Source organism: Thamnophis elegans, chromosome 15 (genome assembly GCF_009769535.1).
Source record: "Thamnophis elegans isolate rThaEle1 chromosome 15, rThaEle1.pri, whole genome shotgun sequence".
Lineage (NCBI taxonomy): Eukaryota > Metazoa > Chordata > Lepidosauria > Squamata > Colubridae > Thamnophis > Thamnophis elegans.
Genome location: NC_045555.1, coordinates 8945148 through 9088578, shown reverse-complemented (window position 1 = coordinate 9088578; position 143431 = coordinate 8945148). Strand labels below are relative to the sequence as shown.

At 46.7% G+C, this 143431-nt stretch overlaps 1 protein-coding gene across 2 annotated transcripts; it reads right to left on the bottom strand.

Annotated features, from left to right (window-relative positions):
• Positions 1–33838: 33838 nt before the first annotated feature.
• On the bottom strand, positions 33839–131041 carry ARHGEF10L (Rho guanine nucleotide exchange factor 10 like). Of its 2 annotated transcripts, XM_032231606.1 has the most exons (28): positions 130535–131041; positions 121481–121576; positions 116664–116915; positions 112915–112942; positions 100348–100430; positions 99506–99589; positions 95976–96148; positions 91842–91944; positions 88117–88221; positions 83655–83758; positions 82814–82891; positions 81840–82019; positions 81601–81717; positions 79331–79423; positions 76960–77133; positions 75426–75571; positions 70810–70994; positions 68362–68477; positions 66057–66184; positions 62952–63052; positions 59564–59685; positions 58345–58431; positions 55679–55899; positions 53801–53955; positions 46149–46294; positions 42370–42544; positions 36205–36327; positions 33839–34927 (listed from the first exon to the last, which is right to left on the bottom strand). In XM_032231606.1, the coding sequence occupies exons 2-28, from the start codon at positions 121515–121517 to the stop codon at positions 34395–34397; spliced, it is 3849 nt and encodes a 1282-aa protein (XP_032087497.1). In that variant the 5' UTR covers positions 121518–121576; positions 130535–131041; the 3' UTR covers positions 33839–34394. The 2 variants fall into 2 exon arrangements, with proteins under 2 accessions (XP_032087497.1, XP_032087496.1); XM_032231605.1 differs by lacking the exon at positions 88117–88221 and having other exon boundaries at positions 130535–131039.
• Between the last annotated feature and the right edge of the window lie 12390 nt (positions 131042–143431).

The following is a 143431-nucleotide window of genomic DNA, read 5'->3' as shown; positions in this document are numbered from 1 at the left end:
TAGATAGAAAGATAATAGATAGATAGATAGATAGATAGATAGATAGATAGATAGATAGATAGATAGAGGTAGGTAGGTAGGTAGGTAGGTAGATTAGATAGATAGATAGATAGATAGATAGATAGATAGATAGATAGATAAAGAGATGATATATAGAGGATATAGATATAGATAAATAATAAGTAGGTAGGTAGGTAGGTAGGTAGGTAGGTAGGAAGGTAGGTAGATAGATAAATAGATAGACAGACAGACAGACAGACAGGAAGATGATAGATAGATAGATAGATAGATAGATAGATAGATAGATAGATAGATAGATAAAGAGATGATATATAGGGTATATAGATATAGATATATAATAGGTAGGTAGGTGGGTGGGTAGGTAGGTAGGTAGGTAGATAAGATAGATAGATAAGATAGATAGATAGATGATAGATAGATAGATAGATAGATAGATAGATAGATAGATAGATAGATAGATAAAGATATATAGAGGATATAGATAGATAGTAGGTGGGTGGGTAGGTAGGTAGGTAGGTAGGTAGGTAGGTAGGTAGGTAGGTAGGTAGATAGATAGATAGATAGATAGATAGATAGATAGATAGATAGATAGATAGATAGATAAAGAGATGATATATAGAGGATATAGATATAGATAGATAATAGGTAGGTAGGTAGGTAGGTAGATGATAGATAGATAGATAGATAGATAGATAGATAGATAGATAGATAGATAGATAGATAGATAGATAGATAGATAGATAGATAAATAAATAAAGTGGGGTCCCATAAGTCAAGTCCAGCGGGCGGGAGTTTCCCCCCCTCACCTCTTTTTAATTGAGAACTGACAGGCCTCAGAGTGGGGGGAGGGGTCCCAAAGCAAAAGGGCCTCCCTCTCCCACCCATGCCCAAAGAGAAGCCTTCGCACCTGGGCAGCAGCAGGAGAAGGAGGAGAGGAGGCAGACCGGAGAGCCAGCAGGGTCCCATGCTCTCCGCAACCAAAGAGGCCGGGGCCGTTCATCGTCCCCCACTCCCAGCCTCGGCCTCCCCTCACTTGGCACCTCAGGGCCGGGCGGAGAGAGGGCGCGCAGGCGTCATTGCCGGCCACCTGTGCGCGTCGGACGGCCGCTGGGTAGCCAGGAGAACCGGGCGAGGGGAAGGGCGGGAAATGAAGGGCAGAGGGAGAGAAGGACTCGAAAGTCCTGGGGAGACCCCTGCCCTCCCGCCGCCGCTCGCGTCTCGTCTCGTCCCGTCCCGTCCCGTCCCCCTCCAGCCGGCTTCTGCTGAGGCTCTGCGGGCTCCTCCTCCGCCAAAGCGCGGCGGGGAACCCAACTTTACGCGCGCGCCCTGGCGAGGAGGGAGCTTCGGAGGGCTGAGGGGGTCCCGTTGCCAGACCCACCTTCCCCGCAGGGAGGCGAGGGGTGGGGAGGGGGCACGGGCGGGTTTGAGGTGGGGGCGCCGACCCCGCTCTCGTGTCCCGTGGGCTGGACTAGAAGACCTCCAAGGTCCCTTCCAACTCCTTCATTTGTGTGCTTTTGGGAGCGCGCGCTCGCGCCCAACTCTGGAGCCGGGAAAAGTGGATCTTCCGCCTCCCGAGAGCCAGACCTTCGGCTGCTTCTCTTCCGCCCCATATCTGTTTCTTTAGTGGAAGGCGGAGAGTTGATGGGGGGTTGGGGGGTGTCGGTGGCCGGTCTGTTTTCCTCTTGAAAGGAGGAGGAGGAAGAAAAAGAAAAAGGAGGAAGGAGAAGAGGGAGGAGGAGGAGGAGGAGGAGGAGGAGGAGGAGGAGGAGGAGGAAGAAGAAGGGGAGGAGGAAGGAGGAGGAGGAGTGGGAGGAAGAAGAAAGAGGAAGAAGGGGAGGAGGAGGAAGAAGAAGAAGAAAGGGGGAGGAGAAAAGGAGGAGGAGGAAGAAGAAGAAAAGAGGAAGAGGAAGGAGAGGAGGAGGAAGAAGAAGAAAGAAGGAGGAGGAGGAGGAAGGGGAGGAGGAGAAAGAAAAAGAAAAGGAAGAAGAAAGGGGAAGAAGAGGAGGAAGAAGAAGAAGGGGAGGAGGAGGAAGAAGGAAGGAGAAGAGGAAGAAGAGGAGGAGGAGGAAGAAGGGGAGGAGGAGGAAGGAAGAAGAAGAAGGGAGGAGGAGGGAGGAGAAGAGGAAGGAGAAGAGGAAGGGGGAGGAGAAGGAAGGAGAAGAGGAAGAAGAGGAGGAGGAAGAAGAAGGGGAGGAGGAGGAAGGAAGGAGAAGAGGAAGAAGAGGAGGAGGAGGAAGGAAGAAGGAGGGAGGAGGAAGGAGACGAGGAAGAAGGGAGGAGAAGGAAGGAGAAGAGGAAGAAGAGGAGGAGGAAGAAGAAGGGGAGGAGGAGGAAGGAGAAGGGGAAGGAGGTGGAAGGAGAAGAGGAAGAAGTGAGGAGGAGGAAGAAGTAAGGAGGAAGGAGGAGGAGGAAGAAGAAAGAAAGAGGAGGAAGAAGAAGAAACAATGCAGGGAGGGGAATTAAAAAGAATAAAGAATAATATTAAGCCCAACCCAACCCAAGGCCTCCTCCAGCAAGAGGGAAGGGAAGGAGCTTCCCTCCCCCAGCTAATGAGCACATCTGTAACCATGTTTAAAAGTCACTTTGGGAGGAGACCCGCAGGCAGTTGGGCCCCCTGGGACAACAACAACACCCCCCTCCCCTAATTTCTGTATGGATTTTTTTTACGAGGAGCCATAACTCTTGCAAACTCCTCAACAGATGAAAAATTTGTATAATTCCTCTCATCAGTGGCAGTTTGACAAGCCAGGGAAAGGAAGAAGCTGTGGCTGGCCCCAGATGGGGAGAGTGGGGGGAAGACTAGGGGAGAGGATGCCCCCCCCAAAATGCCTTGATAAATGTGGGGGGGTTTCCTTGGGGGGGGTCTCCCCCCTGCCGAGACCCCTCCCCAGCCCTAACTGGGAGCAGCAGATTCATGCCAAGGGAAGGGTATATGTAGCTTCTCTGTGGAACTCCCTGCCACAAGATGCAGCGAGATTTGCAATTTTGGTTTTAGAAAATAGGGATTCTAGTCCTTATAGTGGTCTCAAGTCAAGAATTACCTGTATTTTGCCCCCTTTTACGAACCTTCGTGCCACAGTTGTTAAGTGAATCACTGCAGCTGATAAATTAGTCGTCCGGTTGTTAAGCGAACCTCCCTTTCCACATTGACTTTGCTCTTCAGGAGGTCGCAAATTGGAATCACAGGACCACCCAGAAGGCTGCAAATGTCATAAGTATGAATCAGTAGCCAAGCGTCCGAATTCTGATCCACGGGGGATGCTGCAAAGGGTGAAAAATGGTCACTTTTTTAGTGCCATCGTAACTTGGAACCGTCACTAAATGAACCGCTGTGAGCCGAGGACTCCCTGTACTGCAAGAAGCAGGAAAGGGCGCCGTTTTTAGCCGGAATCTCTCAAAAGAGCCCCCTCCGATGTGGCACATGGTCTCTGGGGTACCAGTGCAGAGAAGGAAGCTCAGGAAGGAGAGAAGATTCAGCCGGATCAAAGCTGCTACTGTCCTCCAGGTTTCCTCCGATGCAAAGTTGGACGGATGACTCTGGAAAGTTAGCCAAGGAGCTTCCAACCCCTGGAAGAGACATCCATCATTTTAATTAAGGCCTAATGGAACAGGGGGGGGAGTCAACAACCACCCCCCCAGGAGAGAGAAGGGGGTCGATCTTGGAATTGCCAGGGAGGAGAGAAGGAAGGTGTGGGGTGAGCTTGCCAGACAGATACAAATCGATCGAGTCCTGGCTATTTCGGAAGCTGTAGCATCGTCCCGGAGGCTGCCTCAATTTGGCTGGCTAAATGTCTATGGCAGTGTTTCTCAACCTTGGCTACTTGAAGATGTCTGGACTTCAATTCCCAGAATTTGCTGGCTGGGGAATTCTGGGAGTTGAAGTCCAGACATCTTCAAGTTGCCAAGGTTGAGAAACACTGGTCTATGGAGATGCTGAAGTCGTCCAGCTCATGGCTCTGCCAAAGGGGCTTGGTTTTTTGGCGGGGACAAGGGAGTTTGCTTCAGGCTCTTGGGACAGAACAGTGGGGCAGGGGAGACCCTCCTGATCAGGACATCCAGCACTCATTGGACCCTCCCTCCCCTTGCCTCTCGCCATGATACCCGGGCTCCCCTCTTCTTTGCAATTTGATTGCAATCAACATCATTGTTTTAACGAGACTCCATCTGAAAATTAATAGCCTTATCTTGCTTTGGTCTGGAAAGGCGAAAAATGCTTCCCAAGTTTGTTGGGGTGAATAGGAAAAAGGTCTCAGATCAGTTCTCTTCGCCCACTTCACTTTCCAGGTTGGGCATTATTACAATATAATACAATACAATAGCAGAGTTGGAAGGGACCTTGGAGGTCTTCTAGTCCAACCCCCTGCCTAGGCAGGAAACCCTATACCGTTTCAGACAAAATGGCTATCCAACATCTTCTTAAAGACTTCCAGTGTTGGGACATTCACAACTCCTGGAGGCAACTTCTGATCCATTGATTAATTGTTCTAAATGTCAGGAAATTTCTCCTCAGTTCTAACTTGCTTCTCTCCTTGATTAGTTTCCACCCATTGCTTCTTGTTCTACCCCCAGGTGCCTTGGAGAATAGCTTGACTCCCTCTTCTATGGGGCAACCCCTGAGATATTGGAACAATGCTATCATGTCACTCTTAGTCCTTCTTTTCATTCAACTAGACATATCCAGTTCCTGCAACTGTTCCTCATATGTTTTAGCCTCCAGTCCCTTAATTCTTGCTCTTCTCTGCACTCTTTCTAGAGTCTCCACATCTTTTCTACATCGGGGCGACCAAAATTGCAAAGGACAGGTGCATAAACAGAGCCACGAAGTCTCGGGGGTACAGGCGGAAGGGAGAATCTGCCCGTTATGGACATTCAGTCATGACGGTCGTAAAATGGGCCGGTCACCTCACCAACCTGATTTTAAGCTTCTGGCGGTGCTCATTAAGCGAACGCTTTCATTATGGCATGGTTTCCCCCCTCCTCCCCCCCAGAAAATAAAATGAACAGAGTTTACGTCCTAAAACCGTGGTGCTGAACCGGTGGCACCCGTGCCCAGAGGTGGCACGCAGAGCCCTTTCTGTGGGCACAGGTGCCGTCGCCAGCCGCTCTTCTGGTTTCTGGAACAGGTCTTCACGGGTGCCGGAAAAACGGACTGAAAAATGGCCTTTTTGGGAGGGGCGTTTTCAGGGCATTTTTGACCCCAAAAATGCCCTCCCAAAATGGCCAAAAAGCAGGCATGCACAAGCCGGCCAGCTGGTCTTCAGTTTTCTGGCATACACATGCACAAGGGTTTCTGTCTGGGCATTATCTGTGAAAAGGTTTGCCATGGTCACAATAGAATGGGACAAACAATAGCAATAGCAGTTAGACTTATATACCGCTCCATAGGGCTTTCAGCCCTCTCTAAGCGGTTTACAGAGTCAGCATATTGCCCCCAACAATCCGGGTCCTCATTTCACCCACCTCGGAAGGATGGAAGGCTGAGTCAACCTTGAGCCGGTGAGATTAGAACCGCTGAACTGCAGATAACAGTCAGCTGAAGTGGCCTGCAGTACTGCACCCTAACCACTGCGCCACCTCGGCTCTAGCCACTCATGCAGCTGTGGTGGAGATCGCTGATCACGTGGTCACAAGAGATGTGTGTGTCCCCACCAACCACCACCAACCATTACAATGATAGATCCAGGTCGTTAAATCTCCTTTTTCACGTAAGTCATAAGTCGAGGACTACCTGTATTGAAGGAATAAATATGACCACGGACGTGCTTGACGGTGGGAGAAGGGCCCTGAATGCCTCTGAAAGTAGGACGTTTGTCAATTGGAGACGAGGAAGAGAATGTAAGGACTTCCGTACCCATCATCCTTTGCCATGGAGAGCATGGTGGCCAGAAGGGCTTATAGGGCTTCCATTATAGGTTAGGTAAAGGTAAAGGTTCCCCTCGCACATGTGTGCTAATAATTCCCGACTCTAGGGGGGCGGTGCTCATCTCCGTTTCAAAGCCGAAGAGCCAGCGCTGTCCGAAGACGTCTCCGTGGTCATGTGGCCGGCGTGACTCAACTCCCGAAGGGGCACAGAACACTGTTCCCTTCCCACCAAAGGTGATCCCTATTTTTTTCTCCTTGCATTTTTTACGTGCTTTCGAACTGTTAGGTTGGCAGAAGCTGGGACAAGTCACGGGAGCTCCCTCTGTGTGCTAGGGATACGAACCGCCCAACTGCCGACCTTTCTGATCGACAAACTCAGCGTCTTAGCCACTGAGCCACTGTGTCCATTTATAGGTTTAATCTTCGATTAAACAGTTTGCAAATCCCGCAAAGACAAAAACAGCAGGAGGCTGCTGTCTGTGGCAACCTAGGTAGAGCCTCCATGGCCCGTGGCAGCACACCTCTGCAGCAGGAAGAGAGCAGAAGACACCCCCCCTGCCACATTCCCGAGCTACGTCCAGTCAGGGCGTATTTTATAAGTGGCTCAAGTCCAGAGCGAAATGAAGATGGACTTTCCCTGCAAATCTTGTTTATTCTCCAGGCAGAAGAAGGCGGGTGCCGTTTCTCGCACGGGGATCAATCATGACACTGGCACTCCCTATCAATCTCTCCCCGTATTAAGGGTTTTCCAGAGGATTGATCGGGAAACATTGTTCCTAATTAAAGTTTCCCCCTTGGGCACCACAAAGCACTCGCTCGCCCGCCTTGTCCAAAGCGGGCGTCCGTCTGCTCCAACGCCACGTTAAACCGTCAGGCTTCGGAGGGGCAAGCGGAATGCCCCCATTGCAGCATCAGATGCCAGCCTGCCAAGCTTGGGGAAGGGAAGCCACGAGGCACAGCCACAGGAGGACAAACCCTGCCAGGAGCTTTGCGAAAGAAGTTTTCTGACCTCGGCTTCCCAGGATCGTGAAGCCGACTCCTCGTCCCGATAAAACCCCTTTTATTTAAGTTAAAGGGAATTCCTCTCCAGCAAAGTCTTTCATGAGATTTCACAACTACAGACCTTGATCAGGCTTGGAGAGCTGCCAGGCCCGATATCTTCTAAACTCCATGCTGTAGCAGCAATTACTTGGCAAGAAGTCAGGAAGAGATCTTCCCCCGAATGGATTGAACTCATTCTCTCCTGCAAACTCCACTCCCCTTTCGCTCCTCTTTTATTTCCTCTGGGAGGGGCCATTCACCGTCCACCTGTGTCCTTACTCCCGGGTCGGCCCTTGTTCCTTAACTGTTCCCTTCTTCTGGCAACTCTGTGCATGCACACACTGGGAACAGGCTCCAGCTGTTCTTCTGCCCCACTGATCTCCGACTCCGGAGGCAGCTGATAAATGTCGAATGGCCCTGGCCCACTCTCTGCCTCCGATGCAGAGCCCTCGTCAGAGGCTTCTCCAGACTCCAGGACTGGCCCAGGTTCCTCCCCAACCTCCCCACTGTCCGAATCTGCACACCAGCTCCGCTGGCCACTGGCAGGCCACAACAAGCTCGCAACCCTGCGTGGGTGTTGCAAACTTCCGATGCCCGAAATGAAGCCATGATAGATCCATCCTGCCAAGCTTTCAAGTCACTCTTTGTGTAAAGAGGGCCGGCTGTTCCATTGCGATCAACAAATAAATAATAAATAGCTTTATTTTCTTCTCTGCCGGAGAGCAGGACGCTGAATTACAACAGCCAGTCCTGCCAATCATATCCAGGGATGAAAAATATATAGCTGGAAAAAGAGACTAGCCAAAGAATCTTGGGACAAAATAGCTTGTAGTTGTGTGCCTTTATTTATTTATTTTGTTGTTAAATTTATATCCGTCTCTGGGTGAAGAAAGGGGGAGATTTAGGGTGAAATTTATTTGAAGGGAGCTTTTATATATATTTATATATATATATATATATCAAGGGTATCAAAAACGTGGTTTGATAGCCAGCCTGCTGCCTTCAAGGAGCTGCTTCTTGCTTCTGATGATGGGGCCGCGTTGCAGGCTGCCTCTCGAAAATTTAATAACCCGCCCTCTTAAAAGGAAGCAGCAACTTAACCTCGTTGCCAAGGGATCCTCGTGGCCAAAATCGCTCGGCTCCTTTCTCAGAAATGCAGCTTTTCGGTATATATATTTGGATCTGAGAAAAGCAAAAATGCCTTGAGGCGGCTGATTAAGTTAATTTCCAGTGGCATTTTACCTCTTGGTGTGGTGCGAATAGTAGTAGTTTTTCTCCTTCTTTTCTTCTTCTTCTTCTTCTTCTTCTTCTTCTTCTTCTTCCTCCTTCTTCTTCTTCTCCTCCTCCTCCTCCTCCTTTATTCTTCCTTTTTCTTCTCTTCCTCCTTCCTTCTTTTCCTCCTCCTTCCTCTTCCTTTCATCATCCTCTTCTTTTCTCATCTCCATCTCTTCTTCTCCTCCTCCTTCCTCCTCTTCTCCTTCCTCTTCCTTCTTCCTTTCCTCCTCCTCCTCCTCTTCTTTTCTCATCTCCATTCCTCCTCCTCCTTCCTTCCTTTCTCCTCCTCCTTCCTCTTCCACCTCCCTCTTCCGTCTTCTCCTCTTCTCACTTCCATCTCTTCTCCTCCTCCTTCCTCTTCCTTTTTCCTTTCCTCCTCCTCTTCTTCTTTTCTCATCTCCATCTCTCCTCCTCCTCCTTCCTTTCTTCTCCTCCCTCTTCCTCCTCTTCCATCTTCCCCCTCCTTTTCTTTTCTTTTCTCAACTTCATCTCTTCTTCTCATCCTCCTTCAAACTTCTTCTCTTTCCCCTTCAACTCCTCCTCCTCTTTCTCCAATTCCTCCTCCTCCTCCTCCTCCTCCTTTCTCTGCACTTTTGCTCCTCCTCCTCCTCCAACATCATCTCCATCTCTTTCCTCCTCCTCCTCCTCCTTCCTCCTCCTTTCCTTAAGTGATTCCCTTCTGGCCAAAGGTTGGCTGTTATAGCAAAGGCATCACCAGTGATACAAAAACGAGAGCTGTCCCCAGCACACCTCTGCACCACAAGGATCCTTGCCTACAATTATTACAATTGTAAAAAAAATGGCTACAATGGCTACCAACCTGCCTTCCATTAAGGACCTGTATACCGCAAGAGTCAAAAAGAGGGCCGGGAAAATATCTACACATCCTGGGCATAAATTGTTTCAACTCCTACCCTCAAAACGAAGCTATAGGGCACTGCACACCAGAACAACTAGGGCACAAGGACAACTTTTTCCGGAATGCCATCACTCTGCTAAACAACTAATTCCCACAACACTGTGAAACTATTTACTAAGATTGCATTACTATTATTCCGTTCCTTTTGTCTGGCAACTCTGTGTATGCGCACACTGGGAACAGACTCCAGCTGTTCTTCTGCCTCACTGACTAATTTTTCTCCTGCAAACTCCACTCCCCTTTCGCTCCTCTTTTATTTCCTCTGGGAGGGGCCATTCATCATTCACCTGTGGCATTGCTCCCAAGTCGACCCTTATAGCAATAGCAATAGCAGTAGACTTATATACCGCTTCATAGGCCTTTCAGGCCTCTCTAAGCGGTTTACAGAGAGTCAGCATATTGCCCCCAACAATCTGGGTCCTCATTTTACCCACCTCGGAAGGATGGAAGGCTGAGTCAACCCTGAGCCGGTGAGATTTGAACCGCTGACCTGCTGATCTAGCAGTAGCCTGCAGTGCTGCATTTAACCACTGCGCCACCTTGGCTCTTATCTTTTAGCTGTTCTCTTTGTCTGGCACACACTGCATATGTGCACACTGGGAACAGGCTCCAGCTGTTCTTCTGCCTCACTGATGTCTGACTCTCAACACAGCTGATAACTGTCAGACGGCCCTGGCCCCCTCTCTGCCTCCGACACAGAGCCCTCATCAGAGCCTTCCCCAGACTCCAGGACCGGCCCATGTTCCTCCCCAACCCTCCTCACTGCCTGAATCTGCTGCCAGCTCTGCTGCCTGGTCCTTTTTCTAAGCCGTCTCTCCAGGAAGGCCAACTTCATCTGGGGCCTCTAACATACCAGCCAATTGCATCCACTTTTAAGGACAACTTTAATGGGGGGGTGGAGGAGAGAGGCAGAAGTCTCTTCATGGCTTTTTCTGCAGAGTGGAGTCACCTTGGTGCCCCCCTGAGAGCGGAGGAGGAAGGGGGGGCTTTCATCTCCCCGCCAACACTTCCACTGCAATCAAGGACGCCTGGAGGAGGGAGGGGCGGGAAAGAGGGGGCCTCTTTCTTGTTCAAAAATCCGATGCAAAATATAAAGGAAAGCGAGTTTCTCTCGTCGGGGATGAAAGGCCTGGCATCGCTCGCAACGTCTGTGCCCTGAGGGTGCCAGCGAGAGAGAAGGAACAGCGATCTGACGGGCACGGGAAGAGGGCAAGCAAAGGAACAGCAGAGAAAACTCAGTGCCCGAAGCTTTCCGGCTGCTGGTAGGGGAGACACAAAGAGAAAGCACCAGGCTGACATTCAAGCAGAGAAAATAACCGCTTATTCTCCAAAAACTGGAGCTTAAAAATAAAAACCGTGGGCACAGGAACTCTCAGAAGGCAAAACATCTGCCGGGCTGGGGTCACCTTCCTTTTAGGACTTCTTGGCCCGATTTAAGGTGACAGGTAATCCTTGACATACGACCTCAAGTGAGCTGAAAATTTCTGTAATTGAGTGAGACTGTCAGGCCTGCAGCCATATTCCTTTCGGATCTTTGGCCTGCCACACTTTCGATTCTTCTTCTATGCATTTTTTAATTGTGGGAAAATGGGAGGAGGGATTGTACGGAGTGAGATGCCATGTAGCCATAACAAAATTCTTTCTAGAAAACCAAGGTCATCCTTTGTCTCTGCACCTCTGCACCTAACCGGAACTGGATGGGTGGAACTGCCAGCATGGCAGTGGAAGATTGGACCATATGATGGACTTGTGGGTGTAGGGGGCAGGATCTTGAACTTTCAACTGGGTGGGAAAAACCGGGAAGCTTTCAGATTCAGGTTTTCCCAGATGTGCCAACATGACTCTCTTAATAAATTGGAACTTTGAGCAATACTTTGCCTTGGCCTCTGATTTACTTCTGGATGCTATTTGGAACCTTGAGAGAGATTTTTGTCAAGGGAACTTTGTTCCATTTTTATTACCTTTCTCACCACCGTTGTTAAGTGAATCGCCACGGCGGTTAAGTTAGGAACACGGTTGTTAAGTGAATGTGGCTTCCCCGTTTGACTTTGAATCGTCAGAAGGTCGCAAGAGGGAATAACGTGTCCTGCAACTGTCATAAGTATGAGTCAATTGCCAAGGGTCTGAATTTTAATCACGGGATGGTGCAACGGTCGTAAGTGTGAAAAAATGGTTGAAATGGTTTTTCAGTGCCGTTGTAACTTCGGTCACTAAATGAACTGTTTTAACATCAAGGATTGCCTATATCAGTGGTGGTCCACGAGAAAATTTTAGTGGTCTACAGAAAAATTATTTGTGTTTTTTACATTACACTAAATCAGGGGTCCTCAAACTATGCCCCCCTGGGACGGATACGTGCAATGAACGCTTGTGTTGCTACAGAGAGTCTCCCCCTTTGGGGTCTTCTTGTGGGGGTCAGAAATCCCGACTTGGGGTCTGCTTTAGCTGGTGCAGGGCATTGGGCGAAGGCTGGAGGGAAGTGCCGCTGGTGGCAAAGAGCCAGAGGGCCCCGATTTAGCTGCTTGGCAACTGACTCATAATTATGACGGTCGCAGTGTCCCCAGGGTTGTGTGATTTCCCCTTTTGCGACCTCCTGAAAGCACTGGGGAAGCCAGGATCACTTAACACCCGAGTTCCTAACGTTAACAATTGCAGCGAGCCACAGCTGTCTCGCTTAGCGACAAAAATTTTGGGCATTTGGTTGTACGTTGAGGACTCATGGCAACGCGTTGCATCTTTCCTGGCCAGGGGGAGGAGCGAAGTCACGAAGGAGAGGCAATCTGCACCCCATTAAGTGGAATTCTGGGCCCACCACGTAAACCACAATTCCTGGCTGCAAATCCTTCCCGTTTAACCAGGGCGACAGTTGATCCTTGCAAGGGAAGGATTTAATTGGCAATAACCCCTTTTTTTTGTTACGCGGCGGCTGGCCGAGTTCCTGGTTCTCTTAATCTCCAGAGATGACCCTTCAGCCGCCTCTTTAAAACCTTCCAATAACAAGGGATAAAGGATGTGATTAGGACTGCAGGGTGGGCCCCATCTAAGACCATTGTCGATTTCAAAAGAAAAACAGGGGGGGGAAAGAATCTTGAAGCCATTTGCAGGCGCCCTAATATATATTTTGAAAGAAATTGGTTTTTCTTTTCTTTCTTTCCTTTCTTTTTCTTCCTTCCTTCCTTTCTTTCTTTTTCTTTCTTTCTTCTTTTCTTTTTCTTTTATTTTTTCCTTCCTTCCTTTCCTTTCTTTTCCTTCCTTCTTTTCTTTTTTTTCCTTTCTTTTTATTCCTTCTTTCCTTTTTCTTTTTTTCCTTTTCTCTCTTTTTCTTTTTCTTTCTTTCCTCCCTCCCTCCCCTCTTCCTTCCTTTCCTTTCTTTCTTTTTCTTTCTTTCCTTCCTCCCTCACCTACTTCCTTCCTCCTTCTTTCCTTTCTTTTTTCTTTCTTTCCTTTCTTTTTCTTCCTTCCTTCCTTTTTCTCATTCCTTTATTTTCTCTTTCCTTTATTTTTCTTTCTTTCTTTCCTTCCTCCCTCCCCTCCTTTCCTTTCTTTCTTCTTTTTCTTTCTTTCCCTCCTCCCTCCCCTACTTCCTTCCTTTCCTTTCTTTCCTTTATTTTTTCTTTCTTTCTTTCCTTTCTTTTTCTTTCTTTCTTTCCTTTCTTTTTTCTTTTCCTTTCTTTCTTTCTTTTTTTCCTTTCTTTCTTTCTTTATTTCTTTCTTTATTTCTTTCCTTCTTCCTCCCTCCCTCCTTCTTTCCTTCCTTCCTTCCTTTCTCCTTTTCGTTTGGATGGCAGGCATATCAAGAGGTTCAGAGCAGAGACGCAAAATTTACCGCATGGATACGCTCTTTTGCTTCAAACCCGAAAGGTGTGAAGATCGAACACAAAGGAACCACTAAGCATGTGCCAAGTGCATTTTCCCCCCAACACTTAACAACTCCATCCAACCCCAGCCTGTCAGGAATCCGTCTTTCACATCTAATTTAGCTCCATCTTGGTTTTCATTTTCATGAAAAAAAAGTTCCCATCTGTTTGGCTTTTCTTTAAAAAAAATGAAATCTGTATAAAAAGTGTCATGAAAATTTCTCTCCATCTATCATTGCTGTTTCTTCTCATATTCTCATTTTGAAAAGCATTTTTCGAGTCCCCGAGATAAAGACACCTCCTTAGCAACTCAATCCAGGGAACATGAATTGTGAAAGTTGGCATTGAAAAATGAGATAAATTTACCTCTTGTCCATTTTTTACGGGGGGGTAAATTCACATTTGGAACCCTATTTTCGACAGTCGACACCCAGTACCTGAATACCCTATTTTTTTCTTGTTTCTTGTAGTAAATTTTATTTAAATCAACATTGGAAGATGGGTAACTCTTAATCTCGGCCGCCAATCTTAAATATAAAAAGAAAGCGACAAAAGGAAATCAATGATTAGAAGTAGGAAAGAGTATTTCGGAGTTCAATGAATACTCCGTGTACCTAGCTAGTTCAGCCAATGAAAACTCTGTGCATGCTTTGAAGCAGCGGTCACCAACTGGTGGTCCACGGACCACTGGTGGTCTGAGAAAAATTTTGGGGGGTCTGCAGAAAAATTATTTGCATTTTTTATATAGCACTAAATCAGGGGTCCTCAAACTACGGCCCCTGGGACAGATACGTGCAATGAAGGCTTGTGTTGCTGCAGAGAGTCTCCCCCTTCGGGGTCTTTTTGTGCAGGTCGGAGGGGGGCAGAAATTCTGACTTGGGGTCTGCTTCAGCCTCCTGGTGGGGGGCTTTGGGCGAAGGCTGGAGGGAAGAGCCGCTGGTGGAGAAGAGTCAGAGGGCCTCGTTCCAATGGGACTGCATCATGGCCTGGAACTGGCTGACCATCTCAGCCCGCTGAGCCTCCAGGCGCCGGTCCCTGGCCTTGCACTCCCTCTGCTTGGAAAGCCTATGCTCCTAGTCCTCAGTGAGGTGCTTCTGCTGAGCCTACTTCTTGGCCAGATCCAATTTGAACTGAGTTGTTTTGCCAACTCTTTCTCATGGGGGCTGCCTAGCTCCAAGTGCTTCAACAACCCGCTAAAACAGGGGCCAGCAACCCGCGGCTCAGGAGCTGCATGTGGCTCTTTCCTCCCACTGCTGCAGCTCCCTGTCACTGGTTGGCTCCACAATGGATAGGACTTTCAGTTAAGACAGGTAGAGGAAAAAGGACGCCGCCCTAGGAGGAGAACTCTATGGTGGGGCAACTGGATTTCTGGTCAGCAGAGGAAAAAGGATGCCATGCTAGGAGGAGACTCTATGGTGGGGCAACCGGACTTCTGGTCAGCAGAGGAAAAAGGACGCCGCGCTAGGAGGAGACTCTATGGTGGGGCAACCGGATTTCTGGTCAGCAGAGGAAAAAGGACGCCACGCTAGGAGGAAACTCATGGTGGGGCAACCGGACTTCTGGTCAGCAGAGGAAAAAGGATGCCACGCTAGGAGGAGACTCTATGGTGGGGCAACCGGACTTCTGGTCAGCAGAGGAAAAAGGACGCCGTGCTAGGAGGAGACTCTATGGTGGGGCAACCGGACTTCTGATCAGCAGAGGAAAAAGGACGCCGTGCTAGGAGGAGACTCTATGGTGGGGGTCAGCTCCAGAATTGTAAGGGGGGCTTCCTGTTAGGACCTTTGTGGCTCTTTGAATGTTTAAGGTTGCCGATCCCTGCGCTAAAAGGATGCCAATGACCAACTGTCTGCAAGGAGTATAAATCCTTCCCTTCCCCACCATCCTGTCAGAGTTGATGAAGCTTCTTGGATGAGAAGCGAAATGTCTTCAAAAGAAAAAAAACAAGAAAGTCCAGTTGCTTTCTGGGAGCGGAAAAATCTCCTTTGAGACAATACTTTCTGTTGTGCACTAAAATTCAGAGGAATGGGCTGCTGGTTAGGGTCCATGCCTTCCACAGCCCACCCACCCCGTCTGCAGAATGCACACATCTCTTTCTAAGCCCATTTAAATGTCTTTCTCTCTCAAAAGCAGCGCAGGGCATCCGATGCCCCCAGGAAGCCTGCCAACCTGTTTTTATCTCTTCTTGGAAAGCCGGCTCGCGCACAGGTGTGAAGAATGCATTGGATACGAGCACTAAATAGATGTGCTTTTGTTGTGAACCAAGGGTAAGGTTGCATATCATAAATAAAATGGAAGCAAAACAAACCTTCGGCTAAACAAAGAGACAACAGCTGATAAAACATACGTGAGTTAAAACAAATAATTGGGTGTCGACAGACACAAAAACACAAAATGAAACCCAAGCAAATTTTGTGCTGAAATCTCCGGCAGGGAGTTTAAGTAATTAATCAGCGGATTTCAACTCTGGAAGCTTTTACGAAGTATGGACTTCGATGGAAAAGATTACTAAGGTGGACTGCCCCTCTTGATGTAGGTTCTACTCGTTTATTCTTCACTGCTATTATGTATCATTAAGGTAGACTGCCCCTAAAGATAGAGGTTCTGCCATTTATTCTTCATTGCAAGATCCAGTCTTCATTGCAAGGTATTGTTAAGGTAGACTGCGCCTAAAGACTGAGGTTCTATAGTTTATTTTTCCTTACAATTATGTATCATTAAGGTAGACTGGGCCTAAAGACAGAGGTTCTAAAGTTTATTCATCATTGCAATTATGTAGCATTAAGGTAGACTGGGCCTAAACACAGAGGTTCTATAGTTTATTCTTCCTTGCAATTATGTACCATTAAGGTAGACTGCGCCTAAAGACAGAGGTTCTAAAGTTTATTCTTCATTGCAAGGGTCATTCTTCACTGCCACATATTGTTAAGGTAGACTGCCCCTGAAGACAGAGGTTTCACAGTTTATTCTTCATTGCAAGGGTCATTCTTCATTGCAACGTACAGGCGTTATTAAGGTAAGGTCCCCTCACACATATGTGCTAGTCATTCCTGACTCTAGGGGGGCGGTGCTCATTTTTGTTTCAAAGCCGAAGAGCCAGCACTGTCCGAAGACATCTCCGTGGTCATGTGGCTGGCATGACTCAACTCCGAAGGCGCAGGGAACGCTTTTAGTTTCCCACCAAAGCTGGACCCTATTTTTCTACTAGCATTTTTTATGTGCTTTTGAACTGCTAGGTTGGCAGAAGCTGGGACAAGCAACAGGAGCTCCCTCCGTTATGCGGCACTAGGGATTCGAACTGCCAAACTGCTGACCTTTCTGATCGACAAGCTCAGCGTCTGAGCCACTGAGCTACCTCATCAGGTAGACCGCCACTAACGAGAGAGGTTTCTATACCCGTGTAGAAAGTCTAGCAGCTGTTGGCAAGGCTGGTGCGTTGAACATTCCCCTCTAAACCCATCACGTGGCATGGCACAGTATGTATGTGTGAACCCATCAACCTGGATTTTTTGAGCTTTGGCCCTCAAAGCAAGTTTCCCTGCAGAAAGAGGCAATTTGGCAGCTTCCCCTGGCAGCCAGCTAAATCAGAGTCGGCTTTTCATCTCTTGGCAAGGTGGACCAGACGCTCACCTTCAAAGAACGGAAGCTGCTGAGATGTGAAGTCCCCCGGACATCAAAAGAGTTCTGAAATAGCTACCTGGAGGAGGGCCAGCCAGCCGAGCAGCATCCTGGGAGCACCTGATCCCATGCTTCCCTCCCTCCTCTTCCTCTCTTCCAATCTCCCAAGTGTCAGACCTCGGTGGGGGGAGGGGGGGACGTACTCTCCTGACTCCCTCTGACGGACAGGTCTGGTTTTGTTGTCGTGCGCCGAAAGCACGTGCGGGAGGGCGCATGCGCACGCTGTCCCACACCCATAATGCAATGTGTGCGTGACAACTCCCCACGCCCCTGAGTATGCGTGCACGACCCCCGTGCTCCCCCCACCCACCCGCCATGCAGAATTTTGGGCCTAGCAGGCCTCCCTGAAGCTTCCTGGAACAAAAAACAGGGCACAGGGGGGGGTGCTGCACCCCCCTGTGCTCCTCCCACCCCCCACATGTGCCCTTCGAACACACGCATGCGTATCTCCAGCAGGCGCCCCAGCCCCCCCGTGCATGCGCAGCAGAGACCCAAAATCAGCTGGCTGGCGGGAGGTGCATGCGCAGGAGCTGAGCTGGGGCAACATCTTGTGTGCCCACAGAGAGGGCCCGGCATGCCACCTGTGCCATAGATTCGCCATCACAGGGCTAGGCAATCCTTTAGCCAAACAGGGGGCGGGGGAAGAGTCCCCTATAGTTGGTCCTCGTTTAGCGACAGGCTTGTACAGTGGCTATGCATAGTTATGGCCATGTTGAAAAAGTAACTTCACACGATCCACCCTCGCATTGAGGACCTTCTCAGAGGTGTAAAGCCAAGGAAAGATCGAAGGGAGAGCTTAAGCCACCTCGCGTTTTCACTTAACGACGCATCTCGAGATCCAATTCTAGTTGCTAAACGAGGACCATCTGTTAAGGCGGTTTCTAGAATATCCCCTTGCTGTCATTGGCAGCAGCTGCACCCCTTTTTTACCCTTCCTGGGATGTGGGTTATGGCAACGAAATGCACAGGTACAGTATAGGTGGTACCTTGCTCAATAGTAGTAACTGTAAGAGGGATCTTCCCCTTGCCAGCTTTATAATGCATGGACTCTCTCCCTCTCTCTCTCTCTCCCTCTCTCTAACACACACACACACAAACACACACACCGAGAGAGACACAACTGAAATGCTCTTCTGAAGAAGTGAGGGTTGGGGAAATGGAGTGGTTTGCGTTTGGCGAAGGATGAGCAAAGAAAAGGCCCATGCATAATTCATCCTTCGACCTTCAGCCAGGCACCGGAAAGAAATAACAACGGTTGTATTTTTAATCTATGCCCTCCGTCACACCATCTCTCCTGGGCTTTCCCCAACGCCTGGTCCTAGGCCAAAGCAAGCAAGGGAAAGTTTTTTTTTTTAAACACTCCAGGAAAGCCAGAAAATAATTGCGGTTTATGTCCGGCGAAGAGGAGGAGGAGGAGGAGGAGGAGGAAGCAGCTTGTCCCTACCGGAAGATACGAGAGAGAGAGAAGTCCTTCTGCCTTCTCTTGTGTGGCACCAGATGGACAGATGGACGCTTCAGGGCACAGAACAGAGGATAAGGCATTTTGGCGTTTCTCAGCTGGACGGAATCAAGACGGAGAAGTTGCATCAAGCAAAAACGTTCTCTTTTTTAAAAACCAAAAATGCAGAGGAGCCCTTTTGAGGATTGTTTAGGCCCCATGCTCGTATGATTATTTCCTGGGGAAGATTCAGGGGTGTGTTTCCCTCCCCCCCCAAAAAAAAATCCCCAAAGAGGTTGATTTAAATCAAGATTGCCCACATCCTGTGGTCCTGGGCTTTTCCCCTACGCAACTGAAAGATAATCAACGACAGATAATCCCCAGAATTACACCCAGGCATTTAATCTCTTTTATAAACATGTTTTATAAACAAAGACGCTGAGCTTGTCGATCAGAAAGGTCGGCAGTTCAGTGGTTCGAATCCCGAGCGCTGCATAAAGGAGGGAGCTCCCGTGACTTGTCCCAGCTTCTGCCAACCTAGCAGTTCGAAAGCACGTAAAAAAATACAAGTAGAAAAATAGGGACCGCCTTTGGTGGGAAGGTCACAGCATCCCGTGCAACTTCGGTGTTGAGTCATGCCGGCCACATGACCACGGAGACGTCTTCGGATAGCGCTGGCTCTTTGGCTTTGAAACGGAGATGAGCACCGCCCCCTAGAGTCGGGAACGACTAGCACATATGTGCAAGGGGAACCTTGACCTTTATAAACGTATTTCCTGCCTTCCACAGAGTTTAAATCTAGTAAATTCCTCCCTCGGTGCAGCTGCCTGGGACAGGGAGAGCAAGGAAATATTCCAGAAACCGCCTAAAAGCAACCAGAATTGGGACTCGCCACTCTGGCCGTTAAGTGGAAGTGTGAGGTTGCTTAAGCCCTTCCTTGGTTATACAGACCTGAGGAGGACCTCAATGCGAGGATAGGTCAAGTTACTTTTTCAACACAGCCATAATCCTGAATAGCCACTGTACAAGTCTTGTCGCTAAACGATATCATGCCCCCGTCGGAGTCTGAATCTGCGGGGGATGATGAGCTGGAACAAGAGCCGACAGAGAACGAGAGGGCGGCTCTGTTGGCCTTGCAGGAAACTGGGGAAGGGCAGAGTCAGTCCGGGAAGGGTTTTTCAGGATTTAGAAAGGAGGAGAACAGGCAGAGATCAGGCAAAGAGCAAGGACCACCTGCTCCTGATCCTAGAGCACGGAGAGAAGAGAGAAGGCGAGAACAACGCACAGACCGAGCTGGCTACAAAGGAGGAGAGTGCCCTGCTCCCCCTTCACAAGGCACCCCTGGGGACTGAGTTGTAAGGAGGTGCCGGTGGGAGGGGCATATGTCGGGAACAAGCCTTGAATCTGTGGAGCCTCGTGTGCACTTCCCGACGCCCTGGTTACTGTTTGGCTAATCCTGGCTTACTGCACTCCTGGCAGCCAAAGGCTGCTGAAGGTGGGCGTGAGAGCTTTGTTCCAGGACTTGTAGGAAACATGGGGAAGTCTGGGGGCAAAGTTGGAGCAATAAAGAGGAGTTAGACCTGTTCTCTGGCTAAGTTGCTTTCGTGCCACTCCCAGGGGGCATCACAAAACGAGGACTTCCTGCGAATGATCGGGGCAGTTGAAAAGCAGATCGACGTTGGCCTCAATTGCACCCCTCCAAACTTACATTTGGAGTTTATAGGCTCAGCAATGGTAGTTTGAGTAGAGTGTGCAATGAGCTGCCTCACTCTGTCACGCTGCTGCGTCCATCTCTCTTTTCCTGCCTCCTGAAGGCTCTGCTTTCTTAAGGCTTCTCGCAAACTCGGGGTCCCTTTGCAAACAATACAATACAATAGCAGAGTTGGAAGGGGCCATAGAGGTCTTCTAGTCCAACCCCCTGCCTAGGCAGGAAACCCTCCACCCCTTCAGACAAATGGCTATCCAACATCTTCTTAAAGACTTCCAGTGATGGAGCATTTACAAACTCTGGAAGCCAATTGTTCCCCTGATTAATTGTTCTCACTGTCAGGAAATTCCTCCTCCGTTCTAAGTTGCTTCTCTCCTTGATTAGTTTCGGAGCAAAACACAGGGTTACTACTTCACTTAAATCATTCCAGCATTGTAACACACATAGGCACACATGTCTCCATTCTATACTACAGGGGTCCCCAAACTTTCGGGCCTCAGGGACCACTAAATTCATAATTTTAAATCCTGCAGACCACTAAGAGGATCTGCCTAATGACTGGGTGGGCGGGCGTGGCTAGGTGGCCATGTGACTGGGTGGGCGTGGCCAACTTGATGTCACTCATGGCGAGGGGTGCCTCGCTGGCCTCTATTCACCCCTCCCAGCCACTCCTCGCCTGCCTGCCCGGGCTCCTTAGGGCCACAACAGGAAGCAGTTGTTGGAGCTAAGCAGCCACCAGGAGAAAGAGTTGGCAAAACAGCTCCGTTCAAATTGGATCTGACTGAGAAGCAGCAGAAGCACCTCACTGAGGACTAGGAGCATAGGCTTTCCAAGCAGAGGGAAGACCTGCAGGAGTGCAAGGCCAGGTTACCGGCGCCTGGAGGCTCAGCAGGCTGAGATGGTCAGCCAGTTCCAGGCCATGATGAACTCCCACTGGAACGAGGTCCTCCGGCTCTTTGCTACCAGCGGTGCTTCCTTCTAGCCTTTGCCCAAAGCCCCACACCAGGAGGCCAAAGCAGACCCCAAGTCGGAATTTCTGCCCCCCTCCGACCTGCACAAAAAGACCCCGAAGGGGGAGACTCTCTGCAGCAACACAAGCCTTCATTGCACGTATCCGTCCCAGGGGCCGTAGTTTGAGGACCCCTGATTTAGTGCAATATAAAAAATCCAAATAATTTTTCTGCAGACCCTCCAAATTTTCTCATGGACCACCAGTTGGTGACCGCTGGTTTGCATAGAGGAATTTTTGTGGGATGCCAAGCAAATTGAGCACGGCCTACTTATCAACTGACGGTTCGATAAGCAAAGGAAATTTTGCTCCCAATCTGCGGTCGCAAAAGGAGGACTAGCTGTCCGGACCCGTTAGAACAAAGGGGCAACGGAGTTCGCCCGTGCTCATTTCCGAGTAAAGATTTGCTGCCAGCCCTCGGATGGATAGGAAAAGCTGAGTGTAGAGAATTTAATATTGGATTCTCTCTGTGACAGAAGACAGTGAACCAAATCTCGGCGACAAAGAATGTGCCACTTAGCCGAGATGACGGATGGCGGAGACCCTGATTTGACACCAATTTATCTCCCCTTATTAGCCTTTAGTCCACTGAAGCCCCCCCCCCCCCCGCTCTTCCTATGAAGTTCCGTCCGAGTCCCCGGAGCCTCGGGTGCGTGGCCTCCCAGCTGGCCCCCTCCACAACGCCCTCTGCAAACCTCCATCAGGGACTCTGACCTCAATTTGAGGACAGAGAGATTCGTTGGCCCGAATCTGCCCCTTTTCAACTCCATTCCTCCCGCGCTCCTGCCACTCGGACTAATTTGCCTCCGGACTCGGTCGACGGAGCACAGCGGGCCGAGGGTGCGGGAGAACCCTCCCAGGGGTCGGGGGTTCATCCCTCTGCATTTTTCCCCTTCCTTGCCGTTCTCTTTTTCTTACACAGTCTTCCTTGACTTGCAAATGCCTGGAGCTCGGAAATTATAAGGCCTTGGTAAGGCCACACTTGGAATACGGCATTCAGTTTTGGTCACCACGATGCAAGAAAGAGGTGGAGACTCTAGAAAGAGTGCAGAGAAGAGCAACAAAGAGGATTAGGGGACTGGAGGCTGAAACATATGAAGAACAGTTGCAGGAACTGGGTTTGTCCAGTATTGGAAGAGATATTGGAAGGGGAGTCTTCCAATATCTCAGGGGCTGCCACAAAGAAGAGGGAGTCAAGCTATTCTCCAAAGCACCTGAGGGTAGAACAAGAAGCAATGGGTGGAAACTATTCAAGGAGAGAAGCAACTCAGAACTAAGGAGAAATTTCCTGACAGTGAGAACAATTAATCAGTGGAACAACTTTCCTCCAGAAGTTGTGAATGCCCCAACACTGGAACTCTTTAAGAAGATGTTGGACAGCCATTTGTCTGAAACGGTATAGGGCTTCCTGCCTAGGCAGGGGGTTGGACTAGAAGACCTTCAAGGTCCCTTCCAACTCTATCATTCTATTCTATTCTATTCTATTCTATTCTATTCTATTCTATTCTATTCTGTTCTGTTCTGTTCTGTTCTACCCTACTCTATTCTAACTTCCACTGTATGTCATGACAGTTGTAAGCCAAGGGACACCACGTGGCCAACTCAATTTTATGACATTTATTTTTATAGTGGTGGTTAAGCGTTGATCATGTTTGTTCAGTGAACTCATTGTCCACAAGTCTTTTTTTTTTTACCAGACACACAAAAAAGGGGGCGCAAATCAGTGTCACATTGTATAGAATAGAATAGAATAGGGAATAGGAATAGACTAGAAAACAGAAAAGAATAAAATAGAAAAGAAAAGAATGGAACTGAATAGAAAAGTATCGAAAGGGAATAGAAGAGAAGAGAAAATTAAGAATTAGGAATAGAATAGAACAGAAGAATGGAATGGAATGGAATGGAATAGAACAGAACAGAATAAGGAATAGTAATAGACTAGAAAATAGAAAAGAATAGAAATAAGGAATAGAAGAGAAGAGAGAATTAAGAATTAGGAATAGAATAGAATAGAAGAATGGAATGGAATAGAATAGAGAATATGGAATGGAATGGAAGAGGAGAATAAAGAGTGGAATGGAGTGGAATGGAATGGAATAGAATAGGGAATAGAATAGAAAGGGAATAGAATAAGATATGATAGGAATAGAGCTGGATGGGACTTTGGAGTCCAGCTCCCTGTTCAAGCAAGAGAACCTATACCATTGCAGGTAAGTGAGGTTATATGTAGGTTGGTTACTGACACCCAAAATACATTCACATGACTGAGGGGCAGGATTGGCACTCAAAACTCCGAATCTAGGTCATAAGTAGCTTTTTTTCAGGGGGGGGGATCTGTTATACCTTTTGTCACTAAATGTCTGTTCATTTTGGGGAGGGCTTATTTTTGTGGTTGGGCTTATTTTAGCGCATGTGCTTGAAAGCCCAATTGGGCTTATTATCCAGAGAGGTCTTATTTTCGGGGGAACAGACTTGATTTCTTTCCCCCAGTGATGGAACCTAGCTGAGTTTCCCAACGCAAGAGTTCCTTGAGGAAACCCCTGGCCAGATGCTTTTCTTGCATTGCCCTTCATTTCTCCCTTCTGCATCCTGGTTTGTTGGAAAAGAGGCTGGCTGCCTTTCATCCATCATCCCCTCGGCAGCTCAGGCTCTGTTTTTCCCGAGCCGAACAATACCGCAGACACAAAAATCATTGCATTGCTGGTGACGGATGGCGTGAATGATTAATTTCCCGTGCCAAGGGCCAGAGAAAGCACAGATCTGGACATCACCCAGCTGGACACTGGGGGGGTGCTCCCTCTTTCCATGCACCCCTGCTGAACCCCCAATCCCCAGGCCGAAGGGTCGACCCCGAAGCCCCTGATCGCCGCGAGAACAGCCAGGATGGGTGGATGGATGATTTGGACAGGGAATGATGGTGCCACGAGGTTTTGGCACGGCCCACCTTATTAAACCGAAAGCATAAAAGGTGACAAGCCATCATCTTCATTAGCCAGCTGGAAAGATGTTGATTTGACCCTGAGACCATCACGATTGCGGGCGCTTGAAAGCAATGTTTGGAGGCAGGACGAGATCTAAACCTAGGTAGAGATTTCTGCTTGAAGAAAAAAATAAATAAATCACAAGATTGATTTCGAGCAAAAAGAAGGGATTTAGAGAGGGATTTTTTTTTTTAAAAAAAAACATGCTTCAAAAATTAAACACTTGACCTACCGCTGTCCCAAAATAACTACAGCTAGTCCTCAACTTATGACCAGAATTGAGCCCAAAATTTCTGTTGCTAAGTGAGATGATTGTTAAGTGAATTTTGCTCCATTTTGCAACCTTTCTCGTGACTGTTGCTAAACAAATCATTGCCGTTGTTAAGGGAGTGACACAGTTGTTAAGTGAAGCGGACATCCCCATTGACTTTCTAACAGATTCTAACAAGAGTCGGAAGGGACCTTAAAGGTCATCTAGTCCAAACGCCCCCCCCACCCAAGCAGGAAAGACCCTACATCTGCCTCTACCTAGGATTGAACTCACAACCTCCCGATTGTGAGGCGAGAGCTCCATCTCTAGGCCACATCAGGCCACTTGGCTTGTCAGAAGGTCTCAAAAAAGGGATTACGTGACCCTGGGCCACTGCGGCCGTCGTAAAAATGAGCCCATAACCAAGCTTTTGAATTTTGATCACCTGACCATGAGGGAATGCTGCAACGGTTGTTAAGTGTGAAAAATGGTCGTAAGTCACTGTTGGGGGCTACCTGTACCTAGTTAAGAAAACTACATTGACCCTTGCTTTCCCAGAGATCGTAAAATGAAGTTTTAAAAAGGAAAAGGAATCAGAATGGGATTTATCTTGGGCACAAGGCTTCAATCCCTTAAGGGCCAAATTGCTCCCTGGCTAATAAATAAAGGCCAGGGTCAAAGTTATCTTTTACCCAAGGCTTAGTTAAAGGTAAAGGTTCCCCTCATTTTTATGTGCTAGTCGTTCCTGACTCTAGGGGATGGTGTTCATCTCCATTTCAAAGCCGAAGAGCCAGCGCTGTCCGAAGACGTCTCCGTGGTCATGTGGCCAGCATGACGCAACGCCAAAGGCGCAGGGAACGCTGTTGTCTTCCCACCAATGGTGGTTCCTATTTTTCTACTTGCATTTTTACCTGCTTTCAAACTGCTAAATCGGCAGAAGCTGGGACAAGTCACGGGAGCTCATTCCATTATGCAGCGCTAGGGATTCAAACCACCCAATTGCTGACTATTTTGATTGACAAGCTCAGCGTCTTAGCCACCGAGCCACCGCGTCCCTTAAGGTTTAGTTACTTTTTCAGTCCCCCCTCCTTCGCTCGTTAACAGACGACAGGCAGACAAACTTAAAAGGAACTAACTTTATCAGTCCTCAGCTCAAACTAGCTGCGAGCCCAAAATAAACCTAAATAAAGTCTCTGCCTGAAGTTAACAGAATGCAAAACAATATAGCAATAGCAGTAGACTTATATACCGCTTCATAGGCCTTTCAGGCCTCTCTAAGCGGTTTACAGAGAGTCAGCATATTGCCCCCAACAATCTGGGTCCTCATTTTACCCACCTCGGAAGGATGGAAGGCTGAGTCAACCCTGAGCCGGTGAGATTTGAACCGCTGACCTGCTGATCTAGCAGTAGCCTGCAGTGCTGCATTTAACCACTGCGCCACCTTGGCAAAATCTCTCTTACGGCAAAACCAGGTGTACAAAAAGAAAGCAAAGCACTTCTCCAAGTGTCTCTTCGAATCAGGGTTACAGAAAGCCAATCACTTCTCCAAGTGTCTCTCAGAAATAAACCACGACCGAGGATCAATGAACGTGGAATGAACGTTGACTCCTGCAACCAGGGCATGGCACCATCCGTCCTTTTATCACCAGAAGACGCCACTAACGAGCCCCAGCTGCATTGTTAATCTTGCATCCCGAAAAGACTCACAGGAGACTTCTGCTGAGTCACAACAGTTACTAATCCCTTTTTCTCGGTATTAATCGCGATGAATGAGATTGTGCCAATCTAGGTTGCGACTGTTTGCCGATGGGGTAATAGCCGGTTCATGCCAAGATGATGTCAATCATTTGAGTTGTTTTTAACGCTTCGTTTCCTTGTCGATCAAAAAGATTGGTAGTGCGGTGGTTCAAATCCCTAGGGCCGTGTAATGGAGTGAGCTTCCGTGACTTGTCCCAGCTTCTGCCAACCTAGCAGTTTGAAAGCATGTAAAAATGCAAGTAGAAAATTGGGAAACACCTTTGGTGGGAAGGGAACAGCGTTCCGTGTGCCTTCGGCATTGAGTCATGCCGGCCACATGACCACGGAGACGTCTTTAGACAGTGCTGGCTCTTCGGCTTTGAAACGGAGATGAGCACCGCCCCCTAGAGTCGGGAACGAGTAGCACGCATGTTCAATGAGAACCTTTATCTTTATCTTTCTCGTTGGGAGCGGGGTAGGATAGGGCAGCATCGAAAGATCCTGAATAAAATAGAAATAAATCAATAGTTCTTAAGGCTTGGCCTTTTTCATCATCTCCCTTGCCAGGGAGAGAAAGGGGCATCCGGTTGAAGACAGCCTCCATGCCAAAGCTTACGGTTATCAGACTAGAAGGCTGGGTTCACACGACTTACTAAAACATTAACCCCCCACCCCACAAAAATGGACATTAAATGTGGGTTATTGAAGTGTGCAGTCTATTTTGCTGACTTCGGAGATAAGAGGGGAGGCGAAGATGGGCACAGAGGCAATTAACCTGTGTTTGTTTTCTCTTCTATGGAGTGTTTTTGTTGTTGTTTTTTTGTTCCAGAAAAAGACAAACTTATTATGGCTTCTTATGAAGAAACACAACTCCGGGTCCTCCATCGCTAGAGAGAGATGGTGCTGCTCCCATCCTCTGCCCCCCCCCCCAACTAGCCCGAGGTGTCAGCTTCTGCTTTGCTGCTGCTTCGGCTGCCATTGAAACAGGGAGGGGGGGGCATGGTATTTGGGAAGGGAATCGTTATGTGCTGGAGGAAGATTCTAGATGCTGACTTGACCATCTCATTGCGCATGTGGAGGAAGGGAGTTTCCCGCCACGGTTAGCTGTCCAGCATTCCATCCTGGTGATGTCTTTTGAAGTTATCTCCCACCTGAAGTTGGGTGAATTATAATTGGACTATGGACTGGGGTGCCAAGGGGAGGGGATTGAATTATACGTGATATTGAATTGAGTTGAGTTTATTAGTCTTGTATGCCGCCCACTCCCAGAGGAATCCGGGTGGCTTACAATAAAAAGGGGGAAGGGGATAAATAAGACAAACAACAATTTAAAATACAACAACATTCATAGTTACCGTGGGGCTGGATATTTCAACAGCCCCCCCGGCCTGCCGGAGCAGCCAGGACTTAGTGGTATTTTTTGCTGTCGTGCCTAATTAACCAGATTCAGCTTAGCTTCGCTACTTTTCATTTGTAATTAGTAAAAGTACACTTAACTTCAAACAAATGGAGTTGAGTGGTTTCTTTCCTGATTATTAAATGAAGTCGCACCTGACAATAAGCTGAATCTCACCTCGCACCCAACCCGGAGCGAACAACTACCGAGAGGGGTGCCCTCATAGAAAGAAAAGGTCTTTGCATGAAAGCGACCAGGAGGAAGACATGGGGGCAACGGCAGCACCATCTCTAATCAGAGGTGACCCGTTCTCTTTCCTCGCCTGAAGGAAGCCGCTCGAGAAGGCAAGAAAACTTCGGAAGGATAGGAAAGTTGAATGTTAGGTCAGAGGAAAGAATGAACAGGCAAAAGAAACCCCAAACCCCAACCCAATTTCTGAGCAAATCTAGACTAAGAAGCAGAGACATCACCCTGCCAATAAAAGGGTGTCTAGTCAAGGCGATGGTTTCCCCAGTTGCAATGGATGGCTGTGAAAGTTGGACCATAAGGAAGGCTAAGGGCCAAAGAATGGAGGCCTTTGAACTCTGGTGCTGGAGAAGAAGACTCCTGCACTGAGTCCCTTGGATTGCAAGGCCATCCAACCGGTCAGTCCTAGAGGAGATCAACCCTGACTGCTCTCTAGAAGGTCAGATCCTGAAGAGGAAACTCAAGTCCTTTGGCCACCTAATGAGAAGGAAGAAGGACTCCATGGAGAAGAGCCTCATGTTGGGAACGATGGAAGGCAAACGAAGAAGGGGAAGGCAGAGAAGGAGGTGGATGGATGGAGTCACCGAAGCAGCAGGCGTGAGCTTCAATGGACTCCAGAGGATGGTAGAGGACAGGAAGGCCTGGAGGAACGTTGTCCATGGGGTCGGACACAACTTTGCAACTAATAACAAAAATTTCTGAGCGCCGTTTGGCAACTCAAAACAATTTCCGGAAAACAGTGGTTTCTGTAGGTTTTAAGAAATGTTCGCTGGAGGGCTGCAACATATACAGAGGCAACTGCTTTCGGCCGCAACCAATGTTTCATTTCCATCGTATTTTGAAATGCATCCACTGGTGGGGTTTTGTTTCAAAGAAAAGGTGGCAAGAACCTAGGTTTAGTGAATGGGTTTAGACAGCCTAAGAGACTAGTCTCTCCCCGCCCCCCCCCCCCAGTCAATTTCTTGTAAATGCTTCTCATCAACAGCACATCCTATTCTCAGGATGTTTATTATTATTATGTTAAATATGTGGTTAATTTTTGGTAAGATTCACAGCCCTTGGGGCTGGTTGGTAGCTCAACAGCTCGAGTCCTAACCAAGGACCTAGGAACTGTTAAGGTAACGTCGGAGGATATAAGCTGTTCCAAGTAGGGTGGTTTTTTGTAGAGTCAGAATATTCAAGTCTGATAAATTTAAATTTTCCAAATAGCAAGGTAGCCCTTTAGGTATTGCTCCAAGGGCTCCAATTACAATCGGGACAACACACAATTTCTTTTTCCACGGTCGCTCAACTTCAATTTGCAAGTCCCGGTATTTTGTGATTTTTTCTTGCTGTTTATCTTCAATTCGTGCATCTCCAGGTATTGCAATGTCAATGAACCATACTTTTTTCTTTTGAACTATTTGTTATGTCAGGTGTGTTGTGGGCTAAGTGCCTGTCAGTCTGGATTCTGAAGTCCCACAAGATGAAGATGATGATGATGATGATGATGATGATTGCGTGATTAATCTTTGGTGAGATTCATAGCCTTTGGGGCTGGTTGGTAGCTCAACAGCTCGAGTCCTAACCAAGGACCTAGGAACTCTTAAGGTAACGTCGGAGGATATAAGCTGCTCCAAGTAGGGTGGTTTTTTGTAGAATCAGAAGTGTGATAAATTTAAAATTTCCAAATAGCGAGGTAGCCCTTTAGGTATTGCTCCAATTACAATCGAGACAACACACAATTATATTGTTGTTGTTGTTGTTGTTATTATTATTATCATCATCTTTATTCATTAAGCATGAAACTCAGCCAACTGAACATTCAAAAATGCATCACAAATACTGGTACTGATGGTTGGATAGGGATTGCTGCCAGTGTCCTAGGTATCAACCAAGGACCATCTTAAAATATAAGATGTTCGGAGCAGCGCAGTTTTTTGCAGTTCCGCTGGTGTTATTGCAGGAAGCTTCAATTTGTTGATGGATCTTATAAAATTCTTGGACATGGTACCAAGTGCCCCAATGACAATGCACATCACTGTTACATGCTTCATCTTTTTTTTTTAAATTTTATTTAACTATTTATTATCATCATCATTATTATTGGTCTTAGCATTGCCTGGTGGTCACGCCACTGACGCTGCCACGTTGATGCTGCCTCTCTGATGGCGATTGAGCCTGTAGCTGCACGTGGCTCTTCTACTTGGGTGCAACTGCCTACTCTGATGTAACTCTTTTGCTCCGATGCGGCTAAAAAGGAAAGAGGCTATGAGGGTGTGGGTCATGATGATTGGTGATGGTGGGTGGGTGTCATCTGGGTGGAGTTGTGGGTGGAGCCGGGTGGGGTAATGGTATATATATATATATGGGTGATGGTGGTAACTTGGTTAGAACTGGATTTGATTACCTTTGTATCATTGTCATTCAGTGCTGGTTATCACGTTGTTTCTTAGGTAGAGATAAAAGTTTTCTACCAAACAAACTGAATCTCTATTTGTATGCAACGTGAACGCCGGAACGTAACACCCACACCACCACAAACAAGGCAACAAGTCCAGACATAACATCACACCACCACACCCTTTGGGCTTGGCCGCAAATGAGTCCTTTTGTCAGAAACCTGAGGACTAGCATCTTGGCGGGTGTTCCAGGTTCAATTCTCAGCACCTAAGAGCCGGTGCTTCCCGAAACCCAGGAGAGCTAAGCTCGCAGGCAGGCAAGGAACGGAATGTTTCAACAGCTACTTTTTAAACATCTCAGAAGCGACCATCGGCAAAATAACACAACTGAAAAGCTGCAGGCACACACAGGTTGTGCGGTTGGTTTCTGAAGACGATGGAACTGCTGCCTCCCTGCACTTCGTTGCTTTCATTTTTCCTCATTGCTTGGTGGGGGCGGGGGGCGGGAAGGGGGGGGCGAGAAAGGAGACAGGCTGCAAAGTTATTGATCCTCAAGGGTTAAAAATGGAACCTCCACAAGCAGAGGCAGTTGATCTGCCAAGTTCTAGGGTCCTGATGGCAAATAAAAGGGATTGGGCGGCATATAAATATATTTAATAATAAATAAAATAAATATATTTAATAAATAAACAAACCTATGGCGCCCTCTTTTCCTTCTCTTTCTCCGTGAGAACAATGAATCAGTGGAACAACTGGCCTCCAGAAGCTGTGAATGTTCCAACACGGAAAGTTTTTAAGAAGAGATTGGACAGCCATTTGACTGAAGTGGTGGGAGGGTTTCCTGCCTGAGCAGGGGGTTGGACTAGAAGACCTCCAAGGTCCCTTCCAACTCGGTTATTCTATTCCATTCTATTCTTCCTCTCTTTCTTTCTTTCTTTCTTTCTTTTTCTTTCTTTCATCTCTTTCTTCCTTTCTATCTTTCTGTATTCCTTTCCTTCTCTATCTTTCTCCTTCTCTATATCTTTTATCTCTATCTCCAGCTCCCTTTCTCTATCTCTTTCTGTATTCCTTTCCTTCTCTATCTTTCTCCTTCTCTATATCTTTTATCTCTCTCTATCTCCAGCTCCCTTTCTCTATTTCTTTCTGTATTCCTTTCATTCTCTCTCTTTCAGGCCTGGAAAATGGCCCCAAAAAGCCCCCCCCCCAAAAAACAGGTATGCGTACATTGGCCAGCCTCGGGTTTCCGGTGCGTGCAAAGACTAGCTTCCCGCTATGCATGAGCATGCCGGAAACCCGAAGACCAGCTGACCCTAACCTTAACCCTAACCCTAACCCAGCACGTGCATTGGAGTGTGGGCACTTGGTGCCGAAAAGATTCCCCATCCCTGTTCTAGAGTAAGAAAAGCCAACCGGGCTCTCTTTAAAGCCTGTTGAAAGCAGGGAGAAGCAGCCAGACGAAATACCTTTTTCGTTTTTCATGCGCACACCGGGGCTCCCGCCGCCAACTCCGTAAAGGCAGCGCGGCAACCAAGGAGCTGAACGGCGTGATGCCTGCTTGCGTAATTGTATTGACACTTTAATGAATCTCCACGCATTGTATGCAAACCGTTATTGTCTCCTGCAAGATTTGATAATGGCCTGTGACTGATGTAAAATGCTCAGGGTTGAGAGACGGGGGGGGGAGGCACGCAGCCCCTTCCTCATTCACCCTCCCTCCTCTCTCTCCCCGTCAAGCCGAAGCAACCAGCCAAGAAATGGGTTGAGTGTGTTTGTGTGTGTGTAGGGGGGGGGGGCAGTGGAGAGACAGCTTAATCTGGAGCAGACTTTTTAAGGGAAAAAAAAAGAGATGCTACATGCATTTAATGTCTAATTAGGGGAGGGGGGAAGGAAAAAAATAAGCTGTGGAAATCATGTACATCTGGTAATAGTCCTTCTACCGAAGGCAGCGGCAACGGAGATGACCCTATTTCAAGGTTGAGTTGCTAAGAATATAATTGAAAGCCGAAAATGAAATGAAATTGGGAGTCTATCAAAGCATCGGATCCGGGCTGAATGGAGCTGGGGAATAGTACTGCGCGCGATTCTATCCCGGCGCTCTCCCCATTACGGGCTCCCAATTCGGTTGGAATATAATGCGCCAGCCGTTCCGATTTTCCTTCTCAAAGTTCTGCAGTTTAGTGGTAATTGGTGTGTGTGGGGACTTCCTGCAAGCTCAGGGTGGCCCAACTCAACCTTCCCCGGGGTGCACGTTCCTTCATCGCAATGCCGTTCGATGGCCCGCTGGGCTGCGTCCCTGCTTGGGGATCTGGACTTTATTGATATAGTGTTCTAACCGAGGCTTCCCAAGAGCCTGAAGCAAACTCTTTGTCCCGACAAAAAAACCCTTTTATTAACTGACTGGTGAGTTCTGCTGAATCACATCCAGCAAAGTCTTTCGAGGGAGGATTTACAGTCACAGACCTCATCTGGCTTGGAGAGCTGCCAAGCAGATATCTGCAGATCTTGGCAAGGAGTCTCGGAACTAATGCAGCAAACTAATTGTCTCCCTTCCCTCCTCTTTTATTTCTTCTGGGAGGGGCCATTCATCGTCCACCTGTGGCCTTACTCCCAAGTTGACCCCTGTTCCTTAGCTGTTCCCTTCGTCTGGCAACTCTGTGCATGCACACACTGGGAACAGGCTCCAGCTGTTCTTCTGCCTCACTGATGTCTGACTCTGAAGGCAACTGATGACTGGCATATGGCTCTGCCTCCGACACAGAGCTCTCATCAGAGCCTTCCCCAGACTTCAGGACTGGCCCAGGTTCCTCCCCAATCTCCTCACTGTCCGAATCTGCTGCCAGCTATGTTGGCGGGGAGCAACCGACAGGAGTCTCCATTACCTATTGATCGCTGCCATCCTCATGGTCCTGTCTGTGCATCTCACATAATATTTATGCACCTGCTTCTCCGCTTTGGGTGTATTCTCCCTAAAAGCCACTCCCCTCCTTTTCCTGGGGAGATCCTGCCTTGGGAAGCTTTGCAGAAAAAACGTGAAAATAATAAAATAGAAGCAGAGATGTCATCAGATCTCAAAGAGCCCACAAACCCAGCAGAAGCGATCTCTGTGTTCTCCCACATCTGGAGTGGTTGGCAGCAGGGTGCCCGCTAAGGGGCAGCAGCTGCATATTTTTTTAGTGTTGGCTTGAGAATTTTCCTGGCATCTCATAAGACGGGCCTGGTGAAGAGGAGCTAAAGAGCCTCTTGAGGCTGGTGAAGGAGGAGAGCGCAAAAGCTGGCTTGAAACTCAACATTAAGAAAACTGAAGATCATGGCATCCGGCCCCTTCAACTCCTGGCAAATAGATGGGGAAGAAATGGAGGGAGTGACCGATTTTATTTTCCTGGGCTCCAAGATCACCGCAGATGGGGGCTGCAGCCAAGAAATTAAAAGAGGCTTGCTCCTGGGGAGGAAATCTATGGCAAATCTAGACAGCATCCTAAAAAGCAGAGACATCGCCCTGCCAATAAAAGGGCATCTAGTCAAAGTGATGGTTTTCCCAGTTGCAAAGGATGGCTGTGAAGGTTGGACCATAAGGAAGGCTGAGCACCAAATAATTCAGGCACTTGAACTGTGGTGCTGGAGAAGAAGACTCCTGTGAGTCCCTTGGACTGCAAGGCCATCCAACCGGTCAGTCCTAGAGGAGATCAACCTTGACTGCTCTTTAAAAGGCCAGATCCTGAAGAGGAAACTCAAATGCTTTGTCCACCTAATGAGAAGGAAGAAGGACTCCCTGGAGAAGAGCCCAATGCTGGGAACGATGGAGGGCAAAAGAAGAAGAGGACGACAGAGAAGGAGGTGGCTGGATGGAGTCACCGAAGCAGCTGGTGTGAGCTTCAATGGAATCCAGAGTCCAGAGGATGGTAGAGGACAGGAAGGCCTGGAGGAGCATTGTCCATGGGGTTGCGATGGGTCGGACACAACTTCGCAACTAACAACAACGACAAATAAGACAGCCAACTTCAAGCCAAAGCCCAGTGGGAATAACCAAGACCAGAGCTTATTGTTGAGCTGGACTAGGAAGGTTTTCCTACCATTTTATTTCTGCCCCCAATATATACAGATTTCATTTGTACAATTTAATAATATACAGCACTTTTATATTAAGTGTGTGTGTGTCTGTCTCTATATATATTTGTAGGTAGGATATTCACACAGGGGGTAAACCAAACCCGTATGTCCCTGCCTGGGAAGGGAAAACACCCGGGGAGGATGGGTGGGGGGATTCATCTGCCCCCTCCAAAACCTGCAGGGAGTGTGCAGTTTTCCTATAAAACCTGGAAAAGTTCACAGAAAGAAAATTGGAAGTCTTTGCTGGGGTCAAGATCGGAGGTGCGAAAAAGAAGGGGTGTCAGCTTCAGAGTCGACAGCTGTCAAACAGCTCTGGGCGAGGATGAAATTTGGAGACTACGAAATCGGTAAAAAGCTGGTGGGCTCAGCAGGACCGTCAAACAAGATGGGGTACCCCGACAGCCATAATGTCCCCCCCCTTCCCGGCGGTCCCCGTTGTCCACCATTCCATGCCGAAAACAGAAGACGGGAAAAGCGAAAACGACACCGCGCTATAAAATCAACGGGATTTGCCACAGGAGTAATGTGCTGTCGCTTTCGCTGCTCGACGGGGGCCGGCCGTTGGCGCTGAAGTTGCGGTAACCCCTTCCTCCCGAAATCACGGCCAGGGAAGAGATCTCCTTCCGGTGAGACTCCTTCGCGCACGTCCGGCTTCGCACCCAGATGTCCGGATCGTCCGCCATTTCGTAGATGGAGCCGTCTTCCTCGGTGTGTTCTAAAGAATTCCCGCCGGCTGGCGAAGGCGTGTCCCTCACGGAGAGCAACTGTCCGGGTAGGTGAGTCGTGGATCGGAGCCGGTACTGCAGAAGGATGCCCTTTTTACGGATTTCCCGGGTGGAGGAACTGTCCGCGGAGGACACATCGGAGGTGCGAGCTCCCAGGCTGGGGTGTGCGTCCTCCGCCAATGGCCCTCCGTCTCCATCTTCTTTGTCGCTCTTCAAGACCTCGGGAGCCAGAGTGCTGAAGGCCACCGCCAGGAAGTCCACAGGGCCGCAGTGGCCATTGAGCGAGACCATCCCCTTCCCTGGGCAATGAAGAGAAGGCTTTTGATTAAATGGAAAGGTTGCTAAAGATGAGCCACACTCCGAAGCAGAGCTGGATCCACAGCCGTGCAAGCCGAAGCTGAAGAGATTTGGGAAGGAAAGTCATTTCTCCAAAACGCAGAGAAATTCGGTTGTATCTCTGAGCAGAAGCGCCGAGGAGTTATGCAGAAGAGCAGGAGAAGAGGAGAAGGAAAAAGAGGAAGACAAAGAGAGAGGAAAAGAAAGAGAATGAAAGGAATATAGAAAGAGATAAAGAGAGAGATAGAAAGAGATAAAGTTATAGAGAAGGAGAAAGAGAAGGAAAGGAAGAGAGAGAGAGAGAGAGATAAAGGAGAAAGAGATATAGAGAAAAAAAGAAGAATAGAATGGAATAGAATAAAAGAGTTGGAAGGGACCTTGGAGGTCTTCTAGTCCAACCCCTTGCTTATAGGCAGGAAACCCTATAACATTTCAGACAAATGGCTATCCAACATCTTCTTAAAACGTCCATTGTTGGAGCATTCACAATTTCTGGAGACAAGCTGTTCCACTAATTAATTGTTATAACTGAGAAAGAGAAGGAAAGGAATAGAGAAAAATGAATAGAAAGAGATAAAGATATAGAGAAGGAGAAAGAGATATAGAAAGAGAAGAAAAGGAAGAGAAAGAGAGAGACAGATAAAGATATAGAGAAAGAAAAAGATTAGATAGATAGATAGATAGATAGATAGATAGATAGATAGATAGATAGAGAGAGAGAGAGAAGGAAGGAGACAGAGAAGGAAAGGAATAAAGATAGAGAGATAGAAAGAGATAAAGATATAGAGAAGGAGAAAGATAAAGAGAAGGAAAGGAATAAAGAAAGAGAGAGAAAGATATATATAGAGAGAAGGAAGGAGACAGAGAAGGAAAGGGATGGAGAAAGATAGAGAAAAATATAGAGAGAGGGAAAAGGAAAGAGATAGAGGGACAGAGATGTAGATATAGAGAAAGAGAGAGGGAGAGAGCTAAAGAGGAAGCGAAAGGAAGGAAGGAAGACGGGGAGAGAAACAATTGCAAAGCAAAAGAGAAATTCCACCATCAGAATCCAGGACGCTCCAAATCGATTCTTCCGCGAGATCAAATCTGCAAGAATCTCTCGCCGCAAAAGAGAGCAAGTAAACTCGGGTGAGTCTTGCAAGCCAAGCCAGGAAAGATTTAAAGAAACTGGATTACGGCAAGAGGCTTCAGCGTCCTTAGGACTCCCTCCCTGTGATCAAGGTGGCCTCTTCTGCCTTACCTGTGATTTTGGGGATCCCCTCCAGCCTGGGCACGGGCAACAGGACCAGAATGCCTTGGTCGGTGCCAATCCAGAGCAGGCCCTGGCATATGAGGAGGCTGGTGACTCGGACGTTCTTCTGCCCTGCAGAATGAAAAAAGGAACCAGCCGTTAAACGGAAGAGGGAAGCTTCTGCTTCGTCTGGGGCGGGGGTCAGCAACATTAAACACTCAGAGCCACCAAGATCCTAACTGGAAGCCCCCCCATTCAATTCTGGAACCGACCGGAAGTCCGGTTCCTCCACCATAGAGTCTTCTCCTAGCGCGGCTTCCTTTTTCCTCTACCTGTCCTAACTGAAAGCCCTATCAACTGTAAAGCCGACCGGTGACAGGGAGCTGCAGCAGAGGGATGAAAGTGCCACATGCAGCTCCAGAGCCGCAGGTTGCCAATACCTAGTCTGCGGGGGTTCTCCACCATCTAAAAACCATCATCCTGAGCGGTGGGAATGGACTCCCTACCCTGGGAGCCACAGCTTCTCCTCCTGGCTTGCAAAAGGGAGAGAAACCACTTCCTTCCCCTTCTTCCTCCTCCTCTCTCTTGAAAGAAATCGTCCTGAGTTTGCAGAGTGTATAGGGAGTTCCTCAACTTACGACCGTAATTGGAAGTTCCGTTGCTAAGCATGAATTAAGAGAGTCACACCCAATGTTATGGTTTTTGCTACGGTCATTAAGCAAATTGCCCGAGTGGTGTGGTGGCCTAGAGGTGGGGCTCTCGCCTCACAACCAGGAGGTTGAGAGTTTGATCCTAGGTAGAGGCAGGTATTTCTCTCTCTGGGCACCATGGGAATATAGCTGCTGAACAAAACTCCGCATTGGCAACAGGAAGGCATCTGGCCAGTAAAAAAGACGGCTCAATTCAGTTGGCCAAATTCCACCACAAAAGAGATTATGGGGGTCATTAAAAGAAGACGATTAAGCAAATCACCCTGGTTGTTAAATGAATCTGCTTGTTGGAATCTGACTAGGTCACAACTGGCGATCACGTGACGCTCATCGTAAGTACAGGGAATCTTCGGCTTACAACTGTTCGCTTAGCGACAACAGCACCGGATTCATGACTGTTTTTCACACTTACGATGGTTGCAGCATCCCCGGGGTCACGTGATTCAAAATCTGGATGCTGACCCATATTTATGATGGGGACCCCCCCCTCCAATCCCAGGGGGTCATTCGATTCCTCTTTTGTGACCTTCCGTCAACGTGGAAATTCAATTTCGCTTAACCACCATATTCCTAACTGAACAACGGCAGCAGTTCGTTTAACGACGGTGCCCAGAAAGATCGTACCATGGGGCAAAACTCACTCAACAACTATCTTGCTTAGCAACAGAAATTTTGGGCTCAATTTTGGTCGTACGTCGAGGACCAATGCAAAGGAAAAATTGAAGATTCTCCGGGGGGGGAGGGGGGCCCTCCAGGTGAAAGTATGACAAACAACTCTGTGAATTAACACATTTTTCAGCCATAAGGTGCCACCACCCAGCTCAAGTTTTCCATGTAATAAAACCAAGGGGAAAATGGAAATGGCCCTCCCCACGCCCCCTCCCCATATCAGCAGATAGCTACCTCTCCACGGCCCAAACCCACCCAGGCCCCAAATCCAGCATGCATCCAGAGAAGAGGCTACCTTATCTAATTTTAATTTATTCTCACAAACCTGGCTTCCCAGACAAAACCTGGCTTCCCAAAGTCGCTCACATTTTTTAAAACCCAGACAGGCGTTCGTCGATATTGGCCACAAATCCAGTTATCAGAACAAGAAAGATAGTGAGAGAGTGGGTAGGGGAGAGAGATGAGATAGAGGGAGGGAGGGAGGGAGAGATAGGGGGGGGGGAGAGAGAGATGAGATAGATGGATAGATAGATAGATAGATAGATAGATAGATAGATAGATAGATAGAGAGAGAAAGAGAGACATAGAGAGATAGATAGATAGATAGATAGATAGATAGATAGATAGATAGATAGATAGAGATAGATAGAAAGATATAGATGTAGATAGAGAGATGAGAGATAGATAGAAATATAGAAATAAATATAGAAATAGAGATAGAGATTGATAGCGATAGAAAGAGATCAAGATAGATAGATATAGAAATAGATCGAGATAGATAGATAAAGATAGAGATGAGATAGATAGAAATAGAGATAGATAGATAGAAAGAAATATAGAAATAGATAGACAGATAGAAAGATAGATAGATTGATATAGAGATAGAAAGAGATATAGATAGATAGAGATAGAGAGATGAGATAGATAGAAATAGATAGATAAATATAGAAAGAGATAGAAAGAGATAGAAATAGAGATAGAGATGATAGATAGATCTAGAGATAGATGGATATAGAGACAGACAGACAGACAGATATAGATATAGAGATAGATAGATAGATAGATCTAGAGATAGATAAATAGATATAGATAGATAGATAAAGATATAGAGATAGATAGATATAGAGATAGATAGATCGATCTAGATAGATAGATGGAGATAGAGATAGATAGAGACAGAGAGACAGAGACAGAGAGAGATACGTAGTTATGTAGGTATGGGTGGGTTCCCCCCCCCCCAATCCATCTAATTAGAAAGGATGACCAACTGGGTTTGTGTGAACCGTCTGGCAAAGCCGAGGAAAAAACCAGGGGGCCCAGCCGCAGGAAAATGATATTTCAGATCAATCCACCCTCTGCAGAGCCCAGAAGACGCCGGTTGCAAATGCATTGTGACCTTTCCTTGTTTATTTATAGCCCCAACTCTAGCAGAGGCTTAGAAATTTTATAATGAAAAAGCTAATACAGAAAATACATCCAGCCCCGGGAAGCCTCTTTGGGGGGAAAAAAGGCACCAGCAAAAAGGCTGAATCATTCAGCCTCATCATTCTTGCAGGTTGAAGTCCCTGAGCATGAACAGAGTTCTCTCTGGACTCCTTTCCAACTGGAGGGCCCCCTGCTTTAATCCAGGAACACACACCCCCATCTTGGGAAAAAAAAGAGCCTGGGTTTTTTTCCATGTTCCCCTCCGCCTTTTATGATGTATTTTAATTGCAAATAGGGGTTGAAAAAAACCCCCAGAATTTGGAGGCAGGGAAGGAAGTAAAATCGGTAATAAAGGTAAAGGTTCCCCTCGCACCTATGTGCTAGCCGTTCTCAACTCTAGGGGGCATTGCTCATCTCCGTTTCAAAGCCAAAGAGCCAGCGCTGTCCGAAGACGTCTCCGTGGTCATGTGGCTGGCATAACTCAACTCCCGAAGGGGCACAAAACGCTGTTCCCTTCCCACCAAAGGTGGTCCCTGTTTTTCTACTTGCATTTTTTAACGTGCTTTCGAACTGTTAGGTTGGCAGAAGCTGGGACAAGTCACGGGAGCTCCCTCCATTATGCGGCTCTGAGCTTGTCAATCAGAAAGGTCGGCAGTTCGAATCCCTAGTGCCGCAGGATTTGCAGGATTTATCTCTGGTCTCATCCCAAAGCTGGAATACGGTCTCCCCCCCCCCCCGTGTTGCTAAATTAGGGCGAAGGCTCTATTGGCCTACCTTCAAGGGTTGTTCGGAGGATAAAAGGGAGGACCAGCTATTTTGAATCTTTGGGGAATAAAAACCTCTGAATTTAGCAGCAGAATTTTGACCCCCCCCCTTTTCACCCCCAAAAATCAAAGAGGAAGGGAGGAGTATAGGGCATAGGGACTCCTCCTTGAGCAGGGGGTTGGTCTAGAAGACCTCCAAGGTCCCTTCCAGCTCTGTTATTCTGTAATTCTGAGTCCTGGAGACAAATAAATATTTTACCCGCAGACTTAAAGCTCCAATGTCAGACCAAGTAACCTATCATCCAATATACAAATTTAAAAAGGCTGCTTCTGTTATGCAGAAGCCTTTATTAATAGCCTGTCTAGTTAAAAAAGATGAGGGGAGCTTAAGTTCAAAAATACATTAATACAAAAAATACTTACACCGCGGAAGCCGAGCGGCCGCGATAAATTTTTAAAATACGGCTCTTGTGCGACATTTTTTTTAAAGAAGAGAAGGGGGGGGAAAGCAACCACGAAACACTTTATACAAGTAATGCATTTAAGCACTAATTATACAATTACTTCTTGCTAAGGAGTGGGAAAGAGAGAAGGGAAGGCTGGGAGGGAGGGGGACAGGGAAAGATTAATGGAGAATTTACAGTGGCTTTAATCGGCCATTTTCCCCCCCTCCGCGAAGCCGAAAATTCTCCCTCCTTCTTGCCACCCTGGGCCACGTGCCCAGACCTGCATTTGCCACCCAGGGGGGCGGACCTGATGTATTTTCTGGGTGCCCATTTCAAGCCCTTATTAAAAGAGAAGGAGTTGGTGAAACCAGTACATAGATTCCAGAAAATAGAACTCAAAACTCAGAAGGCGTTCGTTAGCGTCTTTTCCAACTAATAAATTTTATGAACAGGAAGAAATTTTGGGGATGTGGTGGCCCGCCAGTGGAGCTGGTAGCAGATTTGGACAGTGAGGAAGCTGGGGAGGAACATAGGCCAGTCCTGGAGTCTGGAGAAGGCTCTGATGAGGACTCTGTGTCGGAGGCAGAGAGGGGGCCTGGGCTGTATGCCAGTTATCAGCTGCCTTCAGAGTCAGACATCAGTGAGGCTGAAGAACAGCTGGAGCTTGTTCCCAGTGTGCGCATGCGCAGAATTGCCAGGCGAAAGGAACAGCTAAAGAACAGGGGTTGACTTGGGAGTAAGGCGTGGACGATGAATGGCCCCTCCCAGAGGAAATAAAAGAGGAGCGAAAGGGAAGTGGAGTTTGCAGGAGACCATTAGTTCGCTTCATTGGTTCCTGACTCTCCGAGACTCCTGGCCAAGTTCTGCAGATATCGGCCTGGCAGCTCTCCAAGCCAGATAAGGTCTGTGACTGTAAATCCTACCCCGAAAGACTTTGCTAGATGTGAATGAGCAGAATTCACAGTCAATTAATATAAGGGGTTTTTGTTGGGACAAGGAGTTTGCTTCAGGCTCTTGAGAAGCCTCGGTCAGAACAGGGGAGCTTCCTCACACACCCAAACAGTGGCTAGACTGATGTAGGATTAAAATTGGAGAGATCTGGGGTGAGGGATGGGGGTAGGTGGGCGATAGATACCTGGGCATCTATCTGTACAGGTAAGACAGCATTTCATCATCTGTCACGTTGTAAAAAATACCTGCTGTGTTTGTTGAGAGAGCCTGAGACCTTTTTAAGGTGTGTAAATGCAGCAATCTAGAATAATTTTCCACAAATGGTGGAGTCAGCAGGTCTGCCAGAGGTCATCTAGTCCAACCCTCTGCTGTTCGCAGGGAAACCAACTCGAATATCCGTACAAGATAGAGAACCCAGATTATCTCTAGCTAGAATATTCTATTCTTGGACAGACTTGTTCATGAGAGAATTCCAGGGCTACCTGACTGTACAGGTAATCCTCGGCTTATGGCCAACTGTTTAGCGACCGTTTGAAGTTACTACAAATCCCCAAAACCTACTTATGATTGGTTCCTAAGTCCTGACCTCTACCATGATTTCCTGGTAATCACATAACTGCATTTGATTGAGATTTACAATGTTTTTTCTAGGAGGTGGCTTAAAGATCATGTTGTTTTGCTTAACTGCTGCAAATCTTCTATCAATATAAAAACATGTGTGTGTGTGTGTGTACCAGCATAACTCTGGAACGCCTGGAGCAATTTCAACCAAACTTGGTACACAGATGACTTACTCTCTGGAAACAAATATTGTGGGGGTAAGACACTCCTAACACCCCTTCGAGGTGTGTGTTTGTTAAGATACAGCCTGTTGTGCCTTAAAACTGCTTCTACCGTACTAACGTAAAATCGCTTCTACTGTGCAGGGCAGTGGAGCTGCCATGGTAATGGCTTCACAGTACTTCACAAGGTGCCTTCCTCTGGTAAGGAGGAAAATCTAACGTTAGAAATTGCGTTTGGTCTGCACATTCCCCCCCTATAAATAAATACCCGGGCCATGCTGGGTTATCGGCTAGTAATTCATAAAATTGGGTCCAGTCAAGTGATGACCTGCTTTACGACCGGGCTCAATTGCAGTCGCAACTCAAGGATGACCTGAATTGGTTTTTCCTGCCGTTGACCTTTATGGTTTCCAGTATTTACGCCTACCTGGGAGGACCGCCGTAGTTCGGGTAGCCACGTTGATGTCCTGCAGAAGCTCCAGCGTCTCCGTGTGGAAGAGACGTATGGAAGACCCCGAGGAGAAGGCCATCCACACCCCACTGCCGGCCTTGATCATATGGGTCACGTTGCTCTCCTCTTCCGGGTGGACCTCGAATATTTGCTGTGGACGAAGAAAAGGGAGAATCGGACATCGGCGGGCAACAAAGCGAACGGGTTGTGTAGCTTTTGTGTGTGAGTGATGCTTCCTCACATCCCACGAGGAAACGTGTTCCCTTTTAGATGGGACAGAAGGTGGGAGAAGCCCCCTTTTTAATGCCTCTGTTATAAACTCGGAATATTACCCGGAAAATGCTGACACAAGCCTTCCCGCGGTGGCATTTATGTACCTCAACATGTCTCTCTGTAAAAGCAGAGCTCCTATCAATCCCGCTGGGCGGCTGGGGAGACGTAAAACCTTGCATTAGTGTTGACAAGGCAGTGAATGCCACCTGACAACAAAGTGCCAAGCGGAAGGAGGAGACGGCCTCGCCTCGCCCAGGCAAGAGACAGAGGTGGCAACGGAGAAAGAAAGGAAACTGAGGCATGGCTTCAAAATGAAAAAGAAACCAGATTTCATCTTCCCTAAGGATAGCTGTGCCTTCACTCTGTTTATACACGCGTGTGTATCCGTGTATCCAGAGGTGGTATTCAGCTGGTTTTGATCGGTTCTGGAGAACCGGTAGCGGAAAGTTTGAGTAGTTCGCAGAACCGGCAAATACCACCTCTGGCTGGCCCTGCCCCCAATCTATTATTTGCCACCTGAATCCCAGCTGATCGGGAGGGAATGGAGATGTTGCAGTATCCTTTCCCCAGGAGTGGGGAGGAATGGGGATTTTGCAGTATCCTTCCCCCAAGAGTGGGGAGGAATGGGGATTTTGCACTATCCTTCCCCTGGAGTGGGGAGGGAATGGGGATTTTGCAGTATCCTTCCCCTGGAGTGGGGAGGGAATGGAGATTTTGCAGTATCCTTCCCCTGGAGTGGGGAGGGAATGGGGATTTTGCAGTATCCTTCCCCCAAGAGTGGGGAGGGAATGGGGATTTTGCAGTATCCTTCCCCTGGAGTGGGGAGGGAATTGGCATTTTGCAGTATCCTTCCCCTGGAGTTGGGAGGGAATTGGCATTTTGCAGTATCCTTCCCCCAGGAGTGGGGAGGGAATGGGGATTTTGCAGTATCCTTCCCCCAAGAGTGGGGAGGAATGGGGATTTTGCAGTATCCTTCCCCCAAGAGTGGGGAGGAATGGGGATTTTGCACTATCCTTCCCCTGGAGTGGGGAGGGAATGGGGATTTTGCAGTATCCTTCCCCTGGAGTGGGGAGGGAATGGGGATTTTGCAGTATCCTTCCCCTGGAGTGGGGAGGGAATGGGGATTTTGCAGTATCCTTCCCCCAAGAGTGGGGAGGGAATGGGGATTTTGCACTATCCTTCCCCTGGAGTGGGGAGGGAATGGGGATTTTGCAGTATCCTTCCCCTGGAGTGGGGAGGGAATGGGGATTTTGCAGTATCCTTCCCCTGGAGTGGGGAGGGAATGGGGATTTTGCAGTATCCTTCCCCTGGAGTGGGGAGGGAATTGGCATTTTGCAGTATCCTTCCCCTGGAGTTGGGAGGGAATTGGCATTTTGCAGTATCCTTCCCCTGGAGTTGGGAGGGAATTGGCATTTTGCAGTATCCTTCCCCTGGAGTGGGGAGGGAATGGGGATTTTGCAGTATCCTTCCCCTGGAGTGGGGAGGGAATGGGGATTTTGCAGTATCCTTCCCCCAAGAGTGTGGAGGGAATGGGGATTTTGCACTATCCTTCCCCTGGAGTGGGGAGGGAATGGGGATTTTGCACTATCCTTCCCCTGGAGTGGGGAGGGAATGGGGATTTTGCAGTATCCTTCCCCTGGAGTGGGGAGGGAATGGGGATTTTGCAGTATCCTTCCCCTGGAGTGGGGAGGGAATTGGCATTTTGCAGTATCCTTCCCCTGGAGTTGGGAGGGAATTGGCATTTTGCAGTATCCTTCCCCTGGAGTTGGGAGGGAATTGGCATTTTGCAGTATCCTTCCCCTGGAGTGGGGAGGGAATGGAGATTTTACAGAATCCTTCCCCTGGAGTGGGGGGGGGGAATGGGGATTTTGCAGTATCCTCCCCCTGGAGTGGGGAGGGAATGGGGATTTTGAAGTATCTTTCCCCCGCCACACCCACCAAGCCATGCCCACCAAGCCATGCCCACAGAACCAGTCATAAAATTTTTTGAATCCCACCACTGCGTGTATCCATGTGTGTCAATTTGGCTACTGCCTCTACAGAGGAACTGGGATGGCCAGTCATCCCTCTCTGTGCCAACTTGCAGTATTGGTTCAATCGGAAGTCACAACTGGCACAAGGAGAGCATCCCCAAACCGGGCATGAGTTTGTCTCATGAAGAAGAGAATGGAAAACTTTTGTAGAGTGGCAGATATTTGCACGGGTAGGGTGAAAATGATGCTGTTAAGTCCTGGCATCCAGCATTGTCCGAAAAAGTAAGGGGAAAGGAGCAGGAGAAAGAGAAAGAGCAAGGGGGGCATCTCTGCCATTCTGAGTGGGCACCTGCATCCATGCAGGGACAGTGCCACACAGTGGCCGGCCCAGAGGAGTCACAGCACTAGACAGGGAAAATTTTGGAACAGCGAATAACGAAGTTGGAAGAGACCTTGGAGGTCTTCTAGTATGACCCCCTGCACAAGCAGGAGACACCATTCCAGACAAGTGGCTGTCCCAGTCCCTTCTTAAAAACCTCCAGTATTGGAGTGCACACACAATTTCTGAAGGCAACTTCTGTGCCACTAGTTAACTGATATGGGATTATAGAATTAGAGAATAATGGAGTTGGAAGGGACCTTGGAGGTCTTCTATTCCAACCCCCTGCACTGTTCTGACCAAGGCTTCCCAAGAGCATGAAGCAAATTCCTTGTCCCGAATTAAAAAAAAAAACCCTTTTATGAATTCATTGTCAATTCTGCTCATTCACATCCAGCAAAGACTTTCGAGGGAGGATTTTCAGTCACAGACCTTATCTGGCTTGGAGAGCTGCCAAGCAGATATCTGCAAAACTTGGCAAGGAGTCTTAGAGAGTCATGAACCAATTAAGCGAAGTAATGGTCTCCTGCAAACTCCACTCCCCTTTCGCTCCTCTTTTATTTCCTCTGGGAGGGGCCATTCATCGTCCACCAGTGGCCTTATTCCCAAGTCGACCCCTGTTCTTTAGCTGTTCCCTTCGCCTGGCAACTCTGTGCATGTTCACACTGGGAACAGGCTCCAGTTGTTCTTCCGCCTCACTGATGTCTGACTCCGAAGGCAGCTGATAACTGGCATACAGCTCTGGCCCCCTCTCTGCCTCCGACACAGAGCCCTCATCAGAGCCTTCCCCAGACTCCAGGACTGGCCCATCTTCCTCCCCAACCTCCTCACTGTCTGAATCTGCCACCAGCTGCACTGGCGGACCGCAACAAGAGTTGGAAAGGACCTTTGAGATCTTCTAGTCCACCCACCTGCTCAATCAGGAGATCTTATACCATTCCAGACAAATTGCAGTCCAATCATTCTCTAATACCTCCAGTGATGGAGCACCCACAACTTCTGGAGCCAAGCCGTTCCACTGCTTAATTGTTCTCACTGTCTAGAAATTCCTCATTGCAGTGAGAGAATAATCAGAGGAACGGCTTTTGATTTCCAAACTCAATTGAGACACACTTAAGAGACAGATGTACCTGAGCCTTCAGGCTGACGGCATCGAAGACGGTGACCTGATTGCCACAGCTGGCCCATACGGCATCATCCAAGGTGAGCAGCGTCCGCACGGGGGCCAGCCCAACCGCCAGGATGGTGGGCTCAACGTCGGCGTCCCACAGGCCTCCTGCAGCAGGGAAAAGAAAAATGGATAAGACCAAAATAGAAGAATGGGAATTGGAAGGCCACCCTTTCAACGCCCCACAACGTGCAGCGCTTTTGTGACCTCAACCTCACTTTCAGAAGCTAATTTTTGCAGGAACCCCTAAAGTTTGTCTGAAGCCTGCTGAGAAGTGAAGAAGTTTAGTGAAGAGAAGGACCAGGGGAGACAGGAGAGCAGCCTTCCAATATTTGAGGGGCTGCCACAGAGAGGAAGGGTGTCAAGCTATTTCCCAAAGCACCTGAAGGCCAGACAAGAAATAATGGATGGAAACTGAACAAGGAGAGATTCAACCTGGAAATAAGGAGGGATTTTCTGATGGGGAGAAATCAACCGATGGAACCGAAGTTGTGGGAGCTTCATCCCTGGAGGCTTTCAAGAAGACACTGGACAGCCATCTGTCAGAAATGGTGTAGGGTCTCCTGCTTGGGCGGGGGGTTGGACTAGATGACCTAAAAGGTTCCTTCCAACTCCTGTTCTGTTCTATTCTACTCTATATTCTATGCTACTCTCCATTCTATTCTCTTCTATTCTCTTCTACTGTACTCTATATTCTATTCTACTTTCTATTCTATTCTATTTTCTATTCTATTCTAATCTACTGTACTCTATATTCTATGCTACTCTCAATTCTATTATATTCTATTCTACTTTCTATTCTATTCTATTCTATTCTATTGTACTCTATATTGTATTCTACATTCTATTCTATTCTATTCTGATCTATTCTACTGTACTCTACTCTATATTCTATGCTACTTTCTATTCTATTCTATTCTACTGTACTCTATATTCTATTCTATCCTATTCTGATCTATTCTATTCTATTCTACTGTACTCTACTCTATATTCTAGGCTACTCCCCTATTCTATTCTATTCTATTCTACTCTACTCTACTCCATATTCTATGGTATTCTATTGTATTCTATGCAAGACTAGAGGTTAAAACGTATGATGAATGGTTGCAGGAACTGGGCATGACTAGTGAAGAGAAGGACCAGGGGAGACATGAGAGCAGTCTTCCAATATCTGAGGGGCTACCACAGAGAGGAAGTGGGTCAAGCTATTTCCCAAAACACGTGAAGGCTAGACAAGGAATAATAATGGATGGAAACTGAACAAGGAGAGATTCAACCTGGAAATAAGGAGGAATTTCCTGACAGTGAGAACAATCAATGGATGGAACAGAAGTTGCCTTCGGAAGTTGTGGGAGCTCCATCTCTGGAGGCTTTCAAGAAGAGACTGGTGTGCCATCCGTCAGAAATGGTGTAGGGTCTCCTGCTTGGGAGTTGGACTAGATGACCTACAAGGTCCCTTCCAACTCTGTTAATCCATTAGAGGTTCCATTAGAGAAAACGACCCCTGTAGGAAATCTTCCCACCTGGTTCCAGAACTCAGAAATGGAAAACAGAAAACGATCTGTGAAGCCACAGAGTTAAGGCCATGCAACAGTTTGGAAAAGCATAAGTCTAAATCTCTAATTATTATTTTTATGTTCCTCCTCCAGCCTTGAAATTCTGTTTTCCCACTTTTGCACCAAAACCTCCTCCGCCTTGGAAGGATTTTTTACTTCTCTGGTCCGCCAGCCCAACCTTGTTTAAAATTCCTCCCGTTTCATTCTCCTGGAGGCATGGGCTAAGTGCAGTGAATCTTTGCAAGCAGGACCGTTCTTAATTGATCCGAAGAGCAAAAAAAAAAAAAAATCTCTTGGACCACTAAATTAAATTTCTCCGTTAGCTTTCTCCGCCACCATTCCTATAAACCCTTCTTTTCTCTCTCTCTCTCTCTCTCTCTCTCTTCAGGGCCTTTTATCGATTTAACATGTAGAAGAAATTGCACGCAAAAAATAAAAACCTTTACCGAAACATGGGGAAAAAGAGGTTCCTGGATGTCTCTCAATTTATGGGGTTTAAAATGAAATATGACATGCCCTGTCTGTAAATTTCCCAAGCGTCCACGCCACAGAGTCTTCCCAGAGGGGTTTTTCATAACGGTATTTCAGTGGCATTTCTCGGAACACGTCAAAACACGGCGTTATCATGTCACATCACTTTGTAACTCTCTCTTCTGGCCCAGGCTTCCTTAACAAGCAAGAAGTGGAGTTTTGGTCCTGGCAAAACCTCTTTTATTTACACGACTGTGGATTCCTTTCATTCACAGTTAGCAAGGTTTTAGCAAACAGTCTTTCCGAGGAATGTTTATCCACACGAACCTTATCTCGCTTGGAGAACTGCCAGATATCTAGTTTCCAAACGCAGGGCAAGCCAACCCTTGGCACAGAGTCTCTTATAGTCACAAACAGAATTTCCACTCTTGACATGAATGAATGGTTTCCTGCAAAATCCCCCTCCCCATTCGCTCCTCTTTTGTTTCCTATGGAAGGGGCCAATCACCTTCCACCTGTGGCTTTACTCTTAAGTCGACCCTGCTTTCTTAATTGTTCTTGTCTTCTGGCAGCTCTGCGCATGCGCACACTGGGAACAGGCTCCAGCTGTTCCACTGCCTCACAGCTGTCTAGCTCCCTCTCTGCCTCCAACGCAGAGCCCTCGTCTGAGCTTTCCTCAGCCCCCAGGAGTGGCCCATGTTCCTCCCCAACCTCCTCATTGTCCGACTCTGCTGCCAGTTCTGCTGGCTGCCGGCGGTCCAAAACACTCCCAGACAACTGTTTTGACATCACTCCTGGATATAATCAGCTCACCCTTTCCGCTGCCCAAACACACAGACACTCACACAATTCGGCAGCCCAAAGGACACCAGTGTTTGGGGTGTGATCTTGTGGGTAAAATGCAGCACAAAGTAGACTTTTTTTTATCCTTCCCCAGAAGGGCTAAAATCTAGAATATAACTTAAGGCAGTGTTGGTGAATCTTTTCAGCACCATGAACCAAAACTGGAGCGCTGGAAAATGGAAGAGCAATTCCCCGGCACGTATGTGCACACTGGGAAGCTGAGCTTCCAGTTTCCAGCATGCACATGTGCGCCGGTCATCTAGTGCGCCTGTTACTGGCGTGCATCTGCGTGTGAAGAACAGCTGGCTGGAGCGCACGCGCATGCTGGAAACTGGAAGCTCAGCTTCCCGGTGTGCGCATGAATGCATTGCAATTTTTTACTACCGGTTCTGTGGGCATGGCATGGCTTGGTGGGCAGGGCAGGGGAAGGATACTGTAAAAGCTCCATTCCCTCCTCACTCCAGAGGGAGGATACTGCAAAATCCCCATTCCCTCCCCACTCCAGGGGAAGGATACTGCAAAATCTTCATTCCCTCCCCACTCGAGAGGGAGGATACTGCAAAATCTCAATTCCCTCCCCACTTCAGGGGAAGGATACTGCAAAACCCTCATTTCCCTCCCCACTCCAGAGGGAGGATACTGCAAAATCTCAATTCCCTACCCACTCCAGGGGAAGGATACTGCAAAATCCACATTCCCTCCTGATCAGCTGGTACTCGGGAGGCAGAGAATAGATGGAGGCGGAGCCAGTCAGAAGTAGCATTTACCGGTTCTCCGAACTACTCAAAATTTCTGCTACCGGTTCTCCAGAAGTGGTCTGATCCTGCTGAATACCACAGTTCTGACCTTCACCTTCAAATACCTCTGTCTCAATTGGCAGTAAATAAATAAGCTGGTGCAACAGGTTTCTTTCAACAGCAATGTTTTTGCCACCCGGGCCCTGGGAAGATCTAAGCGGCAGATGAAACTGCCTGCGAGATACGTCCCCCTTTCTCTCCTCTACCCTAGCACACGCTTTAATTAAAAAAAACATAAACGGCTTATCAAAAGCTAATTAATAAGAAGCAACGTGTTGGCAAGTGGCGCTGGGAAGCCCAAGCAGCGTAAACAGGCGTTTATAACCCTGGAACGGAGGGCAGCCGAAGCCACAGATGGTGGGAGTTTAATGGGACGTGGAGAGGAATCGCTCTGGAAGAAAAGGAATCGGGGAACGCACAAAAAAGTAGAGAGAGGAGGATGAAGCCATGCCCGATGAGGAGTGGAGACCGCGCTCGGTCCAAAGGAAAACCACGTTTTGGGGGGCCAGGAGGAAGGATCCGGTATGAAACAGCAGAAATAAGAGATGGATCTCTGCGTTTTTTTTTCTATCCAGTTCTCTGCCACTTTGCAGCAATGTTGGAGAAAAACACTGGATGGGAATTGTAGGATTTCGGATTGGATGCTTACAACGAAGGTCTTCTCCAGCTGGTTATGGAGAAGTCAGAAGAACAAGGTGGCTGAAGAATGACCAGTATTTGGGGGTGATGCGAGCACTAAGATACCCCAAAGTGGCCTTAAAAGTGAAACGTTGATTTGATACTTGGATTTGAATGACAGCGAGGAGGAGGAGGAGGAAGAAGAGGAGGATTGGTGAGGGGGCCTTGGGGCTCTTTGAACTTGGTGGTTTTCTTACAGAATTTCATTGTTTAACTAGGTAACATCAGTGGTAGAAGGGAAGGGGATTTTGTAGCGAGGAGAAGGAGGAGGAGGAGAAAGAGGAGGAGAAGAAGATGAAGAGGAGGAGGAAGAGATGGAGGAGGAGAAGAAGATGAAGAGAAGAGGAGGAGATGAAGAAGAGGAAGAGAAGAGGAGGAGAAGAGAAGGAGAAGAAGAGGAGGAAGAGGAGGAGAGGAGGAGGAGGAGAACAAGAGGAGGAAGAGGAGATGAAGAAAAGGAGAAGAGAAGGAGGAGGAGGAGAGGAGGGAGAGGAGGAGAGGAGGGAGAGGAGGCGAAGAAGAAGAGGAGGAGAAGAAGGAGGAAGAGGAGGAGGTGGAGAAGAGGAGGAAGAGAAGAGGAGATGAAGAAAAAGAGAAGAGAAGGAGGAGGAGGGAGAGAAGGCGAAGAAGACGAGGAGGAGGAAGAGGAGGAGGAGGAGAGGAGGAAGAGGAGGAGGAGAAGAGGAGGGAGATGAAGAAAAGCAGGAGAAGAGAAGGAGGAGAGGAGGAAGAGGAGGCAAAGAAGAAGAGGAGGAAGAAGAGGAGGAAGAGGAGGAGAGGAGAAGAGGAGGAAGAAGAGGAGGAGGAGGAGGAAGAGGAATAGGAGGAGAGGAGAAGAGGAGGAAGAGGAGAAGAGGAGGAAGAGGAGCAGCAGCAGGAAGAGATGAGGAGGAGCAGGAGAGGGGGAAGAGGGACAACGATTGTGGGTCTTTGGTGCTCTCTAAGCTTGGTGGTTTTCTTACAGACATTTCATTACCCAACTAGATAACATCATCCATGTTGAAGGATGTGGGGCTTGCAGAGGAGAGGAAGAGGGGAAAGAAACTCTGGACATTTTGGATCCGTGAATCAACCTGCTCAGATGACCCCATGTTCCAAGGGGCGCAGAAAGGAAGGATTGAAAAGAAAGCAGATAAAAAAACAACAATAAGTATTGTGCCTGAATGACGGGGCTGCCTCCAAAGACGCTGGACACGCACACAAGGGTGCTGCTGGCGCGGAGACCTACCAACTCCGGACTGTCGGGGGGGATCGGAGTCAGCCGAACGCAAAGGTGAGTCTTGTTTTGACTATTTTTTTTTTAATCCACCCGAAGCTGACAAAAGCAGGAGGATTAAAACCCAGCTGACAGATTTCGGCAGGAGTAAAACAGCCACCTTCCCCAGGGCTGGGGAGAACTGACAGCCGATCAATAGGAAATTACGCAGCTTTCAAATTCGTTTTCTTTTTTTTTTTTTTTTTTGGGTCTCCCGACTCACATGCCAGACGCCGCTTGTTGAAAGCCAATTAACGTTAAGTATTTTGGGTGTCTGTGGGGACATGACGCGGGCAAACGCTCCGCCTTCCGGGGCAGGAAATTAAAATAGATTTTAAATTAATTAATAGCACCTGGAAACAAAGTGGGAGAAAAACCTTCCCCCGGAGAGAACCACGGAGGAGTGGGGAGGGGTGTGGGGGGGGGAGGACAGACACAAAAACTGGTTCTTCAAGGTGTCAAACTCAGAGGAAGGTAAAGGTTCCCCTTTTGCACATCTGTGCTAGTCATTCCTGACTCTAGGGGGCGGTGCTCATCTCGGTTTCAAAGCCGAAGAGCCAGCGCTGTCCAAAGACGTCCCTATTTTTCCACTTGCATTTTTTTTACTTGCTTTCAAACTGCTGGGTTGGCAGAAGCTGGGACAAGTCACGGGAGCTCCCTCCGTTACGCGGCACTAGGGATTCGAACCGTCGAACTGCCGACCTTTCTGATCGACAAGCTCAGTGTCTTAGTCATTGAGCTACTGCGTTCCCTACAACTCAGAGTAACAGACACACAAATAAATTTCCTATCCGCAGTCCTCGACTGAGTGCCACAAAGAACCAAGCTCCAAAATTGCCGTCACTAAGTGAGGCATTTGTTAAGGGAGTTTTGCCCCTTTTTAAGACCTCTCTCGCCCCAGTTATCAAGTGTATCACTGCAGATGTTGAGTTAGTAATGCAGTTCTTAAATGAATTTGGCTTCCCCCCGCTGATTTTTCTCATCAGAAAGGGGGATCGCGTGGGACACTGAGGCCATCATAACTTTGAGTCACTGTTCTGAATTTTGATCCCGTGACCACGGGGTTGCTGCAATGGTCATTAAGTGCGAAAATGGTCCCAAGTCACTTTTTTCTGTGCCCTTGTAACTTCCGTCAATAAATGAACTGTTGCAATTCAAGGAGTAGTTGTACTATGTTTTTTTTGGGGGGGGGGGACACAGAAAGGCTGAGCACCAAAGAATGGAAGCATTTGAACTCTGGTGCTGGAGAAGAAGACTCCTGCATTGAGTCCCTTGGACTGCAAGGCCATCCAACCGGTCAGTCCTAGAGGAGATCAACCCTGACTGCTCTTTAGAAGGCCAGATCCTGAAGAGGAAACTCTAAGACTTTGGCCACCTGATGAGAAGGAAGAAGGACTCCCTGGAGAAGAGACTCATGCTGGGAAAGATGGAGGGCAAGAGAAGAAAGGGACGGCAGAGAAGGAGGTGGCTGGATGGAGTCACCGAAGTAGCCGGTGTGAGCTTCAATGGACTCCAGAGGATGGTAGAGGACAGGAAGGCCTGGAGGAACGTTCTCCATGGGGTCGCGATGGATCGGACACAACTTCGCAACTAACAACAACACTCCTAAAAGAAATTTAGTGGAGTGGATTGTATTTCCTCCTCACTTCTCAACTGCTTCTAGGACAAACTTGTCGAGGTGTGGCTCAATGGAAAGTCCTCCACTTACGAACGGCTGCATAGCGACTAATTTCTAATTGGTGACGGATTATAATTCCATTTATTTTCACATCTCTAGGTTCCCAGGGAGAAAACCACTGCCAATCCATGTAGATAATTCTTTGGTTGAAGGGACTATTCAAGAGAACTTAAAAATTCCACCAAATCTGTTTGTTTTTAAGCCATGGATGACACTTACGAACATCTGGAGTCCAAATTTTGGGATGCACGTGATTCTCGCGAGGGTTGGGGAAAAGGCTCTGTGCTGAAAATGCACCTTGAGATGGAAAAAATTCCAGTACAAAAAGATTCTCACCGTTAATTCTGGCGTACACCGCCACTGTCCCGTTCTGGAGGCCGGCAAAGAGGTAATCGGTGTTGTGCTTCAGGCAGAGGACGGGGTGGGCTCCAGGGGTCCGGCTGGTCAGCAAACACTGGGCCCCTGTGTCCAGGCTGCTATAGGCCAGGATGCTGCAGTGGGAACAAACCGGCACTTACCTTTAAAAAGCCATCATGAGCCCATAGGACCATTTGCTAGCGTTGAAAGGTCACCCCCCAGTGGCCGACAGTAGAGTAGCTTCATCCCTTTTTCTTGAATTAAGACCATTTGGGACCACTCCCCTCTGAATATGAGCAGAGTGCTTCTCCCTCCCCATTCCGAGGAAGTGCAATGGGGTTGGGTGGAGGGAGAGGACGGTTCAAAATACGGGGATAGAAAAATCAAAGATCACCAGGACGAGTCAAACTGCTGGGGATCTAACACTGCACCAATACAAGGTAAAGGTTCCCCTCGCACATACGCGCTATTCATTCCCGACTCTAGGGGGCGGTGCTCATCTCCGTTTCAAAGGCAAAGAGCCAGCGCTGCCCAAAGACGTCTCCGTGGTCATGTGGATGGCATGACTAAATGCTGAAGGCGCACGGAACGCTGTTATCTTCCCACCAAAGGTGGTCCCTATTTTTCTACTTGCATTTTTCACATGCTTTCAAACTGCTGGGTTGGCAGAAGCTAGGACAAGTCACAGGAGCTCACTCCATTATGCAGCGCTAGGGATTCAAACCGCTGAACCGCCAACCTTTCTGATCGACAAGCTCAGCATCTTAGCCACTGAGCCACTGCGACCCTTTTACCGCTGCACCATAGAGAGTATTTTAACTTTAACTGCACCTGCGTCTGGTTTGCCAATTGCCCAGTGCCAGATAGCACAGCGCTCTGTAGGGTCAACTTCATTGCCCAGAGGATCATGGATTGCCCCTCTCCCCTCTTTGGAAGAGCTTGATAGCCTTAAAAAAGTTCAAAACGTTCCTAAAGATCCATCTCATCCTGGGCACCCTTTTTTTTTTTTTTGAACTATTACCACTTGGCAGCCTGTACAGGACAATAAAAACAAGGACCAATAGGCTGAAAAACAACTTTTATCCCAGGGGAGGAACTATATTGAATTCTACCGTATAGTGCAATATGAATGCAGTATCAAGGGTTTTCAATTCAGTTGCATAGAATGTGGATGTGTGCGTTTATGTTTTATTTTTATGGTTATAATGTACACCGAAGGTGGCATTTAATTTCGTTGTATGAGGTGCAATGACAATAAAGTAAATTAAGGTAAGCATGGGTGTCCAGCAGTGGTGGATTTCTAAAATTTTTCGAACCTACTCTGTGGGTGTGGCCTCCTTTGTGGGAGTGGCTTGCCGGCCATGTGTTTTCTCTCTCTCTCTCTCTCTCTTTCTTTCCTTTTGTGTCTCTGTCCCTTTTTCCTTTCATCTCTCTCTCACTTTTTCTTTCTCTTTCTTTCTTTCTTTCTTTCTTTCTTTCTTTCTTTCTCTTTCTCTCTCTGTGTGAGTCTGTGTGTGTGTGTGTGTGTGTGTGTGTGTGTATGTGTGTGTCAGTGATGGGTTTCAAAAATCCATTCAAAAATGGAACCTCTTCTGTAGTTGTGGCCTGCTTTCCGGGTCCACTGGTGGAACCTCTTCTAACCGGTTAGGTAGATTTGACGAACCGGTTCTACTGAACTGGTGCGAACGGGCAGGAACCTATCTCTGGTGCCCAGGCTCTGCAGGTGGCATTCGACTGACCAGCCCAAAAGGAAGACTAAACAGACAATATCACAATGGAGTGTCCTGCACAGACAGGAGGGGTTTCCCAACTCTCCAAGCCCCTCCTCCCCCCAATCATTTCCCGATGATTTCTCACCTGCCATCCTGCAGGCCGAGGCAGAGGGCAGGCTGAGCTGGAAATGACTGGTCAGCCCCGGTTGGAGACTCCTCGGCTCGCTCCTCTTCGGCCCTTTCGGGGATGTACTCCAAGCAGAGAACCTGTGAGGCCACCGGGAAGGATCTGACCGTACGAGGCACTGACCGGTTCAGGGAAAATATCTCCACTTGACCCCCGGCGCCCTCCTGACCTCCTCCGACCTAGAGGAGCCAGAAAGAGTGGACGCTTGTTTTTTTTTTAATTCTTTAATAGTATTTATTGAATTTTCCAACATTTAAAAGACAAAACACAAGGCACAAATTTCTAACACTTATAACAGCTATTCCATATCGGTATCAATACCTTTCGTAACAATCCTATTAACAAAACTTCTATCTCCATTTCACTATCCTAAATTATATCCTTATTTCGGTTATAATAGCATCAAGTCAATATCATCCTATACCTTTTACATTCTATGTATTATACTTTAACGTTTAATGCCCTGAGTTTTATTCTTACTTTCAAGCCAGGAATACCATCTATTCCAGCTTTGATAGTACTCGGTTTCTTCCCTCTCCTTCATTTCTATAGACCCATGATGGCGAACCTGTGGCACGCGGGGCATTTCTTAGGGCACGCGAGGCGTTGCCCTGTCAGCTCCAGCACGCATGCGCGCACTGGCCAGTGACTTTGGCCTTCTTTTAAGGCTGTTTTTCACCCTCTAGAGCAGTGTTTCTCAACCTTGGCAACTTGAAGATGTCTGGACTTCAACTCCCAGAATTCCCCAGCCAGCATTCGCCCAGCCAGCACCCTCTAGAGCAGTGTTTCTCAACCTTGGCAACTTGAAGATGTCTGGACTTCAACTCCCAGAATTCCCCAGCCAGCATTCGCCCAGCCAGCACCCTCTAGAGCAGTGTTTCTCAACCTTGGCAACTTGAAGATGTCTGGACTTCAACTCCCAGAATTCCCCAGCCAGCGAATGCTGGCTGGGGAATTCTGGGAGTTGAAGTCCAGACATCTTCAAGTTGCCAAGGTTGAGAAACACTGCTCTAGAGGCTTTTCACCTTCCGGAGTCCTCTTCAAAGCCTCCAGAGGGCAAAATACGGGCCCTACGGGCAAACTGGAACTTCAGGAAGGCTTCCCTGAAGACTACAAAGGGCAAAAAACGGGCCTATGGCCAAAGCAGAAATCACCTTTCCCGAACTTCCGGGTTGCCCATAGGGCCGTTTTTTTGCCCTCCGAAGGCTTCAGGGAAGCTCCTGAAGCCTCTGGAAGGCTTCTGGGTGGCAGAGGGAGGCTGTTTTTGTCCTCCCCAGGGTTCTAGAAAGCCTCTGGAGCCTGGGGAGGGCGAAAAAAGCATGCCAAAAGCAGGGGGGAGTGTCGATCACGCACACATGCGCGCAGGGGGAAAGGTGCACATTCGCGCTGGGGTCACAGGCATAGCATTATGGGTGTGGGCACGCCTGTGCATGCACCTCCCCCCTGTGCTCCCCCCAGCTTTTGGCACGTGATCCAAAAAAGGTTAGCCATCACTGCTATAGACAGAGGAAGAGGAGGAAGTAGAGCTGGCAGAGAGAGGGGGGGGGGAGCCTGGGCCATCTGTCAGCCCTTATAGATGGAGAATCTATAGCCCTCAAGTCTAGAGGTGGCTGATGAGGAAGAGGAGGAATAGCTGAGTCCAGTGCTGGACACGCGGATGCGCAAAAGGCAGAGGAGAGGAGAGCAGTGGAAATCTATGGGCAGATCCTTGGGAAGGAAGAACCATCCCTGCTAGCGAAGCCACATCCTCACTCTGGGGAAGAAAGGCAGGGGGCAGAGATGAATAGATGGCAGACAACTATTCTACCCATTTCTGCACATTCATAAATTTTTCTTCTTATGATCAGGTCTGGGGGAATATCTGTTTGTTTCCAGTTCTGTGCTAACCCGATTCTGTTTGCAGTTAGAATATGTAATGTTATATGTAGTATAGTTTCCCCCCCCATGTCCACATCAAAAAATATCCAGGAGAAATTGTTGCGTCCTCCCGGGAGCCGCAGCCAGAGCCCAAGGTTCACCTCAGGCTCGAGTCTTTAAAAGAAATAGTTCCAGTTTCAACTCTATCCTCTGTTCAGTGATCTCTTCCAGCCACTTTCTTAACTTAACGCCAATATTTCCTGACCTTAGGGCAATTCCATCACATGTGATGGATCTGCCCTAAGGAAACCCTACCACTGAATGTATATAATGAAGCTTTAGAGCTGGCAAAATTACCAAAGACATGGATGGAGGCACTGATAACACTCATTCCCAAGGCTGACACAAAAACTCAACAAATTAAGAACTATAGGACAATCTCACCACTCAACGTTGATTACAAAATATTTGTGACGATAATGGCTGAGAGCCAAAAGAAAAAAAAAAGCGCTGTCTTTTAACCCGGACTACAATTTTATCACTTTGTGTTGACCAGGGTGCTTTGGAGAATAGCTTGACCCCTTCCTCTCTGTGGCAGCCCCTCAAATATTGGAAGATGCTATCCTGTCTCCCCTGGTCCTTCTCTTCACTGGACTAGCCAGGCCCAGTTCCTGCAACTGTTCATCGTACGTTTTAGCGTCCAATCCGCGAGGCCGTAACAGATATAAACTCACCAATCCGCGAGGCCGTAATAGATATAAACTCACCCATAGGTAGCCCTGTGGCAGAGAAGTGCTGATGGCCGAGAATCCCAGCAAGGAAGACTGGACGGGGCTGTGTATGGCCGCCCCCAGCTGACGGCAGGAACCCATTCAGAAGAGGAGAAAAAAAAAGAGAAACAGTTATTTGACGGGAGAGTTTTTACAACTCTTTTGAAACCAGCTTTGGCGAAGGGACGTAAAAGCCCAACTTTCTAAAGTGATATCTTCACCACCAGCCTCCGAAAACAAAGGAAAGGAATTGTTAAGAACAGCTAAAAATACATCTGGGGAACAACAGAATCAATCAATGGAAACACTCAATTAAGGCAGAGCTACCAGAGAAGGGGCTGAGGGGGAGCAGCAGGAACAGAGGACTAAAATTAGTCTCGGGGCCCAACTGCCTGGGGAAAACGGCAGATGTTCCAAAGAAAGGGAATGGGTGGGCATAAAAGTCTGGGTTTTCTTTTTTTAAATGTGCCTGCTTTCTCTCTTTTTTACCAGCTGAATTTATTTTTCTTCCACCTCGCCAGAAAACAGAAGCGGAGAGAAAAGGAATCAATCAGCAACGCTGGGTGAAATCTTGCACTTTGGAATTGAAAATGTTCTTTTGACCCTTCCTTCCTTCCTTCCTTCCTTCCTTCCTTCCTTCCTTCCTTCCTTCCTTCCTTCCTTCCTTCCTTCCTCTCGATCTTCCTTCTTCTATATTCTCCCTTTGCCTTCCTTCCTTCCTACATTCCTTCCTTTTGCTCAATTTTCCTTCTCCCTTCCTTCTCCTACTTTCCTTCTCCTTCCTTCACCTCAATTTTCTTCCTTCCTTCCTTCTCCTTTCTACCTTCCTTCTTTCCTCTCGATCTTCCTTCTTCCTTCCTTCTCCTACATTCTACCTTCGCCTTCCTTCCTTCATACGTTCCTGCCTTTTGCTCAATTTTCCTTCTTCCTTCCTTCTCCTACTTTCCTTCCTTTCCCTCGATCTTCCTTTTTCCTCCCTTCTTTCCTCTCAATATTCTTTCTTCCTTCTCCTACATTCTACCTTCGTCTTCCTTCCTTTGTATGTTCCTCCCTTCTTCTACTTTCTTCCTTCTCTTTCCTTCCCCTTAATTTTCCTTACTTCCTTCTCCTACTTTCCTTCTCCTTCTTTCCCTCTAGAAAGTAGAAAATGATGCCAGTTCTTGAAAAGACGGTCAGAAGTTGGCACAGGGTGGGGGCCAACTTCGGGTCTCCTTACCTGCAGGTCGAGGGCCCTGGAGGAGAAGGCAGGGATGTGACAGACCAAAATGGGACACCAGAAAGCGGCTTTGCTCTTCTTGTCTTCTTCGGGGCAGACCCACCCAGGCTGGTTTTCTTCTCCTGAAGAGAAACAGAGAACAGTTGGAAAATCCCCCTCTCCAAGGGTCAGCTCCAAATGTGCCCTACGACGTTGGCCAATAGTCAACTTTGGCCAACAGTCAATCTTGGCCAACAGTCAAGTTTGGTCAACATTCAACCTTGGTCAACAGTCAACCTTGGTTAACAGTCAACTTTGGCCAACAGTCAATCTTGGCCAACAAACTTTGGTCAACATTCAACCTTGGTCAAGAGTCAACCTTGGTCAACAGTCAACTTTGGTCAAGGCAACTTTGATCAACAATCAACCTTGCCCAATATTCAACCTTGGTCAACAATCAATCTTGGCCAACCTCTTGTCTGTGAAGCAAAGCAGAATGAGAATGCCTTTCACAAAAGCCTGGAAGAGCCATCTTGGTTGTGCCGGCCATGGGTAAAAATGATAATTTTTCTGACTGCCCCTTCCTCAAATGCACAGAAAGGACCAGAGATAGTCTATCACCCCAGAGCCACAGTTTGCTGATTTTAGAAACACCACAATAATGTAGAATTCCCCACACTGTGCTCCTTGCGAAGGAAGTAAATAATTTTATTGATAGGGGTCTCTAGGATTCCTTAAATGAAGGTTGACCCATGATCTTCAGAAGTACTGAAACACTCAATAACTAAAAAGAAGACCAAGAAAGGAAGGAACTGACAAACCAGCTCTGTCCCCTGTCATCTCCTGCAGCTAAAAAATGTGTATAAACTTTTACGTATTAACTATTTTTATTTATCAATCAGATTGATATGGCCGTCCATCATGTCTGCAAAGGTGATGTTTTCATCAGTTTCTGAAAGGTCTTTCTCTCATAAAAAGGGAAAGATGTAGCAGTACTTTTTATACGATTTAGATATTAGGGGTGACATGATAGCAGTCTTCCAATATCTCAGGGGATGCCACAAAGAAGAGGGAGTCAAGCTATTCTCCAAAGCACCTGAGGGCAGGACAAGAAGCAATGGGTGGAAACTAATCAAGGAGAGAAACAACCTAGAACTAATGAGAAATTGTTCCAGTGAGAACAATTAATCAATGGAACAACTTGTCTCCAGAAGTAGTACATTTTTAAAGAAGAGATTGGATAACCATTTGTCTGTAGTGGTATAGGGTTTCCTGCCTAAGTAGGGGGTTGGACTAGAAGACCTCTAAAATCCCTTCCAACTCTGTTATTCTATTCTATTCCATTCCATTGAAAAGAAGGACAAGATATAAGTGTTCCGGTATTTCAGAGGTAGCCACAAAGAAGAGGGAATCAAACTATTCTGAGGGTAGAATGGGTGGAAACTAATCAAGGAGAGAAGCAATCTAGAACTGAAGAGAAATTTCCTGGCAGTTAGAATAATTAATCAGTGGAACAGCTTGCCTCGAGAAGTTGTGAATGCTCCAGCAGTGGATGTTTTTAAGATGTGGGAGTCACCATTTATCGGAAGTATTGTAGGGTTTCCTGCCTAGGCAGGGGGTGGACTAGAAGACCTCCAAGGTCTCTTCGAACTGTTTTTCTAGATGTCTATTCTATTCCATTCCATTCCATTCCATTCTATACAATAGGATTAAGGACTGAACCAGTCATTATTATATTAGCAGCATGTAGGATGTTTTTTCCTTTCCAACTTCTCATCCCCCCCCCCTCTTAATTTTCATTTTAATGCAGTGTTTCTCAGCCTTGGCAACTTTTAAGTTGCAGGAGCTTCCACTTTCAGAACTCTTAAAAGTTGCCCAGATTTTTTTTTTTGGGGGGGGGGGGGGTTTGGAGAGAAAAAAAACCCCAGTAGCTTTAATGTATGTAGCTCCTTATCGTATTATCCTTAACGCATTATTCTTTTATTTGCTACACTTCATTAATAAAATTTAAGCAGACTGTATCGCTCTTCCCTTGTTTATTTGCCGCACTTCATTAATAAAATTTAAAATAGATGAAGCAATTGAAGCCTCTCTTCACCTAAAGTTATCTCATTAGGGCAGGCAGGGAAGAAGGCAGAGTAGAACCCAAGGGGATCCGTAAAAGTCACAAACTTTCGTCGATTTCCTTATGGAATATTCGGGGAGGGGGGAAAAGTCCCGCCGCCCACCGAGAGAGAAGCAATTAATTTATCTTCTTTCCCACGTGCCTTGGGAGCGGCAGCTCAGCACTTTAATTACAGAAAATATTAAAACATAAGCCATAAAAAAACCAGCTTGCTGAATATTTTAGCAAGAGCTCGCACAAGGGTTCCTGATGATCACTGCTTTTTCCAAAAAGCTTCTGCAGAAACAGTCCTCAGCTTACAACCAAAGTTGGGACCAGAATTTCCATCGTTAAACAAGAAAGTCCAGTTGCCTCTTGGGGGGAAAAAAAAGCACCTTTGGGACAACCGTGAGCTGGATGACTGAGAATCTCTACAAACTTTGAGCTACACAATTTGGGATGAAGACCCTTGGAATGGTGGGGGAGTAGGAATGGATTTCCAGAGGGGAAAAAACTGCAGACTACAGGAACCATTTGCACCACTCAGGTGACCCTGAGGACACGGACAAACCTCCAAGTGGCCTCAATGACCCTCTAAAAGGATGACGATAACCAGCTGTCTGCAAGGAATATACAATACAATACAATAGCAGAGTTGGAAGGGATCTTGGAGGTCTTCTAGTCCAACCCTCTGCCTAGGCAGGAAACCCTATACCGTTTCAGACAAATGGCTATCCAACATCTTCTTAAAGACTTCCAGTGTTGGAGCATTCACAACTTCTGGAGGCAAGTTGTTCCACTGATCAATTGTTCTAACTGTCAGGAAATTTCTCCTGAGTTCTAGGTTGTTTCTCTCCTTGATTAGTTTCCACCCATTGCTTCTCGTTCTACCCTCAGGTGCCTTGGAGAATAGTTTGACTCCCTCTTCTTTGGGGCAACCCCTGAGATATTGGAAGACTGCTATCATGTCTCCCCTAGTCCTTCTCTTCATTAAACTAGACATACCCAGTTCCTGCAAACGTTCATCGTATGTTTTAGCCTCTTGTCCCCTAATCCTCTTTATTGCTCTTCTCTGCACTCTTTCTAGAGTCTCCACATCTTTCTTACATCGTGGCAACCAAAACTGAATGCAGGATTCCAAGTGCGGCCTTACCAAGGCAATATAAATCCTTCCTACTTTTCTTCCCCAAGGCCACTGTAACTTTGAACTGTCACTAAACAAACGGTTGTAAGTTGAGGACTAACTGCTGCGTTAGGAAGAAGCATTGAACCAAGGCAATAGCGAAGCCAAAGGGATTTACTCACGGAGGGCAATTTTGGCCAAGTGCAAATGATTCACCCAGGAAATTTTGCTGAGTGGGTTGGGTGTGATGAACACCACCATGACGCTGACAGGCCGACCGGACCTGTCAATGTAAAGAAACACTTTAAAAATGTAATATATTGAAAAAAATATCAATACAAAAACATAAATCCCAGGAGATAACTTCCTGTTTGGCTGTAGGGCTGTTTTTCGCCCTCCGGAGCCTTCAGAGAAGCTCCTGAAGTCTCCGGGGGTGGGGTGGGGAGGCTGTTTTTGCCCTACTTAGGCTCCTAGAAAGCCTCAGGAGCCTGAGGAGGGCAAAAAAAGTGTGGGAAAAACAGGGGGGAGCATTAGTCACACAGGCATGCATGCATATGTGTGCGTGTGCCAGTGGTGGGTTGCAAGCAGTAAGCTCCGGTACGAGCGTACCGTTCCGGTATGGTGCTCCAGAGACCCCACCCGCCCGCCCGAGCTCCTTACCTGTCCTTTAAAGCCTTTGGTGCTACCGCGTACGGCGCGTACAGCACCTGTGCGATGCTCTGACGAACAGCTTTAGCGTCGCAGAGGTTTGCGGAAGCATCGCTGGCAGCTATAATGCATGCGCGCACCGCGCACGTCCATATAGGTGACGCCTTGCCCGAACGGGATCCGGAACCCACCACTGGTCTGCGCGTATGTACGCTGGGGTCGCATGCACAGCATTATGGGTGTGGGCATACCTGCGCATGACCCCACCCCCCCTATGCTCCCCCTGCTTTTGGCACGCAATCCCAAAAAGGTTAGCCATCACTGTCATAGGACCATGATGTCAAATCAATGGTACTCTGCAAGCACGCCTCCCACCAGCCAGTGGATTCTCTGCTGTGCATGCGCAGGGCACATGCAGAAGATGGGCACACATGCGCAAGGGGTTCCATGTGCATGCATGGGGCTGGGGGGCATTGGCGTACTGCGTACTCCCTCCCCCCACAGCCTGTTTTTGGTCCCAGGAGGCTCCAGGGAGGCCTGCTAGGACCAAAATATGTCGCGTGGGGGTGTGTGTGTCGTGCACGCATGTGCGGGGAAGTGCAGATGGGCCGCGTGTGGATGCGTACGGAGGTGGGTTTAAAAGTGGCTCTTTGCAGTGAGAAAGAAATAAAAGCAGGGGGGGACCAGGTAAGAGTCACCTGTAAAACCAGGCGATGCCCCAAAAGAGAAAATAAAAATTGTGCGCTCTATTAGGGTCGCAGGAGACCTCACACAATCTGTAGTTGTACTTTTGGTACAAGATTAGGCGACACCTGGCTCAAAAGCAGTAACTGTGAGAGGGACTTTGGGGTCCTAGTGGACGACCCCTTAAATATGAGTTAGCAGTATGCGGCGGCAGCCAAAAAAAACTATCCTCGGTTGCCTAAATTGAGGCATAGAATCAAAATCACGTGAAGTGTTAGTTTCCCCTTTTATAAAGCTTACCAAGGCCACACCTCGAATGCCGCATCCAGATTTGGTCCCCTCATTATAAAAAAGATATTGAAAATTTTTGGGGGGGAAAAGTGCAGAGAAGAGGAACTAGGATAATTAAAGGCCAGGAGACTCGGGCTCTGGGAAGCTGGGGGGGGGGGAGGTGGGGGGTCGGGGGGTCGGGTGGGAGGAGAGAGGGATATATATTAGGTTAGACACGATGTGTTAGATCTCAATGCAATGTGACTTCACATGTATACTGTTTTTCTTTAATCTCTCTTTAAAAATAGGATAAGCCAAGTACATTGACATATAGTGGAAATACACCAAGGGGAGGAGGAGTGGGAAAGAAGAAAGATGGGCAGAGAGGGATGGGAGAGAGGGTGGGAGGGAAGAAGGAAGGGGGGAACTGGATTTGGAGAGAGGAGTGGTAGAGTGGGAGGGGAAGTAGGGTAGAGGGGGATGATGGAGGGAAGACAGAAAGTTGGAGGGTGGTGGAAGAAAGAGGTGTATGGAGAGTGGAAGAACTATATTGGGTTTCTATTTTCTGGGGTATTGTTGATCAGAGGAATTGAGGCAATTATTGTTTAATACTGTATGGTGTTGGCTATGCACAGTATACATGTGAGTGTATGAAAATGAAAAAATAAAAAATATTACTCAAAATAAATAAATAAATAAAGGCCAGGAGACTAAAATATATGAAGAACAGTTGTAGGATTTGGGTATGGCCAGTCTAAATAAAAGAAGGGTTAGGGGTGATATGATAGCAGTATTGCAGTATTTGAGGGGCTGCCACAAAGAGGAGGGGAATCAACTTGTTTTCCAAAGCATTTCGAGGGCAGGACAAGAGGCAACGGATGGAAACTAATCAAGGAGAGAAGCAACTTGGAATTAAGGAGAAACTTCCTAACAGTGAGGACAATTAATCAGTGGAACGGAAGATGTTGAGAGTTCTTTCCTTAAAAACTAGACATTATCTGAAGAGCCACCTGTCTGAAACGGTATAGGTATCTCTTTCTTGAGCAGGGGGTTGCACTAGAAGACCTCCAAGGTCCCTTCCGGCGTGGCACGACAAAACCGCGCTCGTCAAAATCGCGGTGATAAAATCGCGGCGTTAAAGCTGTGATGTCATCACCGCCGCGACAACAGCGCGGCAACAGAAGTGCGCTTTAAAACGGCGCCACGGCAGAAAGCCGACTTCAATTAAGGTAAGCGTTAGGGTTAGGTTTAGGTTTAGGGTTAGGGTTAGGGTTAGGTTTAGGGTTAGGGTTAGGTTTAGGGTTAGGTTTAGGGTTAGGTTTAGCGTTAGGGTTAGGTTTAGGGTACTGAGTGCTTGGGAATGCGCGAATTTGCCCTCCGCGATTATGTCATCGCGGTAGGGTCGCGTTTTTCCTTAGCGCTTAGAACGGCGCGAATTAGTCTTCGCGCTTATGTCTCCGCGGATAAGGGCTTCGCGGATTTGTGGTGGAACCCCCTTCCACATCTATTCTGATTAATTGATTGACACAGCTTGATAACAGGTGGGTCACCCACTCCTGGCTTTGGTGGAAAGGAAGCAGCCATGGAGGGATGGGCTGAAGCCAGAGAGGTAGTGGGTGGACAGACTCTGGACGTCGTTATGGGTTCTCCTGAGCCAACCTTAGGAAATAAACCACCCCACGTACTTGTCGGGCTTCCCAGGAAGTAAGAGACGGAGGCGGCACTTGTTGGCCGAGTGGATCTCCTCTTCCTTCACCCTCATCATCCTCTGCAGAGCTAAACACCAGTCTTGGGCCACCGTCATGTTCAGGTTCTAGAAGCCAAGTGGAAAAAGAAAATTAATTCATTGGGGGGGTCTTCGTTTTCAGGGGCACAGCCTGGGAGGGTATCGTGAGTCTGGATTGTGGATAACAGTGTTGAGAGCAAATCCTCCCCTTACGATTGAAAGACGTATCCGTGATTTTGACAGAAAGGAGTCTCTAAGGTTTCTCTCCTTCTGTCCTGACCGAGGATTCCCAAGAGCAAAAAGCAGACTCCTTGTCCCGACAAAGACCCCTTTTATTCATTTACTTCTGCTTATTCACATCCAGCAAAGTCTTTCAAGGGAGGATTTACAGTCACAGATCTTATCTGGCTTGGACAGCTGCCAGACCAATATCTGCAGAACTTGGCAAGGAGCCTCGGAGAGTCACGAACCAATTAAGCGAACTAATTGTCTCCTGCAAACTCCACTCCCCTTTCGCTCCTCCTTTATTTCCTCTGGGAGGGGCCATTCATCGTCCACCTGCGGCCTTCCTCCCAAGTCGACCCCTGTTCTTTAGCTGTTCCCTTCGCCTGGCAACTCTGCGCATGCGCACACTGGGAACAGGCTCCAGCTGTTCTTCTGCCTCACTGATTTCCGACTCTGAAGGCAGCTGATAACTGGCATAAGGCTCTGGCCCCTCCCTGCCTCCGACACAGAGCCCTCCTCAGAGCCTTCCCCAGACTCCAGGATTGGCCCTTGTTCCTCCCCAACCTCCTCACTATCTGACTCTGCTGCCAGCTTCATGGCCGCTGGCAGGCCACAGCACCGGCACTCAAGGACAATACAGATAGTCCTCAACTTACAACCATCTGTTTAGTGACAGTTCACAGTTACAACGGGACTGAAAAAAGTGGCTGATGACTGTTTTTCACGCCACTGTGGCAACACTCCCATGGTCACATGATCAAACCTTGGTCACTGACTCATATTATGATGGTCGCAGCCATCCCAGGAGTCTTGTGCTTCCCTTTTGTGACCAAAGTCAACGGGGAAGCCAGGCTTGTCTTACCATCATGTTACTAACTTAGCAACTTGCACTGATTCGTTTAACAACTCTGGCTAGAAAGGTCGTAAAATGGGACAAAACTCACTTAATAATTGCCTTGCTTAGCCACAGAAATTTGGAGTTCAACTGTAGTCGTAAGTGGAGGGCTACCTGTATTTTCACATCATGTGCTCGCTGGAGTCTCTCTAAGGCCTACCCTTTTTTTAATTCCTCTAAAACTAACCCACCCAGAATCCCGAACTGATCAATAAATTAGCATCAATACATCAGCTCTTCAGCTCACCAGACAGAATAAAGCATGTCGGTATCCTTTCTCCTCTGTTCGCCACATATTTAGAACATGCTACATGCATTTATTCCTTACTTGGACCAAAGGGCTGAATAAAAATCCAAGCAATTGTCCTGTGAGGAGGAGCTGCGAAGCTGTCAAGGGAGCCTTAAAAGACCTCTGAAATAACTACATGATTCTGCATGGACTTCGCTTCCATGCGGAGAGGGAGAGGTGTGCTTGAAGCCAGGGGGTGGAAGGGAGAAAAGACCCCCTATGTTGTTCACAACGTCTGCATTTCAAACGAAACTATCGTATTTTTTCGGAGTATAAGACGCACCAAGATTTTGAAGAGGCAAATTAAAAAAAAAGTTTTTGCACTCTGCAGACCTCTGAAAAACGGCCCATCTTTCTCAAAAATGGCCCATTTTTTTAAAGAAAAGGGATGAATAGCCTTTAGGAGGCTGGTAGAGTGCTCCTGGGGGGGGCGGAACGAGCAAAAAACAGCCCATTTTTGTGAAAAACGGGCCCGATTTTTTTTTAAAAAAAATAGGGGCATGCATAGCCTTTAGGAGGCTTATAGAGTGTTTCTGGGGGCTGGGGGCAAAACTGAGCAAAAAACGGCCCATTTTTCACTCATTTCTGCCCTCCCCAGCCCCCAGGAGCACTTTGCAAGCCCTCTAAAGGCTCTGCATGGCCATTTTGGTGAAGGGGGTGGGGTTTCAGGAGGCCAAAAATGCTGTATTCAGTGTATAAGACGCACCCAGATTTTCAGCCTCTTTTTTGTGGGAAAAAGGTGCACCTTATACTCCGAAAACTAGAGCACCTCATGTTGCTTCAAAAGCGCTGGAAATAACAGGGTGTTGGCAAAGGGCCCAAAACGGCGTTCAGGCTACCCCGAAGTGGACTCACCTGGTAGGTGCCATGGAGGGTGCTGATTAAAAGAGTGATCTGTTGCACTACGGCCAAATCCTTTTGCAGGTCTTGCAGCTCTTGAAACAGGCGAGGAGGCCCCAAAAAAACTTTATCTGAAGGAGGCAAACTTGGATTTTAGGGAACGTCACGACCAGAGAATTTCCTTGCCTAGAGTGGACATACTCGTGACCTGACAAATGCGCGCACGACAAAAGCGCGCCGACGAAACCGCAGTGCGAAAACCGCGATGTCGTCAACGCGCCCACAACAGCGCGCCGACAGAAGCACTATTTAAGTTAAGGTAAGGGTTAGGGTCAGGGTCAGGTTTAGGGTTAGGATTAGGTTCAGGTTTAGAGCGCGCTTCTGTCGGTGCGCTGTTATCGGCACGCTTCTGCGCTCATTTGGCGGTGCAGTTTAGAACTCGCGGTTTTCTCACCGCGGTTTCATCGGGCGCGCTTTTGTTGGTGAACCGTACATACTCAGCAGTGGTGGGTTCCGGCTTCCGTACCATCACCCACATGGACACGCGCATACATGGTACTTCCCTGAGACGCTTCCCTGAGACGCTTCCCTGCGACGCATTCCCTCCGCAATGCTCCAGCTGCTCAGTGCAGTGATGCACAGGTCCCGTACACACCATGTGTACACGGAAGTGCCAAAGGCTTAAAGGAGCTCGGACGGGCGGGTGGGCCCTATGGAGTACCATACCAGAACATACCCAGTGCTCCGGGCAGGCTCCAATACGCCCATACCAGGGTGTACTGCCTCCAACCCACCACTAAGACTCAGCCTTTCCCAGTACACTTGCGTTTCAAATATATATTTTCCTTTCTTTTGTTCCCAACGCAGGTAGTCTTAGCAGCCATTCAAATTTACGCTGCAATTTGGGGGCTATTTATGACCCAGATCCAAAATTCTTGGCAACACAACTGCAATTATGGCCATAGGACCTCATTTTACAGCTGTCGTGATTTACAACCACGATGGACAGATTCCATTATGGTCTTAAGTTGAGGACTAACTGTACTAGCAAACTCAGGTAATGGATGCATCACACTGAACCCAAACTGAACGCTATTGATTTTTTTAAAAAAAGGATGCTCTTTGAATTTTACAGGGTGCCTAACAACTTTAAAAATAAAATTCAAAAATTTCTTCAGTTTAAATTCAGCAGGGACAGCCTGTTGAATGCTGTGGCCCCTTCCAGGAAAAATATTGGTAAAATAATTTCTCAAGTATTTCACAACTTCCAACTGGGCAATAGATGATAGGTACAGTAGATGACAGATAAAACACATAAAGAGATAGACACAAAGATAGATGGATGGATAGACAGACAGACAGACAGACAGACAGGATAATAGACTGTCAGAGACAAGTAGATGATAGATTGATAGATAGATAGATAGATAGATAGATAGATAGATAGATAGATAGATAGATAGATAGATAGGATATAGATAGATATAGAGATAGATAGATAGATAGATAGATAGATAGATAGATAGATAGATAGGATGGATATAGATATAGAGAGAGGGATGGATGGATGGATGGAGATAGAGAGAGAAATGGATGGATGGATAGATAGAGATATAGATAGATATATACATAGATATAGATAGATGGATGGATGTATATAGAGATAGATGGATGGATAGATAGATAGATAGATAGATAGATAGAGATAGATAGATGGATGGATGGATGGATATGGAGGGAGAGAGAGAGGGATGGATAGATAGAGATACAGACAGACAGACAGACAGGATAATAGACTGTCAGACAAGTAGATGATAGATAGATAGATAGATAGATAGATAGATAGATAGATAGATAGATAGATAGGATATAGATAGATATAGAGATAGATAGATAGATAGATAGATAGATAGATAGATAGGATGGATATAGATATAGAGAGAGGGATGGATGGATGGATGGAGATAGAGAGAGAAATGGATGGATGGATAGATAGAGATATAGATAGATATATACATAGATATAGATAGATGGATGGATGGATATAGAGATAGATAGATAGATAGATAGATAGATAGATAGATAGATATGGATGGATGGATGGATGGATGGATGGATGGATATGGAGGGAGAGAGAGAGGGGGATGGATAGATAGAGAGACAGACAGACAGACAGTAGATAGAGAGATTAATCACAGTCCATTTTGAATACATAGCGGAAAAAAGAGTCCTGAGAATTTACAAGCCCCCTAAGTGAGCTCAAACAGAGTTTACAAAACATTTCAGGTGATATTTGCAATGGGGGCTCACAAAAGGAAAAAGGATTTTTATGCAAGGAAGATTTTAAAAGAAGATTTATTTTAGGGGTGAAGGCCAACTGTCCCGACTGTTCATGTTCCGTCCCCCTCCCCTCCCCTCAGCTGGCCGTTTTGAACCGTGGGGAAAGGAGAGAAATGTCCTTACTGTGGCCAGACTGGCTGGGTGGCGCCGGTTTCCTAGAGCCCACGTTTGGGATGGCGACGCCGTCTTTCTCCTTGGCGCTGCTCTCCTGCCCCACCTCTAGGACCTGAACCTGGGGCAAGGCTGCGTTCCACTTCACAATGTACTTGGGCCCCAGAGGGACCAGACTGCTGATCTCTAGCTGCCCCCTGCAAGAAAGAAAGCCCGGGTTTTTTCCCCAGTTCCATAACAACCAGGATAGGATAGGATAGGATAGGATAGGATAGGATAGGATAGGATAGGATAGGATAGGATAGGATAGGATAGGATAGGAATAGAATATAGAAGTAGAAGTAGAATGGAATGGAATAGGAATAGAATTTAATAGAGAATAGAATAGAATCCTTTATTGGCCAAGTGTGATTGGACACACAAGGAATTTGTCTTTGGTACATAAACTCTCAGTGTACAGTTATGATTCATCAAGAATCATAATGTACAACACTTAATGATAGTCATAAGGTACAAATAAGCAATCAAATCATACTAGGAAACAATCAATATAAATCATAAGGATACAAGCAACAAAGTTACAGTCATAAGTGGGAGGAGATGGGTGATAGGAACGATGAGAAGATTAATAGTAATAGTAATGCAGACTTAGTAAATAGTTTGACAGTGTTGAGGGGATTATTTGTTTAGCAGAATGGGGGTGGCGGGGGGGGAAGCAGCCCAGGAAAATCTCCAAGCCACATTCCGAAATCCTCAAAGCACCGAGCAGATTTTTGCAAGAATGTAATTCTTGAATTCAGCCGTAAAGAAACTGCAAAGACATGCAAGAAAAAAGAAGAAAAAATACGGCCCTCTGGTTCTTCCCAAAAATTTTAGTGGCGGGGAAGCTTTCTTCCTTACACACCAGGACGGGGAAGGGAGACATAAAACGCCCCCATTCCCAACGCCTGGTTATAGCACCTTGAGAGGGGGCGGGTTGGCTATTCCTCATTTGTCAGGAAGAAAACAGGAAGTCCCGGCGTGTGACCACAATCGCTGCCAGAATTTCCATGGCTAAGGTAAGGTGGATAAATGAGTTGCTTCCAATGTTACCGCCCTTTCCACATGGTTGTGTTGTGGCCCGCCAGCAGCCAGAAGAGCTGGCAGCAGATTCGGACAGTGAGGAGGTTGGGGAGGAAGATGGGCCAATCCTGGAGTCTGGGGAAGGCCCTGATGAGGGCTCTGTGTCGGAGGCAGAGAGAGAGCCAGAGCCGTATGCCAGTTATCAGCTGCCTTCGGAGTCAGACAACAGTGAGGCGGAAGAACAGCTGGAGCCTGTTCCCAGTGTGCGCATGCGCAGAGTTGCCAGACGAAGGGAACAGCTAGAGAACAGGGGTTGACTTGGGAGTAAGGCCACAGGTGGACGATGAATGGCCCCTCCCAGAGGAAATAAAAAAGGAGCCAAAGGGGAGTGGAGTTTGCAGGAGACAATTAGTTCACTTCATTGGTTCGTGACTCTCCGAGACTCCTTGTCAAGTTTTGCAGTTATCGGCCTGGCAGCTCTCCAAGCCAGATAAGGTCTGTGACCGTAAATCCTCCCTTGAAAGACTTTGCTGGCTGTGAAGGAGCAGAATTCACAGTCAATTAATAAAAGGGTTTTTTGTCGGGACAAGGAGTCTGCTTCATGCTCTTGGGAAGCCTCGGTCAGAACAGGTTGTTAAGTGAATCCCCATGGTTGTTAAATAGGCTTCCCCTATTCCCGACTTTGTACGTCGGAGGTTTGGCTAGGAGGGTCGCCAGTAGAGATCCGATGAGCCCTGGGTGTTTGAAAAACATCCTGGTTGATGAGCCCCTAAATGTGGATTGTGTGAATATGAGGATGTTGTGATGGCCAAAAGTGAAAGAGTTTTTTCAGTCCCGTTGTAACTTTGAATGGTCACTAAATGAATAGTCGTAAGTCGAGGACTAGCTGTAGAAAAATCTTTTCTCCCCCACCCCCAACCCCCCCGAATTGGAATATTGTTTAAAAAACACAATGCACAATGCCTCTACCACTGGGCGCTACAGCCTCGCAAATCAACACCAAGATGCTTCCGTGGGGCATGCTTGTTTCACATCATGCATTCACGGCCGTTCACACAACCACTGCTCACACTTGCGACATTGCCATTAATATCCTACCCGGTGTTCACAGGCCTGACAGAGAGAAACATCAAAGGAAAAGCCGTTATCTAATTCTCCTCCAAACATATTTGTTAAAAAATAATAAGAATAAAATTCCTTGACAGTTTGGAGAAGTGGAAGGATTTAATGCAACACCCCCCCCCCAAAAAAAAAGTTAATTCTAGCTTCTCTTCGCGTTCTTGCTTTCGGATCTTCCTCCCCGTATAAAGCAGGGGACTCCAACCTTGGCAACATTTAAGACTTGGGAACCGGAGATGGTATTCAGCAGGTTCTGACCAATTCTGGACAACCAGAAGCAGAAATTTTGAGTAATAGCAATAGCAGTAGACTTATATACCGCTTCATAGGGCTTTCAGCCCTCTCTAAGCGGTTTTACAGAGAGTCAGCATATTGCCCCCAACAATCTGGGTCCTCATTTTACCCACCTCGGAAGGATGGAAGGCTGAGTCAACCCTGAGCCGGTGAGATTTGAACCGCTGAACTGCTGATCTAGCAGTAGCCTGCAGTGCTGCATTTAACCACTGCACCACCTCGGCTCTTCAGAGAACCGGCAAATACCATCTCTGACTGGCCCTGCCCCCATCTATTCTCTACCTCCTGAGTCCCAGCTGATTAGGAGGGAATGGGGATTTTGCAGTATCCTTCCCATGGAGTGGGGAAGGAATGGAGATTTTGCAGTATCCTTCCCCTGGAATGGGGAGGGAATGGATATTTTACAGTATCCTTCCGGTGGAGTAGGGAGGGAATGGGGATTTTGCAGTATCCTTCCCCTGGAGTGGGGAGGGAATGGAGACTTTACAGTATCCTTCCCCTGGAGTAGGGAGGGAATGGGGATTTTGCAGTTTCCTTCTTCTGGAGTGGAGAGGGAACGGGGATTTTGCAGTTTCCTTACCCTGGAGTGGGAAGGGAATGGGGATTTAGCAGTATCCTTCCCCTGGAGTAGGGAGGGAATGGGGATTTTGCAGTTTCCTTCTTCTGGAGTGGAGAGGGAACGGGGATTTTGCAGTTTCCTTACCCTGGAGTGGGAAGGGAATGGGGATTTAGCAGTATCCTTCCCCTGGAGTGGGGAGGGAATGGAGATTTTGCAGTATCCTTCCCCTGGAGTGGGGAGGGAACGGAGATTTAGCAGTTTCTTTACCCTGGAGTGGGAAGGGAATGGGGATTTAGCAGTATCCTTCCCCTGGAGTGGGGAGGGAATGGAGATTTTGCAGTATCCTTCCCCTGGAGTGGGGAGGGAACGGAGATTTTGCAGTTTCCTTACCCTGGAGTGGGAAGGGAATGGGGATTTAGCAGTATCCTTCCCCTGGAGTGGGGAGGGAATGGAGATTTTGCAGTATCCTTCCCCTGGAGTGGGGAGGGAATGGAGATTTTGCAGTATCTTTCCCCTGGAGTGGGGAAGGAATGGGGATTTTACAGTATCCTTCCCCTGGAGTGGGGAGGGAATGGAAATTTTCCATATCCTTCCCCTGGAGTGGGGAGGGAATTGAGATTTTGCAGTATCCTTCCCCTGGAGTGGAGAGGGAATGCGGATTTTGCAGTATCCTTCCACTATCATGCCCAACAAACCATGTCATGCCCAACAAGCCACACCCACAGAACTAGTAGTCAATTTTTTTGAATCGCACCACTGTTGGGAACTTCAACTCCCAGAATTCCCCAGTCACGAACGGGAATCCTGGGAGTTGAAGTCCCCAAGTCTTAAAAGAAGTTGCTAAGGTTGGAAAGGCCTGGCATAAAACCTCCGAATCTGGAAATAAACATTTCCCACTTTTTGAATGAATGACAAGACCACCACCACCACCACCCCCGGCACACACACACACACATTTGAGCAAGGAATAACTCTCACAGTCTGCCAATAATTCTAAGGAAGGCAGGAAATTAAGACCTGTTTCCAGAGGCCAAAATAAGGGCAAGAATGGTGATTAGGGGACTGGAGGCTAAAACATATGAAGAACAGTTGCAGGAACTGGGTATGTCTAGCTGGATGAAAAGAAGGACCAGGGGAGACATGATAGCAGTGTCCCAATATCTCAGGGGCTTCCACAGAGAAAAGGGAGTCAAGCTATTCTCCAAAGCACCTGAAGGCAAGACAAGGAGCAATGGATGGAAACTAATCCAGGAGGGAAGCAACCTAAAACTAAGGAGAAATTTCCTGACAGTGAGAACAATTAATCAGTGGAACAGAAGTTGCCTCCAGAAGTTGTGAATGCCCCAACACTGGAAGTCTTTAAGAAGATGTTGGATATCCGTTTGTCTGAAGTGGTGTAGGGTTTCCTGCCTAAGCAGGGGGTTGGACTAGAAGACCTCCAAGGTCCCTTCCAACTCTATTATTCTGGATTTGTCCTGAGAATACCAAGGAAGGGCACCAAAACCCCTTTGCATTTTAAATTTCTGTTTCTGTTCCGACATCCGCTGGATCACAACCTCCCCTGTGACACACAACTCCGACCGACTTGACTCACTTGAAGTTGATGTTGGCGCAGACTAACACGTCATTCAAAAGAAACACCTTCCGTTCCTTGGATTTGATAAGTTGACCTCGGTCGCCATAAACGGTCTCCGTCAGGGTCTCGCAGAATAAGAGCTGCCGTTGCCCCGAATTTAACAACTGGGGGAAGGGAAAACAAAGCAAAACATAAAATGAAATTACAAAGCAGAACAGAACCTTGGCCTTATCGGAAAGCGACCCGGGTGGGGAAAAAAAATATCTTTTTAAAGGCTATTTTCCCTGGAGGAAAAAGCAAACAGAGAAAAAAGAGAAGAAAAAAAAGGGAACCGTACTTCTGATATTGTTCATGAACATGGTGGATTTAATCATTATTTGTTGAAGAACTAAAGGCCAAGTCACAGAATGCTACCGAATAAATTGATTTTTTTTTTTTAATGAAAGGATTGCTTTGCTCAGAGTAAGTAAATTAAGGATGTATTAATGGTTTGGATCAGAAGCAGGTTTGGGAAAATCTGGTTTGTTGTGTAATATGTGAAATGGATCAGCTCAGTGGGGAGAATTCAGAGATTTTGTTAGATAGATAGATGATAGATAGATAGATAGATAGATAGATGATAGATAGAATGAGAGAGATTGAGAGAGACTGAGAGAGACAGAGAGAGAGATAGACAGAGATAGCTAGATAGCTAGATAGATGATAGATAGAGAGATAGATAGAGAGATAGATAGAGATAGATATGATGGATGGATGGATGGATAGATAATGACAGACAGGCAGGCAGACAGACAGATGATAGCGAGAGAGAGATGATGATGGATGGGTGGATGGATAATGATAGATAGATAGATAGATAGATAGATAGATAGATAGATAGATAGATAGATAGATAGATAGATGTAATGAGAGACTGAGACAGAGAGAGACAGATATAGATAGATTAGATAGATAGATAGATAGATAGATAGATAGATAGATAGATAGATAGATATGATGGATGGATAATGACAGACAGACAGATGATAGAGAGAGAGATGATTATGGATGGATGGGTGGATGGATAATGATAGATAGATAGAATGAGAGAGAGAGACAGAGACTGAGAGAGACAGACAGACAGATATAGATATAATGAGAGACAGAGACACAGACAGACAGATAGACAGAGAGATTGCTAGGTAGATAGAGATAGATAGAGATAATGAGAGATAGACAGAGATAGACAGACAGACAGAGAGAAAATGAGAGAGACAGAGAAAGAGGGAGACAGATAGAAAGATAGAGATAATGAGAGATAGATATATACAATACATACATACAGTATATTGACCAGCTTCAAAACCTTTTATTTATTTTCATTTTAGATGAACCCTAAAATAGTTCCGGGAACCAAAGGAGACCCTCACAGAGCCAACCAAAAGCAAAGCAAGTTTCCTGAAGATGTCCAGGTGACAACCACACTTGGATGCTGGAAGTTGTCATCCGAAGATATCCAGAAGGAAATTGGAACTGGCCGCTGGGGCTGGGCATCCTGCTGAGGGTCACGCACCTTATGGAGATGGCTGCGGTCACTGACGCTCTTGGTTAGCTGCTGGATCTCAGCCACCTGGTCGGCCAACCTCTTCTGGTCGTTCAGCTTCTCAGCCAAGGTCTCCAGTTCGGTTAGGGCGAGCTGGAGGGACAACCGGTCAGCGTGTCCTTTTGGGGTGTTCTTCAGCATATCCTGGTTGGAGGGAAGAGAGAGCAAAGTTTGGAAGCAGACCAGTGAATTGAGGGACATCTGAGTCCCATCCTCAGGCCCACCCCAGATGTTTCCTCAACATGCCAAGCCAACCTTTTCCTTCTACTTGGCGTAACCCAGATCAAGGGTCCCCAACTTTTCAGACCTCAGGGACCAATTCATAATTTTAAATCCCGCGGACCACTAATAGGACCTGCCTAATGACCGGATGGCTGGGCGTGGCTAGGTGGTCATGTGACTGGGTAGGCGTGGCCAAAGTGATATCACTCACATCAAGGGGCGCCTTGCTGGCCTCTACTCGCTACTCCTCGCCTGCCCGCCTGGGCTCCTTAGGGCCCCAACAGGAAGCAGTTGCTGGAGCTAAGCAGCCACCAGGAGAAAGAGTTGGCAAAACAGCTGACTCAGTTCAAATTGTAATTTCTGCCCCCTTCCAATCCGCACAAAAAGACCCTGAAGGGGGAGACTCTCTGCAACAACACAAGCGTTCATTGCACGTATCCAGCTCAGAGGCCGTAGTTTGAGGACCCCTGATTTAGTGCAATATAAGGAATGCAAATAATTTTTCTGCAGACCACCAACATTTTCTCACGGACTACCAGTGGTCCACAGATCACCACTTGGTGACCACTGACCTAGATTGTAGGTTTCCCAACCTTACAAACTAGGAGATGGATGGACTTCAACCCCAAGTGGGCTGGGGAATTCGGGGAGTTGAAGTCCACCCATCTTCAAATGGTTGAGAAACATGGATCTTGTCATGCCCCCCATTAGAGCCTGAATCTATTGTAGCCTAATCTGCGGAGGAAGACGAGCCCGAGCAGACGGCTATCGAGTGGGCGGTTTCATTGGTTTGGGAGGAATATGAAGAGGAGCAGGCCGAGTCAGGCCAGGGCCTTTCAGGATTGGGACGGCTGGTAGGCAGGGAGGAACAAGGGCAAAATGACCAAGAGAGGCTAAGCGGTAAATACGAGAGACTTAGCTCAGATGATGAACAAGGAAGGACCACTCCCTCCTGATCCGCGAGCATGGAGAGTGGAGAGAAGGCAGGAACAGCGCAGGCTGACCCAACTACTAGGAGGAGAGTGCCCTGCTCCTTTCCACAAGGCACACCTGTGGACTGAGACTTAAGGAGATGCTGTGGGGAGGGGAGTTTGTTGAGAACAAAATGTTGAATTCATGGAGGATTGTGGGTCGTTGCCGATATTGGACATTTAACTGGACTTCTTGCTTTATTTCTTGCCTCCTGAATTGATTGCCTTAGTTCCTTTGCTTCCTGAACTAATTTACTTATTCCCTTGCCCTGCTGGATTTCTTGTTTTTTAGCCGTTGTGTTCACAGTATTGTGCTGGACTACTTGCAGCCAGGGGCTGCTGGAGGTGTGTGTGTGTGTGTGTGTGTGTGTGTGTGTGTGTGTGTGTGATCACTTTGCTCTGGGACTTTTCTGACCCAGGCTTCCTTAGAAAGCAAGGAGCAAACTCTTGGTCCTGACAAAACCCCTTTTATTTACACGACTGTGAATTCCCTTCATTCACAGTCAGCAAGGCTTAGCACACAATCTTTCAAAGGAATATTTATCTACACAAACCTTATCTCATTTGAAGAGCTGCCAAATAACTGGTTTCCAAAGGCAGGGCAAGGCAACACTTGGCACAGAGTCTCTTATAGTCACAAACAGAATTTCCACTCTTGAAACAACCAAAGGAACGGATAGTTTCCTGTAAAAGCCCCCTCCCCCTTCGCTCCTCTTTTGTTTCTTATGGAACGGGCCAATCACCTCCAAGGTGTGGCTTTACTCCCAAGACGACCCTGCTTTCTTAGTTGTTCTTGTCTTCTGGCATGTGCACACTGGGAACAGGCTTCAACTGTTCCTCTGCCTCGCTGCTGGCTCCCTCTCTGTCTCCGATGCAGAGCCCTTGTCTGAGTCTTCCCCAGACTCCAGGACAGGCCCATGTTCCTCCCCAACTTCCTCATTGCCCGACTCTGCTGCCAGTTCCGCTGGTCGCCGGTGGGCCACAGCAGGATCTTGCCAGAAATTTGGGAGTGTTTGGGTAACATTTGGAGCAATAAAGGGGCGGTTTGAACTGTCAGCTGACTGTGTTGCCTCTGTGCCGTGCCCGGGGTCGTCACAGACTTAGATGTCTTCCCCTAATTCGAGAACCCGAGAAAACAAAAATGGTACCTGGAGCAGAAGAATAAACTGGGGGAACCTTTGAATGGGTTTCACCATCAAGCCGTAGAGGGTGACACGGTCAAGGCTGGCCATCTGTTTCTTCTGCAAAAAGGAAGTTATAATGGCTCGGTTGAGGTGTGAAAACCTCTGTTCTTCCTTCTCCAATGTTATCGGTGGGCCCTTCATGGCGTGGTCCCATCTCAGCGAGGCTCGTCCTATTCAACGTCAATTCTGCTCTACGACCATCCACAACCCCATCTTGCCAACTGAATGAATTCAAGATAATTCAGTGATGGGCAACCTTTTTGTCGCGGCACACCCATAATGCAATTTGTGTGCAACACCCGCCCTGCGCACCTGCCCCCGCGCAAGTGCAAGCGAACCCCCCCTGTTTTTCCTGCCCCCGCATGCACATGTGACACCACCCCCCCGGAGCTCCCCCGTGCATTCAGCCCCCCCTGTTATTTACTTCCAGGTTGATGCAGGAGGCCTTGCAAGGCCAAAATGGGTTGCGAAGGGGGGGCCCACAGCGTGAGGCTCCCCGTGCCCCATTTTGGGCCTGGAAGCAGAGGTGGGTTTCTACCGGTACGATACGGTTCAGCCCTATAGGTAGTAACTCCAGCGGATACATCACCATATCGGTTCTATCCTCGGTGGCGCCATCTCAGTTTTCTGTTCGGTAAATGCGCAGAACAATCTTCATTGAAAAAAAATGTAATTCCCCCACCCCCTTTTTAATGGTTTGCACATGTGCAGAACGTTTAATGTGCAAATGCGCACCTGCAAGGAGGATGCATTTGGCTTGCGTGTGAGCAAAATTTTTGCATTCGAGTGCAAAGTTTTTCAGGCACCGAACCAGTAGCAATGGCAGCAGGGACCCACTCCTCCCTAGGTGGTCTCCTGCATCAACCTGGAAGCCAAAATGGGGCATGGGGGCGCCGTGCGAGGCCCCAAAATGCAACACGAGCGCCCTGCCCTCCCCGCGCATGTGTGGCAGAGACCCAAAGACCAGTTGGCTGGCGGGAGGCGTGCGCGGCATGAACGAAGAGACTGGGGGGGGGGGCAATGGCTTGCGTGCCTGCAGAGATGGCTCTGCGTGCCGCCGGTTCGCCATCACCGGAATAAAAACCATTCTACTCTACACCTGTAACCTGAAGTGGGTTTTGGATCCAGGAATTCTTCAGCTGCGTCCAATTCTGCAATATTTCTCCATTGTTTACCCCCCCAAAAAACCCCGACTCAAATTGAACGAAGCAGGGGATTAGACCCAAATTATTAATTGTTACACTTCTAAACTCAACGGCAGGAAGCAAACACAATTTTTCATTATCCCCATTAGAACCTCACAACGCATTCATATTCAAATGCAATTTAGCCACGGAATGGATTAGTTAACGAATCCAATTATCTTTCATTTCGGTTGTTGCTTTCCTAACTATTGAAACTATCGCCCTTCTCAAGAGCGGAAACCTCAAGGACAGCAGAATACTTCAGATAAGTTAAGAGATGGAGAGATCACCTGTTCTGGCCCATGGCTTTCTTAACAAGCAAGAAGTGGAGTTTTGATCCTGGCAAAAAACCCTTTTATTTACACGACTGTGGATTCCTTCCATTCTCAGCCAGCAAGACTTAGCAAACAGTCTTTGCAGAGTCCCAAGGGAGTGGGCGGCATACAAATTTTATTAAATTGAAATTTCCAAGGAATGTTTATCCACACGAACCTTATCTCGTTTGGAGAGCTGCCAAATAACTAGTTTCCAAATGCAGGGCAAGGCAAAACTTGGCACAGAGTCTCTTATAGTCATAAACAGAATTTCCACTCTTGAACCAACCGAAGGAACAAATTGTTTCCTGCAAAACCCCCTCCCCATTCGCTCCTCTTTTGTTTCCTATGGAGGGGCCAATCACCTCCAAAGTGTGGCTTAACTCCCAAGTCGACCCTGTTTTCTTAGTTGTTCTTGCCTTCTGGCAGCTCTGCGCATTCGCACACTGGGAACAGGCTCCAGCTGTTCCTCTGCCTAGCTCCCTCTCTGCCTCCGACGCAGAGCCTTCGTCTGAACGTTCCTTAGCTCCCAGGACTGGCCCATGTTCCTCCCCAACCTTCTCACTATCTGACTCTGCTGCCAGTTCTGCAGGCCGCTGTCGGGCCACACCATAACCATCATCTATCTGGAGAAACCAGGTTGATGGATAAACCTCTATGGCCACTAAACTAAGAATAACCCCTTGATGGGTCTTGCCCCAGGGTCCAGGGCCTTTGTGATGCCCATTCTTCTTACCTTGAGGAACTCCAAGAAAGCTGGTTTGGTCATGCAGGCCTTCTTGATTAAGGACATAGCACTGGTGAAGTTGTTGACGTATTCACTGTACACATCCAAGACCATGGACTTGGAGAACTTTGGAGAAGAAATGGAGGACAGTGAGACCCCAAGATTCACTTCTAGAGTCCCCTAGAAGGTTCGGAGAAGTCACATCTTTGAGACGGGCCGCCATGTTCCACGTCTAATCAATTGCTCACCGAGGCCACAAAGAGGTCACCGATCTTCTCCATGGAGTCCCACTCAACCACCCGTGAAGACAAGGCGATTTGGAACATGGAGTGGCACTGGAGGATCTCTTTGACCCGGAAGAAGACCACTTGGCATTTCCTGGCACTGAGGACTTTGGGCTCCATCTCCATCAAGGGGTTCCTATAATCCTGTTTCGGAAGGGGACAGGAGACACTCTTTTGATGACTCATCCATCTTTTGGGTTATCATATTGATGTACAGGTAGAGTGGTGTGGTGGCCTAGAGGGGGAGCCCTGGCCTCACAATCAGGAGGCTGTGAGCTCGATCCTAGGGAGAGGCAGATATTTCTCTCTCTGGGCACCATGAGAATATAGCTGCTGAATGTAACTCCGCACTTGCAACAGGGAGGGCATCTGGCCAGTCAACATTCATCTCCATTCAGTTGCCCAGACTCCACCCCACAAGGGATTATGGGGGCATTAAAAGACGATGATATCGATGTACAGATAGTCCTTGATTTACCACCATTCGTATAGTGACTGTTCCAACTTACAACAGGACTGAAAAAAATGACTTATCACTGTTTTCCCGCACATATAACCGCTTATGGTCACATGATCAAAATTCTGATGCTTGGCAACTGACTCGTGTTTATGACGGGTTGCAGCGTCCCGGGTTCATGTGATCCTCTTTTGCGACCAAAGTCAATGGGGAAGTCAGATTCGCTTAACAACCACGTTACTAACTTAATTCGTTTAATAGCTGCGGCACGAAAGGTCGTAAAAGGGGGGGAACCTCACAACCCACGTCTCACTGAAGAACAGAAATATTGGGGTCCATTGTGGTCGTAAGTCGAGGACTACCCGTATTACAAAGCCGGAATCAACCAGAAGATGTGAGATGTGGCTTCCCACCCTTGGCCAAAGGGGCACCCAGAGAGCATCTCCTCTCGAGAAGTCAAAAGAAAAAAAAGACAAAATACCTGTAAAATGCGTCTCAGCGAGTCCACATAACTCCTCTCGCTTTGCACAATGGAGCCCAGGATGTGACGACGTATCACCTGGGAGGAAAAAAAAAAAAGAGAGGCACAGAATTAAGCCCACAGGGGGGCAGCTTGTGGAACTCCCCGCCACAGGAGGCGATTCGCCAGCTCGGTAGCGTTTGCCTCAAAACCTCAAACGTCCCCTGGGGGGTTGGTTTGCAGCGGACCGGGCCCTTGTCAGGAAGAGGGCCCCAAAACCCCAAATAAAGAACCCAGTTCGACCAAATTTAGATGTCAGGTTCGACATCCTAAACCCGGGATGGTGAAACTGTGGCATTTGGCCCGCAGGTGGCACACAGAGACCCCTCTGTGGCACGCCAGCTGGCGCTCCACCGCGCATGCGTGCACGCCTCCCACCAGCCAGCTGGTCTTTGGGTCCCTGCCGCACATGCATGGGGGAGGGGGGGCGCATGAGGGGGACCCGTGTGTGCATGCCGAGGGAGCGTTCACATTGCATTTTGGGGCTCGTGCAGTGCCACGCACCCCGTTTTAGCTTCCAGGTTGGTGCGGGAGGCCTTCCAGGCCCAAAATGGAGCACGGGGGGGCGGGGGGCAGAGGGGGGCTCGCGCTCTCCCCCACCCCGGTGCCCCCATTTTGGACCTGGGAGGCCTCCTGCCCCAACCTAGAAGCAAAAAATGGGTGGGGGGGTTGCATGCCCGTGGGAGCGCAGGGGGGTGTCGCACGTGTATGTGCTGGGGAGGGTGCAGGGGTGTTTGTCGTGCACGCATTGCATTATGGGTGCGAGGACAAAAAGGTTAGCCACCGTGGGCCCTAAACAAACCTGCTGAGGGTTTAACCCTTCGGGCATCGGCCCCAACTCGGGCAGCTGTTTGGCATCTGAAACTGGCACCTCCAGGAAGCCCAATTCTTCTTCTTCGGAGTCCCCTGAGGTAAAATGAAAGCAATGTGACTTTATATAGCGCTTTAGCGCAATCGAGGGATGCTGTTAATACCCACAAAGCAAAACGCGAAGCGACGCGGATTAAACTTAACGCACGCCAGCCGAGTTCCATCATCATGCCCCCCCTCCCCCTTCACTGACAATCCTCCGGGTTTTAAAACATGCGTCTAGTCCTCAACAGGAGAGAGCCGGCGTGTGGGTGAAACTGGCAAAATCAGAAGGAAACTCAAGCCAACATCATGCAAATGTATTATTCTGATTAGTCTGGCAATTTCACCTTCCTTGAGTGGCGTTAATTGGTGCACTGACAAAGTCCCAGGCGGGGGGGGGGGGGGGAAAAAGCAAGGTTTTTTTTTTCTAAGTTTTGCACAACGGCCCTTCTCCAGCACCGACGAATCAATGGCGCGAAGTGACTCAGCAAAAGTCCGTCCCTTGGGCACGGTTGGCACTGCCAGCGGAATCCAAGAAGATTCCTGGATGGGCAGCGTCTCCAAACCAACGTCAATGAAAGGCAATCAACAAAGCGTTTTGCAGGGCGGCGTTTTTGGAAGGGATGCGAAGAAAACACAGAGAGGCGGCATCTAACTTGGCACCCCCAAAAAATCATAGGCTGCCTGGGGGGGAGAAAAAGCAGGAGCGAGCGACTCTTAGCAAGTAAGCCAAGCTGCATTCTTTGGGGATGGATGGGAGGGTGCTGGATGGGGAGATTTAATTCTGGTTCCGGGCTGCAAGTGTGCTCCCCAGGTGATTCTGTGCCAGCCCATCCTATTACCCCAACCTCAGAGGAAAAAATAAACATAAAATATAAAGATCAGTCAGACTGCGAATGAATTCACACAGCCCCACCCCCCGACTGCGAATGAAATCCTTGCCAAGGCGGTTAAAGCACCAACCAGCCACGCAGGACGCAATGCCACCAAATCTCGGCAGCTGGTTTCAGCTCTGTTGAGCCCGATACAGAAACCTACCTCCCAGCACAGGACTCAAGCTCTCCCGGTATATGTGTGTGTGTGTGAGATAGTCCATCTGCCTGGCCTTACCTGAGAGCGAGGAAGAGGAGGAAGAGGAGAAGTGAACAATCACGTAATCCTTGGCACTTGCCCGATGCCGTTTCCTCCACATTTTAGCTGTGGGAGCTATTCTCCCCACGTCATTCAAACTTCCTCTTTCTCAAAAGACTAAAATTCGGTCGAGTCGGAGTGGTGGTCTCTCCATCCTTGCAGAAACGGGCCCGGGTACCGGCAGGACCCCAGGGAGAATCAAGCCGGCAGCAAGAGTGGGGAGGGGGGGGGGAATGAAGCTCGTGAGCCGCTCGGGGCGGGTTGATGACAAGAATAGCTCAGTGATGGCGAGGCTGACCTTTCCTTCCCTAATTTTGGGAACAGCTGCCTGGCTCACTTGGGAGAGCTGCCATCCGGGGAGGCGGCCCAGAGCGGAAGCAGCTTGAAAGGAGAAGGGAGGGGAAGGGTCTCCAAAAACATCCTGTGGGGGAAGACCCTCTTCAAAAACCACTGGTTTTTAATTTTGGCAATTAGCCAAAAAAAAAACCGAAGAGAGAAATAATAGGAAGCGAAAAAGAAAAATCTTGGGTCATCCAAACAATCTATCGAAAAGCGATAGAATATATTCAGAAGAAAAGATATAATGCATATAAAAAGAAGAAAAAGGGGTGTGTGTGAATATCTAGGACAGTGTTTCTCAACCTTGGCAACTTGAAGATGTCCGGACTTCAACTCCCAGAATTCCTCAGCCAGCATTCGCTAGCTGGGGAATTCTGGGAGTTGAAGTCCGGACATCTTCAAGTTGCCAAGGTTGAGAAACACTGATCTAGGAACAGGGGATTAGTAAAATGAAATGAAATGTGTTAATCATGGCAATGGTACGTAGCTAATTAAGAAGGGAGTGAACTACACTAATATTGTTCATTGTGCAAATTAATTAAGTAAAATGTTTCTCATGTAAAGAGCTTAATTTGAAGAGGCACGTTACTTATAGAAAATAGATGGAAATGAAATGATAAATTTGGTTTATTTCTAAAGGGATAAAAAAATGACATTGCTTATGTACATAATAAAAATTAAAAGTTGGAAAATATGGGAAGAAAATAACACAGCTGAAATTGGAAACGGAAATATAATGTAAAATGAATTATGCATAGGTGAAAATGTTAAAGGGGGAAAACTGGACAACCCTCTGTTTACAAACGAATTTTAATTATGTAACAAAAAAATTAAAAAAACCACTGGATTTACCACTCTCTCAAATAACCCTGCCCATATGAACAACAGCCAGGAAAAAAAACAAAAGTTCCAACTTTTCAGCTCTTGTTCAATTTGCAAACAGGGACTTGGGGATAGAGGTGCCCGAACAATCCCACTGGGAAAATTTAAAAACACAATGGGGTGTAAGTAGAAATGAGATCAAAACATCATTTTTTTTCCTCCCTAGAAAGCAAACAAATACGGGAGAATCCTGCTGTTTGCTTTAGAGATTAATCCGGGAGAGAGTTAAGTTAATCTATTGGAAACTCTAAAACAAGACAAAGAGAAAAAAAAAATGGTTAACGAATGGGGAGCCAAGCCGATCTGCAAGATGAGAAATTCTGGGGATAAATGCAGAGATGCTGCGGGAAACCCCCCCCCCCTCTTTTTGTTGTTGTTGCAAAGTCGTGTCCGACCCATCGCGACCTAATGGACAATGTTCCTTCAGGCCTTCCTGTCCTCTCCCATCCTCTGGAATCCATTGAAGCTCATTCCGACTGCTTTGGTGACTCCATCCAGCCACCTCCTTCTCTGCCGTCCCCTTCTTCTTCTGCCCTCTGTCGTTCCCAGCATGAGGCTCTTCTCCAGGGAGTCCTTCCTTCTCATGAGATGGCGAAAGGATTTGAGTTTCCTCTTCAGGATCTGGCCTTCTAAAGAGCAGTCAGGGTTGATCTCCTCTAGGACTGACCGGTTGGATGGCCTTGCAGTCCAAGGGAGTCGCAGGAGTCTTCTCCAGCACCAGAGTTCAAAGGCCTCCATTCTTTGGCGCTCAAGCCTTCCTTATGGTCCACCTTTCATTGCCACTGGGAAAACCAGAGCCTTGACTAGATGTACTTTTGTTGGCAAGGTGATGTCTCTGCTTAACTCTCTAATAATCTACCCTAGGTTAGAGTCACAATCCAGACGCAGCGGCCAGTAAGAGTAATAGATTTTGGGATGGACAAAGGGAATTCAAGCTAATTTGTTTCGCCTCCAGAAAAAGCTCAGCCTTTCCGTGCTGCCCCCACCCCCCAAAACCCCTTTTGAAATCTCCCTTTTTTCTTAATCTAAATTGTTTGCAAAGGATCGTCCAGCAGTGAGCCATGCCCCTTGTTCACACAACTGCATTAAAAAAGAAAGTGGTTCACCCAATCTGCTTTCCATAAAGGGTGATTTTCCCCCCCCAGAAATGCCAGTCAGATGCCAACCTCCCCATCAGCTGCTTAGAAGCAGTCACTTAAAGCAAGGGTCACCCACTTTTCACACCTCAGAGACCACTAAATTCATAGTTTTAAATCCCGTGGACCACTAATATGATCTGCCTAATGACCGGCTGGATAGGCATGGCTAGGTGGCCATATGACTGGGTGGGTGTGACCAACTAGATGTCACTCATGTTAAGGGGCACCGCGCTGGCCTCTATTTGCCCCTCCCCACCCAGCCCCTCCTCGCCCGGGCTCCTTAGCACCCCAACAGGAAGCAGTTGTTGGAGCTAAGCAGCCACCAGGAGAAAGAGTTGGCAAAACAGCTCAGTTCAAATAGGATCTGGCTGAGAAGGACGCTCAGCAGAAGCACCTCACTGAGGACTGGGAGCATAGGCTTTCCAAGCAGAGGGAAGACCTGCGGGAGTGCAAGACCAGGTACCGGTGCCTGGAGGCTCAGTGGGCTGAGATGGTCAGCCAGTTCCAGGCCATGATACAGTCCCACTGGAACGAGGCCCCTCCGGCTCTTCGCCACCAGCGGCTCTTCCCTCCAGCCTTCGCCCAAAGCCCCCCACCAGGAGGCTGAAGCAGACCCTAAGTCGGAATTTCTGCCCCCCTCCGACCCGCACAAAAAGACCCCAAAGGGGGAGACTCTCTGCAGCAACACAAGCATTCACTGCACGCATCCGTCCCAGGGTCCGTAGTTTGAGGACCCCCCGATTTAGTGCAATATAAAAAATGCAAATAATTTTTCTGCGGACCACCAAAATTTTCTCGCGGGCCACCAGTCGGTGGTGACTGCTGACTTAAAAGTCAATTGAAGTTAGCCACACTGCACACCAGGCCATGCTGTGAATCCCTTTTTTTTTTGGGGGGGGGGGAATCCAGTTGGATCTGTACCTCTCTCTGCAGAGAAGCTATGGGCCATGGCAATCTCCCCGGCCCAGGAGAGAGATCGCTTCCTTTCCGGTCCCGAGACCCCTCTGCTCGGCTCTCCATCCGCAGCTACAGTGAAGGAAGGACCACCAAGCTTAATTCTTTCGCTCATGAATTCACATTTGTTCTCTTGGAGAAAGCATCTTGGCAGGATCCGGCTTTTGCTTCCAACCCTGAAAAGCTGAGTTGGGGGGCGGGGGAGGGCGCTTTCTCTAGCTCAGGAAAAGCCTCCCCCCACCCCCACCCCGAAAAAAGCCTTGCATTTATATAACTGTGCAAAGAGATAAAAGAAACTTCAAGGGGGATGTTAAGTTCAGCTGGTTCTTAGTACGTTTTTTTCCCCCTGGGTAAGCAGTTTTGTAGTCGTTCTAGCAAAGTTTTGCAACGGTGCCACCCCAAAACAAGGAAGTGGCTAAGAAATTTATGCTGGGAATGAACTTTTTGAGGGCTGATGGAAGGAGACTCACCCGCTCCGTGTGTGTGTGTGTGTGTGTGTGCGCGCGTGCGTGTAAGAAAGAGAAAAGGCTGAAGCTGTGTCCTGCAGCAGCTCACACCCTCATTCTTTGCAACTTTCTTCCATTCCAGAAGCAAACCTAGTTCGCAGCAAATGTTTAAAGAGGGACAGCACAATTAAAAAAAACAAAAACCCAAAACTTAAAAAAAATAAGATAAATTCAGATACCATCTGGGTTTAATGTACTGGGAGAAAGATTCGCTCACTTGCACAGAAAATAATGTTGTCAAAGAGACTGGGAGTTTAAAAGTCTTTGAAAATGCCAAGAAAGTTAGGAGAGGAGAGGAAACAGAAAAGAGAAGAGAAAGGAAGGAAACAGAAGAGAAAGGAAGAGGAGAGAGGAGAAGGGAAGGGAATGGAAGAGGAGGGAGGAGAAGGGAAGGGAAGGGAAAAGGAGGGAAGGGAAGGGAAAGGAAGAGGAGAGAAGGAAAAGGAAGAGAAAGGAAGAGGAGGGAGGAGAAGGGAAGGTAAAGGAAGAGGAGGGAAGGGATTGGAAAGGAAGAGGAGGAAAGAGGAGAGGAGAAGAGAGAAGGGAAAGGAAGGAAGGAAGGAAGGAAAGAAGGAAGAAAAGGTTTTCTCTATGAGAATCAGAAACGCTATTTAAAAAAGTTATTCTGAGGAAAATATCTACTGGAACTAAAGAGATACCCAGAAATAGTATAAAGAAAAGAGGTAGCTATTAAACTCAAAAAAGAAAGTGTAAAACAGATAGGAGGAGGGAAAATAATACCACAGTGTCACTTCCAATTGACTTCCTGCAGTCTCTCCAAACAAAGTTAAAACTAGAGGGGGATTTTCTGTGTTTCTTAATCAAGCCAGGATCACTCACTGGCCATGCTCAATTCATCAAACCGACTACTCACTTCGACTTTGCAAAGGTGAGTCTCAGTTCCTCAGCTTTCCAGGCAACAAATAAAAATAAAAATTCACTCCCTGTCCCTGTCTTTGCATCTGGCTCAGGGGTCGGCAACCTTAAACACTCAAAGAGCCAGAAAGATCCTAACCGGAAGCCCTCCGTTCAATTCTGGAGCTCATCAGAAAGCCGGTTCCCCCCACCATAGAGTCTTGTCCTAGCCTGGTGTCCTTTTTCCTCTACCTGTCCTAACCGAAAGCCCCATCAATTTCTGGAGCTGACCGTCGAAAGGGAGCCGCAGCAGAGGGATGAAAGAGCCACATGAGGTTCCAGAGCCGCAGCTGGCTGACCCCCTGAACTGGCTGACTGAATGCACAAGGACATGAATTCTACAAAATTTTGCCCAGAAATTCAGAAAACAGATACCCTCAAGTCACTTTCCTACCAATTCTCTCTTATCTTTTAAGACAGGCATCTCCAACCATGGCGACTTGGGGACTTCAACTCTCAGAATTCCCTAACCACCAAGTTCTTAAAAGTTGCCAAGCTTGGAGGGCCCTCCACAATACCTATAAGGTAAAGGTTCTCCTTGCACATGTATGTGCTAGTCATTTCCGACTCTAGGGGGCGGTGCTCATCTCCGTGTCAAAGCCGAAGGGCCAGCGTTGTCAGAAGACGTCTCTCTGGTCATGTGGCCAGCATGACTCAGCGCCAAAGGCGCACGGAACTCTGTGACCTTCCTACCAAAGGGGGTCCCTATTTTTCTACTTGCATTTTTGTACGTGCTTTCGAACTGCTAGGTTGGCAGAAGCTGGGACAAGTTAATGGAGGCTCACTCTGCGATGTGGTGCTAGGGATTCGACCCGTCGAACTGCCGACCTTTCTGATCGCCAAGCTCAGCAGCTTAGCCACTGAGCCACCACAAATACCTATGCTCTTCTGGTTTTGTTTTTTTTAAGACAGCTGATTTTATGGCATCAAAAGTCTCCATTAGCAACCCAATGGCATAGAAAAATCCAAAAACATTTTCGGTTTCAAGTTTCCACCCTCCTCTTTTTCCCATCAATCACAGGAATTTCACTAATGCTAGAATAAAGGAAGTGACGGAGGAAACAGAAACTGGGTTTTTGTCTGATGACGAAGCGGAGGAATTTTCTGAAGCAACCCGAAACCAAAAGAAGCCCAGGGATATTCCATCCAAAATCCTAATTTTTAGAAGGCAGACCAGCCGTCAATGCAATTGGGCCATTTTAAGTAGCTTCACCCTTAATGCTTCCCATAATCTGGATTTTATGTTTCCTACAGCTTTGCTGTTTACCTTTTCAAGATGCTGTTAAACGATACCAAAAAAAGGTAATAAAGTATTTGTCCCAAGTACATGCAGTCCTCAACTTACGACCATAACTAAGTCAAAATTTCTGTTGCTGAGGGAGACATCAGTGAAATTAATTTTGCCCCATTTTACGACCATTCTTGCCACAGTTGTTCAGTGAATCACTGCAGTGGTTAAGAAGTAACATGGTTGTTAAGTGGATCGGGCTTCCCCCATTGACTTTGCTGGTCAGAAGGTCGCAAAAAGGGATCGCGTGACACAGCAACCGTCATAAAGACGAGTCAGTCGGCAAGCAGGCGATTTTCGATCACGTGACCACGGGGAAGTGGCAACGGTCGTAAGTGTGAAAAACAGCCACTTTTTTCCAGTGGTGTTGTGACTTTGAACCGTCATGAAATGAACAGTTGAACTACCGAGAACTACCATATTTTTCGGAGTATAAGACGCACCTTTTTCCCTCAAAAAAGAGGCTGAGAATCTGGGTGCGTCTTATACACTGAATACAGCATTTTTGGCCTCCCGAAACCCCGCCCCCTTCACCAAAATGGCTGTGCAGAGCCTTTAGGAGGCTTTCAGAGTGCTCCTGGGGGCTGGGAAGGGCAGAAATGAGTGAAAAACAGGGCGTTTTTTGCCCCCCTGCCAGCCCCCAGCAGTACTCTATAAGCTTCCTAAAGGCTATCCATGCCTTTTTTTTTTGACAAAAAACGGGATTGTTTTTTTCTCGTCTTTGCCCCCACCCCCACCCCCCAGGAGCATTCTACAAGCCTCCTAATGGCTATTCATGCCCTTTGGGGGGGGGGGGGGACGGGCCCTTTTTTGAAAATAAACCAGGCTGTTTTTGGGAGGTTTGCAGAGTGCAAAAACTTTTTAAAAAAATTTTCCTCTTCAAAACCTTGGTGCGTCTTATACTCCGGTAAATATGGGTAACTGATTCCCCACCCCCCTTGTTAAAGTCACCTGTGTGCACAACGTCAAATAAACCCAGTTACCTGGAATATCTTTCTTATGCAGGAAAGTCCGCATGACTGCAATTTTGGTCTTTTCCAAACCATCCTTGGTGCCGCTTTTGGCTGCTTTCATGAATTGGGTCATCTGCAGAAAAATCAGTTTTAAAAACAATTACAGAAGACGAAGCGGAGCTGTTGGACCTCCTGCCAAGGAAAATCCCTCTCACTGTTATTCCAATTCAGAAAAATAAAAGCTAGGTAAAGGTAAAAGTTCCCCTCGCACATATGTGCTAGTTGTTCCCGACTCTAGGGGGCGGTGCTCATCTCCGTTTCAAAGCCGAAGAGCCAGCGCTGTCCGAAGACGTCTCTGTGGTCATGTGGCCGGTATGATTCAACACCGAAGGCACACGGAATGCTGTTCCCTTCCCACCAAAGGTGGTTCCTATTTTTCTACTTGCACTTTTAAATGCTTTCGAACTGCTAGGTTGGCAGAAGCTGGGACAAATACAATACAATAGCAGAGTTGGAAGGGATCTTGGAGGTCTTCTAGTCCAACCCCCTGCACACGGAGCTATGTTGCCTGGCATGGGTGGAGTCACGCTTCCTCTTCTAGGGTTTCAGGCGCGCATGCGCAGGGGATGAGCAGCCGGCCTTTGTGTTTGCGACAGTGCCAGAAACTGGAAGAACTGGTCTTCCGTTTTCCGTCGTAAATATATGGCCGGCCAGCTGACTATCATGCGCGCATGCATGCCAGTAACCGGAAGACAAGCTGGTGAAAACCGGAAGTTCATTTTCCGGCATATGCATGTCCCTTGAGCAGCTCCTCTTCTGGGTTGCGGCCCAGGCGAGTGCATGCCCGCGTGCCTCCTTTTCGGCTCCCAGTGCCGAAAAGACTTGCCATCACTGTCCTAAACTATAAATAGAAGACAGCTATAGTCCTCTCTTAATGACCAGAGGTGGTATTCAGCAGGTTCTGACCAGTTCTGGAGAACCGGTAGCGGAAATTTTGAGTATTTCAGAGAACCGGTAAATACCGCCTCTGGCTGGCCCCGCCCCCATCTATTCTCTGCCTCCTGAGTCCCAGCTGATCGGGAGGGAATGGGGATTTTGCAGTAACCTTCTTCTGCCACGCCCACCAAGCCACGCCCACAGAACCGGTATTAAAAAAAAATTGAATCCCACCACTGTTAATGACTGTCCTGTTTAGCTACTTGGCAAAGTTTCAACGGTGCTGAGAAAGTCATTTCCTAACTGGTCCTCGCATGTGTGGCCGTCAGGGCTTCTCTTCACATCACTGCCATTCGGATGCCAATTCAGCCTGTCAATCATTGAGATCCTATTTATTAAACCTCTTTTTTGAATATTTTTTGGGGGGCACCTCCTCTCCTTGCTCCCTAACCTCAACCTCACTCGGTGACTTTTCTCGAAGCCCAAAGGAGAAAATTCTAAATCAGACAGACAGGACCCCCGAAAAAAAAAAAAAAAAAATTCTGTGTTTTGTTTTGTTTTCAAAAGAAGGTTAATTCTTGCCAAGCAGACGAAGCAGCAAGCAAAGCGCTGAAAGACCAAGGACAGGAACGGAAAAATGCAGTGTTTTTTTTTTTTTTGCATGCACGCACACACACACCCCCGAAATCCAAACAGCGCGGGGGAAAGGAAAGGGAAAAGAAACAGAGGACGCAGGGAAGAGAAAGGACAGTACCTTACAATCGTATCTCTGCTTCAGCATCTCTCTGCCCCCGACTTTCAAAGCCAGGATCTCCCTTTTAGTCTTGGAGCACCTTTCTTTTAGCCTGTGAAGGTCGGGAGAAAGCTGCCACCCCCAAAAATGAACGCCAGCAAAGAGAAGCCGTTGGGGGAAAGGAAGAGAGAGAGAGAGAGACAGGCACAGAAATCGGGGTGAGCAAGCCGGAAACACAGCAAAGGCAGGGAGACATTGCAAAGCACTGTGTGGTTGGCAGGTAGCAGCAGAAGCAGTGGGGTTAAGGGCATCCCTACGACCCCTTTGCGAGCGTCCTGCTGCCCCCTCAGCTTGGAATCTGGAGGTGTATTCGATATTCCCCAACCGAGAGACATTAGGATCATCAAAATTGCTTTTAGAGGGGGCATCGCAAGTCCTTTTCTAAGAGTGGGGCGGTGTGGCCTAAAGGTGGAGCTCTCGACTCACAAACCCGAGATTGTGAGTTTGATCCTAGGTAGAGGCAGATATTTCTCTCTCTCTGGATACTGTGAGAATATATCTGCTGAACAAAACTCTGCAATGGTGACAGTAAGGGCATCCGGCCACTCTGCTAGCTCCATTCGGTTGATGATGATTGCCAAGTCCTTCTTTAGCTAAAGACTCAAGGTGGCATCAAGACAAAGCTCTCCAACCCCCGGCAACTTTAAAGACTGGTGGAATTTCAACCCCCCAGAATTCCTCTGGGTGGCTGGGGAATTCTGGGAGTTGAAGTCCACAAGTGTTTAAAGTTGCCAAGGTTTGGAGGACTCTGCTCTAAGGGTCCAATAAGTTGTAGATCCCGCAAAGGGGTTGTGTTCTGACCGAGGCTTCCCCAAAAAGCAGGAGGAAGAGTCCTGGTCCCGACAAAACTCCTTTTAGTAAACGAATGGGAATTCCTCTCCTTCACATATAGCAAAGGCCTGGAAAACAGTCTTTCAAAGGAGTATTTATGACCACAAACCTCATCTATCTTGGAAAGCTGCCATGTAAATATATCTCAAATGAGGTGCTGTGCAAGGAAAGACTGGGCAGAGAGTCTCTGAGATTCACGGACAGATCTTCACACTCTGGAAACGAATCTAACAACCGAACAAATTGTTTCCTACAAAAGCCCACTCCCCTTTTGCTCTTCTTTTATTTCCTATGGGAGGGGCCAATCAACTCCACGTTGTGGCTTTACTCCCATTTACTCGACCCTGATTTCTGAGTTGTTCTATTCTTCTGGCAGTTCTGTACATGCGTACACTGGGAATAGGCTCCAGTTGTTCCTCTGCCTCACTGCTCTCTAGCTCTGAAGGCACCTGATCACTGCCAGAGGGCCTTGGTCCCGTCTCTGCCTCCGATACAGAGCCATCATCATAGCCTTCCTGTTGTGGTCTGCCAGCCGTCTGCAGAGCTGACTGCAGAATCGGACAGTGAGGAGGTTGGAGAGGAACATGAGCCAGTCCTGGAGTCTGGGAAAGGCTCGGACGAGGGCTCTGCGTTGGAGCCAGAGAGGGGGCCAGGGCCACCTAGGAGTTATGTGCTGCCTCCGGAGCCTTCAGAGACAGACATCAACGAGGAAGAGGAAGGGAAACAGGAGGGAGTCTGTTCTCAGTGCTTGCATGCGCAGAGCTGCCAGAAGGCAAGAACAGTTAAGACAAAAGGGGCAACTTGGGAGTAAGGCTTGGAGATGATTGGCCCCTCCCATAAGACATAAAGGAGGAGCAAAGGCACCTGAACCTTTGCAGGAAGCAACTTTATTCATTCTGGTCGGTTTAAACTCTGAAGCTCCGTTTTGACTCTGACCTTGCAAAGCTAATTGGCAATTACCGTATTTTTCGGAGTATAAAATGCACCCAAGTTTTGAAGAGGCAAATTTGAAAAAAAAAGTAGGTAGGTAGATAGAGGGATAGAAAGGGAGAGAAAGAGAGAGAAATACAGTAGGTAGGTAGGGAAAGAGAGAGTAGTTAGATAGGTAGGTAGGTAGATAAAGGTATATATATATATATAGAGAGAGAGAGAGAGAAATACAGTAGGTAGGTAGGGAGAGAGAGTGTAGATAGATAGGTAGGTAGAGGGATAGAGGGAGAGAAATAGAGAGAGATAGAGAGAAAATATACAGTAGGTGTTTGGCAGTGTTTCAAGGGAGATAAAGGTGGGTGCTTATCAGCCTTATCCCGAAAGACTTTGGCAGACTTCTGTCGGACTCTTTACAAACTATTTGGGACTCATTACGGGCTGTGAATGAACATAATTCACAGCCTTTGAAATAAAAATTAGGGTTTTGGGGATTAAGTGTGTGCTTTTTACTGTCTCCGGAAGTCTAGATCAGAACACTTCCCTAGCCTCTAGGACTAGCCCATGCTCCTCCCCAACCTCCTCACTGTCCGACTTTGCTGCCAGCTCCCACTGGCTGCTGCTGGGCCACAACAAGTTGCTTTCCCTTCTGATCGCCCCCCCTTCCCCCCAATTACCTTCGGCTGGAAGGAAACTTTGGGTTTGGCGTGGGCCGCATTGGCTTTGTTCTCGTCGGCCGAGTCTTCACTGTAGCTTTCGAATTCGCTGGAGCTCCAGCCTAAATCTTCAGGCTCTTGTGAGGTGAGCTTGGCGTGAGGGACATCTTCATAAATTAAGCTTCTCTCTGAATCTGAAAGAGGGAGAAACGACAGTCAGTTCTTAGCCGAGCCGGGGGGGGGGGGGAACTGAGGGAGAAAAAGGGGTCCCCACAGCACAAGGAGGCTTCAAGAAGAGAAGAAATAATAACAGGAAGAAGTTGATGATGAAACTGAAGAGCGGGCATCGGTGGCACAGGATAAATAAAAAAAAAAAAGTGGAATTAAGAGGAAAAAAGTTCAGATTAGAGGTAGCCCTCAACTTAAGGGACATGGTGGCTCAGTGGTTAAGACGCTGAGCTTGTCGATCAGAAAGGTCGGCAGTTCGGCGGTTCGAATCCCGAGCGCCGCATAACGGAGTGAGCTCCCGTGACTTTGTCCCAGCTTCTGCCAACCTAGCAGTTCGAAAGCACGTAAAAAATGCAAGTAGAAAAATAGGGACCCCCTTTGGTGGGAAGGTCGAAGCGAATCACTGCAATTGATGTTAGTAACCCAGCTGTTGAGTGAACCTGGTTTCCCCATTGACTTTGCTTGTCAGAAGGTCACTGTGGGGGCACTGTGTCCGTCATAACTGCGTTGTCAAACATTCGAATGCAAATCATGTCATCATGGGAGGTGGCGACACGGTCGTAAGTATGAAAAACGGTCGTAAGTCTCTTTTTTCAGTGCTGTTGTAACTTCGATCACTAAATGGACTACCTGAATTGTCCAAGTACAGGCAGTCCTTGACTTACAATGATTCATTTAGTGACCATTTGAAGTTACAACAGCACTGGGAAAAAAAGACTTATATGACCTTTTTTCACACTTGCGACCGTTGAAGCATCCCCATGATCAAAATTCAAACTCTTGGCAACTGACTCGTATTTATGACGGTCGCAGTGTCCCGGGGTCACGCAGAATTCCCCTTCTGACAAGCGAACTCAATGGGGAAAACAGTTTCACTTAACAACCGCGTTCACTCATTCAAGAACTGCAGGGATTCACTTAACAACCGCGGCATGGAAAGTTGTAAAAAACAGAGCAAAACTCACTTAGCAACTGTCTCGGTTAGCAACTGAAATTCTGGGCTCAACTGTGCTCGTAATTCCAAGGATGTAGGGCTAGAATACCTTCCTGAGTTGAGAGTCGATCGATTTCTTCTTAGATACAGCTGGAAGTTTTTATTTAAAACAAGAGAAATTCACAAGCCCCTAAATGCTTATATTCTGTAGCAATGACTAACAAGGAAGGGAAGTAATTAAATATTGCACTATCAACTGTTTCCCCAAAGATGGCGAAAGCAACGTTAAACATCCCGCTTGCTATGCTGAGTGGGGAAAATAAAACAAGAATGTCAAAACAGAAATCTTTTAACGATTAGCACATTCTGAAAAGCCCAATGGGGTTTCGCCAATCCAGACCAAGCCAACTAACATAAAAATTAACTTTTATTCATTGTCTTTTAAAAACTAATTGATAACCCGGCGTTGCCCGGGTATTTATTGATAGGGAGGGGGGGGGGGGAAATGTCCGGATCAAACGTAATTTCTAATGTTGGATTTTCCCCTTTACCGGAGGCCATTAACATGGCAACTCCACTGCACTGTACAGTAGAAGCCATTTTACAGCAGTACAGTAGAAGCCATTTTAAGCCACAACAGGCTGTATCTTAACAGAACACACACTATGGAACGATCTCCCCATGGAGATCCGGACCCTTACTACTCTTCCGGCCTTCCGCAAAGCGATTAAGACCTGGCTGTTCTGGCAGGCCTGGGGCTGTTGATTTATCCAGTCCCATTCTAAGCTATATGAATGTTGTGCAATTTTAATGTCTGTTCTTTTTAATTTTTATATGTCCCCCCTCCTCGTTTTTATCTGTAAGCCGCCCTGAGTCTCTTGAGAGTGGGCGGCATACAAATCCTAATAAACCGTAAACACCCTGAGGGGCGTTAGGGGTGTCTCCCCCCCCCCCCCCCGCCCAGTATTTTTCTCCAGAGAGTAAGTCATCTGGGTACCAAGTTTGGTTGAAATTGCTCGAGGCGTTCCAGAGTTATGCGGGAAGATACACACACACGCACAGCCATTTTTATATAGATATTACAAATCAGATCTGAAAATGTTAAGGAATTGTAGAGAAAGCATTTGGATTTGACAAGAAAAATCCTCTGCTTCTATAAAAATGGATTAATTTCAGAGAAAACATTGGGGGGGAGGACTCAAAATAAAATTAAGTATAAAGAATACTGATGTTTAACCATGGATAGATTAGGGAAGAGAGGCGAAGTGAACAGCAAATAATTTCAGGTCAGCATGATTGCCTGCTTTCCCATAAACTATAAAAAATGGTTTAAAAGGGTAAAGGTAAAGGTTCCCCCTGAACATACGTGCTGGTCGTTCCCGACTCTAAGGGGCGGTGCTCATCTCCGTTTCAAAGCCGAAGAGCCAGCGCTGTCTGAAGACATCTCCGTGGTCATGTGGTTGGCATGACTCAATGCCAAAGGAGCATGGAGCGCTGTTACTTTCCCACCAAAGGTGGTCCCTATTCTTTCTACTTGCATTTTTACGTGCTTTTGAACTGCTAGTTTGGCAGAAGCTGGGACAAGTTAATGGGAGCTCACTTCGTTACGCGGCGCTAGGGATTCGAACCCCCGAACTGCTGACCTTTCTGATCGACAAGTTCAGCGTCTTAGCCCCTGAGCCACCGTATTCCTTATAGAAATGGTTCAAACAAGTAAAATAAAGCAGGAACACTTTTGTATTGAGGATTATCAGGGTGCAGGCGGGCAGATAAAATTCCTCTGAGCATGTTTGGAGTGTCATTCTTGACTTCTGTTCGGAGATGGAAAATATATCGGGAAATCACTTATTAAGGGAAGTCCTGAGGAAGAAAATGCCTCTAAGATTTGGAAGTCGGTTAAAAGAAACACTGAATATCTTCTTTTAACTCATTTAAAACAAATTAAATTGGGGTTGCATTCTATTAAGAGCAGGTAGATTAACGGATTTATTTATTCGCAATAATGCAAATTGATTCTTCATCCTCTTTTTTTGGGAATGTTATTATTTTATCATCACTGTCTCTGTCTCTCTCTCTCTCCCTTTGTGTGTGTGTCTCTGTCTCTCTCTCTGTCTCTCTCTCTCTGTCTCTCTCTCTCTCTTATTTCTGTCTGTCTGTCTCTCTCTCTGTCCTGATTTCACATCCAAATATTGTAGATTTATTAAGCCTCCTTCCTTACGGAGGTTATTGTTGTTTCAAGAAATCTTTGCCGAAGATCATTTTAGCAAGACAGTTAAAAGAATATTTGTGACCAGAAGGAAAGAATGTTGAAGGAGAGGGAAAGAAAATGGTGTGATCTTGAGCGAAGAGGAGAAGTGCGAAAGAGAGGCGTGGGGGAGTGTGTGCCTACCACACGGCTGTAAATCGACTTTCTCGCAAGGGACATCATCGTAAATCACTTCATCGTCAACAGAGGGGAAGGTAAACTGATCACCTGGAACAAAGAACGAGATAAGGTAGGGAGGGCAACTGAACCTAGAGTGGTGTTCTGACCGAGGCTTCCCAAGAGCCTGAAGCAAATTCTGTGTCTTGACAAAAAACCCTTTTATTCATTGACTAGGAATTCTGCTCATTCACATCCAGCAAAGTCTTTCAAGGGAGGATTTACGGTCACAGATCTTATCTGGCTTGGAGAGCTGCCAGGCCGATAGCTGCAAAACTTGGCCAGGATACTCGGAGAGTCAGGAACCAATTAACTAATGGTCTCCTGCAAACTCCACTCCCCTTTCGCTCCTCTTTTATTTCCTCTGGGAGGGGCCATTCACCCGCCACCTGGGCTTTACTCCCGAGTCACTCCTTAAATGTTCCCTTTTCCTGGCAGCTCTGCGCATGCGCACCCTGGGAACAGACTCCAGCTGTACTTCTGCCTCACTGATCTCCGACTCCGAAGGCAGCTGATAACTGTCAGATGGCCCTGGCCCCCTCTCTGCCTCCGACACAGAGCCCTCATCAGAGCCTTCCCCAGACTCCAGGGCTGGCCCATCTTCCTCCCCAACCTCCTCACTCCGGAATCTGCTGCCAGCTCCGCTGGCGGGCCACAACAGGTGAATCCAACCACATGGAAGCCGAGGACTGCAAAGTCACCACGAGGACTAGAAACTTGGTCTGCTGGAGTTGCAACAGGGAGCCATTCGGAGCAAGCGATCCGCTGCTCCCCACTCTCAGCCCGTAGTAGAAAATGGGTCCTCCTACCTTGAGATGAATGTCTTCGCTTCCAGGTGTAGATTCGTGTCCCGGACTGGGAAAAATCTCCATTGCTCACGGTGTCCACCAATCTAGAAGACAATTTTGAAAAAGTGGGCTTCGCAACCATAAACCCTTCGTGGCTTTTCTCGTCCCGAACCCAAGCAAGCAAAATATTATTCTGCCTTAAGAGAGGGGCAAATTCGGATCCGCAACCCTTCAACTTAACTCTTCGTTAAGTTTTCACGGGGATCTTAAGTTTGCAACCTCCAGCCAGAGTGGGTATTTCTGAACTTTGCCCACCTGAAAAGCTTTTATAGCACCTGGGACAATGCATCTTTTTTTCCCCTCCCACAAAAAATAGAAAACAGCATTGCCAAAAAGGTATTAAGAGTCTTTAACCGAATCTTGGGAAGCTTCTTTTTCTCCGGTAATATTGTGTTGCAAACTAGGGCTTATAAAACCTTGGCTAGACCTATTCTCGAATACAGCTCAACTGCCTGGAATCCACACTGTATATCGGACATTAATATAATTGAGAGAGTCCAGAGATATTTCACAAGAAGAGTCCTCCGCTCCTCTGCCCACGATAGAATCCCCTTATGCCCCCAGCCCAAATTTTGGGCTTAGACAACTTAGAACTACGCCCCCTTCAGTCTGACCTGAGCGTAGTACATAACATTTTCCCTTCAACATCCTACCTGTCAATGACAACTTTAGCTTCAATCTCAACAACACAGGAGCACACAATAGATACAAACTCAAGGTAAACCGCTCCAAACTCGACTGCAGAAAATACGACTTCAGCAACAGAGTGGTCAACGCCTGGAATGCTCTACCTGACTCCGTTGTTACATCCCCAAACCCCCCATAATTTTAACCTTAAACTGTCTACTGTTGACCCCACCCCATTCCTAAGAGGTCTGTAAAGGGGCGTGCATAAGCGCACCAGCGTGCCTTCCGTCCAGTGGTGGGCTTCAAATAATTTAACAACCGCTTCTCTGTCCTAATGACCAGGTGGGTAGGCGGGGCTTAGTGGTCATGTGACCGTGTGGGCATGGCCAACTCAACATTACTCAGGTCAACTCAACATTACAATGTAATAAGGGTTAACCGGAGAGGCAGTTTCTGTAAGCAGGGCATTAAAGATTAAGCTAGAAACAACACCAGAATGTTTCCTTCCCACCTTCCTTACAGGATTAGCCCTGTAAAGTGGGGAAAAAAACAAAAGAAGATTTCTTCCAACAACCGGTTCTCTGAACCTCTTAGAAAGTTAAGAACCGGTTCTCCCAAATAGGTGCGAACTGGCTGAGTCCCACCACTGCTTCCGTTCCTACTGTCCCCCTTTTATTCGCACCCATTTCCTGTATTCATAATCATGTTTATACTTATCTCTGTTATCTTATGCATGCTTGACAAAATAAAATAAAATATCAAATCAATGCATGAACAGTGTGTCCCCTGGGTGTCATACATTCTAATACAAATAAAACGAATAAAGTTAATCATAATTATTACATTCAATCAAGTTACATATTTCTAATAATGATGCACATTTATATTAGGTTGCAATCTGTCATTATTCAATTATTCCATGTTTTCCCTTGTTATTACTTTTATATAAAAGCGTACGCACTAATATCCCCCCCTTTCTCTTATTTCTATCACTTATTCTAGCTTTTAGCCATGCCAGCCTTTATTAAAAGACTTTTCCTTTCCTTTCTATCCTAGCAAACTTCTAATCATGTCACCTACCTAAAAAGGGGGGGAAAAGAAAAGAGAAAAGAGAGAAAAGAAAAAGCAAATCAGAACAACAAAAAAGAGAAATATCTATCCATCGTCTCTTGCCCGCTTCAATACTTTAATTGCTATGCTTTTTTTTTTTGACTTGCCTCCCAGATCCTCTGTTGAATCTCTGTCTGCACCTGCTTTTTGGCTGTTCAATCTAGATATTTCAGGTGCGCCTTAAAGGAAGTAAACCATGCCATGCCCCTAAATCAGCTAGAATCCACTCGGTAAGGGATCTTGTTATCTTCCTTTGACATCCTCCCTAAAAACCAAATCCGTGCCCCAGACTATCAAGAATGAAGCTGTTTTCGCTGGAATGAAGATGCTCCCCTTGTAGCTTCAACTGAATGCAAAGTTTGATTAAACTAAATTGCAGGAAAGTTCAAAATACTTGCCCACGTCTTAAAAGCCCTCACCGTTTCGCACAGATTTCCCAGCTTACAGAGGCTATGGTTTAATTAGCAGGCAATTGGGGGGGGAGGGAAATGTGCTAGAGCGAGGACCCCTCCCCAAAACAGCCCACAGCCCACAATTGCTCTTAGGAAACTGTCACTAAGCGTTTAACACGCTCCTGGGATTAAGGAGACTTGGAGGCAGCCCACCAATGCCAAGTGGCAAAACACACACAAACACACACACACACACACAAAACACACACACAAACCCCGCCTTCACGGACACAAACACAGCCTACCAAAGCTTTCTCCCTCCATCCCAGCATCTTAATTTAGAGGGAAAAAAGTTGTTTGTCTGCCAAGATTTCCTGTAAATAAACCCCAAATCACCAGCCCTCTGACTCACAATATGCAGATTTTTTTTTTTTTTAAATGTGCCCAGAGCTGATTTGCTGTAAAAAAGAAAGCAAATCCTGGAAAACAGAATCTCCCACGATCTATAATGACTTTACTGTTTTTATGCGCATCTTCACGCTAGCGAGCGGGTTTGGTGGTTTTGCACGGAGCTGGTGAGGCTCCCGCTCACCACCCTCCTATCTCTTCTGTGGTTTCCCCCAACCCCACCTGCCCCAAAACTCCAAATTTCTGGGCACAGGAAAGAAGATAACATTAAAAATATTAATTGCCAAGAAGACCCTACCCCGAAGTTGGCAGAAGTCCCTTGCAAGCATCCGAATCTTTCGGGGTATGGATATTCAGATTTCTCTCACTCCCCCCCACACCACCACTCTTGATCAGCCTCCTTGTATGCAGCACGAAGCCCCTCCCTTCTCTTTACAGGGCATGAGATGGGCTGCCCCCCCCCCACTCATCCTTGTAAATGGAGCCCTTTTTTTCAAGCTGGCCTCCTCCATCGCTCCGCTTAATGGACAGAGTCGGGAATTGACTCCCAATAAAAGCCACTGTCACTGGCAAGAGAAAACAGAGAGAGACCTCTGGCCAAGTGCATTAACTAGGCAATTAAAAAAAATTTTTTTTAAAAAAATTTCATTAACCTTTTAAGTCTGTCTAGATTCCTCCATGGGAACCAGGAAGCAGCTCAGGAATAATAAAAATTCCCAGAAAAGGAACGGAGACGAGCTACTGGCTTGCATTCTTCCTTCGCTTGTCACAGCTGCAAGATTTGGTCCTTCCTTTGTCATGGGAAAAAAGGAGGGGGGGGGCAAAATGAATAGGATCCCTTCCCGAATTAATTCAAACTGCTGCAAAAACATCAAAAACGGGACACACACACACACACACACACACACACAACAACCTCTTGTTGTTGTAACTCTAGGAAAAGTTTTCTAATCTGTTATCGTGGCCCCCATCTAAGGGTTGGGCTAATAATTCAAAACGAAACAAGACTCATTTGGAAAATTGAAATTTTTTTAACCAGAACCCAGACATGACGCTATTTAAATGGAAAGGGGGCGGGAAGAGGGGGGGGAATAGAAAACGGCCGGTGAGATCCCACAGAGTGGGCCTCCTTCAGATGCCGTCAGCCAGACAAGGTCGGCTGGCGGCCCCCTCCCGGAGGAGGGCCTTCTCTGTGGTTGCTCCGACCCTTTGGAATGAGCTACCCCCAGAGATCCGGACCTTGCCCACTCTCATGGACTTCCGAACAGCTGTTAAAACCTGGCTGTTCCGGCAGGCCTGGGGCTGTTGACCTCATTGCTGGGGTCCAGCCCCAATTAGATTGGGTACATGTGTGATGTTTTTAAATTGTTTTCCTTTATTTTTTAGTAATTTCTCTTTTGCTTTGTAAGCCGCCAGGAGTCCTTTGGGATTGGGCGGCCTATAAATTTACTAAACAAACAAACAAACAAACAAACAAATAAAACTTTGTTTGAATGTTTATGTTGTTGAATGTATTTATATATAAGTATATATTCAAGAATGAGATATCGAGGGGGGGAAAAATAGCTAGGACATGATAATGAAGAAAAGGGGATAGGAAAGGATAAGCATAAAATTGTAACAGGGTTTGCAGGAATACCATCCCAAAAATACACCAGTTCGGAGTTGAAAAGAGATAACCACAATCATAGAAAAGGAAAGGAAGAGAGGAGAGAGGAAAGGGAGAGAAGGAAGAAAGAGGAAAAGAGAGGAAGGAGGGAAAGGATAGAAAGAGACCAGTGGTGGGATTCAAATAATTTAACAACCGGTTCTCTGCCCTAATGACCAGCTGGGTAGGTGTGGCTCGGTGGTCATGTGACCGTGGCCAACTCAACATCACTCACGTTGATGGGCGCTTCGCCTTCGCTTTCACAATGTCATAAGGGTAAACCGGAGAGGCAGTTTCTGTAAGCAGGGCAATAAAGATTAGGCTAGAAACCACACCAGAATTTTTCCTTCCTGCCTTCCTTACAAGATTAGCATTGTAAAGTGGGGGGAAAAAACAAAAGGAGATTTCTTCCAAAAACCGGTTCTCCGAACTGCTTAGAAAGTTAGCAACCGGTTCTCCCGGATAGGTGCGAGCCAGCTGAATCCCACCACTGAAAGAGAGGGAGAGAGGGAAGGAGGAGGAAGAGAGGAGTAGGAAAGGAAAGGGTAAAAGGAGGAGGAAGGAGGGAAGTAGAGAAGAGAGGGAGGGTGAAAATAAAAGGGAAAAAAAAACCGATGGGGACAATTGGTGTATGGGATGGTAAGCAAAGCAAAGCAACCCAGAATGTATATTTTAACCTTTCATATGGAAAAAACAAATATGTAAAAGTGATAAAGATGAATAAGAACAATAACCACATCAATGTATACCTGTAACTATATATCAGAGGATAAAAATAAAAACTTATTTAAAAAAAGAGAAAAGAAAATGTTTAACCGAAGAGAAGTTAAAAAAATAAATAAATTCTCAGGCGAAATTTGAAAGAAGGTAGAAGGTACCCTGGGCTGGATTGTCTTCAGGTGTCCCTTAAATGTCGCCAGTTACGATAACAAACTCAGAGTTTTAACCTGTTTCGACTCGGCGATATACTCTTAAGCCAGGGATGACTAACCTCTTCGTTGCCGCGCGCCAAAAGCGTATGCGCATGTGTGCTGCAGCGCGCTCGAGCACCCGCACCCATAATGCAAGGTGCACATGAAGACGCCCCCCCAGGGCAGCCACTGTGCATGAGCCACGCCCCCTTGCCCATTTCTGGCTTCCAGGTTCTTGCAGGAGGTCTTCCAGGACCCAAACGCATACGCACACACCACGTGCCCCAAAATGCAATGTGGGCTCCCCCCCATATGTGCCTCACCTCTGCACATGCGTGCCTGCGTGTCCTGCATGCACCCGTCCCCCGCACATGTGTGGCAGAGACCCTAAGAGCAGGTGGCTGGCGGGAAGCATGCACACAGGCACAGTGGAGCTGGGCTGGGATGAGGGCTGGCGTGTGCGTAGAGAGGGCTGTGCCATCGGCGTGCCATAGGCTCGCCATCCGGGCTCTAAGCCACAGAATCCCAGATCCTAATTATTGAGTTTGCCAAGCCCCATAATGTAATAAGCCAATGTAATTAGCCAAGCCACATAATAATAATAAGCCAATGTAATAAGCCAAGCCCCATAATAATAATAATAATAAGCCAAGCCTCATAATGTCTCTAGCACATGAACAGAGAGCCCCAAATGTGCTTTTTCAAGAGGCAACTGGACTTTCTGGTTTTTTTTTTTGAAGAGGTTTTCCTTCTCATCTAAGAAGCTTCTTCAGCTCTGATAGGATAGTGGGGGACGGAAGGATTGATATTCCTTGCAGACAGCTGGTCATTTGCATCCTTTTAGAGGGTCCTTGAGGCCACTTGGAGGTTTGTCTGTGTCCTCAGGGTCACCTGAGTTGGTGCTCCTGGTTCTTGTGGTCTGCAATTTTTTTCCATTCCTCCTCCCACCCCATTAAGTTTCTCTGGATTTCCAGAGGGGGCAAAAATTGCAGAGGACAGGAACCATTTGAACTACTCAGGTGACCCTGAGCCTGAGGACACAGAAAAAACCTCCAAGTGGCCTCAACGACCCTCCAAAATATGAGTCAATACAATATACAATACAATAGCAGAGTTGGAAGGGACCTTGGAGGTCTTCTAATCCAACCTCCTGCCTAGGCAGGAAACCCTGTACCGTTTCAGACAAAATGGCTATCCAACATCTTCTTAAAGACTTCCAGTGTTGGGGCATTCACAACTTCTGGAGGCAACTTCTGTTCCACTGATTAATTGTTCTCACTGTCAGGAAATTTATCCTCGGTTCTAAGTTGCTTCTCTCCTGGATTAGTTTCCACCATTGCTTCTTGTCCTGCCCTCAGGTGCCTTGGAGAATAGTTTGACTCCCTCAAACTGCGGCCCACCAAAGCCATTAATCTGGCCCGCGCAGGACTACAATGCTGCCCCGCCCACGTCGCCCTGCCCTACCTTCAGCCAAGCACAGGACTTACCTTTGTGAACCCCCCAGGTTGGAACTGAAAGGTAAGGCCAAAAATTTTGGCCTGCAGAGACATTCTGGAGGCGGGGAAGGTAGCTTCACGAGGCCAAAAAAATGGGTGAAAACGGCCTGTTTTTGGGCTCAAAAATGGACTGTTTTTGCCCGGTTTGGGGCTGCAGAATGCTGTTGGAGGTGGGGAGGTGAAAAATGGGGCGGACAGATGCCCAAGGAGGCTTTAAAAAAAGCCAAAACTGGCCTGTTTTTCACACACACACACACACACACCTCCAGAAGATAAAGAGAGATAGACAGACAGAGAGACAGAGAGAGAGGGAGGGGTGGGGGGGAGAGAGACAGAGACAGAAAGAGGGAGAGAAAGAGAAAGAGGCAGAAAGAGAGAGAGAAAGAGAGAGAGACAGAAAGGGACAGAGACAGAAAGAGAGAGACAGAGAGGGAGAGAGAGAAAAGAGAGAGACATACAGAGAGAGACAGAGAGACAGACAAAGAGAGAGGCAGAAAGAGACAGAGAGGGGGGGGGAGAGAGAAAAAAGAGACATACAGAAAGACAGACAGACAGAGACAGAGAGACAGAAAGAGACAGAGAAAGAGAGAGACAGACAGACATAGAGAGACAGAGAGACAGAAAGAGACAGAGGAAAGAGACATACAGAGACAGAGAAAGAGAGAAGATAGAGAGACAGACAGACAGACAGACAGAGACAGAAAGAGACAGAGAGAGACAGAGAAAAGAGAGACATACACAGAGAGAGAGAAGATAGGGAGACATACAGAGACAGAGAGACAGAGAAAGAGAGAAGAGAGAGAGACAGACAAAAAGAGAGAGAAAAGAGAGAGAGAGACATACAGAGAGACAGAGAGAGACAGACAAAGAGACAAGATAGAGAGAGGGAGAGAGACGGGGGGGAGAGAGAGAGAGAGAGAGAGAGAGAAGAGAGATTTCTCAAGCTCCTTGGGGCTGAGAATTCCTGCAAAACTGAGTTTCCCGAACTGGACCACTAGATTTCTAAACAACTGGGAAAAAAATCTAGTAAAAAGAAAAGCCAATCAAAAGAGCAACATACAAACAAAAGCAAATAAAAACACCCCCAGGAGCAAAACAAATTGCAGTTTAATTTGGGTGCATTGGTCAATGGCCTGTTAAATTAGCCACACCCACCCAGTCACATGACCTAGCCACTCAGTCGGTTCACTCCCCTAACACTCTGAATTGGCCCCCTGTTTAAAAAGTTTGACCCCTGCTCTAAAAGTACGCAGAGAGCCAGCTCTCTGCAAGGAATATAAATCCTTCCATTTCCCCACTATCCTGTTAAGAGCTGAAGAAGCTTCTTGGATGAGAAGCGAAACATCTTCAAAAGGGAAAAAAAAACAAGAAAAGTCCAATTGCCTCCTGAAGAAAAAGCACTTTTGGGACAACCTGGACCTGGATGACTTGAGAATCTCTACAGAGCAGATGACTTAAATTCCCTTAGCTCCAAAAATATACTGTAAAAATCAGGCACCAAACATGTGTTTTGCTTCCTGCTGCCACTGGGGGGCAGAATGGAGCTTTCAGCATCCTTACCATTTGCTTGTCCCTAGCATCCAAATATTGTAGATTTATTAAGCCTCCCTCCTTAATTTCCTTCCCATCAAAGACCCCTCCCCTTGTCCTGGAAACCCCCAGATGCCAGAATGTGCTTTTGAACCCCCATCCCCAGATGCCAGAACGTGCATTAGTTTCCTAACCCAAGCCTAATTCCACTGTGGGTAGCCAGGAAAGTCAAAACTTAAAAGACTGGAAGTTTCCCAATTGCAGATTTGGCATGGCTGCTCCCTCAAAACTTTGGGGGAACTCTTCTGCGGGGTCTTCTGCAAGGAACAGCTGGTTTTCAAGAGGCAGAAATTCCACAGAAACCTTTCTGGGGTTTTACATTACGAGCCATCAACCAACACAACGATGTCACCACAATGTAAAAAAAGATGTGGAGACTCTAGATAGAGTGCAGAGAAGAGCAACAAAGAGGATTAGGGGACTGGAGGCTAAAGCATATGAAGAACAGTTCCAGGAACTGGGTATGTCTAGTTTAATGAAAAGAAGGACTAGGGGAGACATGATAGTATAGTATAGTATAAGTTTATTTATAGGCCGCCCTTTTCCCTGAGGGGACTCAGGGCGGCTTACAACTTATGTAGGAGGGGATACATACAATGACGTATAGAACAATACATAATTAAAAAAATAGAACAACATTCATCATTCGGGCGGGGACGGATTATAATCTTTAACCCCAGGCCTGACGGGATAGCCAGATCTTGAGGGCTGTGCGGAAGGTCTGGAGGGTGGTGAGGGTACGAATCTCCACGGGGAGATCGTTCCAAAGGGTCGGAGCTACTACTGAAAAGGCTCTCCTCCGCGTAGTTGCCAGTCGACACTGACTGGCAGATGGAACTCGGAGGAGGCCCAATCTGTGAGATCTGATAGGTCGCGAGGAGGTAATTGGCAGGAGGCGGTCTCTCAAGTACAGGAGTAGGTCTCTCAACACTGATAGCAGTGTTCCAATATCTCAGGGGTTGCCACAAAGAAGAGGGAGTCAAACTATTCTCCAAAGCAGCTGAGGGCAGGACAAGAAGCAATGGGTGGAAACTAATCAAGGAGAGAAGCAACTTAGAACTAAGGAGAACTTTCCTGATAGCTAGAACAATTAATCAGTGGAACAACCTGCCTCCAGAAGTTGTGAATGCTCCAACTGGAAGTTTTTAAGAAGATGTTGGATATCCAACATCTATCTGGTGTAGGGTTTCCTGCCTAAGCAGGGGGTTGGACTAGAAGACCTCCAAGGTCCCTTCCAACTCTGTTATTATATTGCATTGCATTGCATTATATTATAACAAATTGAGTTCATACAAAATAGGCAAGCCAACATCTAAATTTAAACCAGCTTTGCATTTGGGGCTTAATGAAGGCCTCGGTTTTGAAACTTCCTTGTAAACTCAGCTAGCGGGTTTTTTTACAGGTGGCACAGCCTAGCTTATGGCTGAATGTGCATTGGTGAACCTCCTCACGGAAGAAAAAATACACAATTTTCTTTTGGCTTTTGTGTTTGGGACTTCCATCCAAGTCTTTGCTAGAGCTACTAAGAGCCACAAGGAAGGTCACGACGAGAAACAAAATGGCCTTTGCTGGAAAAAAAGGAAGATAAACCTGTAGCCTCCCAACCAGCCTAGCCACATTTCTTTAACCTGCATGACTGGACATGGTTTTCAAAACACAGCGAAGGAGACACACACACACAGTCAAAGGCACCCGAGTGCCATTTATGATTCTTCCAACCTTGTTTTTTTTTTTTTAAAGTACTGTAGGGAGTTATCACCCAGCCCTCTCCCAGAAAAAAATGAAATATCCTTGGACATATTGAAAAGGCATAATATTTCTCTGGATGTGAAAAGGAAGAAACATGTTTTAAAAGACAGAATAGCTGCCTGCAGCTTCCTGCCCATCCCCACTTTGTCAATGAGCCATTAAAGCCTGAGCTAGTCCACTTTACATAACAAAGAGTTCTACCCTTCAGCTCCAGAGTGATGGGATTAAGGCATAATATTGGCCCTTTACCCAACTCACCACATGGCATCTGAAAAGTCAACCAAACCTGGATTCAAAACGCAGCCTAGAGAATTGCCACATGGCTCCATGGGAGTCTGACAACCAATCAGAATACAAACTCAAGATCAAAGGCCAGAAAGGGCATAAAACCAGGGACTCAGCATCTCAGTTCTTCCTTCTCTTTTCTCCACCAACATTGAAGCATGTGATCACCTTTTCTGTTCAGGGCTTCAAGCCATGTGGTCCTGTCCACCATTAAAACCATCTTTCCAAGCAGCCTCCATGTCTCCAGTGGCTTTTTCCCCACTTGGAGCCGAACCCAGAAGGACATTTCTTCCAACAGTACTTTTAGGTTTCATGGCTTCTTTCCAAATCCTTCCAGAGACTGGATTTGGAAGTATTTGCAAATGAGCTTTCAGTTCCTCAAGCAAACAGAAGGGGGCATAAAACAAGACTAGGAGACTGAAAACAAGCAAACCACCTTCACACACTCTCTGGAGCATAAACAACCCAGCTTTTAGCCATTGCTAGTTTTAGAGAGAGTGACACTGTGTCCAAGGAGAGAGAAAGAGAGGGTGAGAAAGAGAGCGAAAGGGAGGGAGGAGGAAGGAGAAAAAAGGAGGAGAGAAGGGAGAGAAAGGGAAAGAGAGAGAGGTGAGAAAGAAGGAGAGGAAGGAAGGAAAAAGAGGATAAGAAAGGGAGAGGAAGGACGGAGAAAGAAAGAAAGAAAGAGAGAGAGAAAGAAAGAAAGAAAGAAAGAAAGAAAGAAAGAAAAGGCAGGGTGAGAAAGGAACAGAAAGAGTGAGAAAGAGAGGGAGCAAAGTGGGAAGGAAAGAAGGGAAAAAAGGAAGGTAAAGGGAGGAGAAAGATAGCCGGTGAGAAAGAGAGGAAGGAAGGAGAAAGAAAAGAGAAAAGAAAGGAAAAGGAAAGGAAAGAACAAAGGAAAGATTTGAATGCGAGAAAGCATTTTTTTTACTTATGTATTGAAGAATGGGACTCTCTTAATACAACTTGATTTTTTAGTTTAGCAAACCATATAAATAGGTTTGCTAAGCACAATTACAAAAACTAATAAAATACACTGCTCTCCACTTTTCCCTCCCTGGTATATATATACCCCCTGTGGCTTAAAATACCATATATATATATTTGGGGTGGGGGAGATTCTACTATAATCAAACCTACTGATCAACAGTTTTTTCATTGGCAACATACAGGGTTAACCACTTGACCCCAAATAAACACCTACTGCCAGGAAAATTATAATTTGATTGCTCTTATTTGTATTTCAAAAGCTATTCTCTTCCATCTGGGCCATTTGCTTACAGGAGGAAAACAACACACCTCCACCCATAAACGAAGCTGCCAGACCAATATCGGCCACGCAAGGCCAGGGGTCTTGGGGTTGGCTTTCCAAAAAGTATCCCCCACCAGAAAGAAAAACTTAAGAATCCAGTCTGGGGAAGGAAGGGAGGGAGAAAGGAAGGAAAGGCGGGAGGGGGAAAGAAAGGAAGGGAGAAAGGAGGGAGGGAGAGGGGGAAGGGGAGGGAGAAAGGAGGGAGGGAGAAAGAGAGAAAGGAGGGAGGGAGAAAGAAAGGGAGAAAGGAGGGAGGGAGAAAAGGAGGGAGAAAGGAGAGAGGGAAAGGAGAGGGAGGGAGAAAGGAGGGAGGGAGAAAAGAAGGAGGGAGAAAGGGAGAAAGAAAGGGAGAAAGGAGGGAGGGAGAAAAGGAGGAAGAAAGGAGGGAGGGAAAGGAGAGGGAGGGAGAAAGGAAGGAGGGAGAAAGGAGGGAGGGAGAAAAGAAGGAGGGAGAAAGGAGGGAGGGAAAGGAGAGGGAGGGAGAAAGGAGGGAGGGAGAAAGGGAGAAAGGAGGGAGAGAGAAAGAAAAAAAGAAAGGAGGGAGGAAAAGGAGAGGGAGGGAGAAAGGAGGGAGGGTGAAAGAAAGGAGGGAGAAGAAAGGAAGGGAGAAAGGAGGGAGGGAAAGGAGAGTGGGAGGGGAGGGAGGAAGGGAAGGGGAAGGAGGAAAAAAGAGAGAAAGGAGGGAGGATTTTAGCATGATTAACTGCAGGTGCCGGATCCATAAAACAAGAAGCAAACAGAGTTCTCCTACCTGTGTCAACATCTGGCTGCAGAGACCCTGCCAGGATTAACCCCTCCCCTCCCTTTACAAGGAGAGGATAGTTGCCACAATGCCACACCTGTTCAGAAACTTTGTGTAACCTCCACACACACCTGGTGATTAACCGGGAGAGGAGGAGAAGGCAGGATATTTAATTCTCCAGCCAACACACACCAATTTCCTAATCCTGGGATTTTTTTTTTTTTCTTTCTTAAAGTGTAAATACAACGGGTCACTTACTCGGCCTGTGCCTGTAGATCTCGGCAATCTGTCAAAAGAGAGAAAAATAATTCCCATCAGTTGGTAGCCTGAGAAATTTGAATTTCTTTTGTATTTTTAATCTTTCTACTTTGTGGGCTTCGGGGGAAAAGGTGTGATTGTGAAACGGGCTGCGTTTTCTCCCTTTGCCTGCTAGGAATATAGGCAGTCCTCAATTTACGACCAAAACTGAGCCTAACGTTTCTGTTGTTAAGCAAATTTTGCTCCGTTTTAGGACCTTTCCTGGCCACAGTTGTTCAGTGAATTACTGCCATTGTTAAGTGAGTCACTTAACCTGGCTTCCCCATGGACACGGCTGATCAGAAGGTCGCAAAAGGGGAAAACAGGACTCTGGGATGCTGCACCCGTCATAAATATGAGTCAGTTGCTAATTTTGATCCCATGACCACACAGGGGCTGTTACAACCGTTTTAAGTGTGCAAAAAAACAGTCATAAGTCACTTTTTTCAGTGCCGTGGTAAATTTGAGCGAAGAGTTTGAATTGCAATCATTTTTAAAACATTATGGAATTGTATTCTGCTTGGGATATATTGGGATTTAAAATGTCTGGAAGTCTTAGTTAATATAATAATAATCCAAAGCCTCCTTGAACACCGTGGGCATTGACAAAATCCCCAGCAGTCAATTGCAAGAGGTGGCTTTGCTTGGGAAAAGCTTACATTCTGGGACGATACTTTTAATATTATTAAACCACAACATCTTCCTATCCATCCAGAAGTTGTGAATGCTCCAACACTGGAAGTTTTAAAGAAGAGGTTGGATAACCATTTGTCTGAAGTGGTGGAGGGTTTCCTGCCTGAGCAGGGGGTTGGACTAGAAGACCTCCAAGGTCCCTTCCAACTCTGTTATTCTATTCTATTCTATCCCAGCTCCTTCGGAAGGACTCCGTAAGTGGATAATATTGCCAAATCTGGTCTAAACATCTGTCTGTCTGTGCCACTAACAACAACAACTACTACTGCTGCTGCTCCTCCTCCTCCTACTACTACTACTACTACTACTACTAATAATAATAATAACCAGGTGATAGCAGGGTCGCTGAGAAGGAACATGAAAAAATCGCAAAATACCAGGACTTAAAAATTGAAATTCAACAACTATGGCACAAACCAGCAGTGGTAACTCCAGTGATAATTGGCGCACTGGGCGCTATTCCAAAAGCACTGGAATTACATTTAAAACAGTTAAAAATTGACAAAATCACCATCAGTCAAATGCAAAAAGCGGCACTGCTTGGATCTGCACGCATATTACGAAAATACGTTACAACGTCCTAGGCCCCTGGGTGGGGCCCGACTAGTAACCAATGCCAAATCCGGCGAAACAACTGGCCGCTGTGATACAATTGTATAATAATAATAATAATATAATCGTGTGTTGTCCCGATTGTAATTGGAGCCCTTGGAGCAATACCTAAAGGGTTACCTCGCTATTTGGAAATTCTAAATTTATCAGACTTGAACATTCTGACTCTACAAAAAAACCACCCTACTTGGAAGAGCTTATATCCTCCGACGTTACCTTAACAGTTCCTAGGTCCTTGGTTAGGACTCGAGCTGTTGAGCTACCACCCAGCCCCAAAGGCTGTGAATCTCACCAAAGATTAACCACATAATAATAATGCCATCGGGACTACATCGGCTATGGATGAAACGTATCGAGTAAATGATACCCATTGTTATTCGGGCATTTGGTACCATGTCCAAGAATTTTACAAAACACATAAAGAAATTGCGCCGTCCTGCAATAACCCCAGTGGAACTGCAAAAAACTGCACTGCTCAGAACATCCTATATTTTAAGAAGGTACTTGGTTGATACCTCGGACGCTGGCAGCAATCCGTATCAACCATCAGCGCCAGTCAGGGGTATTTGTAGTGCATTTTTGAATGTTCAGTTGGCTGAGTTTCATGTTTAATGAATAAAGCATATTATACTGATGATGATGATGATTCAGTAGAACGAGGGTCCTTAATAGAACCTGTTGGGCAGGAAAGCCCCTAAAAATTGGCAGGGCTGTGCTTGTCTACACTTAAGCAAGCACTACTTTGTTCATTCAGCCGCCCAGAGTCCCAATGGGAGTGGGTGGCATACAAATTTTATTAAATTCAAACTCGAAACTCATTGGGTTTGCTTCCCAGGTAAGTATATACAGAATCGAGGCCGAGAACATTTGCAAAAAGTGAATTAAAGGAGAGGCAGAAAAGAAAAGGGGGCAGATGAAAAGGAATACTTTTAAGAGGGGGAAAAAAGTATTTCTCAATCTTGGAAACTTTCGGTCCTGTGGACTTCAACTCCCACAATTCCCCTTTCTGGCTAGGGAATTCTGGGAGCTGAAGTCCCCAAGTCTTAAAGCTGTCAAGATGGAGAAACACAGAGTAGACTATTTCAAAGCTGGCAGATGAAGGAATAATAAGATTTTTTTTTTCTAAACTACAGCTTCTCCGGAAAGCAACAAATGATTTTTCTGGGTTTACAGATCCAGTGGCTATGATTAGCAAGTGGGAGAAAAGGCTTTGAAAAACTGCTTGTGGGGCGGAGCCCAGTTTCTGCTGGCCACTAAAACTCTTTATAATGCTCCAAGCAGCTGTGTATGCTTTGTTTCTGTTTTATTTTGTTTTTATTTTAATATTAGCTAATAACCTGGCACTGCCTGGGTATTTATTTATCCCAACCTTCCTTCCATGAATATCGCCCCAATTTCTAATGTTGGACTTTCCCACTTACCAGAGGGAGCCCCCTTGTGGAGTACTGTGAAGCCAGTTACCATGGCAACTCCACAGCGCTGTACGGTAGAAGCCGTTTTAAGGCAGTACGGTAGAAGCCATTTTAAGGCACAACAGGCTGTATCTTAACAGAGCACACACCCCAAGGGGGTGTTAGGGGTGCCTTACCCCCACAGTATTTGTTTCCAGAGAGTAAGTCATCTGTGTGCCAAGTTTGGTTGAAATTGCTTGAGGTGTTCCAGAGTTATGCTGGAACACACACAAACAAACACACACAACTTACCACCACAGTATTTGTTTCCAGACAGTAAGTCATTGTGTACCAAGTTTGGTTGAAATTGCTCGAGGTGCTCCAGAGTTACGGCAGTACAGTAGAAGCCGTTGTAAGGCACAACAGGCTGTATCTTAACAGAACACACACCCCGAGGGGGTGTTAGGGGTGTCTTACCCCCACGATATTTTTGTACACATACATACACATACACACACACACACACACACACACACACACACACACTCTCTCACACACACACTGTTGCATTTGTGCTGATAAATAAATAAAGGGAGACTAGTATAGATCTTTTTCAAGCTATTTAGCTCTCATCAGCTAGCCATACCTTACTGGAAATCGAACCTCCCTTTATTTATTTATCAGCACAAATGCAATACAAATGTAACAAAGGCAACATTAAAAAAAAAAAGACTTTCTGCCTGGATGGCTCCTAGGGTGATCTGAAAGACAGAAAAGGGAAGCACTATGCTCCCTCCAATATTTGGGCATACCAAGCGTTGTGACACAATATATACGTATGTGTGTGTGTTTGTGTGTGTGTATGTATGTATATCTATATATAAAATATTTGCATTGTTATTTTCATAATTCGGAGCGGCCAAGAGATGGGCGGGCTGTATAAACGGGTTAAAATTGCTAAACGAAAGCCGATTTGGAATTGAATGAGTGTGCCCCCCTCTGGCTTGCCCTTACCAAGGTGGGTGCTGGAATCGGAGGTGGTCAAGGGGACCCGATCCTCCAGGAGTGCCTCTTCTGCGTCCCAGCCACCCAACGGCTCGAGGTCATCGCTGATGCTGGACCTTCGCCTGAGGGGCGGGTCCTGCAGTGCCCCCTTGGTGCCCAGTTCCGTCCTGGCATTGCTCACCACGAGGCGGGTGGCGTCCTCTTCTTCGCTATCTTCAAACTCAAAGGCCTCTCCAGCATCGTCAAGGTCCCCCTCGCTCCCTGCACGGAGAGAGGAAATATTGTAAATCCGGGCAGGAAAGGAGCTAGTCCTCATGAAACACACTTCAGTCCCACTTATAAAAGATCAGAGAACAAAGCCAATTCAGACCTTGGGTTTCCCGACTTGGACCTGACTTTTATCATATGAATTAACGCCACTCTTTTCAACCGCCTTCTGTTCCTTTCCTAGTCCATTTTTTTTAACCTGCTTTATAAAGGCTGTCCTCTAATTACGACCGCAACTGGAACTAGAATTCCCACTGCTAAGCAAGGTGGATGTTTAGTGAATGGCGACCGGTTTTACGACCTTTTTTTTTTTTGCAACTGCAGTTACGTAAATCACCTGGTCGTTAAACGAATCACTGACTCTGCTTGTCAAAAACCAGCTGGGAAGGTCACAAATGGTGAACACGTGACTCTGGGATGATGCAAGGGTGTCAAATACCGTATTTTTCAGAGTATAAGACGCACCTTTTCCCTTCAAAAAAGAGGGTGAAAATCTGGGTGAGTCTTATACCGCAATACAGCATTTTCGTCCTCCTGAAACCCCGCCCCCTTTGCAAAAATGGACATGCATAGCCTTTAGTAGGCTTATAGAGGACTCCTGGGGGGTGGGGAGGGCAGAAATGAGCAAAAAACGCGCCTTTATGCATGCCCTTTTTTGACAAAGAACAGGCCCTTTTTTCATGAAAAATGGGCCATTTTTTGCTGTTTTTGCCCCACCCCCAGGAGCACTCTATAAGCCTCCTAAAGGCTATTCATGCCCTTTTTTTTGGAGAAAAAAACGGGCCCATTTTTGTGAAAAATGGACTGTTTTTGGGAGGTCTGGAAAGTGCAAAATCTTTTTTAAAAAAAATTTGCCTCTTCAAAATCTTGGTGCGTCTTATACTTCGGTGCGTCTTATAGTCCGAAAAATACGGTACATACCAGTTGCCCAAATTTTGATCTTTTATTTTATTTTTCATGAAAGAATGGGACTCTTTTAATATAACTTGCAAGATTATTTATCTTAGCAAACCAAGTAAATTGGTTAGCCAAGCACCACTACAAAAACCGATGAAATATATTACTCTCCACTTTTTTTTTAAATTCCTGTGGCTTAAAATACTTGCCATATATATTTTTTTTTGGGGGGGGGGGTGAAAGGTCAACAATTGATTCTACTCTAGGTCATCAAACCTGATCAATATTTTTTTCCGTTGGCTACACCGAGGTAAGCCCTTCACCCCAAATAAACACCTAAGGTAAAGTTTTCCCTCGCACATATGTGCTAGCCGTTCCCGACTCTAGGGGGTGGTGCTCATCTCCATTTCAAAGCCGAAGAGCCAGCGCTGTCCGAAGACGTCTTCGTGGTCATGTGGCCGGCATAACTCAACTCCCGAAGATGCAAGGAACACTGTTCCCTTCCCACCAAAGGGGGTCCCTATTTTTCTACTTGCATTTTTGACATGCTTTCGAACTGCTAGGTTGGCAGAAGCTGGGACAATAGCAATAGCAGGTAGACTTATATACCGCTTCATAGGGCTTTCAGCCCTCTCTAAGCGGTTTACAGAATCAGAGTCAGCATATCGCCCCCACAGTCTGGGTCCTCATTTTACCCACCTCGGAAGGATGGAAGGCTGAGTCAACCCTGAGCCGGTGAGATATGAACCGCTGAACTGCTGATAGCAGTCAGCTGAAGTGGCCTGCAGTACTGCACTGCGCCACCTCGGCTCACGGGAGCTCCCTCCGTTACGCGGTGCTAGGGATTTGAATGGCCAAACTGCTGACCTTTCTGATCGACAAGCTCAGCGTCTTAGCCCCTGAGCCACTGCGTCCCTTATATAAATAAATTTCGGGGGTGCTGAAGAGGAAAAAAAAAAGAGAATCTTGAATAAGGTTGGTAAAATTAGAGATCCTTGTGACTTTATAAATGTTATAAAATCAGGTTGGTGCTATAAATATTTATTCAGACAGCGTCCAGTTCTAAACGTTCAAGAATCAAAGTGGAAAGTGGACAGCTGCAAAAAAATTGAACCCAGATATTTCTTTCAAATATATGATTTCTCTCTCCCCATCCCCCTCTCTCCTTGTCTTTCTGCTCTGGGCCTCCTCTAGCTCAGCTTGGGAGCGAAACGTCCTTGCGCGGAGTCTGGTTTCGGCCGAGTCCCGATTTAGACCAGGTTCAGCTGCCCATGCAAGACCAGGGATTAAAGCTGGCGGGATAAACATTGCTACTGACTCGTGTAAGTGAGCCAAGCCATGGAGGACTTCTCCCTGGAATCTTTGGGGATTTTTAAAAAGAGGACTGAAACACAGAAGTTCGTGGCAAGACTTAAGTTTAAGCTGCAGGGAATGGATAGGTGGGAGTTTTTTTAAAAATATATTTTTATTTTCAAAACAAACATAGAAATCCTCCTTCTTTACATACTGTAGAAAGTGTTATCAGTTGGTTACAAAAGGCTTTCGTGCATCTCTTCCACCGTCCTCAAATATAATTCATATTAATTCTAGTATCTTAACTCGAATATTTATTATATTACCATCATCATACCTCCACTTTTATTTGACTATGATTATTTAGGTGGGAGTTTATTTAAAGTCCCTTCCAACAGGAACCACAGTTTAAACTGCAAGCGCAGGTAGAGTCCTTGACTTACAATAGTTCCATTTAGTGACCATTCTAATATGGGAGAAGTGAAGTTCCTGAGAAAATGGCTGAAAGCAGGAAAGAAAGAAAAGGATTTACTAGCAGAATAGAATGAAAATATAGCCAACGGGACATATTTAATAAAATGTGTGGGATGTAGATTAAAATTGCTACTTGTGGATAACTAATTAAATGTTTACTATATAAAATTAAATTTGGAGGACATGACTTATTAATAGTAAAACAGAATAATAGATGGAAATGATATGTTAAATTTGATTAACTTGGAGAGGCGAAAGGACATTGTTTATGTATTAAGAAATTTTTTTTTAAATTAAGCAGGAGAAAATGGAATAAAAATGAGAGGACTGAAATGTAAAATGGAAATACGATGTAAAATGTAATATGCATAATGGAAGATGTAAGGGGGGGGCGGGAAATCCAGGACAACATTTTTTTTACACAAAAGAAGTTAAAATATGTGACAATAAATAAATAAAAAACTTTGTTTGAAAAAAAAAAGAGTTCATTTAGTGACCAAAGTTACAACGGCGCAGAAAAAAAGCGAGATGACCATTTTCCACACAACTGTTGCCGCATGGTCACATAATCAAAATTCAGGCACTTGGCCATTGACTCATACTTATGACCGTTCTCCCAGAGTCATGGGATAATAATCCTTTTGCAACCTTGTGACAAACAAAGCCAATGTGGGGAGCCATTCACTTAACAACCGTGGGACTCACTTAACAAATGTAACTGATTCGCTTAAACAACTGTAGCAAGAAAGGTTGTAAAATGGGACCAACTCACTTAAATGCTTCGCTTAGCAACATAAATGTTAGGTCCAATTGTGGTCGTAACTCGAGGACTACTGGTACAGGCAATCCTTGACTTACAACGGTCGCTGAGTGACGGTTCAAGTTACGACGGATCCGTTTATGGTCACGTGATGGTAATTTACGAGGGTCTTGCCAGAAACGGAGGTTTAATATTTTTTCCGCAAAAAAAAGTGAATAATGTGTTTGCTTAATGATACCCAGTTTCACTTAATGGCCACTCCCAAAAAACATCGTAAAAACAGGTCTGGCGCACTTTACGACTGGGCTCAGTTACAGTTGTAAATTGAAGACTACCTGTCAGAAGGAAAATGCACCCTTACATTCGTCTTTCCCTCCAGCGACAATGAGGTCTAGCCACTTGCTCTGCGCTTATATGCAAACTGAACTCCCTGCCACTGTGGATATAGGTCAGTGATGGCTAACTTTTTAATCCCCACTTGCTGAAATCACCTGTGTGCCCTCATCCGTAATGCAATGCGCCCCCTAGCGCATGCACGCAACCCCCCCCCCCAGTGTCCCCCGTTTTGGGCCTAGCAGGCCTCCCTGAAGCCTCCTGGGACCAAAAATGGGCCGCGCGGGGGAAGGGCACTGCAACCGCCGCACGCCCCGTTTTGGGCCTAGCAGGCCTCCCTGAAGTCTTCTGGGACCAAAAATGGGACCCACGAGGGAGGGCACTGCAACCGCCGCACGCCCCGTTTTGGGCCTAGCAGGCCTCCCTGAAGCCTCCTGAATTCAGAAACGGGGCGTGTGCTCAATGCACACACACCCCGCGCTGCCTCCCACCCTCTGCGCATGGGCGCATGATCCCCCCTGCTCTTTGTGCATGAGTCTCCCGCATGCGCGGCAGAGACTTGAAAATCAGCTGGCCGACAGGAGGCGTGCGCGCATGCATGTTGCAGTTGAGCTGGGTGACAGCTCACGTGCCCGCAGAGAGGGCTCTGCGTGCCAGCTGTGACACGCGGGCCACGGGTTTGCCATCACGGATACAGGTGGGAACAGATATTTTATATATAAACTCAGGTCTCCGGGCACGCTTGCACCAATCCCTGGGAGCCTCTTCGTGTCTGTTTTTCTTTTTCTGCAGGTGACGGTACCTAGTGAAGCTCTTTTGGGGGGCTGGGAAGAGGTCATCTCACTGTCTCCCACACTTTCCTGGGACTTCTGTCCTCGTTCCTTCCCCTGCCGCTTCCCTGGGGAGAAAAGGAAATTAAATCTGTTCAGCAGGGATTTTGCTCTCCTAAAAAAAAAAAAAACATGTTTTCCTTCTATCCTTGTCCTCATTTAAAGCTTCTTCTTTCTAGAAATGTGATGGCGAACCAATGGCACGCATGCCAGAGATGGCACACAGAGCCCTCTTCGTGGGTCTGCGTGCCATCACCAGCTGCTTTTCAGGTTTCCAACATTTGCTTGCATGCCAGCCACCTGGTCTCCCAGTTTCTGGCGCTTCGGGGCGCGCACAGGTTCCAATTGGGGCACTTGGTGCCGAAAAGGTTTGCCGTCACTGTTCTAGGAGATAATTCGCAGTGGGCATATCCACCCATGGGTCAGGAGCAACATGCATTCCGTGCAGGCATTAGCTAAAAAGCAGGGGCAGGCAGCCCATGGCATCCCACCCACCCCACCCCACGTGCTTGCAAAGGTACATTTTTACTTTTCAAATTTACTGCCTGGGGAAATTCACTTGGTCCTTTAACCTCCTTAGGTGTCCTTGTTAAGACGAGGGAAGGAGAAAAAAAAATGCAGTAATAGGGATTCCAGCTTAAACCAGTTTTGCTCATTTCATTTCATTTTCATTCATTTCATTTTATTTGTCTTGTATGCCGCCCACTCCCGGAGGATTCCGGGCGGCTCACAATAGACAAGGGAAGGGGGATAAATAGATAAAGACAACACTTTAAAAAAGACGCAACATATCACAATTTCCGTGGGGCTGGATGTTTCACAAGCCCCCCGGCCTGCTGGAGCAGCCAGGACTTGGTGGCTTTGCGGAAGGCCGGGAGGGTAGTAAGGGTCCGGATCTCCATGGGGAGGTCATTCCAGAGGGCTGGAGCTGCAACAGAGAAGGCCCTCCCCCGGGGAGTCGGATGGAATCCGGAGGAGACCTAACCTGTGAGATATAATCGGTCTATGGGAGATAATCGGCAGGAGGCGGTCTCTCAGGTACCCAGGTCAGTGATGGATAGCACAAAAGACAAGATAGAAGAATGAATAGAATAGAGCAACAGAGTTGGAAGGGACCTTGGAGGTCTTCTAGTCCAACCCCCCCTCCCTGCTTAGGCAGGAAACCCTACACCACTTCAAATGGTTATCCAACTACTTCTTAAAGACTTCCAGTGTTGGGGCATTCACAACTTCTGGAGGCAAGTTGTTCCACTGATCAATTGTTCTTACTGGCAGGAAATTTCTCCTTAGTTCTAAGTTGCTTCTCTCCTTGATTAGTTTCCACCCATTCAGATACTGCCTTCAGATACTTTGGAGAATAGCTTGACTCCCTCTTCTTTAGAGAAGCCCCTGAGATATTGGAAGACTGCTATCATGTCTCCCCTAGTCCTTCTTTTTATTAAACTAGACATACCCAGTTCCTGCAACCGCTCTTCATATGTTTTAGCCTCCAGTCCCCTAATCCTCTTTGTTGCTCTTCTCTGCACTCTTTCTAGAGTCTCCACATCTTTTCTACATCGTGGCGACCAAAACTGAATGCAGGATTCCAAGTTCTTTTAATTCATGTGGGGGAGGAGGACCTCTGAGCCAAATGCACCCATCCAATTGTTTCAGTTGTAGACAAAGCGAGTGACCATCCCTATAGTCCTCATTGAGGTTCCTCCAGAAACTGGTGAATGATATGATGATGGGAAGATGCCAACTCAGACATTTAACTGGGTGTTGAATCCTCTCAAGGGCGTTCAAGCAAAAGGCATGAAGAAAACCTTTGTTATACGGCAGGCATCGCCCTGCCCGGCCATCTACCTCTCCGTGCCAACGCTGGGCGTGGCAGAGGGAGACATGCCACCTCCAGGCAACTTGTGTTTGCAATCCAACAACCTGACAAAACGTGTTTGGCTTCTCTTATCTTTGCCAGGTTCGGCACGAAGTGACAAAACAACTACGAAACGTGGGTACGGAGGATTACCTAATTAGTTCTCCAACCGCAGGACGCTGGCAGAAAGTGGGTAAATCAGCCTGTTTCTCCCATCACAAACTGGCTCGCAGGAAGCAGATGGCTGCGGGGAAGATTGATCGGGTGGCATCCATATGGCACGTGTTAGATTAAAGAGGCTTTCAGATGTCTTCCCGCTGAGAAGACAGCTTTGGAAGTGCCCAACCTGGGTGGCACGAACAGCATTCACACAACATATCCCACCTGGTTAGTCGGAAACACAAGCAGCGCGTCTGCACTCACAAACCACGCTAGTTCTAGGTAACGGTAAATGTTTCCCTTGCACATGTTCTAGTTGTTCCCGACTCCAGGGGACGGTGCTCATTTCCGTTTCAAAGCCGAAGACCCAGCGCTGTCCGAAGACGTTCTCCGTGGTCATGTGGCTGGCATGACTTAATGCTGAAGGCGCACGGAACGCTGTTACCTTCCCACCAAAGGTGGTCCCTATTTTTCTACTTGCATTTTTTAAGGTGCTTTCGAACTGCTAGGTTGGCAGGAGCTGGGACAAGTCACGGGAGCTCACTCTATTACACGGCGCTAGGGATTCAAACCGCCAAACCGTTGACCTTTCTGATTGGGGATGAGGGAGGGTGTAGTCTGATCCGGATAGGAAAGTACTCAAAACACCTTTCGCCTCCATTTAATTGCTTGTGGTCAAAAGAAACCCTTTGATCACGCCAGAAGAGAATCAGGAAAAAAACAAAACATTTCGGCAGCCAAGAATGTCCGGGGTCAACCTTTGCTTGCAGCAATTTGTGTGAGTGTGTTTGTGTGTGTGTGTGTGCGCTTTAATGGAGAACAGAGTCCAAAATTTCACAATCGTCAATTTTGGCTCAGCATCTGCCAAACTGGGTGGGGAAAAAAAAAACACTAAACAGAGATAAAGGTAAAGTTTCCCCTTTGCACATATGTGCTAGTCATTCCCAACTCTTGGGGGCGGTGCTCATCTTTATTTCAAAGCCGAAGAGCCAGCGCTGTCCGAAGACATCTACGTGGTCATGTGGCCGGCATGACTCAACGCCAAAGGCGCACGGAACGCTGTGACCTTCCCACCAAAGGTGGTCCCTATTTTTCTACTGCATTTTTTAATGTGCTTTTCGAACTGCTAGATGCTGGACAAGTAACAGGAGCTCACTCCATTACGCGGCGCTAGGGATTCGAACCTCCCAAACTGCCGGCCTTTCTGATCGACAAGCTCAGCATCTTACAGAGACAGTAGGCCTGAAAGGTGTGTATTGTAACTACAAACTGCTTTTGCAGATCAGAGAAGTAAACCAACTTCTTCTTTTCTGGTGGGGTCCAATTATTCAGTTTCTGGAAAGCCCGCCAAAATTGTTCAACGCCCACTGAATTTGGGACTGGCCACATTTCGGGAAGGTCGGTATTATAAATCCCAGCGTCCTTCCAGATCCTCAAAAGCATGAAATTGCTTTTTATTCTTTTCCAGGGATACCTAAAGAAGAGTTTGACACTACAATTGAGCCCCAAATTGAAGTGAAAAATTTGTTAACTGAGCGTTGCCCTATTTTATCACTTGTTCTTGCCACGTTTCTTAAGTAAATCACCCCGCAGTTCTTAAATTAGTTCACACGGTCGTTAAGTGAATTTGGTTCCCTGTTGAGTTTGCTGGTCAGTTGGTCGCAGAACGGGATCCACGTGACTCTGGGACGCTGCAACCGTCATAAAGGCAAGTCCAGTCGTCAAAACGTCCAAATATAAACCCCCCGACCCTGGGGATGCTGCAATGGTCATCAGGGTGAAAAATGGTGATAAGTCATTTTTCCCAGGGCCGTTGTGACAGCAAGCCGTCACTAAATGAAATGTTGTAAGTCTATCTATACTTTGGAGCACCAGTTGCAATTTGAGTATTCAGATAAAAGGGCAATTAACCCAATCGAGGAAGACAGTGTGCTATCCTAAGACCAAGGAAAAAATACTTGGCTTTTTTCTGTAACCAGCCAAACTGGCTGCCGTTTTTATGCATTTTGAAGTTTCCTGGGTTTTTTCCCCCACCCTTTTTATTTTGTGCTATATCCCCTTAGGATACAAAGCCGAAAAGAACGGATTGCCTAGGAATAAATTTCAAAAACAGTCTGGAAATTTCTCTTTTTTTTCTCTCCATTTGTCCTACGACGCCAGCGAATTTAAATTGTATTTCCTGTTTCAGTCAATTCTATTTAGACTAAGGAATCTGTTTTGTCTTGTGGTTGTTGTTAGTTGTGAAGTCGTGTCCGACCCATCACGACCCCATGGACCACATTCCTCCAGGCCTTCCTGTCCTCTACCATCATCTGGAGTCCATTTAAGCTCCCACGTACTGCTTCGGTGACTCCATCCAGCCACCTCCTTCTCTTTCGTCCCCTTCTTCTCTTGCCCTCCATCTTTCCCAGCATGAGGCTCTTCTCCAGGGAGTCCTTCTTCCTTCTCATGAGGTGGCCAAAGCATTTGAGTTTCCTCTTCAGGATCTGGCCTTCTCAAGAGCAGTCAGGGTGGATCTCCTCTAGGACTGACCGGTTGGATGGCCTTGCAGTCCAAGGGACTCAATGCAGGAGTCTTCTTCTCCAGCACCAGAGTTCAAAGGCCTCCATTCTATGGTGCCCAGTCTTCCTTATGGTCCAACTTTCACAGTCGTCCATTGCAACTGGGAAAACCACAGCCTTGACTAGATGCACTTGTGTTGGCAGGGTGATGTCTCTGATTTTTAGTTTTGCCATAGCTTTCCTCCCCAGGAGCAAGCCTCTTTTAATTTCTTGGCTGCAGCCCCCATCTGCGGGGATCTTGGAGCCCAGGGAAATAAAATCGCTCACTCCCTCCATTTCTTCCCCATCTATTTGCCAGGGATTGAGAAGGCCGGATGCCATGATCTTAAGTTTTCTTAATGTTGAGTTTCAAGCCAACTTTCACACTCTCCTTCTTCACCTGCCTCAAGTGGCTATTTAGTTCCTCTTCATTTTCTGAAATTAGAGCGGTATCATACGCATATCTGATATCCTCAGGTTATAAAGCCGAAAAGAATGGGTTGCATAGGAATAAATTTCAAAAGCCGTCTGGAAATTTCTCTTTTTCTCTCTCTCCATTTGTCCTACGAAGCCAAGTGGAATTCAGAATCGTATTTCCTGTTAGACTAAGGAATCTGTTTTGTCTTGTGGGTAGGAGAGAATATTGTAGATGAAAGGCAATGGGTAAACCATCTGTAGTCCTCAACTTACAACATTCACTTAGTGATGGTTCGAAGTTACAAGGCCGCTAAAAAAAGTGACTTATGAACCATTTCCCCCCCCCCCACAGTGACGACCATTGCAACATCCCCATGATTGTGCGATCAAAATTCAGACGCCTGGCAACTGACTCATATTTATGACGGTTTGCAAAAGTTTCGCGTAAAATCCCCTTCTGACAAACATCAATCGGGAAGCCAGATTGACTTAACCACCGTGTGACTAGCTTAACAACGGCAAGGATTCACTTAACAACTGTGGCAAGGGAGGTCGTAAAATGGAGCAAAACACACTTAACTGTTTCACTTAGCAAGGGGAATCTGGGTGCTTCATTTGGGGTCATAAGTCGAGGACTATCAGGATTCATACTTAAATAAGCCTGCAACCTGGTTTCGGGAAAACAGGCTCGTTTAATGTTTTAAATGCGATTAGCTATTAACATTATTTGTTAATATTGTTAGTATTAACAGCCTCTCCTGAGCTGGACCCCATAGGATGCTCTTATTCAACAGCAGTGGAAATGTTCAAACTTGAGTTCATCCTGGATTGTACAATTATGTTTGTTCACACCATGCTAAACCATAGTTTTGAACCACTAGAATAGAATAGAATAGAATAGAATAGAATAGAATAGAATATGAATTAAGAATGGAATGGAATGGAATAGATTTTAAAAATGGAATGGAATGGAATAGAATAGAATATGAATTAGGAATAGAATAGAATATGATTAAGAATGGATGGAATAGAATAGAACAGAATAGAAATATGGAATGGAATTTGGAATGGAATAGAATATGAATTAGGAATAGACTAGAATATGAATTAAGAATGGAATGGAATAGAATAGAATAAAAATATAGAATGGAATTTGGAATGGATATGAATTAGGAATAGAACAGAATAGAAAATATGGAATGGAATTTGGAATGGAATGGAATAGAATAGAATATGAATTAGGAATAGAATAGAATATGAATTAAGAATGGAATAGAATAGAATAGAAAATATGGAATGGAATTTGGAATGGAATGGAATAGAATAGAATATGAATTAGGAATAGAATAGAATAAGCTGGAAGGGACCTAGGAGGTCTTCTAGTCCAGCCCCATGCTCAAGCAGGAAGCAACGACAGTTATTCATTATTTATGGAATTTATATCACTGACCAGCAAATGTGTTCTTACAGAAATAAACCTTTGCATTTAATACTCTAAGACACTTTACACAACAGAATATTTTAAAAAAATCTAAGCATGTTATATTAATATCATTGCATCAAAATCACATATTGCATACCAGAACTGAGAAGGCAGAGGAATATATGGTTTATATCGGTATATTTCCCAACCTCGGCTCAAAAAGGCCTTAAAGCAAAGTTTAATCTACTGATCCTATCTACTCTGTCTTGAAAACGTAAAACAATGGCTGCTAACTGGCTTTGCAGTGCCAGCCTGAGGTTATGATAACCCATCGCTGCTGTTCTGTTGATTTGGCACACTGGAACGTCCATTCATTACACAGGAAGTCCTCGACTTACAATGGCCCATTTAGTGACCATTCAAAGTTACGACGGCATTGAAAAAGGACCGTTTTTCACTCTGACGACAGTTTGCAGCATCCCCACGATCGTGTGATCTAAATTCAGATGCTTGGCAACTGACCCGCGTTTATGACGGTTGCAGAATCCCGTGGTCATGTAATCACCTTTTGCGACCTTCTGACAAAGCAAAGTCAATGAGGAAATCCGATTCACTTAACAACCAGGTGTCTAATTTATCCACCGCAGGGATCAACTTAACCCCTGTGGCAAGGAAGGTCGTAAAATCAGACAAAACAAATGTCTCACTTAACAACATAAATTGTTGGGGTCCATTGTGATCTGTAATCCTTGGTGAATTTAATTGCAGATGCTACCTTTATGTGTTTGGGGGCTCTAGAGACGAAGAGAAGAAAGAAGAGAATATTTGGTGGGTGCTAAAGAAGGTCATTTCATTGGGATCTCCCAACCTGGTAAAATAGAATAGAATAGAATAGAATAGAATAGAATAACAGAGTTGGAAGGGACCTTGGAGGTCTTCTAGTCCAACCCTCTGTAGGGAACCCTACACAACTCCAGACAAATGGTTATCCAACATCTTCTTCAAAACTTCCAGTGTTGGAGCATTCACAGCTTCTAGAGGCAAGTTGTTCCACTGGTTAATTCTTCTAACTGTCAGGAAGTTTCTCCTTAGTTCTAAGTTGCTTCTCTCCTTGATCAGTTTCCACCCATTGCTTCTTGTCCTGCCCTCAGGTGCTTTGGAGAATAGTTTGACTCCCTCTTCTTTGTGGCAAACCCTGAGATATTGGAAGACTGCTATCATGTCTCCTTCTTTTCATTAAACTAGACATACCCAGTTTCTGCAACCGTTCTTCATATGTTTTAGCCTCCAGTCCCCTCATCCTCTTTCTTGCCCTTCTCTGCACTCTTTCTAGAGTCTCCACATTTTTTCTACATCGTGGCAACCAAAACTGGATGCAGTATCCCAAGTGTGGCCTTATAAAGTGGTATCAACACTTCATGTGGTCTTGATTCTATCCCTCTGCCTAGAACCGGGTTGGCTTTTTTGGCAGCTGCTGTACATGGCTGGCTCCTATTTAAATGGTTGTCCACTAGGACTCCAAGATCCCTCTCACAATTACTGCTATTAAGCAAGGTACCACATATACTGTGCCTGTGCATTTCGGGTTTTTTCCCCCTAAATGATACATTTAGTTGGGTAAAGTTACGGTATAATGTATGGTATAATGTATAATGTATCGTATAGTATAGTGTATGGTATAACGTATAATGTATAGTATGGTGTAATGATAAATAGATGCAAACTTTAGACCTTTCGTTTGTTCCCATCCAAGAAAGAGTGCAGAGAAGAGCAACAAAGATGATTAGGGGGCTGGAGGCTAAAATGAAGAACGGTTGCAGGAACTGGGTATGTCTAGTTTAATGAAGAGAAGGACTAGGGGAGACATGATAACAGTCTTCCAATATCTCAGGGGCTTCCACAAAGAAGAGGGAGTCAAGCTATTCTCCAAAGCACCTGAGGGCAGGACAAGAAGCAATGGGTGGAAACTAATCCAGGAAAGAAGCAACTCAGAACTAAGGAGAAATTTCCTGACAGTTAGAATAATTAATCAGTGGAACAGAAGTTGCCTCCAGAAGTTGTGATTGCCCCAACACTGGGAGTCTTTAAGAAGATGTTGGATAGCCATTTGTCTGAAGTGGTGTAGGGTTTCCTGCCTAGGCAGGGGGTTGGACTAGAAGATCTCCAAGGTCCCTTCCAACTCTGTGGTTCTATTTTAAATCCCAAGAGGGAATTTACTTACACCCCCCCCCCCCAGTGTGGTTATATATAAACCGTCCCTTCTTCGAGCCCAGGCAGTTTATGCTGATCTTAGAAAGTTCTCTGGTGTCTTGCCTGGCATTTCGGACGCTTCATACGTGGTGCCCGTTGACCTTGCTCCCCTCTGCAAAACTTGGCGTCTAGAATTAGCTTTTGATTCTACAAAAAAACCACGGGGGACCCTGCACTAGCCTGGAAAGTTAGCTATTTCCCCCAGTTTAAAAGGGGGAGAGATTTAAGTAAAAGAAGAGAGACAAAAATAAAAGCAAATTTGTAGAAAAGAGAAGCGCCGAAACGGGGGCGCGAGGGGAAGAGCGGCCAACAGCTTGCCAGAAAGATGCCCTCTGCCCTGGCAGAGCTGAGTCAGTTCTAAGGCGGTTGCCCACTGACTTACCCCCACGGTGGTCTTGGTGGGTAGGCTAGTGTGAGCTGGCGAGAAAGAGCAGCATGATGTGGCTTGGAAATCCAGCCCCCTCCTTTGTCTCTTCTGGCCGGGTGGGGAAGGTTGAAGAAGGGCTGCCCGTTAAGTCTCCCCTCTCGTGCCGTTCGGCGGTGCCTCCATGGCTGGGACAGAGCAGGATCCAGGCCTCCTCGGCGGTGGAGCTGCACCAGCGGGTCCTCCTGGGCTGAGGAGGGGAGGGGAGCCAGCACGGAGCTCCCCTCCACTGCCCTCCCCTTGCGCTCTCCGTCAATCGCGGCCCGGCCATGGGTTGACAGAGCATCCAATGGTAGCCCGGCTTGCCTCTCCCTCTGGCCCCAGCAGCCCTCGGCCGGCTGGGAGAGGAGGAGGAGGAAGAGGAGGAGGAGGGCAGTTGCAGCAACCCAGACAATGTCAGTCACACGACACACAGAGGATGGGAGAAGTCCATGCAGCCGACTTTCCCTTCCCTTCCCTCTTTTCCTTCCCTTCTTTCTTTCTCCCTCATCCCTGCTTCATTTCCTTCTTCTCTCTCCCTTTCTTCCTCTTTCCTTTCTTTCCCTTCATCCTTCCTTACTCTCTCCTTTCTTTTGTTGTCTTCCTTCCTTCCCTTTACTTCCCTTCATCCTTCCTTCCACTTTCTCCCTTACGTTCTTTCTCCATCTTCCTTCTTTCTCTCACTTCTGTTCCTTTCCCCTCTTTTCCTTCCATCATTCCTCTCTCCTTTCTCCCCGATCCTCGCTTTATCCTTCCTTCCTTTTCTCTCTCTCCCTTTCTTCCTCTTACTTTCTTTTCTTTCCCTTCATCCTTCCTTACTCTCTTTTGTCTTCCTTCCTTCCCTTTTCTTCCCTTCATCCTTCCTTCCTCTTTCTCCCTTACTTTCTTTCTCCATCTTCCTTCTTTCTCTCATCCTTCCACTTCTGTTCTGTTCCCTCTTTTCCTTCCATCATTCCTCTCTCCTTTCTCCCCGATCCTCGCTTTATCCTTCCTTCCTTTTCTCTCTCCATTTCTTCCTCTTACTTTCCTTTCTTTCCCTTCATCCTTCCTTACTCTCTTTTCTTTTTTGTCTTTCTTCATTTGTTCCCTTCCCCTTCCTTCCCTTCATTCTTCCTTCCTTTCTTTCCCACTTTCTTTCCTTTCCCTCTTTATCCTTCCTTCTCTCTCTCCCTTTCTTCCTCTTATTTTCCTTTTCCCTTTATCCTTCCTTACTCTTTTTTCTTTTATTCTCTTCCTTCATTCCTTTTCTCTTCCTTCATTCCTTTTCCCTTCCTTCCCTTCATCCTTCCTTTCTCTTTTCACTTTTCTTATTTCCCTCATCCTTCCACTTTCTCTTTTCTTTCCCTCTTTTCCTTCCACCCTTCCTCTCTTTCTTCTTCATCCTCCATCCTTCTTTCTCTCCCCGTTTCTTCCTCTAACTTTCTTTCTCTTCAATCTTCCTTACTTTCTCCTTTTTTCTATTCTATTCCCTTCCCGTCTTTTCCTTTCCCTTCCTTCTGTTCATCCTTCTTTCCTTTCTCTCTCCCTTCCTCTTTCACTTACTTTTTCTTTCTTTCTCCATCTTCTTTCCTGCACCCTTCCTTCCTCTTTCTCTCTTCTTTACTTTTCTTTCTTTCCCTTCACGCTTCCTTCCTCTCTCCCTTCTGTCTCTTTCCTTTCTTTTCCTGCCTTCCCCATAACTTCCTTTCCTTCCTTCTTCTGTCTCCTTTCTCATTCTTCCTTTCCTTCCTCTCTCTTCCTGTCTCTTCCTTCCAGCTTCAATCTCCAGAACTGGTGAGAACCATGGAATAACTCTTACAGCTGCTCTTATTAATAACCTGAAGTCATTCTGACTCAGTTTCCCTCAATTTCTCTATTTGGAAGCTAGGAACCCTCTTAATAAGGATTCACAACCCCCAGGTACGAATTTATTACAGGTAGTTAAAGCAAAATATATAAAGATTCAGGGCAGATAAGGTTGAACCTGCAACCCATCTTAAAAGAAATTAGGTTACACTTGATTTACAAAGAGGTTGCCAAGCAGGATTTGGGATATAAAATGTAAGAGACTTTTCCTCCCTTCCTTTCTTCCCTCACTGAATCTTTTTTCCTTTCTTCCTCCTTTCCTCCCTCCATTATTTACCTCTTTTTTTCCTTTCTCCTTCCCTTCCCTTTCCCCTGTACCCCTCCTTCCCTTTTTGTCTCTGTTCCTCTCTTTTCCTTCCTTCCTTCTCTTTTATTCCTTTTTGATTTCTTTCTCCTCCCTCCCTGCCTCTTTGTCTCTGTTCCTCTTTTCCTCCCTCCCTTATTTATTTTCCCTCCTCCTTTCCTTCCTTTCTTCTTTCCTTCCCCTTTTCTCCTCCCCTCTTTCCCTGCCTCTGTCTCTGTTCCTCTCTTTTCTTTCCTTCCTTCTCTTTCCTTCCTTTTTTCCTTCCTTTTTCCTCCCTCCCTGCCTGTTTATGTTTTTCTTCCTTCCTTTTTTCCTCCCTCCCTGCCTCTTTGTCAGTTCCTCTTTTTCTTCCTTCCTTCCTCCTTTCCTTCCTCCCTCCCTCCTTTATTTACTTTTCCCCTCCTCCTTTCCCTTCTTTCCTTCCCTTTCCCCTCCCCCTCCTTCCCTGCCTCTTTGACTGTTCCTCTTTTCCTTCCTTTCTTCCTTTTTCCTTCCTTCTTTTCCACTCTCTCTGCCTCTTTGTCTCTGTTCCTCTCTTTTCCTTCCTTTTTTTCCTTTTTCCTTCCTTCGTGCCTCTTTGGCAGTTCCTCTTTTTCTTCCTTCCTCCTTTCCTTCTTCCTTTCCTCCCTCCCTCCCCTATTTACTTTCCCCCTCCTCCTTTCCTTCCTTCTTTCCTTCCCTTTTCCCCTCCCCCTCCTTCCCTGCCTCTTTGTCTATGTTCCTCTTTTCCTTTCCTTCCTTTTTTCCTTCCTTCTTTTTCCTCCCTCCCTGCCTCTTTGTTCCTCTTTTCCTTCCTTCCTTCCTTCCTTCCTTCCTTCCTTCCTTCCTTCCCTCCCTATATACCCAGCCTACTTACTTCTGAATAAACTCCTATCAAACTCCACCTGCCTGAAAAGGACTTTTTATACTCATCGCAATTCAGGCAGCCATGGATTCCGTGTCCTGAAACACTTTCCAGCTTCCCTGCGCTTGGACAGAGACCGCCTGCCAAGCAGGAAGCCTAATATTTATCAGCGAGATAAAACACAAATTGACATAATGACTTTCCAGGTATTCTTCCTGTCTGGAGTTCAGAACAGCCGCTGCTTTACGCAAGTTTGCTAACCCCTTGAACTCTTAGGAGTCTGGTAAGATAAACCTGATAGAGATCTTGCAATTGATTTTATTTATTTACAAAATTCCTATTTTGCCCATCTCACCTAAGGGGCTCTGGGTGGTTTAAAAGTAAAGCTTGCCCCCGCACATCTGTGCTAGTCGTTCCCGACTCTAGGGGGCGGTGCTCATCTCCGTTTCAAAGCCGAAGAGCCAGGGCTGTCCGAAGACATCTCCGTGGTCATGTGGCCAGCAGGACTCAAAACCGAAGGTGCACGAAACGCTGTTCCCTTCACACCAAAGGTGGTTCCTATTTTTCTACTTGCATTTTTTAACGTGCTTTCGAACTGCTAGGTTGGCAGAAGCTGGGACAAGTCACGGGAGCTCCCTCCGTTACGCGGCGCTAGGGATTCGAATTGCCGAATTGCCGACATTTCTGATCGGCAAGCTCAGCGTCTTAGCCCCTGAGCCACCGCGTCCCTATCTGGGTGGTTTACAACAGCACAATCAAACAATCTAAACGCCTGATTACAGATAAGCCTTCAACTTACGAACGCAACCACCCCAGAATTTCTGTGGTTAAGCAAGACGTTTTTTGAGATTTGCCCCATTTTGCAACCTTTCCTGCCACAGTTGTTGAGTGAATCACTGCAGTTGTTAAGTCAGTCACACGGTTGTTAAGTGAGCCTTGCTTCCCCATTGGCTTCGCTTGTTAGAAGGTCACAAAAAAAACCATGACACCAGGACACAGAAACCGTTATACATGTGTGTTAATTGCCATGCATCTGAATTTTGATCTCTCTCTCTCTCTCTCTCTCTCTCTCTCTCTCTCACACACACACACACACACACACACAGAGCTGTGTGTTTGTGTATGTTCCAGCATAACTCTGGAACGCCTCGAGCAATTTCAACCAAAGTTGGTACCCAGATGACTTACCCTGTAGAGAAAAATACTGTGGGAGTAAGGCACCCCTAACACCCCTCTGTTACGATACAGCCTGTTGTGCCTTCAAATGGCTTCTACTGTACAGCCGTAAAATGGCTTGTACTGTACAGCGCAGTGGAGTTGCCATGGTAATGGCTTCACAGTACTCCACAAGGGGGCTTCCTCTGGTAAGGAGGAAAATCCAACATTAGAAATTACATTTGGTCTGCACATTCCCCCCCCCCACCACAAATAAATACCCGGGCAATGCCAGATTATCAGCATACGTGTTCACTAAAGAAATAGTCGTAAGGACTAATTATAAAAGCACAGATCTAGCCAACAGAGACTAGTTAAAGTGAATTTTTAACCCACATCAGTTCCAATAACCCCTCTAAGTTTTTTTTTGACACTTCAAAACTATTTCTCCCCCCCACCCTCCCCTTCCATCCATATGAGTATTAGTACCAGCTGGCGCGATAAGATTATCTACAAATATCGCCACGGTGCAGAATGACTACCGGCTTCAGAAGGGGCTGCGCGGCGTTTGTTAACTTATAAAAAAGAAAAAAATCCCAGTTCATCGTTATCTGTTAAGCAAAGAGGAGATCAGGAGGGATTCCAGAAAATTTTCTGAGACCCCAGTCGGTTAATCCTAATCAAGGAGTGGATTAAGTGAGGTCTTTTGAGCACTTGGTTGGCGTGTTATGGATTATGTGTCCCTGAAGTTGTGTGTGAACTGTTAAGACGGAAGGGAAGGAGGGGGGCTCCGGAGGGGTTTTTGTAAGATGAAACGAGGGGGGAACGATCACACAAGGATCGGCACACCTTCTTGAGCGCGGCGGCTAATCTGATGTGTCGGCAAAAAAAAAAAAAAAAAAAAATCAAGAGCTTCCATCTTTGAACATGGAAATCTCTTAATGGGCTTAAGGATTTAAACCAGATCGGTTTCGGTCCCTTTGCCGATTTAACTGCTACCAATTCCTGAAGGTTTTGGGGTGAAAAAGGAGAGGCATAAGCTTAAAATTATACACGCCTAAAACTTCTACAAAGCTTCGGGCAAACTAGGAATTTGCTACATTAACAGGAGAATTAATTCTACTTTCCTTTAGGGAATCAACCATTTTATGAATCATCTCCAGGCCCATGCGGTCTTTTAAAGCCATTGTGGGATTGTACAAACCATCATTTCAGGCTTGTCCCCAAAACTGGACAGTCAAAGGATGACCAATGTTTCGGACCTCAGGGACCACTAAATTCATACTTTTAAATCCTAATATGATCCGCCTAATGACCAGCTGGGTGGGCGTGGCCAGGTGGTCATGTGACTTGGTGGGCGTGGCCAACTTGATGTCACTTACGTCAAGGGGCGCCTCGCCGGCCTCTACTCGCCCCTCCCCTCCCAGCCACTCCTCACCTGCCCGCCCGGGCTCCTTAGGGCCCATCAGGAAGCAGTTGTTGGAGCTAAGCAGCCACCAGGAGAAAGAGTTGGCAAAACAGCTCAGTTCAAATTGGATCTGGCTGAGAAGGAGGCTCAGCAGAAGCACCTCACTGAGGACTGGGAGCATAGGCTTTCCAAGCAGAGGGAAGACCTGCGGGAGTGCAAGGCCAGGGAACGGCGCCTGGAGGCTCAGCGGGCTGAGATGGTCAGCCAGTTCCAGGCCATGATGCAGTCCCACTAGAACGAGGCCCTCCGGCTCTTCGCCACCAGCGGCTCTTCCCTCCAGCCTTCGCTCAAAGCCCCCTACCAGGAGGCTGAAGCAGACCCCAAGTCAGAATTTCTGCCCCCCTCCGACCCGCACAAAAAGACCCCGAAGGGGGAGACTCTCTGCAGCAACACAAGCGTTCATTGCACGTATCTGTCCCAGGGGCCGTAGTTTGAGGACCCCTGATTTAGCGCAATATAAAAATTGCAAATAATTTTTCTGCGGACCACCAAAATTCTGTTGCGGGCCACCAGTTGGTGACCATCGACAGAGGATACTTAACCAAAAAGCTCCGTTGAGGGACGAGTTACACTGGTAGAATGTTTAATCTTTTGGCTGTTTTAAAGACAAAACGGGGAGCCGTTTGGTTTTGCTCACGTGGACAATCTAATATTTCAACTTTTCAACTTGTTTATTTTTCAATAGGATACCCCCCCCTTTTTTTTTTTTTTTAAAAGAGAAACATGTTTTTAAAGCAACTTAAGTCTAGGTGAGTTCTCGGAAGGAAAGAGCAAAACAACCTTTTGCTGAACTCAGTTGAAATTCACTTTTTCATCACACCCCAAAACACAACTTTGCTGTTAAAAATCTAGGCCTGGAGGGAATTGGTCGTCAAACATATACTCACAGAAACCCCAAAAGGAAGGCTATCCCGATAAATCATCATTCTTTGTTTTTCCTTCATTTTTTTTCATTTTACTGAAAAAAGGTTAAAATACAAAACACCAAAATATTTTTAAACACATACACACACACAAACACAAACATGAACAGAGATTAATTTAAAAAACTGTCTAAAAACACTGACCAGAAAGAAATATAGACTCAGAAAGTATATAGCCTGCCAATGCCATTTGCCCGGCAGAAGTTTGCAAGGTGCTTTTACAGGATATAATAGTAGAGAAAAGAGCCTCTTGATGTGGGTGAAGGAGGAGAGTGCAAAAGCTGGCTTGAAACTCAACATTAAGAAAACTAAGGTCATGGCATTCGGCCCCCTCAACTCCTGGCAAATAGATGGGGAAGAAATGGAGGGAGTGACCGATTTTATTTTCCTGGGTTCCAAGATCCCCGCAGATGGGGGCTGCAGGCAAGAAATTAGAAGAGGCTTGCTCCTGGGGAGGAAAGCTATAGCAAATCAAGACGGCATCCTAAAAAGCAGAGACATCACCCTGCCAACACAAGTGCATCTAGTCAAGGTTATGGTTTTCCCAGTTGCAATGGACGACTGTGAAAGTTGGACCATAAGGAAGGCTGAGGGCCAAAGAATGGAGGCCTTTGAACTCTGATGCTGGAGAAGAAGACTCCTGCATTGAGTCCCTTGGACTGCAAGGCCATCCAACTGGTCAGTCCTAGAGGAGATCAACCCTGCTCTTTAGAAGGCCAGATCCTGAAGAGGAAACTCAAATGCTTTGGCCACCTCATGAGAAGGAAGAAGGACTCCCTGGAGAAGAGCCTCATGCTGGGAACGATGGAGGGCAGAAGAAGAAGGGAAAGGCAGAGAAGGAGGTGGCTGGATGGAGTCACCGAAGCAGCCAGAGTGAGCTTAAATGGACTCTGGGGGGATGGTAGAGGACAGGAAGGCCTGGAGTAACGTTGTCCATGGTGTCACGATAGGTCGGACACAACTTCACAACTAATAACAACAATAGCTTAGAAATTTCTCAGTCGGCAAGTGGCAAATGATTTTTCTTTAAGGAGTTTGATGGAGAGAGAAACAGATTTAATACATCTAATTGAGGAACTAATTCTATCTGGATTTTGGAGGGAAGATAGATTGGCTTTGGAGATTGGATTTACTGTATTCAATCAATCAGCAACTGAAGAGGGAGTCAAGCTATTCTCCAAAGCCCCCTGAAGGAAGGACAAGAAGCAATGGATGGAAACTAATCAAGGAGAGGTGAAACCTAGAACTAGGGAGAAATTTCCTGACAGTTAGAACAATTAATCAGTGGAACAGAAGTTGCCTCCAGAAGTTGTGAATGCCCCAACACTGGAACTATTTGAGAAAAGATTGGACAGCTATTTGTCTGAAAATATATAAAGAACGGTTGCAGGAACTGGGTATCTCTAGTTTAAGGAAAAGAAGGACTCGCGGAGACATGATAGCAGTCTTCCAATATCTCAGGGGCTTCCACAGGGAAGAGGGAGTCAAATTATTCTCCAAAGCACCTGAGGGCAGGGCAAGAAGCAATGGGTGGAAACTAATCAAGGAGAGAAGCAACTTAGAACTAAGGAGAAATTTCCTGGCAGTTAGAACAATTAATCAGTGGAACAGAAGTTGCCTCCAGAAGTTGTGAATGCCCCAACACTGGGAGTCTTTAAGAAGATGTTGGATATCCATTTATCTGAAGTGGTGTAGGGTTTTGTGCCTAGGCAGGGGGTTGGACTAGAAGACCTCCAAGGTCCCTTCCAACTCTGTTATTCTATTTTATAAAGAGATACTGTAAAGAAGCAATCTTGGATATTTCTTCCAGGACCAATTTAGGTTAATATTTGGAATGATTAGGGATTGAAGTCGCAGTAAATTTTCTACAAGTTGATTATAATAACAGCTTGTTAACAGAAGGTTTTGGAATGTCAGCTTCGCTTTTCTTCTATAATTGTTCACACTCTTTTATTACTTTTATATTCTTACATAATAGGTTCCTTATTGTTGGGGGGGGGGGTTTCTGTTAACTACTTTGTTATTAACATAGCTTAGAGATGACAGGCTAACCATTTGTAAGTAGATTTAGTAGTTTAACTGTTTGAAATTCTTTTGGCCTGTTTCGTAAGGGAGGTGAGAAACCAATATCGCTCTGTTACTCCAAACAGCATTTAACTAGGGAAGGTGTTATGTGTTGGAGGTTTTTAAAGACACTGTTTAAACATGGTCTTTTCTGTTCTTTTTACCCTGTTTCCTCGAAAATAAGACCCAACTGGAAAATAAGCCCTTGCATGATTTTTCAGGATGCTCGTAATATAAGTCCTACCCCCAAAATAAGCTCCTGTTAAGATTGTCAGCTTAGTACCGTATTTCCCCCAAAGTAAGACCTAACCAGAAAATAAGGCCTAATGCATCTTTTGGAGCAAAAAAATAATATAAAACCCCATCTTATTTTCAGGAAATATTTCAGTGTTTTTTATTTTAACCTTTCTTCAATAAATCATTCTTTCAAGTACAATACAATACAATAGCAGAGTTGGAAGGGACCTTGGAGGTCTTCTAGTCCAATCCCCTGCCTAGGCAGGAAACCCTATACCGTTTCAGACAAATGGCTGTCCAAGATCTTCTTGAAGACTTCCAGTGTTGGGGCATTCACAACCTCTGGAGGCAAATCCTGTTCCACTGATTAATTGTTCTAACTGTCAGGGAATTTCTCCTCAGTTCTAAGTTGCTTCTCTCCTTCATTAGTTTCCACCCATTGCTTCTTGTTCTACCCTCAGGTGCCTTGGAGAAAAGCTTGACTCCCTCTTCTTTGTGGCAACCCCTGAGATATTGGAAGACTGCTATCATGTCTCCCCTAGTCCTTCTTTTCATTAAGCTAGACATACTCAGTTCCTGCAACCATTCTTCATATGTTTTAGCCTCCAGTCTCCTAATCCTCTTGTCTCCTAAAGCACTCTTTCTAGAGTCTCCACATCTTTTCTACATCGTGGAGACCAAAACTGGATGCCATATTCCAAGTGTGGTCTTACCATGGCAATATAAAGTGGTATGAACACTTCACGTGATCTTGATTCTATCCCTCTGTTGATGCAGCCTAAAACTGTGTTGGCTTTTTTGGCAGCTGCTGCACACAGCTGGCTCATATTTAAACGGTTGTCCACTAGGATTCCACGATCCCTCTCACAGTTACTGCTATTAAGCAAGGTACCACCTATACTGTACCTGTGCATTTTGTTTTTCTTGCCTAAACGTAGAACTAAAAGTACATTTGCATATCGTCAGCCCTGATCTGAAATAAAGTACAAAATGCAACCCTGTTGGCCTCGCAAATCCATGTCAATCCCTAAAACTAACAAAGTTTGAAAAGAGAAAGCTACCGTTGGTGGATTAAACCTGGAAGTCCTATGAAAAAATTGTTGGCTAGGGTAGCTGGTTGCTGCTATTGTGTCACTAAAGGTTACAGTGACATGAAAGTGATCAATTATCAGATTACATTGTGATTTCTTATTTTGTGAGTTGGGACACTATTTTTCCCAATCTGCCCACCTGTGCATTCTCCAACCCCAGTTAGGATAGCAATCTGGGCGTAATTCAGTAAAACATTTCTTCTTTCCTTTCGGAAACCTGCTTTACAGACAGTCCTCAACTTACAACCATTCATTTAGTGACGGTCCCAAGTTACAACAGCAATGGGGGAAAAAAGTTTTTTAACAGGACGGTTGCCACTCAAGGGATCAAAATTCAGATGCTTGTCCAACTGACTCATATTTATGACGGTTGCAGTGTCCCAGGGGTCCTGTGATCCCCCTTTTGCGACCTTCCGGAACGCAAAGTCGACGGGGAATGGGGGGAGCTACCACTGTGTTCCTAACTGCACGACTGCTTAAGTGATTCACTTAACAACAGTGGCAAGAAAGTTAGCAAAACTCACTTAACCATCGGTCTCACTTGGCGACAAAAATGTGGGGCTCAATTGTGAGTTGACAAGAGTGGTGCGGTGGCCTAGAGGTTGAGTTCTCGCCTCACAATCAGAAGCCGGTGAGATCGATCCTAGGTAGAGGCAGGTATTTCTCTCTCTGGGCACAATAAGAATGTATCTGCTGAACAAAACTCCCCATTGGTGACAGGAAAGGCATCTGGCCAGTAAACACTCAGTTGGCCAAGACTCCCCCCTGCAAGGGATTACGGGGCCGTTAAAAGATGATGATGATGAATTGTGAGTTGAGGACTACCTGTATTTTCTGCGAGCAATTTTTTCGTATTAACGTGGCGAGGGTAGAAAGGTAAATAATAAAACATGGCTCAGGGTGTAAATATGTGTCTCATCAGCTGATGTCCCATCCGTGACCCGGCTCCACCTTATAAGGTGAGGTCACAGCTTACCTACTTCTTTAACAAATCCTTCAGACATGACATTATATTAAAATATTTCAATGACTTCCTTTTTATAAAGAGGTGCAGCTCAGAGGCATTGCAGGCAGAAAGTCAGAAACTGGATCTAAGAATTGGGAGAAAAACCATTGTTTTTTTGTGATTAAATCCCTGGGGAGCTTCAGAGCAGGCAACAATGGGCCAAATATAATATTTTAATTCCGTGCGAGGCAGCTTATTCAGGTTTCATATCACAGTAAGGACACCCAAAAGAGCAGAGTTTAAAACTCTACTTCTGAATGGGTGGGTGGGAGAAAAACACTCTGTCTATGCTCAGATTATTTCCTTTTCTGCCTGGGTTTTCAGAGTTGGGGGGGAGGGAGTAAATCAGAGATCAGTTTATAAGTAGAACTTTCTTTTAAGAGGGGAAGGAAAGAAATCCAGAGAAAGGAAACTGAATTAAATCGCACTCTTTCTGGAGTTTGCGCTGACCAATGGCTTCGAATCAAACATGCAAAATAAAAGAATTAATAAACCTGTTTGTTGACTCTCTGCGTCCTCAAGTAATCTGGTTGCCTTTGGGCGGAGTAGCAGCCGCTGCTGAGTCCTGGATTTGTCGGCTGCCTTTCTCCACATCCGAGACCAAAAACCAGGCGAGGCAGGTAAAGCTGCGCAGATCTGTGGAAGGAACAGAACAGGTGACTTCGCCTAAATTCTACCCCTATCACCTGTTGGGAGGAACTTTCTCTGACTCAACCGCCCCAGGACCAAGATCCACCCTCTGCAAAGGCACAACTCTGCGTTGATGTAAGAGTTTTGCTCTGCAAACAGTCAAGGTGACACCCCCCCCCCCACCTTCATGCAAGAAAAAAAGTGGCTCGCGAGTGCCACCTAGTGCTCATTTGGAGTCTTGCCGTCCAGAAATTTATTCCTATTGCGATTAGAACTTGAATAGCAGAGTTGGGGGGGGGGGGGGCTTGAAAGTCTTCTAGTCCAACCCCCTGCTTAGGCAGGAAACCCTATAATATTTCAGACAAATAGTTATCCAACATCTTCTTCAAGGCTTCCAGTGTTGGGGCATTCACAATTTCTGGAGGGAAATCCTGTTCCACTGATTAATTGTTCTAACTGCCAGGAAATTTCTCCTTAGTTCTGAGTTGCTTCTCTCCTTGATTAGTTTCCATCCATTGCTTCTTATCCTGCACCAGGTGCTTTGGAGAATAATTTGACTCCCTCTTCCTGTGGAAGCCCCTGAGATATTGGGAGACTGCTATTCCATTTAACAGTGCATCGTCTGGGCTCTATATCGTCTTCTCCCTACTTTCTTTTCTAGTTTCCTTTCTCTAGCCAATCATAAAATCTTCCCCATGTCTTAAAGTACTCCGATTCCTCCTTATCCTTTATTTTCATCGTCAACCTATTCATCTCTGCACAATCTAATATCTTTTTTATTATCTTTTCGTCTGTTGGTAGTTTATTTAATTTCCAATTTTGGGCAAATACAATTCTCGCTGCTGTAGTTACATGTATAATCAAATAGGTATCCTCCTCCTTGAATTTCTCTGGGATAATACCTAGTAAAAAATATCTCTGGTCTAAATTCTATTTCTTGTTGTAACATTTTCTTTAACCCTACTCTTATTTTAGTCCAATATTTCCTTGCTTCTGCACATGTCCAGCACATATGATAGTATGAACCTCTTGCTTGTTGACATTTCCAACATTTCGCTGACTTGGCTTTAAACATTTTTGCTAATTTTGCCGGTGACAAAAGTCACTTCTCTCCTTGATTAGTTTCCATCCGTTGCTTCTTGTCCTGCCTTCAGCTTTGGAGAATAGGTTGACCTTCACTTCTTTGGGGCAGCCCCTGAGATATTGGAACACTGCTATCATGTCTCCCCTAATCCTTCTTTTCATTAAACTAGACATACCCAGTTCCTGCAACCGTTCTTCATGTTTTCGCCTCCAGTCCCCTAATCCT

Coding starts and splice junctions, on each gene's coding strand:
- ARHGEF10L (XM_032231606.1), bottom strand. CDS start 121,517: ATGACCTCTTCCCAGCCCCCCAAAAGAGCTTCACTAG. Junction 79,424..81,600: donor CTTTCTTGGAGTTCCTCAAG/GTAAGAAGAATG, acceptor TCCTTTTTGCAG/AAGAAACAGATGGCCAGCCT. Junction 53,956..55,678: donor CTCGGCCTGCAGGATGGCAG/GTGAGAAATCAT, acceptor TTCCCACTGCAG/CATCCTGGCCTATAGCAGCC.